Here is a 121,896-nt window from a genome sequence, read left to right as displayed (position 1 = left end):
GAAAAGAAATATGAGCCTGAAGGACTGCATGCACAAGGACAGAGATAGAGATAGGGACTGAAACAGGGATGGGGATGGGAACAAGGATAGGGATGGGGACATGGACACAGGCAGGAACACCTCAGGTCTTGGTCAGACCCTGCCTGGTGATGCTGAACCTGATGCCTCCCGTGCTCCATCAAGACAAGCTGGCCAAATAATGAGCTTTTATCCTTAAGAAAGAAATGTAGTTCTTCTTCTCCCAACCCTACGTGAAGGAAAATGGTGTTGGTCTTTGAGAAAGGTTCAAACACTGCCAGTTTTCATAATAGGGACTGAGGAGGAAAATGTTTGCAAAGCAGTCACACAGAGGTGTCCCATCCAGCCAATCCTTTCACTAAATAACAAAATTTACAGCTAGAGGAAGCGTGATTTATCTTTGCTAATACATGGCAGCCATTGGGGAGAAGTTGAAAAGTGGCTTGAATTTAATCCCTGGAAATGAATGCAGTTTGCTGTGTGGTATTTTTGGGGGGGAGTAAAAATGGTTATGCTGTTTATTAAGCAGCAATTCAAAGGAGGCTGTGCAGATCTGTTCCTCCCTTAGGAAAACCAGGGCTGGGAGCACAGTGTGTGCGCCTGCGCAGGTAACCTGCCTAGGGGCAGGCGGATGATTTCAGGCTGCATTTCTACCTGCTCTTCCAACCCTTCCAGCTCACGCTTCCCTGCCCTCCCTCTCTGCCCCTGCCCATTTGGGAGCACAGATATAAACCCTCCAGCCAATATGTTTCCTGTGGGGGACAGCGAGCTTTGCCTGGAGGGTGCTCATGGCTCTCACCTCATCCCAAAGCTGTCCTTAAAGACGGAGCAAGGCCATTCCCTACCTGCTACCATAGAGCTCCAGCAGCTGGGCAGTTCTCTCGACAGTTCACCTCTCCCCAGGGAAGACAGGTAAGCACTGCTGGGATGAGCAGCAAGCAAGCAGCTGCTGGGTGCTGATTCTCTATTCCCTTCTGCTTCTCCTGCTGGATGTCTCCAACATCCCCTCATCTCTTCTTGACTCAGAGAGGAGATGGGATTTACCCTCCTGGGTCTGCTTCTTTGCTCACTTTGAGATGGGTTTTAACCTCCTGGGTCTACTTCTTTTCCTATGCAACCACTTGTGTTGCTACAAGCACATGATGCACAACACCAGGGATCAGAAGCGAGTCCCTGTGCTGCACATGAGCCCATGGAAACCCAACACTGCAGTCAGAGCACAGCCCAACTGCCTGCATCTCCTTTCTGCTGCTTTCGTGGATGCAGTCTCACCTGCTTGGAGGAACTAGCCTGGATTAAAGAAAGGGTGTCATTAACTTATAATTGGAAAGGAGCAGTGGAGGTTTATCCACAAGTCAGTTTGCCTGGTAGAGGCAGGAGGTTGCAGACGAGCTTGTGTTGTATTTGCAGGCTTTCTGCCTTTGAACTTCTTGGGAAGAGAGGCAAAGGAAACTGGTTGCTTCCCAGCCTTGCACACCTATGGCCGCTGCTGAGCTCAGCAGCGTTACTCAGCTGCTGTAAGCAGAGACCCGGCAGCTTCTCCATAATAACACAACCAACCAAAGAGTGATTTTAAGATAAACTTTCCTTCCCTGTGCTAGACCCAAAGCTGAAAGGGATTTAAAGGGAACGCTGCTTTCCACCCCTTCCTTCCTGTGCCTTGGGCATGCTCAGTGCCAAAGAGCCACAGCAGCCCCAGGAGCTCCAGAATCCCCTTCATTCAGCCCCAGAGTCTGAATGGTGATCCCAGACCTCCATGTTTTGCACCCGTCTTTATCAGCCTCCAGGACAGCTCCAAAGCCTCAAGGATTTGTGAACAAGGAACTTGATTGGAACACTGATTTTTCCAAAGAAGGCTGAGAAATGATGTGCAGATGGAGGACAGGAGATTCTTTAGCATGGGGAAGAGAAATGAAGAGGAAAGGTTGGATTTTGGTTAGAATCCTGCTCAGAAATGCAGTTCCTCCTCCACCAAAGGCCAGGCTGAGGATAAGAGGTGTGAAGCTTGGATGCCTTTCACTGGGCTGATTGCATTCAAAGCGGAATCACTGCCGGCAAAGGGACACAATGCCAGGCCTTTGCTCCAGCCTCAGGACTTTGGGAACACCCCAAGTCTGCTCTGGTTCTTGCACTGAGCTCCAGCCTTGGGGTGAATGCTGCAAAACGATGAGAAAGGACGGAGCCAATGAGCAATAAACCCTGCAGAGCTCCACTCCCAAAAGGTAGCGCACAGCCCATGAGGTGTGGGGAAGTCCTCTTGGCAGCGAGATCTGAGTCATAAAGAAAGTAAAGCAAAGGCAGAAGGCAGGGTGACAAGGGCAGGGCTGGGACATGAAGCAGCAATGACCCCCAAAGAGGGATGTTAGTGCTATGGATGTGGCTGCAGTGACCAGAGCTCAAGGATATTTCTTAGGGCAATTTGTGACTTCTGACTGTGGGGAGAGAGAGGGAAATGTTTGCAATGCGATGCGTGCTGGGAAGAGGATGAGTCTTTCATAGCAGGGTAAGGATGCCATGCAACATGAGTGTGCGCAGGTGTGCAAGGGGCCGGTGGGCAGCAGGTTTCTCTCCATTCCATTTGTGCACACAGCTGCATGACTAACCCACTCCTCTCCTTCTGCCCAGGCAACCCGACCATGCCGAGCATATTCTCCTACCAGAGCTCCGAAATCGACTGGTGTGAAAACAACTTTGTGCGCTCGCCGATCATCGCAGAGTACTACAACACGGTGAGTGGGCACATCCCAAGGGCAGAGCTGCCTCTGGGATAGGGGATGGGATGGGGCAGCCGCCACGTTTGCTCTCCTGTTGCTCTGAGCTTCCTGCTGTTGGAGGGTGTTTGTTTGGGGAGCTGTATGTAAATCCTGGGGGTTTGCTGCCCATAAGTTGAGCTGGGGTCGGGGATCCTCATGGCACACATGGGGCTGAGTTCCCACTGAGCAAAGTCTGGCAGTGCTCCTTAGCCCAGATTGGTGAGATCCTGTTATACCAGTCCTGCAGCTCGCCTGCCAACTGGGGTAAGTCCCACACAGGGCTCATATATTCCAGCTAAACGTACAGGAGTGGCAGAATGAGAGACAGTGCTTGCATGAACCACGTCGGGCAGGTTGGGAATCCGGAACTCCGGGCAGAGGAAAGCTGATGCAGGAGTTTCACCTCCTGTGATCCCCTTTGTAATCAGGCTCCTTCCAGCACCAGTCCCACATACACTGACATCCATCTGCAGACACCCGCTGCCTGCGAGCGCGTCCCTCTGCCTCAGTGCAATTAGTGCTGGCAGGGGCATGAGCCCATTTACAGCCTTCCAAAGGCCTTGTTTACAACCTTCAGCAATTACCTTTGAACACTGGGAGTTCTTGTTTCTCATGGAAACATCTCTTCCCTTTTTTTTTTTTTTTTAAAGAAGCATTTCCTGTTTTTAATAAATGACCTCTAATAACGATAATACCCTCTCCAGTCACACAGCTCCAATTGAGCTGTCGGGGTCGTGCAGGAGGGATGTTTGGGCTGTGTGCACTCCCTTCTCTTCCAGGCACTGAAATAAGGACCTGCTGGTCTTGATGCCCTCCTGCACCCAGCTTCTGGTCTGTGCTGTCCACTGGTGATACGCCCCTGATGGATGAGCACAGGCTGCAGAGCAAAGGGGTGCAGAAGTCACTGATGCTCCCAGCAGCACTCTGAATGTTGCTGGAGGTTCCAAACGCCTCTGGGTTTGAGAGTCTCATTGGCAGTGCTGGAGAGGGGCTGATTTCCAAACAGAGCAAGAAGTCTGAAAGTTGGACTTTTAAAATCAGAATTAAATCCAGGAGAAACATTTGCCCAAGCTGTGAGGTCAGCACTCAGGTAGTCTTTTCCCAGTGTGTCTTTGGAGCTGAGACCAGCTTTTTACAAGGACTGTGATTTATACCCATGATGTTGGAGTGGATCAGGATCACACCAAGAGGTATCTCTGGAGCTCGCTCCTGTGTCTGAGCTCTTGGCAGCAAGCTGCCAGACTCCAGCTGCTATGGTCAGGTGCACAACCGTCCTCCTGACGTCCCGAAGTCCTCTGAACCCCATAAAACATTAACTTTAGATCTCTTCCTGTGCAGCAGAGGAAACCACTCCTGTAGTTTCTGGCTTAGGATATAATTCTTGTTTAGGGAATTGCCAAGATCAAGACTCGCCTTGCTGCCCGCAGCAGGACTGGTGTGTGATCTTCCCTCCAAAACATAGGAGGTGGAAGAGCAAACCCTGAAGAACCATGGCTGTCTGAGCAGCTGATAACAGTCCCCAGGGCTGCACTGTGCTCAGAGCAGAACAGGGAATCCAAAGCCAGTAGGAGCATCACCTACCTGGCATCGCCCTCAGTCCATGCAGGCTGGCTCTCAGCCCTGCAGCACTGGGGAACACTGCTCAGAGCACCATCCTAGGTGTGATTCCAGTGTCCTGGGTCTCTCTCTCTTCTCCGTTCCTTTGTTCCCCACATTCAGATCTTCAGATCGCTGCCTCCCTGCTTGGGCTTTATGGACCTTATCTCACTGCCCTGCCTGGAGACAATTATATCGATATTGACTTCAGCACAGCTTTGTCAGGGTTTTAGACTAGCTGGGAACCCAGCCAGCTCCTTCCCAAGCCTCCTAAAGCAGCAGGGCTTCCTAATGGAGCATCCTTTCTGCATCTTCTTCCCAACGCTGCCCATGACTTCAGCTGGAAGCTCTGTGTCAGCAGCAACACGCTGCTGAGCATCGCTCTGTGGCAGCCGCTCTCACTCTCAGCCCAGCCTGGGTTGGATGCTTTTTATTAGTAATAAGCACCAGGGGTATGAGCAGAGAATGTAAACAGTATCATTAAGTCCCTAATAATTAATACATTGAGGTTCACAATTGCACTGCAGTTCAGTGACAAAGTGCTAACTATTTATAGTGACTCAGTGACCCAGAAATTTATTGTCTTCTGGCTGTTTGCAGGAGAACAGTGTTGTGCTACATGAGGGTCATCAGTCAAGGACCTGCCATTCTATTCCCCCTTTTTCTTTTCCTGCAATAACCGATGAGGATGCTGGTAATGACATCCTGATCCTCAGCACTCTCTGGCTAAGCAGCAGGAGCTCTTACACTGTCAGATAACCACAGCTCCATTGATCGGCGGAGATAAGCCTGGCTGCAGGTGTAAATCACCCAGATACGCCCAGATACTCATGCTGGAGCTCAGCAGCTTCATAGCAGTGGGGACACCTCACATGCTCCTCACACTGCTGTTTGTGTGCAGCCACACTGCTGCTTGCTGCTCTAAACATGGTGTGACACCATGATGCAGGACGGGCAGCCCCAGCTTCTGGCTGTTAGGAACTTGCTCTGCAGGTCTGGAGGGCCTCGGAGATGCTTGCTTCTGTCTTGGGCTCTGCAGGCTCTGCTGTCAGTGAAAGCTGGGTCTTTGGTTTTTAAGGGAGTGAGTGCACTGCAGCAACACTTTGAGAAATCTTCCAGTGCAGAAAATCATACAATAATTCCAGAATAGTTGGGTTGGAAGGCCCTTAAAGGTCATTCTAACCAGTTCTGGCCATGGGCAGGGCCATCTCCCACCAGATCCATCCAGCCTGCCCCTGAGCATCTCAGGGATGGGACACCTCTACCTGCTCTGGGGCAGCACACACGTGGGTTGCCACTGTCTCATCTCTGTGCTCAGAGAGCACACCAGCACCTGCTGTCCCAGTCCATTCCAAGAAGCCATTCTCACTCTGCTGTGCATGGAGAAGCGGATGGCTCTCTGCAGGGCTCTCCTTTCCTTTTAAGCTGCACAGTGTACATTGCACAAGCCCTGGGGCCTTTCCCATGATCCTGTTAATGCAGTAGGATTACAGCCATGTCACTGATCCCAGCCTCATTTTTCTCCTAGCCAAACAAGCAGGGCTGGGATCTGACAGGTGATGGAGGCCCCCGTATGCCCCCCAGTTGTGGGTCCCTAGCGGTTCTGCCTCGAGCTCTGAGCCTGGCTGCTCTGCAGGGAATCACTGCAATCTGCTGGCATGGTTCTCCTGATCATCCCTCCCTGCTGATATCTGATCTTGCACTTCTCAGGCTGAATTAATGAAGTGATAATGTTGCTATCATGTAATTAATGGTGCTGTTGCAATGCCCACTGCAGCAGGGATCCGGACCTCCCCGTGTGCAACTCCTGTGTTTCCTCACTTGGACACACATGCTGGCACTTGCACATTGCTGTGTCTTCTGCAAGCATTTGCTCTCTCCTTGAGATCCCTGCCTGCTTTCCAAAAGCCTCTTGAACCATTTCACAGGGAAAAAAAAATGCTTACAATGCAGTTGGTTACTTTAACACATAGTTTGGTTTCGTGATCATTTCCAAACAGTTTGACCTCAAGCGTGCAGTGGAACCAGCACTTCCCTTCTCATTTTGGAACAGAGACAGGGCTGGAAGCGTGACGGGTTCTTCCCAATGCATTGTGAGAGGGTGTGCTTCAGGGGTATGATAACATCCCTGGGATTTGCAGGCCTCTTCTCACATCCCATGGGACACCACAGGCCACATTTTGCCATTGCAATGTACTTGGTGCACAGTGGGGATGCAAAGGGGTGAGCCTGCAGCTGTAGGGTGACACTCCAAGCTGGGTTCTGGGACACTGTCTGGCTGGAATATGAAAGGAGAAGAATTGTTGTGTGAGATCAAAGCTGTGCTGGTGGCTGGCCAAAAGGCAGCATGGCAAATGGCCGCTCCTGGCTCTTCCAAATCCCACTGCACTGCCTGCCAGGTGGAACAAGCCACCAGGTCCCAACCTTTCATGAGCAGGAGAGGTTTTCCCTGGGGACACTGAGCTTCCTGGTGATACTCCATTTGTTGTGCTTGCACAGCAGGTGACACCTGCAGAGGTGAGGACTGCTTCAAACTCTCTTCCTCCCTTGCTGCAGGGTGGAGAGGGCCCGATCCAGCAGTCAGGTCCAGGCTTAGAGGATTCTCTGCTTCTTCCCAGCTCCCATGTTTTGCCCATCAGCATCTGCTGCTCCTCTAAGTCCTGGCATTGTCACCAGGCTGAATCCACACACTCTTCCCTACACCCCAGCTGCACCAAAGCCTGGCAATGCAGCAACTGTGCAGAGCTGGAAAACAGGGATTAATTATTTTGCTGCATCCATTTGCTATGTTCAGATAACTTTCATGACTTCATATAATTACTGGTGTCCAGAGTACTTCCCTCCCTAGGGCAGGTGGCTTTGCATGTGACGCCACAGGATGTCACCTTGGTCCAGCCCCATCTGTGGGTGTCCTGCAGGTCCTGCTGCTGTCCGCCACACTTGGGTCACTGAAGCATACACTGTCCTCAGAGATAACACAGCCCAGATGTTGTCACATCGTAGCCATCCTTCCAGCCCCAGCCTCACACCTCATGAAACGCCTCTGCCCTTCTCCAGTGCCAAGAGCAATGCCTCCACACGCTGCTTTGCTCCAGAGATCAGTATCGTCTCCACACGGGGACATACTGAGGCATAAGGTGGGATGAGACCTGCCCAAGATCATGCAACAAACTGAATGTGCCTCTTGTTTTGCAGATCAGCAATGTATGCTTCTTCATCCTTTCGGCTGCCCTGCTCCACCTGAACTGGCAGTACTGCCAGAAGCGCAGCGTGCCCATGTACTTCATCTCTGGCCTCCTCCTCTGTGTAGGTGGGTGCCAATTTCATGAAGTCAGGCGGCAGAGCATTCATTCATGGTACCTTTAGCTTTGGAGTTGGGTTTGTAGTGGCCAAAGCAAGGGGCAAGCTGGGGTGAGGAGCTGAACAGCCATGTATGTGTGAAGCTGCAGCTCGTGGTTCCTGCTGGCTCTGGGTCAGAGCTTCATGTCCTGTAAAGCCCTGGGTCTCCCATTCCTGCCAAGATCCATGCCCAGCCCTTTAGGAATGATGTTTCTCTAAATGTCTCCAATTACTTCCCAGACCAGATAGGCTTCTCCTGGGACAGAGCTGCACTGACACAAGCTGTCCTTGCTCTCTGCAGGTATTTTCTCCATGTACTTCCACATGACCCTGAGCTACGTGGGACAACTCTTGGATGAGCTCTCCATCCTCTGGACACTGGCTGTGGCATATTCCGTTTGGTACCCAAGGGCTCACTTCCCCAGGTGCATCAAAAGCAGGTAAGGCTCAGTGGGAAATGAGTTTGCAGGCTGTAAGGGGTGGGAAACTGCTGCTGCTATGTGACCCCACAAATCAGCTCTCAGCAGTTTGCTTTGTGGCCAGACCCTACACTCCTTGCTTCTGGATCCTCACAGAGAGGGCACAAAACCCCTGGAAAGGGCTGTCCAGAGCTCCTGCTGCCTGGAGCCGCCTGCCCTTATAAAGCTGTACAGGAAGCTTTGCATGAAGGATCTCATGATCCTGACAGCATTTAGGGGGAACAGAGAACCATCTGGGGAAGTGCAGGACCTGGGCACTTCACACACCCTGAGAAATTACATGTTCCTGAGCACTGACATTGAAATACCCATGCTGTCAAACTCTTGTAACATCCCCTGCCATCAGGGGATGGGGTTTCCCACAGGCCAAACTAGTCCAAGATAACACCCCATGTTGCAAAGGGTGTTTGCATAAGGGCTGGCTGGATGTACCGGGATGGATGGAGAGACTGAGATCAGCAACAGGAGCTCAGCGGTGTTTTGCTAGGAGGATGCTCCCGTCCTGGCGGGATTGCTGGAGCCCTCTAAGACAGCCCTTAACAGAGCCTGCTCCCATCCCGCTCCTCCCATGCCACGGAGGAGGTCACCGCGAGTTCACAGTGGAGACATGGCTGGGGGAGGCAGCGAGAGGGGAAGGGACTTGGGAAGGGATTTGCATGTGAAAGGCCCCTCCGAGCCCTATTGTTGCTCAGTCAGCCCGAATCGAGGCCCTGCCCCCGCTGCTGGGACAGCAGCTCTGCAGCCCTTCCCTCTGCACAGCTCCATGCCTGGCTCTGGCATCGCCATGGCAGTGGGCGAGTCATCCTCGGGACTGCGGTCCAAGCTCTATTCTGGACCGAACAGGGGATTTAGCAAAGCAGTTCTTGAGAAACATCAAATATATCCTGGCTTTCCTACCAGGACTTCTGCAGAGCCCGAGGACAGTTATATGCAAACAGATAGGAGGTGCTGGAACGTGGCTTCCTCTCTCAGGTTGTGGCCAGCACCATCCTTTACCTGCTGCACTATGAACCTTGGAGGCATTGACACTCACTCCCAATTCTGTCATCCCTTTAGGAAGCAATTCTACTGGTTGGGTGGTGTCACCACCGTGATCACCACCTTGATGTCCTTCATCAAACCATCTATCAATGCCTACGCGCTCAACTGCATCGCCTTCCACCTGCTGTACCTGACCTGGCGCGAGCTGAAAAAGTGAGGAGGAGGTTGAGAGGTTCATCTCTGCCGTCTCTGCAGCTCCTTCTCCTTTATGTGGGACTCGGGGACCAGTGTGGGGTTGAGGGGAACCCATTCAGATCTGGGGAGAAAGACAAAGGTGTGTTAGCATCTTGTAGCATCACTGTCACCCACAGAAGGTCAGAAACTCCTGCAGAGCCACACTTCTCCAGTTCTTGTGGTTTGATGAATATCTTTGAGCAGAAACCCACCAGGTTTTGCCCTGTCACATTAGCACGTGCAGACGTGGCCCTCTTTCAAACTCACTTTCCTTCCATCCTTCCATTACAGCTCCCTTCACTCTCTCCTCTGTGTTTTCCAGGTGCGATGACCAACGTGTTCACCGGATGGCCAAAGCCATGGTGCTGTGGTGGGTGCTGGCCATCACCAGCTGGTTAAGTGACAGGTGGCTTTGCTGGCTCTGCCAGGCAATCAACTTCCCTTATTTCCACAGCTTCTGGTAAGTCTCTAGTGGAGAGGAAGGAAGCCTGGCTTAAATGTTTCAGAGCTGAAGGGCCAAAGAGGAGGAGGGAGGGCAGGAGGGATGTGGTACTTGAACAGGGAGCAGCTGCATTTGTGCCCACTTTGCTCTGTCACTATTGATGCTGCTCCTCATCCTGGCCCCAGCCCAAGAATTCATCCTAATCACTGCTTAATATCCCTTACCTCCTCCACACACAGTCAGGAGGTGCAGAAGGGCTGGTAGTGTTACCCTCCTCCCACGTGTCTTTTTTGGTTCCTTGACAGGCACGTGCTGATAGCTGTGTCCCTCCTCTACTGCTTCCCACTCGTCATGTACTTTGACGTCACCTACGAGATGCCAGCGTTCACACCAAAGCTAGGATATTGGCCCAGCGACTCCTGGCCCATCGTGGTGCCTTACATTGCCCTGGAGGAACCTCACAAGCAGTGCTAAAGCCAGCTACGCCCCTCAGGCATGGGGTGTGTGATGCACACACGTGCATCTTTACGGGAAACACCTCAGCTGTGTGCCTGCTCCCTGGACAAGGGCAACGTGGCTGGCGGATGGGGCAGGGAGCAGCTGAGGCCTCGTGGTGCTGGGCGTGAAGGAGGGTGGGAGCCCACAGACTTAGGAGACTGCCCAGGCTAATGCCAGGGAGACGAAGGTCTCCTCCTCCAGCTGATGCTCACTGAGAAGGGGAGAGGACAGTGCTGCTTCTGTGTCCTCTGCATTAGTCAGGCTGTGTCGCCTTTTGCTGTCAAGAGCACAGCTGGAAAGACAGAAGCCAAGCTGGTGACAGATGGGTTTGTTGGGGCTGCTCTAATTATTATTATTAATTTTATTTATTTATGTATATGGTCTTGCTCAGGAGAGCTGTGCATTAAAGCTATGGACACTGACTAGCACCCAGCTCTTTTCTTTCCCCTGAATGCACCATATCCCCCATTATCTGTCAGCCACCTGCAGTGGCCAAAGCTCTTTATGGCCTGGTGGGGGAAATCCTTTTAGATGACAGCCCAAGAGAGGTTCTGTTCTATCCCTTCTCAGTCCCTGTGGCCCTTGTCTCTCTCCTGGTGGTGTTTGAGAGCCATGGCGAGGTGGCAGTGAGGGACATGGTTAGTGGGCATGGTGGGATGGGTTGGATTGGGTAATCTTGGAGGTCATTTCCAACCCGAATGATTCTATGATTCTATGACTCTGGGAACACCAATAGGCCAGCAGAGCAGCTGGAGTTGGCCCCCTGAAGTACAGCCTTAGCAAGGTGATGTCCCTCCAGGGAACCACAGAGGCTTGGGGATGCTGTCAGTAAAGCAAAAATAGTGGCCCATAGGGGTTCATCCTGAGCAAGAAGTCAGCGCACAGCCCCACCACCATCATGCTGTGGGTCCCTCTGCAATGGTCCCCAGAGCCACTAGATGGCAAGTTTGGCTCATGATCCCCGGGCAATATTTCACCTGCATCATGTCTGGGCTGAACCCCCAGTCCTGGTCCATGTCCCCCAGCATGGCCACCACGCATGGTACAGGATGGGAACAACAGTAGCTGAGCTTTTGCCTGCCTTCACCCATCTCTTCCATCCTCCTCTTTGTCTCTCTGCATGCCATCACTCCGGCCTCTCTCCATCACCTCATTTCACTCCCCATCCCCACTTCTCTCCCCCTCTCCCTCACCCCTTCCCCAGCCCATCACATTCTTCTGCAGCCTATTAATAACTTCTGGGCAATTGCACCGGGTCCCTGCTGGGCCCGGCCCCTCGGCTGCTGCTGTCCCGCGCAGCCACTGAGCGCGACGGCAGCAAGTTCAAAAGTGCAGAGCGGCTTTCACGGCCCCTCTCCCCGTCAGGGGGTGGAGGAGGCTGCTGGCAAAGAAAGGCCGCGTTGCCAGGGAGCCTGGCACAGGAAAAGGGGGTCACCATCATCCACCGAGGGGACCGAGGGAGATGGACAGAAGCCAGCAGCCCTTTGGGATGGGGATGCTAGGAGCCACGCAGGGATGGAGGCTGTGATATGGAGGAGGGCGAATGGACCGTCACAGGTCTGAGAGATGATGAGGAGAAACCCCACAGCAAAATCCCCCGTGCTCTATGGTAATAAGGGAGGTGTCCCAGGCGCCTGGAGAACAATGTTGCTGCAGTTGAGTGACTGTAACAGGCCCCGATGACAGCCGGGGCCGCGTTAAAAATGCCTATTCAAGCAGATCAAGACATTGAGAGGCCTCGTGGGGATCTGAAACCCTCAGGGATTTCTGGATGAAGCCAAAAGCTGAATCCCCAGCCCTGGGAACCTGAGGGGGAGTGGAGGGGGGAGAGAGCGCGAGAGAAAAGAAAAGAAACCCACAAAGCAGCTTTAAAAGGAGTGCAGTGCCTGAGGCAGGGCCCCCTGTGCTGAGCGGGGCTGTGGTCTGAGAGCCAAGCAGCCCTGACACCGGGACGTGACTGTGGTGCTGCACCCCAAAGCTGTGTGGGGTTCTCCAAAGCACCTCCAAAAGGTCCCCGAGCTGCTGGGGACATCCCATCCCTCCCACCAGGGAGCCGCGTGTCCCATGTGTGGGGCGCAGCCAGCACCGAGCATCCCATCAAAACGAGTTGTGACATTTCTGCTGTGAGCAAACCAGGGACCAGGAGAAACCACCAACACAATGCAGGGGTACAAAGGTAACAGCGGTCCTTTCTCTGCCCCCAAAGCCCTGGGAAGCTCTGCAGTTCCCCTGCAAAGGGACCTTTGCCATGTGTGTGCCATGCTGGGTGCATGCAGCCAGAGGCACTCAGCAGAGTAATGCTGGAATTTGGCAGGGCAGGAAGAGCTACAAGCCCACACACTCAGGATCTGAGTTAGGAATGGTCAAAATTAAACCCTTCCTTCCCTTATTTTTGCCAGATGAGCCTTAACCCGGATCATTTTCCTGATTTGGTTTGCCATGTGGCTGCCTAAACCACAAGAAAAGAAGCAAGAGAGGGAGCAGGAATGAGGAAGAGAACAGAGAGGCTGCTGCTTTCAACTGATGCCAGATTAAAGAGGTTGTGAAACAACAGCGTCTATTTGGTGCAATTGCAACACAAATGAACGAATAATGTTGATAAGGCACCAGTCCTGCAGGATAAAGGATTAACTTTTACCTGTTTTGCTGCACCAAATTGCCTCCTGCTGTTATAGATTTACACTGCAGGATGTGGCCAGCAGGCTGGAAACTTCAGAGCAGAGGGAATTATCCATAAAGGACAGTGCGCATTCATGGACCTGCATAAGTAATGCAAAAGCAATTAATAATAACCTGTTCCTTGCTCTTAGCAATGCTAGGAGAAGAAACTGCTTCACTGAAGCGTCCCTTGTGTGGTTTGCAAAAGACATTTATTTGTAACTGTCTCAAAGAGAAATGAAGGTGGTAGTTTTGATGCACAGAAAATATGTAATAAGAGCTGGGGTTTTAGTGAAGCCTGGCCATCTTTGTGATTAAAAAACCCCCTTCTGGAGTTGTGTTAAAACAACGTTAATTCAGGTTAAACTTTTCTCGGATTTAGACTCCAAAGTCAGCAGTGCAAAGTTGGAAAGCATGAATGCAAAGGGCTGAGAAACTCAGGAAGGGAAGAGAGAGGCTCCAGGAAATATTACCTCTACATCCTTGTCCTGACAGTTCTAAGCACAGCTTCTGAGGTTTGACTCAGGATTTCCAGCTCAGAGGTTGGCAGCTCTACTACATCCCAATCAGAACTGTTAGTAAAAAGAGTTCTTTCTTTTCTTTCCCTGTTTTACTTACACCCTTGCTATCCACTTTTTATATAAGAAGAAATAGGGCCATAATCAAACAGATCTCCACATATTAAAGGTTGTTCTGGACAGATAAACGGGATCAGATCCTGCTCAGCTGAAAATCCTGGTTCAATGAATACAGTCTTGCAGCACACACAGTCTCGAGGTGCCCTGCCTGCATCTCTCTGTGTTATTTCACACGGTGGCTGCACACATTATCAAGGCCAGATTTGACCAGTGAGCATAGGGGAGTTGTGGGTAAAAGCTGTACTTCAATAACGTGAAGCACGGCTGTTACACGGCCAAATAAACCAGTTGGCCAAAATGATTTTAAAAGATCAAATCATGTTTTCAGCTGTGTCTATAAAGCCTCGTGCTTTGCTTCCACTTAGCAACACATTTCCACTGCTGTTTTCAGAAGAAACACAAGCAGTTCACATTTCTCTGATAAAGTGGTTCACATAACTTCAATTCTGTAGTAACAGCTGCTATAAAAATACCTGAGATGAAAGGATTTGCTTCTCCCTGCCTTCACGCTGAAGCTCGTGGTCTCAGTTAGGACTGTCCTCCATGTTTTCCCATTCACTTTCCATAAGCATTCATGCATTGGGTCCCAATTCATGAGCTGCACTGATTCAGATTCCATGACAGACGAGGTGTCTCAGTTCACTGCAATGCACAAACATACGTTTAATGTTAAGAATATGAGTATTTCCATTGATATCAGTGGCACTCGCTTGCACTTAAGGATTCATTTTGTTGAGCAGCAGCCAGAAATAGTGCTGTGTAATGCCAATAAAGTGCAAACTGCAATATATCACTAAGTGCTTTCTGGGAGCAATCTACAAAATTAATCAATGAAGATGAACGTGAAAACACAAAAATTGATATATGTGGGATTGTATTGTTTACTGCCAAGCATTAACATCCACCAGAGCACTGCCAAGAACAAAAAATGGCAACCAGTTAAATTCGTTCTACATCACCATTCGTCCTATCTGACTTACAGATTTAGTGGTGTAACGCTGAAAAACATTAATCATCTTGACAGAAGGACATACACAGAGATTAAAGGCAGGGCTTGACCCTGTCTGTACCATCCCTAATGCGTACTAACTCTATTCAGCCCAACCTGAGTGGATGCTTGAAAGAGAGAACAGGATCCGCTCTGTGACACTCAGCACAGAGAAGTGCCTTGAACAAAAGTAACTCTTTATGACCAAACTATGATGAAGTGTCATTAAAACCACGACTCTGCTCTCCAGTTTCCCATCCCTTACCTTCCACAGGACTTCATCAAATGCCTTGTTATAGGGAACTGATGAAAAGGTCCAGGCAGCAATCATCCTAACTACTTCTATTTGTTTCCATCACGATATGCATCACAAGTCCAACAATGCTGCCATTGCCAGTGACCCACGCAGACCTCAGACCCTATTCCCCTATGATGGGATCGTAATATAAGCAGATATATCTCTGTATGCAAATGATTGCTGCTTTCAAGCTGTTTATCAGTGACCTTCTACACTGCCCATACGGTACAGTAATATGTTTTCCACATATGTCAGATGTTTCGTGACACATTTCATGCATATATTTAAAATAGATTTCATAGCATGTAAAAATCCGCAGGCAATGGGAGGAAACAGCCTGCATCTGCAATGTTTACATCATGCACTGCAAAATGGCATGAAATGTGTCGAATTGATTGTATTCTTCATTAATCCAAAATAGTGGTGGCATATAAAAGGTATGTAATGGATAAACTCGTGGCCATGTATTACAGTGCCTATCTCCGATGCCTGAGTAACAAAGGGACTGAATTTGTAACAGCTCTGCCTTCACAGTCTGGCTGCAGAGCCTTTAGTTCACGCTGTGTTGGCTGTTACATGTGTGTGCTGTTTTAGATCCCATCCTGACTCCCATTAAACTGTGCTGGCTGGGCCACAATGGAACAAAGTCAAACACTAAGGCATTTCAGAAGCACCAAGGTACGACTTTGCTGCAATCAGGTGCACCATTGTCTGACAGGTAGCGATATCAGTGATAACGATTGAGTTTCAGCGATACAAATTTCAGCATGGTACTGCCAGCCAAATTCTCTGAGTCACAGGCAAGTTTGCATAGCCTGCACTGTAGTGTGGAGGATTATCTCACCTGCTATCATACCTGAGATAGCTAGATTAGAGCTGGTTTGCATAGACTAACATATGTGGCAACCCTACCTCCATTGGCTTTGTAGACAGGTGGAAATCACAAAGCTCATTTCATGTAAAGCCAGCAAAACAGCCCAGTTTTGGTGGAACCTCTCACCATAGCAGCTGACTAAGCAGCCACAAAAAAACAGAAATTCACATTAATTTGAGGGTTACAGGTTCTGAAATGCTGCTCTGGGATGTCTCACAACCTGCTCTTATTATAGGGAGGTTTGAACTGGGTACCTGCTTTGGCTGGAAAGGGCCAGTTGCTCTGAAAACCACCAAGCTGAGTGATTAGGGCTGGAAACAGCAGAAACACCAGCCCCCAAGAGGAAAGGCACCATGCTGTAAGCTTGGGATGCTTGGAAATAAGGCGTGCATGAATGTGTGGCCACAAGACTGTTGCATGTTAGGCCTGGGAAACTCCAGATACTGGGAATGCCTTGGTTGTGAAGAGGCTGCATTGCAGACAGTATATTTATCTGAAATAGTAATTCCTGCTCCTTTTTTGGACACTCTTTTCAATCCAGGAAATGATTCAGAACAGGCTTTTTGATGCTGGTCACATTCTGCTGCTGATCTCACCCTGCTACGTCCTTTTTTTCAAGCTACCTCTCCCCCCATCTTGTATTATTTAGTGCTATAAAGGTTATCCTGTCCAGGGTCACAGTTCTCTGTCAGAAGGTGGCCTCTCTCTGAGCACACAGCATTCCTCAATGACTTTGGCATCAACCAAAACAAGGCACAGGCAAATCAGTCCAGCCAGCTGGTGAGATTGGCCTGACTCAGCCCTTTACATCATTTGGCCAAACCTGACCTCTGTCTGCAGAGTGCTAACGACAGGTATCATCATCTGACAGAACGAACGGATAGGTGTCAGCTCAGCCTGCAGCCAGCCAGTAGCTACATTATAATGCCAACCTCACCTTTGGTGCTAATGAGGCCCCTTCATCAACAGTCTTGAGCAGAAGGGTCAGGGACTGAATAGAGACAGACTCCTTTCTCACCCAGAAAGCTGGTTCTCCTCATTCAGAATTGAAGCACGTTGGCGGGGCGGTTTGAGGACGCTTGTGCTGCCCATGTTGCATCTGCAAAGGACATGACGTATTTGTGACTATTCATCTGGCTCTTTTCACCAGCACTAACTACACTGAAAGCAGAAAATAAATTCTCATTGTGTTCCTGCTTACTAAGAAAATTTTCCCTCTTCTTTCTGTTTCAGAGGGTTATTGCCCATTAAAAGACTTGAATTTTTCAGAACCTATAGTAAGCTATAATTCAGATTTTCCTCAGGCACAAAAGAACTTAGTTAAGCTCAATTGTATTACAGTGGTTTTGGTGGGTTTTTTTCTTCCTACCAAGTCCTTCATTAATAAGGGAAGTAAAGAATTTCCAAGCTGCCTGTAATTTCTTCCCCAGATGCAGCTAGTTGAGGTTAGGAACGTCTTTCTGGCAATCAGAGCTTTTGGCCATTAACAATCTGGACTTCTGCTGCACTATCCTGGTGTTAAATGCATGTCCTGAATACCAAATCGTCTCCTGACTTTGGGTTCAGGACTTTTTCTGAGGCACTAAGTAAGGATATGGCACTATTATTGGCGAACCCAGGGTAAATACCAGCCCTTATTACCTCAAATATCATCAGTTCTCTGTTTTGATTCATCAGACATTGCCACACAGCATTAGACAAGGATTTCTGTGCAGCTGGAAAGTGACTTACAGAGATCCAGGGGAGAACTGAGGGGTCTTTCCATTCAGCAGTATTGCATCTGGATATGAAGCTGAAGTGAGTTTTCTCAGAGAAACTAGGCTCAAATGCAAGATCAGTGTCTTTAAGTCCACACAACCATTACAAGATCAGTGTTTCTCCACGCTGTTTGACTCTAAGTGCTGGGGATGGGCCTTCCTTGGCAGCTGGCAGCTCTCCAAGCCACTCAAAGCACAGACTGACCACAGAACTTGTGGTCTTCAGTTCAGAGCAGAAAAAGGGAAGATGCAACTAAAATAGCAATGAGAAAACAATGCTGAATGGCAATGAACAGCGAAGCGAACTTGTTTCTCCAAGAACAGGAAGGGCAAGGCAAGGTTACAGAAGTGGTTGGCTGTTGTGTTTGTAGTAACACAAACATAATACACACATACATATCAATAGACCACAAGGCTTGATGGTATGAGGCAGCCAACTCAAAGAGTGGTGCTAAGCCCACAGGAAACTACTCTCATTGCAACAGGAGAGATGTTGCTTGGATCCTGGCAAGTAAGCAGTATGGGTGTCTCCTGTGTTTACCTGGCCAAGGGAGGGACAGGTGCAGTGCAAAGTATTTTTTCCACTTCATTTTCCAGCTCTCATGGGACAGAACGATCCCTTGGCATAGCGAGGGCCAGGCAGGATGGAACACACACCTCTCAGCACAAGACTAGGATCTCTGAAGCAACGCTTTTGCAATCAAAAGCCCAAACAGAAATTAAGGAGAGCTGTCATCGGTCCATTTGCATATTTGAATATGCAAATCAGATCTGTTTCTTATCCATTGGCACTGGCCCTACTGTAGATGGCAGCAACACAGCAGATCTCTGCCAGACTACAGTGCCACAAAGAAAGTAGCTAATTGGATTTGCAGACGCTTATTGCAAAACCCAGAAGTTGCTGGAATAGATCTAAAGAAGCAGGAGCTCAGCCCACGGCTACCTTGGGTGCGAAGGCACTCAGCTGACAGCTCGTTAGCTTCAGACATCCCTGCAAAAGGAGAGGTTTGGAGGAAGCTTGTGTGGCTGCTGGCTACACCTTCCCCCCAACACTACCAGACATCTGAAATCCCAACATCCTCCTACAGAGCCTGGCAAATCTACCTTTGGCTGCTTTTTAACTGCCCAATTCCTTCAGTGTAGTTCAGTTTTGTGGCCAGGTGCTGGTCTGCCTATCAGAGTGGAAGCTGAGTTTCCCCATACCTAACTCAGAAGTGGTCAAGTTCATGCTTGAATCCCATCCTCGGCCATTGAGCACCTTGAAAGCTGGAGCAGTGCATTGAGATATCAGCATAGATGGGGAACTGCAGCATCCCGAGCTGGAGTGGGAGGGCAATCTGCATCCAGTGTGTGTGGCAGCAACGAGCTGGATAAAATAAAGGCACACAAATGTCAGAATTTAAATGTCGGAATTGAAATAAAAATCAGATTCTAATGAAGTTTCATTCGGCAGGAAAAGTTCGGAGGGTTGCATGACTTAAACAGCATCTCCTACATTAGGACTTGGTTATACAGAGGGAGAGTGGGATCAAGTGCTCCACTGTGGGAAGGATTCTCCCTGTTCATTGCAGGGTGGTGGACCAGATGAGTTGAAAAGCTCCCTTCTATAACTCAAACGATTTCCAGGAAAGGTTTTAAACCTGGGGGCTTGTAACCAACCAAGGCTGAGAATGAATGACACCACGAGCTGGAAAAGAAAAGGCTGAACCCTCAGAGTCGTGAGCACGGGAATAACGTCTACAATTAAAGATATCAATGGGAACTCACAAGAAAGAGGCCCGGGTCTGAATGGGGAAAGAAAAGAGACTGTCCGAGGAGATGTCCTTCGGGCCTGCAACAGACAGAACACGGAAAATTAGCAGCGGGCACTTAAAAGAGGAATCAAACAGGGGGGGTTTGTGGGGGGGTTCCTTTTGTTTTGTCGCTGTGAACTGAAGCGATGAAGCGTTTTGCTTTACTAATATCTCCTATCAAAGCTGACGAGGTTGAAGTGGCTCTTTGGAAGGGTTTGGGAGCCCGTTAATCCCCGCCTGTGGCTACGGGTGAGCAGCACGCACAGCGCTGCGGGCTCATAACATTCTTCTGCTCTCTCACAGCGACGGGCTGACCCCCCCCAAACAAAAACCAGCACCAAGCGGGTTTCTAAGAGAAAAACTTGCTCATAAACGGTCACCGATTGAGTTTGGAGGTTAATTTAAAGCTCGGAACAACCCGTTGTACGGAGGTGTAAACAAAACCCACTTTTCAGATGCAAATAGGAGCTAACAGCGGTGTTCAACGATGCCCGCAGCCGGGCCGGTGACCTGCGGGGTTCGCACACAGCTGAGCCCGAGGCTGATAAACGCCGTTCTCTGAAGGAATCCCTGGCTTTATTTGCATTGCAAATGTTCCTCTATGCACAGAGAACACGGGATATTGTTGGAGGTTGTTCGCCGCCGATGATGGGCGCTACGAGGGCAACGCTCTTCCCACACGCAGCCCGCGGTCTCCATCGCGGTGCTGTGGAGAGCCGGGAAAGGCGGGAGAGGGAGGGGAAATGGAGGGGGGGGAATGAAGGTGAATGAGGGGAAATGGAGGGATGGATGGGGAAGGAGGAGGGTTAAGGGTGGGGGGAGGAAGGGGATGAGGAGGTTTGTGAGGGGAAATGGGGGAGAAATGGCTGAGGGGAGATGGGGGGGGAAGGAGAAGGTGCGTGAGGGAGATGGGGGAGAGGCTGAGGGGGAATGAGACGCTGAGGGGGAAATGGAAGAGGGTGAGGGGATGTAGAGAAATTGAAGGGAAAATGGGGGAAAATAAGGGAGAAATGAGGGGAATGGGGGAGAATGGAAGGGAATGTTGAGGGAAAATGAGAGAAATTGAGGGGAAGATGGAGGATTGTGAGGGGAAATAGAGCAGCTGAGGGAAAATGGGGGTGAGGGGAAGAGGTGTGTGAGGGGAGGATGGGGGAATGCTGAGGGGAAATGAGAGGATGTGAGGGGAAAATGGGGGAGAAAGGAAGGGGAATGTTGAGGGGAAATGGGGAGAAAGGGGGAAAATGAGAGAAATTAAGGGGAGAAAGAGGAATGTGAGGGGCAGATAGGGGACATTGAGGGGAAAATGGAGGAACCAGAAGGTGTGGGGGGAAAATGAAGGGTATTGAGGGAAAATAGGGGAGAATGAGGGAAAAAATGAAAGAAATCAAGGAGAAATTGAGGGAGAAAGAGGGGAAGTGAAGGTGTGTGAGGGGGAAAATGAGGCAGAAAGGGAGGGTGGAATGATTTGAGAAGGGGAATGTGAAAGGGGGAATATAAGGGAGATTGAGGGGGAGGTGAAAGAAACTAGGGGGAGACTGAGGGAAAATAAGGGGATAATGAGGAAAAGCAACGGTGTATGAGGAGAAAGGGGTGGAAAATAAAGGACACTGGGGCGGCCATGGAGGAAACAGAAAGGAATAAAAAGATGGAGGCTGAGGGAGAACGTGTGAGAATGGGGGTGATATTGGGAAAAATCATGGAGATGGAGGAAAAATGGGGGCAAAAAGAGGCTGAAGGAGCTGGTTCCTCCTCATCACGGCTCAGCCCTGCCCCTGGGAGCTGCGGTTTCCCTTGTTCTCAGGCTCATTTGCGTACGAAATGAACAAAACGGGGCAGATTAGAGCAGGGAAGGCGTAGGCTGAGGAAGGGGTGCTTGTACCGGTGTGAGGACAGGGGACTGTGAGGGGATTAAACGGGGCGCAGGGCTCGGCCACGCTGAGGGAGCGAAGCGCGCCTCAGCGCCGCGCCCACCGCTCTGAGGGGGAGGGGAGCGAAGGAGGCACGGGAGAAGTGAAGCCCCGCCCACTTCTCGTCCCGCCCACCACTCCCCGCTTGACCCACCTCAAGCCCCGCCCCTTTCCCCGCCTCCTCGGCGTCCCATTGGACAGAACAGCCGCCCGTTATGTGGAGGCGGGGAATAGCGGCGGCGCTCAAGCGGAAGCCCCGCCTCCCGGCGTAAAGCTGAGCCTCTATTGGTTGAAAGCGAATGTCTGTCATGTGGCGTCGGTTTCCGGTTCCGTGAGGGCGGGCGGCGGGGGGTGGCGGGGCTGCTGCCTGTGAGTGACACACAATGAGGCGAGCGGCGGCGGCGGGGCCGTGAGGGGCCGCGACCGAACGACGACCGAGTCGGCGGCAACCGGGGAGGGGGGTGGGGGGGGACGGAGAGGAGAGAGGACAGAGAGAGCAGGATAGAAAGTGGGGGAGGGAAAAAGAAGACCCCCCCCTCCTCCCCTTCGACCGCCCAGCTGAACCAACGCGGCGGTAAAGAGTGAAGGAGGGAGCGGGGCCTGCAGCGCTGAGATCAGCCATGGACAATCAGGTGAGGGGACCCCACACAGCCCTAGAGCCATAGATCCCCCCATAGCACGACCCCCCCATAGCACGATCGCCACAGCAGGATGGGGGGGGCGGGGCCCCTTTAAATGAGATCTGCCACCCAGATCTACCACCCCCCCCCTTCCCTTGGTTGAGGGTATCTCCCTCATTTCCCCTATATCGCCTTATTTGTGGGTTGGGGGGGGTTGAGCCCTCGCCCCATCCTGGGCGGCCTCGCAGCAGCCTCGCCCTCAGTGGGGGGTGGCAGCCGCGCTTCCCGCACATTCCTGCCTAGTCTCATTATGGCCCTTCTCCCCCCCCCATCCCTTCCCAGTGCATTTGGGAGGGGGGTTCCCGCTGCCTCAATAGCTCTGTAGGGCCCCAGAGGGAGGAGAAGGGGCTGGAAGTTCACCTGGTCGCCCTGCAAAGGCCCTTTTGTGTGCGAGGCTGCAGCCAGGTCTGCGCTGCCTGAGGTAGGGCCCGCTATGCTGCGAATAATAACCCCGAGGAGGCCGGATGGAGCCTGGTCATGGCTTTCAGGCAATTAGAGCATCAAACAAATAGCAGAGTGCGCTACAGAGCATTTATGAAGTTGAAAAGCAGACTCCTTTTGTATTATTACAAATCGTTTGAATGGGATCCTGGTTTCCCTTTGTTGAGAGACATGCTTGGAAGTGTGGGGGGGGGGGGGATGAAAAAGAAAGAAATGCTCTGTTTTTAGCGGAACGACTTTGGGTGTTTGTTACATTTGGGAGGTGTTATTTTCAAATGTGTTTCAACTTCTGCCTTAATTCAGAGGGGTTGTTAATTGGACCGGTACGTGAGGAGTATCGCGAGTACAACTTTCACTCTGCTGAGCGGTTCTTTCATGTTTAATTTTGTTCTCTTCCTCATAGTCCCATCTGTTTCTCAGCTAAAATTTCTCAGTCGTTTCAGCTAGGAAGGCAAATAGTGCGTGTGACAGCCATTTGCGCTGTGCTGGAGGGGGGCAGGAGCTGGCAGCAGTAGCAGAATGTAAAGGGGAATTACGGATTCCTTAAGGTGAAGCTGCAAAACAGAGTAGATCGGTTGATACCCAAACAGTAGGATATATGCCCAGGTATAAGCCGTGCCTATGGGCTCCCTCCCCAGTGGTCCTGGGCTTTAGGTCACCTCTCCATATAGAACTCATCTGCTATGGAAGAGATGACCGTGCTTTGAGTGAAGCAACTTGCCTTCATCTCATTCCTTAACGTGACACAGAGGAGCAGACGGCCATGCAGCATCATTTTAGCGCGGGAGCGAGATGGAGCCAGTGTAGATAAGCCCTGAAGCACAAAAGAGGAAAATGGCCTGCCAGGAGGGCTTGCAGAAGACGGCAGTCTGAAGGAATGTGTTAGTAAAGCAGGTGAAGCAATTAATTACATGAGTTTGCCTCTGAGTCTTAGGATTGATGGCAGCCGAAGCTGTTTTACTGTGAGGATAATTGCCTGAAAGGCTGCGTTAAGGTTTATAGTTGAAATTAGAACTGAACTGTGATTTGGGAGATGGAGCTTTGATACCCTGTAGGTTTCCCTTGTGATCTTTGTACAAAGAAAAAGAAAACAGTGAGATGAAGTGACTGAATGCTTTCTCCGAAAGTATTAACAATGCTCCGAAAATCACTTTGTGACACAATATCAGGTTGGGTTGGGCACACAAAATGGTTTTTGAGCATTTATCACGGTTGTGTTTTCTGCTGCAGCTCCTCGATAGCAAAGTGTGGATAATAATTTTGCTGATTGTTTGTCCTAAAGCTCGGGAGGCTTTTCCTTTTTTGCTGCGTTCAACGTTTAACATCGTGCCCTCAGGTTGGGTCTGTGTTTGCTTATAATACGGGTAATGACAAATTTGGTTGCCTTTCCTCATTGGGAGCTGACAAGGCAATGCTTATTTTCAAGTCTTAGGTGAAGAAGGGCATAAGGACTGAAAAGCAGCCCGGTTATTTTTCATACAGTTCCAGCTGCTGAATTTGGCCGTGGTTAAATTGAGATGGCTGCGCTGCTGGTCTAGTTTGGATAACATACACACAGAATGAACCTAACGAGTAGTCAGGTACCCTGGGTGTGATTCCATCTCTAGCAATCATGCCCTATGATGTGCATCCTTTAACCTGTGTCTGAATCACATCTGCTTTACCCTATTATATCTTTTAAATTCATTTGCTGTCTTCTGACCGCAAAGTCTGCAGGAAGATGTGGATCTTTACAGCATCTGAATCTTGGTTTTTTAAGGAAATTTAAGACAATTTATTATTATTATTTATTTTACTTTGTGTTACTGAATACACCTCTGCTGTTCTATGATTAGAATTCAGGACTACACATCAGAATTAGGTCATTTTAGTACTGGATGTTGTGCAGGCATGGTCCATGCTGACTTTGCCTTTGAAAGTCAGTTAGTACAATGTATTGAACCGAATGGGGGATCGTAGCTGTGTTCCAGTGAATTACAGAGTCTTGAGAATATCATCAGGCACCAATTCACGGTCTGATTTTTCCCATTTTAGTTTTGTTAGTGCTGTGAACGTCAGTTTCTATCTCTGATGCTATCTAGAAATAAAGGTTCCGCAATTAGGGCTTTGCTGACACTTTAGTTGATAAGAGAGGCAGATAAACCTACCCCTCCTCTAAAGCCATTTTCTCTGCAGTGCTAATGTTAGGGAAAAAAATTAGGTATGAGGAGGTGCTCGGAGCTATATTTATAAAGCCTTTTCTGGTTGATAACACTGTAGTTTTCAGAACAAGACTAATCTCTCTGTGGAGACTGTTAGACTGTTGTTATCCAGCATCTTCAGTCTGTGGGGCTCAGCACTGGTGTGTGATGTGATGTGCTTATGGTCTGACCTCTGTCCTGAAACAGTGCACGGTTCAAGTCAAACTGGAGCTGGGGCACCGAGCCCAGGTCAGGAAGAAGCCCACAACTGAGGGGTTCACCCATGACTGGATGGTGTTTGTGCGTGGCCCGGAGCAGTGTGACATCCAGCACTTCGTGGAGAAGGTGGTCTTCAGGCTGCATGAGAGCTTCCCGAAACCCAAACGAGGTGAGTCACCTTTTGAAGATGGCTTTTTAGGTCTTATGTGTGAAACAGCACAGTGCAGTTCAGGCTGTGTCATACTGTCATGCTCCTGTAAAATCTCCTGTTGAAGAGGAACAAAATATGCCTTCCTTGCTCTTGATTCTTACCTCACCTTACATCTTTGTTTGAGAAAGGATGAGACCTTTCTTCTGCTGGAAGCTTTGGAGGTGAGCTGCTTTCTCCTCCCACCACTATGTGCAGGTTCCTAAGACAGTGACAGTAGAAGGTGATTCGTGTTACCGAATGGGAAAGGAGGGTTTGGTTTGTTAATATTGGCCAACAAAAGCTGGAAGCGTGTGATGGGCGAGAGGCCCTCAGACAGGGGACCAATGTATGGGCTGGAGCAGGGAGACTAATGCATTAGTCCTTTGGTTTGTTCAGCACAGAGTGAAGGGGGAAGAACTGATTCCTGTGTCAGCAACAGGACTTAAGGAATGGTATGGAGCCGTGTTGGGTGGGAGGGGGTTCAGGTGAGGGTTAGGGAAAGGTTCTGCACCAGAGGATGGATGGATATTGTTTGGGCAGCACTGTGTCAGTCATAGAGGATGGATTAGTGTGGAGCCTGGGTTTGGATTTACCTGTGGGTCCTTTCCAGCTCAGGATATTCAGTCGTGTATTTTCTGTAAGCTCTGGTGCAGTCAGCGGGGTTGGGAAGCTACACAACAAAATAACGCTACAAAAATTGCAGTGCTGTTTTCTGCTGGATCGGTTCTTTGCTCTGAGTGTGCAGCAACATGAACCTTATTGTCGTGGGGCAGCTGGAATGCGTGGTGGAGGAGCAAGGAATTGCCCTTCTTGGCAGCAGCTGGGCCTTAGATCTATTTGAGATTGTGTAACTGCATTCACAACACTGTTATTATGTAGTCTTACCGGGAGTGCTGACTGCTTAGCAGTATTGCTATAAATTACTTTGTAATGCACGTTCTCCGAGATACTTTTTTGGGGCTGTTTCCTGCACCACTTATTTGTGAGTCCACAACACAAAGCATCTCCGAGGTTTTCAGCTCCCAGGGATGTGAATTGAGTGTGGATGTTAATAATATCTCCTTCAAACTGACGTAGTAAAACTGATGTATGATAAGGCAGCGCAATACTGAGCTGGAAGCTAATTTGTAGAACAGAAATTACAATCTGCAGTGCTACAATTCTTGTCACCCAGTGTAATTACATTATTACAAACAACTGGACTGGGATGGCACATTGTCTTTGCTCAGCGGGTTGCCGTGTCATCTACCTTTAAAGAGAGTTTTTCTGTTCTCTTAGGTTTTAAATGCTTTCTTAAGCTTGCTTACGTAGCCAACATGCCTCTGACCAAGGAGTAGATTGTAGGTCAGCTGTGTGGCACGTGCACACTATTTCTAGATTGGAGGAGTTTCTTCTGTTGACTCTCCCTTCCTTAAGGCAAAATCTGTTGTTGAGGGTGGGTTTGTGCAGGGCACATTGTTTCTGTATCACACAAACGGGCAGATTGTTTCTGTATCGAGTTTAACTTCTTAGGGTAGGGTGGAAAAGGAACAAAGGCTGCTTGGCAAATCATCTTAAGGTTCCTGATTCCATGCTGGCACTGTTTGTGCTTTTTTTCCACAAGTAGTGGGGGGTTTCTATGCAAGAATTCAAGTGGTTGTGGGGATGTTGAGTATTTTTAGGTAGGCTCTTTTTTTTTTTTCCCTGCAGTTGAATTTTCAATACTGCTTCCTGGCACCTTTATGATGGTGCTTAGAGCTGGGAATAGTGTATCAGTGCTACAAGGAAATTGCTGTGCTTTTTAGGTTTGAGGTACAGTTTCCTAATGATCCCACTTGCAGCTCTTTAGAGAAAGTAAGAAGAATTTCACCCAGCTCCCCTAATTACTTTATTGACTGATTTACATGTATTGTAGTGCATGAATTGTGTGCAAGTGCATCCGGTTCCTGAGAGGGAGAATTGCTGTGTCGGTCTCATGTTGCTGCTGGCAGTTGCTATGTATAGCTGTGCCGTGGCCAAGTGATTCTGGAATCCTTTGAGCTGCCTCTCACTACACACAAATACAACAGTAGGTGATAGGGGGGATTTAGTAACATGAAAACACAACAGGTAGGTGATAGGGTTTAATAACATGAAAACACAACAGGTAGTGGAACGGGGAGCTGAGGCAGGAAGCACGTAGGTTAATTTCTTAAAGCGATTAACTTTAGCAGCCTGTATTCCTGCAGCAGGCAGCAGCACACTGCTTCACCTCCCTCCATTTCCACGTGTATGAACTACACAGCAGTGTTTGTGTGCCCTTCAGGTTTGTTAGAGGGCTGGGATGAGGCAGCTCGTAGGGTGGCTATTACGTAATTATGAAGATTAAGCATTGCAGGAGAGGGCTCCAAGGGGATGAACCAGCAACCCTGGTTGCACATTATCCTGTCTTGAGGAATAAACGTTGGCATCAAAGTAAATTTAACTTTCTTTACTGTTCAGATTCCCACCCTTTGAAGCATTGCACTTTTTTCACTAAGGCCTTAATGGGAGCAGCACAGGGATGTAGTTGTATCGTAGCAAAGAGGAGGGGGGAAGAGTCTTACTGAGGCTCTGGCATGGTGTGTTTTATGTTTCCTTTCTATGGGGGGAGCTAATCACAGATTTTCATGCTCTTCACCGAACCCATGGGCACCATCTCAATGAGGTGCTGGTTTTTCCTCCACAAAGATCTCTCTTTTAACGAAGTCATCGGTTGTCAGAGCCACATTTCTCATCTTACAACTCGTTTTTGGCTCAGATTAAGAGGCATTGTATTCCAAGTTAACGTCTGTGTGTTCTCTTTTCAGTGTGCAAGGAGCCCCCGTACAAAGTGGAGGAGTCTGGCTACGCGGGCTTCATTATGCCCATTGAAGTGTACTTCAGAAATAAGGTAGAATCTGATTTCTGGTCTTGTAATTGTTTTGAGCTGTGCCAGAGACTGAAACTGCCTGACAGAAAGACTCTTAAATTATGTGACTGTTTTATGTGTGTGTTTTTTATTACTCTAATAAATAGAATTTAACTGGGAGTTGGAACCTCCTGCCAGACTTCAAAAGAAAGCGTTTGGCAGAAATGGGATTGTATAGAAAGGTGATATCAGGACAGCGTGATGGCCCTGGAGGTTCTGAACAGATATTGGGCCACTTGTGGCAACCTTCTCTACCATGGATAACATTAAACCCATTTGAAATGCCTTTTGCACACGTGTAAGTAAATCAGTGTAAAACACTGGTTCTTAAGCATTTGGAATTGCTGTGTTGACTGGCAGTATATGTAGAAATTAATTAATTTTTTGCAGGTTCCTTTTAATAGCTGTGTAGGTATAAAATTTACACAAGCCTGAGTCAAAGACTTGCATTTGTGGAACAGGTATTTAAAGCTGTGTTAAAAACGCTGTCATTTTGATTCAGTATTCTTCCAAAAAAGAAAACACGAAATATTTTAAATCTTATGATGCGCTGCCAACAAATGAGTGTTAAAATTTGGGATTTATTACTTGCTTTAAGTCTTACCACAGAGGTCACGTGCTGCATGACTTGAAGAAGGTTATGAAAACAGAGATTTGGACACTTGCATTTGTATTAACTCAGTTTCAGTTGAATTGTTTTGTTAAGCACGGATACAGAATCTTTCTGGTTTTGATTACTACTTCAAAAAAGGGGGGAGGGAAGAGGGAGTGAAAACGTTCTGCTTATTATTCCTGGGAGGGAACTTAGATAAATGAAACATTAAAGCTTGAAGCTACCTCATAGTAATGTGTGCTCTCCCCCCCACCCCTCAATACTAAGCACATGACCCCAGGTTGGCTGTGTGGAGGACCATTTATCGTGACCTAATTCTATTTCGCTTCAGCATCTTTTCCCCTGTACCTCCCACAAACACGTCTGTCGGTTCCTTCTTACCCTAACTGAGCACACTGCTGTTCTCCTGGTGGTGTCATTTTTGAATCATCAGCATTTTAGGGTTGTTTTTTCTTTTTTTTTTTTCCACTTGCCGCATTGATTTGCCTTACTTTCAATCCAAGTTAGTAACGTGCCAAATAATGAGATTGAGGAACTGTGATGAGAATTCTTTGCTTCCAGCTCGGTTTTGGGTGGGTGGGGTAGACCTCAAGGATGGGGCAGTTCAAGGATAGGGGATGAAAGCTGTTGGTAGAGCAGCTAAACTTGACTTGAATGCACAGAAACCAAAAAGCAAACAAAAAGGAACACCAAAAAATGCCCCCAACCCGGAAAGCTTAGAAGCAGTTTGAATTCTGTTGGCCCCTGTGAGGTTTTGGTTGGCAATCAGGAAACTTTCTGCCTGTGTTTGACTTTGGCTCAGTTCAGGTTCAAAATCTGCCTTTTACATTCCTGTCCAAAACATCTGAGCTTCCCTATGCTAATTGCTCGTACCCACTGCAATGGGTGAGATGTTTTGTTCTGCCTTCTTTCCTCTTCCTTTCTTCACCCAGTCTGTTCTCATGCGTGTCTCCTGTGGCTTTCTTTCACTTCTCAGATCCTCCTCTCTCGCTTCTGCCCCTCCTGCATCTCTTTGTAGGTGCCCTTGTTTGCACTGTCTCCATCTGTATGCTTTCTTTCTCTCTATTCCTTACATGCTCCTCACAGAGCACAGGACCTCCCCCATTGGGAGGCCAATATTGGTTTGTATGGCTGCTGGAAATTCAGAAGCTGCCCATTGAGGAGAATTGGGTTCATTGGATGCCTGGTGCTGAGACTATCCCAAATATGAAGAGTTCTGTGGTTATTTCCAGTGCTCAGGGCTCAAGAGGTGAAAGACAGCAATGCAAAGGCTGGGACGTAGTAGAAGTTAAAACATGGGAAAGAGAAGGATGAATGGTGAGGGCTTAGAACACACTTATTTTCTCCTTCATTGAAGAATGTGACGTTCAAGTACCAAATAAATAAGTATTTACTGCTTAACGACCATATGTTCGCTCTGATCTCTGTAAACCTGTTGACACTGGTGGGGATCAGCTGTTATGTGGGGAGCATATATTGTTCTGAATTGATGGCAGCATTTTGCAGTGTTCATCCTTGAATCGGTCTTTTTGCAGGGATGTTATGGATTCATTTGGGGTGGGCTATAAGGGCAGTTTTGGAGCTGGCTGCCTGGGATGAGTGGGGTGGCTCTTTGTGGCCATATGCTCCCTACATTCTAGCACTTTCTGTTGATTGAAGTGTATCCTCTCAGTTGAAACAAGAGCTGTAAAGGCTTTGGGATTTGTTTATCGATGCATGTTTGGCTTTGTAAAGGTGAGAGGGAAAAGGATTTGAAGTGGGAGTGAAGTAATCTTGGAGGGCTGATCTTTGCCATGGTTGGCTGGAACTTTTTTTTCCCCCAGTTGAAGCCTCCTTTCTTAGCAGTTTCCTTTCTCTGTTCTAATTTGTTACTGGGATGATAAATAGTGGCTGTCAGAGCCAGCGTGCTCTTTGCTTTGGCTGATGAAAACGGGCCTGCTCACTGCTAAGGAACTGCTTTATGAAGAATGGCTTCAGTGTGTTTTTAATGAACCTCATCAGGGACTTTTTTGAGGCAAGTCTGCATAAAGCTGCCCACCAGCTCCTGTGTGCAGAGACCTTTCTGTGCCTGCTCGGAGCTCTTGGCCCCACTGAGGTTTTTGATTCCTCCCCATCAGACAGAGACGTGCCAGCAGAGCATTAAGAAAGATGCAAGAGCCAATTCCTGTCCTACATAAACACAGTTGTGCCTCTGCCTTGTTGGCATGCACTTGTCCTGCGCTGTCGTTTAGTTCTTCATGAGATGCTCTCAGTCTTGTCCTCTGAATCACAGAATATACGTATTTTGAGCATTGCTATAAACGTGGAGGGCTCATGTCTGACTTCTGGAGAGCCCAGGAGCTGATGCTGGGAGCTCTGCAGTCCAACTCAGTGCTGCCGGCAGCTGTAACCCTGCAGCTGAACCTGAACAATAAATGTCAGGAGCTCAGCAGGTTAAATAATAAAGCTTCTGGAAACGCCGTTGACTAACGATACTGGATCATCTGGGAATATTTGGACTGAAACTGTTAGTATGGTATTTCTATTTTTAAGTCCTTTGTGTTCCTTCCTGTAACGAGGGCTGCTGGCGAATGGCTTCTGGTGCTTGAATCAATACAAACTGGGTACAACAAACACGGTGCTGTTTTTCTATTACTCTTTCCCACCCCATTTCAGCAGTCCTGATTCTTCTTTCTTGGCATCCTTGTCTCCAGATCTTGTCTTGCAGTGGCATACACTTGAATCTGGAGGCTGTAGTACAGGTATGACTTCACCTTCAGCTGCATCCTAATGAAATAGGTCAGTTCTATACCCTCGTGCTATTCTGATGTGAGGCAGGCTGTCCTAATGCAACGTGGACACTGTGTTGTATTAAGACACTGCAGCACACAGAGCTTTGGTAGGTCAGGTCATACAGCGCTGCCGAGCAGCAGCCAGCATCGTGTTGTGGGTTTATGAGAGATGATGGAATTTGTGCTTCTGTTTGAGCACACAGACTATTTTCCTCACATTCAAAGAAAGCAAAAGGCCTCAAACAGGAGCTGCTGCAAAACGCCCTTCGGTTATTTTACCGAACCCTACAGCATCTCAACGAAGGCGCCACGTGAGCAGGGTGTAACATAAGGCTGCTTGCTTTAAACTTACATGCTGCCCTATTCAATTCAAGTGCTCTGTCTGAAGCAGGACTCAGGGCAGTCCTGAGGTAGGTTGGGGGTGTGGAAGCAGAGCTCAGCTCTGCAGGGCTCGTTTCTATGGCATTGCCAACCAGGTCCAGCTGGATGTGTGGCAGAAGGGAAGTGCTGCTGGATGTTATGGTTATTGAATAACCACGAGGCTGCTTCCTTGGTGTGCTAGATTGTAGTAGATAATTTTGTTTTATGGCTTTCTAAAAGTGATTTACGAGCTCTATGCGCACGCTACCAGTGAAATCCTTTTGATTTGTGTGAAGTGGCAAAGGGCACACCCTGCCTTCAAAACAGGACCAGGAAATTTGAACAAAAGACTTTGAAAAATTCCTGCTCTTACAGAACGGTGCCAGAAGAACTTTAACCCATTGCTTCACAACTCGAAAGAAAAACAAAGCAACTCCATCACTCGGAACTGCAGCAGCTGTCAGTGCAGGCAGGAAGCTGGAAGGAGTGGAAATAAAGCATAACAGGCTCAGGTTGGTGGTGGGGCAGGCAGAGCTCACACATGCAGGGGGTTTGGAAGTGGCCAGGCCTTAACCTGATGGCACAGCTGCCTGCTTTGCCTCTCACAGCTGAGGTTTAAGGGGCAGGTAGAAGTGAGGCTTATGGTTTTTCTCAGAGGGAAGGGAAATACCCACAGAAAGAGCCTCTTCTCTTTTTGGTTTTGCTCATCGGCAGCAAGGCTCAAATATGGGAAGGTGGAATCCTCAGAGCAAAGCTTGTCCCTGCTTCATGGATGCTACTCAAGTCAGTCAGGAGGAGATAAGTGCTGCTGCTGTGTGAAAACTGCCTGGAGAATGAGTGAATCCCAACATCTTATTCAGAATGATTCCAAAGTGTGGCTTTCTGTGTAGATCCAGATCAATTGGCTTTCTTCTTTCTTCCCCCACCCCCCCACCCCACACCTCCTGCTCTTAATGGTTGTTTAGAGAGGAGAAGCTTTTAGGGAAGACCGGATGGGTTAAGCTTTGGAGTGCCCTGAGCTGTAATCATTAGCAGCCAATGAAGGCAGTAAAGGGTGTTTATTTGCAGCTTTTAGCTTTGAGACTTTTGTACTCTTCCTTTTAGGAGTGCTGTAAGCTCGACTATTCACTTGGATGAGGTCTTCTGATGTCCTGAGCCGATACAAAGGGTAATTTAATGGTGGTGCCACTTGGCTGGGACTTGGTTCCCAGATGGGTCAGGGGCTGAGAGCTGGAGAAAGAAGTGTTGAAAAACTGCCTTAATTTTACAAAAAATAAAATTAAAAGGAAAAAAAAAAACCCAACCAAACTCATCACAGAGATGTGGTAAATATTTGGGACGTTCTTTGAGAGCCTGTATGGATAAAAACATAGAAGACCTGAGACAAAAGGGAAGGGAATCTTCTATTTCTTTTCTCCTGCTCTGAAAGCAAAGGGGCAAATGACGAAGCAGAGCTCTGACCATGTGCCATAAGGGCCTTTGACCGAAGCCTGCTTTTGCTAATGCATCCGAGATCAATTGATTCCGTGTTGTAAACTGGGGAAAGCGTTTTAGAAACAATTCCTAGGCTGCATTTGGATTACTGTTCATCCTTCATTTAAGTTTATTAGACTTTGAGGGACCCTCTCCAGCTGCTGTTTTAACTCCAACATGAGCACACACATGCCGAGCTCGCTAATGGTTTGGTTAATGAGGACAGTTTTTGTAGCAAAGAAGAAAATGACGAGGGGGGTTTTCTTCCCATTCCTGTGTTGTAACAGGCATCGAATGCTTTCAGGTAGGACTGGGTTCCTCAGCACTTACCCAGGAGATGTTCTGCAGACCCTCGTGTCGGTAGCACGCTCTTATTTGTTAATTTGAGGCTTTTTTATTGCGTGTGGCTGCTTAGATGTCTGCCTTCCCCTGTCTGGGGGGGACCTGAGCTCCCAGGTGGGCTTCCAGTGCTGACTTTGATGTAAACCAGGTGTGGTAACAGCACTTTTCATTATGAGGAGAATAAGTTTGTACGAGCAATGGCTTATTTAGCGATGCCGGCATCCCGCAGCAGGAATCAGTGTGGTCTGAAGCTGTTTGTTGCTTCAACCTATTTTCAGTAAATCTAATGGCTCGGGCTGGAAGCCTGCGGCATCTGTTCCCATACAACAATGCAGCTACACCAGGAAATCAAGCTGCTGGATATGAATTGTGGAAAAGACTGCTGTGCAGCTGCTTGATGTTGCGCATTGAATGGGGCATATGGGATGCATTCATGTAAATACTGAATGTGCTGTAACAGGAGAGTCGATTTTTGCCACCGTGGAGTTTTCATCTCGAACTGCAGAACACAGGGAGAGGCCAGGAAACAGCCCAGCCATCTTTTATAGGGCAGAAACAGCACAAAATATCAGCCATTGGGGGAATGGGAATGAAGGGATTTCCAAGTTCAGAAGTTCTCTCTAAATAAATGAAGGGTTATGGGGTTTTATAATATCGATAGCTGTAGTTCAGTTGCTTCCCAGAGCATCTGGTTAAAAGCAGCAGATAAAAGTTGTGAGGTTGCTTTCCTAGAATGCCTTCAAACTTCACGTTGCAGCTGCTGTCCCTTCCCCGTGTGTTTCCTTTGCAGCAGAAGCAGCGCCTGAGCGTCTGGTGGTGCAAGGTCTGCTAACTCAGGTTGGAGGTACAAGCTGTTTATTTTCCAGCCTTGGAAAGCACTCTGATCTCATGATGAAAAACGATGAATGCAGCACTTATTTGGTGGTTTATTTGGGATTCTCTGGAGTGACTGACTGTCTGCATCCTCTGAGTCAGGGTGCTTGCCAAACGTCTTCCTTTTTCCCAAAGCCTGTCTTGTTTTTAGGAGGAGCCGAAGAAGGTTTGTTTCACGTACGACCTGTTTTTAAACTTGGAGGGAAATCCACCAGTGAACCACCTGCGTTGTGAGAAACTGACTTTCAACAACCCCACCAAGGAATTCAGACGCAAACTTATTAAGGCTGGAGGGGTAAGTGCCTGCCAGAGGGATCAGAGAGCTGAAGAGGTGCTGTGAAAATGTGTGGGGATTTAGTTTTGTTCTGAGGTTTTCTCTTTGCGTGCAGCCCCGTAAGCTGCAGCTGTCTGCATTCATTGAAAGAACCCTGCCAGCTTTCCCTGCTGGTGATGCGAGTGCAGCGCTAGGAGCAGAATTAAACCGTTGCTTGTGTGATGAGTGGTGCTTTATTTTCAATTAAAACCTGGATGTTGACATCAAAACGATGAGACCCCCACTGGAAGTGGTGATCTGTGGATGCTGTGTGCTGTCTGTTGGGCAGCCAGGGTTATCTGTGACCTTGCAGTGTCATGAGATGCATCTATATAGAAGGGCTCCATATAGAGGCTTCCAGTGTGTTCATACTCATCTTGGCCACGGGAAAGCTTAATAGATAGCATTTCTTGCTCAGTGAATGTCCTCTAAAGCTGGGTTTGGCTGCTTGTGACTTAACTAATACAAAATTAATGGAAAATGCTGGAACTTAGGAGAAAAATGGATGTGGGAGGGAGGGGGGAAGACTTGCTCCTTCCTTCCAGGTTAACTTAACCGGGCCAGTGACTTGGTGTCACCATGTGTTAACAGCCTCCTCAACTTCACTCATCCCTGTTTTTCCTCTTCTTTACTTCCAGGTGATGGTAATGCCAGAGGGAGCAGAAACTGTTTCAAGGCCGAGTCCCGATTATCCCATGTTACCCACAATACCACTCTCAGCCTTCTCTGATCCCAAGAAGACCAAACCATCACATGGATCAAAGGTCAGTGGAACCTGCTTTTGTTGCCTTGAAATGTAGAAGCCTTTCACAAGGAGCTCACAAGGGTTTGTTCAGCAGCTGTTTCCAGCTAGATCTGGCTCTGAAAACTTTTCCCTTGTGCTCTGTAGTTCAGTCCTGCGGTGATTTATACTGTTCTCATTTCACTGCAGCTTTTTCCTACTAAGAGCTCGTCCCGGTTTCCCTGTCACAGGGGTGATTTCCTCCATAGTTCCTGGTGTGATGCTGTTTTCCCAATAATAAAAGGAGACGGAGTCATCGGTGACAGAGGTTGTCACCCTGTGTCAGCCTGAAAGAAGAACATCCATCAAAGAGTTCAGAACTTCTTAATATTATTTAATACCAGAGCAATGCAGTGCAGACAGCTTTGGAAATCTCTACGTAAATGTGTCACTCGTTTTCAAGCCAGTTAATGGACTGGAACTTACAAACGTCAGCTGCATCAGTCCTTTATTTGCCCTCTGAATTTAAGGAAGCCTTTTTATGATTTGGTAGGGTTTATCTAAAGAGAAATTTAGGGGAAAAAAAACCCAACAAAATACATAATTCAGTACCCAGGACAGGGAGGTCTTGGTGAGCTGCATCTTCCTGCTGAAGTGCAGTAACAGATTGAGTAGTACTGAATGTTTCTGGTTGTTTAGAGTTCCATAACTGATGGGGTGGAGGGAAACCCCTGGATCCACACTATGGGAAAGGGAGGAGGGAGAAAAAGGGGAAGGGGCAGGGAGATGAGGCAGATGTTTGTCTGCTGTCATTTTCTGCCCCAAAACTTGAGGGCAGCCTGAATGTCTGCTTCAGATGTTTATGAGTACGTTTGCTATCAGCTGCTGTCTGTCTACATGAAACAAATGCTTTAATGTGATACATGAGAATGAAATTCTACACAGAATAAAAAACCAATTTCATACCAAGCTTTTGCTTATTTCTGTTGCTAAATCTTAGGACGCCAACAAGGAAAGCAGCAAGGCATCCAAGCCACACAAAGTAACCAAGGAGCACAGAGAGAGGCCAAGGAAAGACTCTGAGAGCAAAAACTCCTCCAAAGATCTTGAAAGAGAACAAAACAAACCTTTGAAGGACTCCTCCAGAAAACCAACAGAGAACAAACTGCCTAAGGAGGAGAAGGTGCCTCCGAAAGCTGCTTTCAAGGAACCAAAACTGGCCGTGAAGGAGACCAAACTGGAGAACACCTCTCCAAAGGGTGGGCCGCAGCCGGAGCTGAAGTCTTCCAGCAAGAGGCCGTCCAACGTGGAGTCACCAAAGCCCAGTGCCAAAAAGCAGAAAAAGAGCAGCTCCAAAGGGGTGAAGAATATCCTGGGGACATCCCCCAGAACCTCATCTTCCTCGTATCCGGAGAAGAAACAAACCAAGGAGAAGATGAACGCCAAAGTGGAGAAGGTAAAATCTGAAAGTGAGGCCAAGGAGATGAAAAAGCCCGTGGAAATGGAGGAGTCAAATTCAGAGGATGAGAATTCTTTCAAATCGGAGGTGAGTACAGACTGGGCCCTTATGATATCGTAATGCTTTTCAATCTGATCTGAATCCATCAATGGAGCGGATCATTTCACTTCTGCTTTTTTCTTTCCAGAAACAGCGTAAAAAATAATACATATATATGTAAAGAAATCTATTTGTGCTGTAGCCTGTAAGCAGCATCATTGGCTGAAGCTCAGATTACAACCACGTGCCGTTAAATCTAAATAACTTGTGTTGTAAGACAAACCAAATCATGTTATTCTACTACTATTTTAACAAGCTGTCTAAATATTTTTTTCCTCTTTACAACGAAGAACATTCCTCACCCTCTGCCTTCAGAAAACTGTTTTCCCAAAGAAGGCAAAAAATAGGAGGGGAAAAAACCAGGTCCTGATGGGCTGCTTCTCTTTATGCTTTGTATTTACTATGAAGAAGCTGTATGTCTTCTAATGGGATACATGGGTTCATCTCAGTGTGTGTTAAGGTGTGCACAGGGTACGTGGCCCTCTCTGCAAGATTCAGTTCTCTGCTGACCTCCGAGCCCTGGAAGTTTTCTATTTGCTTATTTCCTAGGTGTCATCCCTTGGGGTTCACCCCACAGCTGTGAGCTCGTAGTGCTGTTAGAGCTGCTCTGTGAAACCACAGCCCGTGTTTGTGGTTCCACGATGTCTGCTGCTGCCCTGCCCTGTGCCCACTATGTTTCACATGCATCTGTCCTCCCCTGCACCAGCTCTGCTGTCTGTTGGATGCTTTGCAGAGCTCAGGGAGTTGGATGGCAAAGTGTGGCAGCTGCCAGTCGGACCAAGTTGGGTTTATGTGGAACGTGAAGCATGGGATGGAACTGCGTAATGCGTTGGCATCAGCAGCAGAGAAAGCTGCTGGAGTTCTTTTTCCATCCTGGGGGGCTCTTTTTTGCTCCCAGTGCTGCAGTTTGCTGCTCTGTGGTTTGTGCTGGTACAGCTGTTTGTGGATCTGTGTGGTAAGCCACATCACTAAAGCGAATGAGCAGCTGGAGGTGGACCGGGGCCCGGAAACTCTTAAATCAGCTTTGCTGCTGAAGCCAACACATTGTGCAACGTGCTTTGGGCTGCAGCTCCTCGCTGCTCTGAGCTGACATCCTCACAGGCTGCTGCTGAAAGGAACAGCCTTGCTCTCATTTGAGCTGCTGGCATGAGAGCTCGTGTGACTGCAGAGGGCTGGAGGAGCTCCTCCTCCCATTGCAGCCCTGCTGAAAGTTGCTTGTGCCTTTCTGTGTATTTGATTTTTTTTTTCCCCCCCCATCAAAGCCCAGTTCCCTGATGTGGCCTCGTGCTTGGCTGCCTCAGTGCTGGTGCTGACAAAAGGGAGAGGCTGAGACGTGGGAGCAGAATTGCTTCTTCCCTTTGTTGGCCTGTGCTTCGTCCTGCCGTGCTGAGCGTGTTGGGCCGGGTGCCTCACATGGCTGCAGCAGCACAGGGGGGGGTAAAGCAGGAGGAAGGGGCTGCTCAGTAATAGTGGGTCATTGCAGGGGGGCACCTGCTGGGTTAGCAGGAGGGGAGGCAATAGGGTTCTGTTGTGTCAGATCCTGGCATTAAATCGTTCTGCTTTGCAGCCGGATGGTTGATAAGAGTGATACCCATTTTTATGACCCCCATCAACTCCTTTTCCTTTCATAGAGCTGAGCAAATGAATCTTTGGGTGAGAAACTACAGGGAAGGGCAGTGCTGAGATGGAAATCCTGCTGCTGCTTGGACTTAGTGCCTGAAGCTGCTGATGTATCACTGAGAGCATTAAGGTGTTCTGTGACAAAGGGATGTGAGGGTTATCTCTGCCATCAGGATTTGGTAGCAGAAGTAATAGGTGGATTCCCAAGAATGGCAAAACGAAATGGAAACGTTCCATTTCCAGGGAATTACTCCAATAAAAACCCACCCCAGTGCAGTGGCTCAGGAAGTCAGGAATCCTTATCCTGGATTGCAGTGAGACAAAACCCTCCGGTTACTGCTGCAGTCACCGCTGCTGGGGAGGAAATAGTTCTTTGCCTCCACTGCCACCTCGTGGCCCTGATGCTGAAGCACCACAACGCTCTGCAGCTCCTGGAATCGCCTTTAGAAACTCGGTGTAGCATTAAACCTCTGTGGGTGCTGTCAGTATTGGTGCTGCTTTGAGCTCTTCATTCACACTCAAGTGTGAATTGCTGGGAGCTGTTGGTGCCATGAGTGATATTGTGCACCTCACATTGTGTGTGTGCCCTGTGGTTGTGTGTCGGTGATGTATGATGCTGTGCTTTGTGCTCTGCGGTTCCCCAGATCAGAAGGATTAAGATTCTCTTTCTTTTTTTCCTTTTATGGGGGGTTAAGTCTGTCCAGTCCAGCCCTTCCAACTCCAGCTCCAGCTCCGACTCCAGCTCCGACTCCGACTTTGAGCCGTCTCAGAACCACAGTCAAGGTGTGTTGCCAGAACTGAAGTCTATTCCAGCCTCCCTCGCTTAAAGCTGAAAGGCCCTTGAAAAATAGCCCCATTTCCCCCAGCAAACGTGGTTTCACGTGTGCGTTAAAGCTGTGATGCTTCAGCAGGAGGCAGTAGGGTCGTAGTGTAACTGTGATCAAGTATATTTCCTGTTTTGGCATTTATTTACCATCACGATTGGGCCCTTCCCCCCCTGACTTTGTTTTCTGCCTCAGTGGGTGCTGCAAAATTAGAGCACCAGTGAAACCTTGCTGGGTGTTAATGATAACGAATGCGATCTGGGTCAGAGTTGGGCTGCAGTTCTGCTCTGTGTCTCCTGAAGTTCTCTCTCCCCTCTGCTCACAGGACCTCTGCGCTCCATGGTGGAGGATCTGCAGTCAGAGGAGTCAGACGATGATGACAGCTCCTCGGGGGAAGAGGCAGCAGTCAAAGCAAACCCCGTCAGCCGGGATTCCAGGTGGTACCGAATCATGATGGACGTCTGGCTGTCCCTTTTTCCTCTGGTTGGAGGAATCAAAGCGAAGGGGGTTCTGTGTGATGGGAGGGGGACAGAGAAAGAGGCAAACTGAGCAGATGTGCCGATGGAAGCAGCGGGGTGAGAACAGAAGTGGGTAAGGAGAGATGAGTGGAGCTCAAATAGGAAGCTGCTGCGTGGAGCCTGCAGGTGTGAGTGACTGAGCTCCTCAAAATAGTCACCTAATTGCCAGCCTCAGATCTGCGCCGTGCGCCTGACAGCTTTGATCTGCAGAGATTAGAGCAGTGTTGTGGGTGCTGTCAGTGCTGCTGCTTCAGAACCGAGAGGTCTTCATCTCCACCGATGGTGCACGTTGGCAGTTGGTGACTTGGCTCCCACGGGATTTGGTTGACAGCTGCTTCCTGCTTTAGTCAATGCAAATAGTTGCATTTTGTCCTGCCCTCAGGAAGCGCCGCTGTAGCCAAAACCTGGAGTCTTAGGTCTTTTTTAAGGGATGATTTTTATACCATTGAGGGGATGGGCAGCGGGTTCACAAGCTCATCCAAAGGAGGATGCAGCTGTAGGGCAGGAGAAGCACAGGGTTAAAGAGATCTCAGAGGTTGTACCAGAAACACTAAATAGACGATGTATGTTTTACTGTTCATCTGGGCAGTGTTCAGTGATGGGGAACAGAATCAGTGGGCACCATTCGTTTCCCTTTGCTGTCACCCAGATCTCATGGATTTACTGCAGCTTCCCATTGCCTGTTGATGCTAATTCTGTGCTACTTGTTTTTCAGACTGAGCCTTAGTGACAGCGACAGTGACAACAGCGCAGACTCCTGCCTGCCGAGTCGAGAGCCTCCCTCTGCTCAGAAGCTGCCCCCAGCCAATAATAAGGTATGGCAGCTGCATGCCCACACAGCGCTGCTTCCTGCTCTGTGTTCAGGCCATGGTGTGAGCTCTGGGTAGCACCAATGCTCCTCTATTTCACCGAGATAATTTAAGTGCTGGGCATGCAGGTTGTTAAAGCATCACTTTGAATTCATGTCTGGCCCTGTTGCTCTCAGGCATCTGGAAGAAAAAGCCCGGAGTCTTGTAACAAACCTGAGAAGATCCTGAAGAAGGGAACCTACGACAAGGTGTGTGTGAGGATTTGCTTATCGTGGTCCTGCTGTGTACAAAACTACTGGAGGCAGCTCAGCTGGTTCCGATTGCTCGATGCTGGCAGGTTAACAGCATTGGGTGTAACAATAAACAGATGTTGAAAGGAGGGACGTGGGAGAGGGACGCTACAGAAACTGTGTGTGTCAGACAGGGACGCCCCTGTGTCTTCTCCATGTGCCAGATGTTAAAATGGCTTTATTCACCACTGGTGTGGCTGCTGCTGCAGTGGTGAGCACCGATTCAATACTCCAATCTGGAGTCGTCCAGGAATTTTTCCCCATAGATCAAGCAGGAGCTGTAATAATTTTCCTTAGTCTAATCATGGAGATCCTTAAACTCATCAGTCTGTAACTCTTCCCCTTTTTAACACGCTTCCAGCAGAATAGATCACAGGATAAACATTTACTGTGGGTTTAAGTGTGATCTGAGGCTGCTTTGGAAATTAAGACATTTGTATTGGTATGAGGTCTGTGGCCTCCCAGCACCTGATAAAAGAAGAGGCAGCACAAAATGTAGGTAAAACTGGGGATAGGAACGTGTCTGAAAGAGCCTCAATTTGCTCCGATCCCTTTGGCAGTCGCACCAACAGGCCACGTGTGTCACTGTTTCTGTTCATGCTCCTTTACAGGCCTACACTGATGAATTAGTGGAGCTCCACAGGCGACTCATGGCACTACGAGAGCGCAATGTGCTGCAGCAGGTAGAGATCATTTGTCAGCTTCCTGGCAAGGTGCTTTACACTGGTAAACTCTGTATCCGAGGGTCTCAGGCAGACCCCTGTGATGCATTTCACTGCCTGAGATGGTCTGGTTCACTTTAAATGCAGATCTATAGACCACGTATCAGATGTGCATGCATTGCTTTTGTTGGAAACAAACCACAGAATTGTGTGTTGTGCATCTCCCTGTGGTTCTGACAGCTGTCCCTAAGCTGGGCTGTCTGATGGCAAAGGAAACGTGCTCAGATCGCTTCCCAACCTGAATCAATGCAGGAGGAGCTGCTTTGCTTTACTGGGAGATGCTTGTGAGAAGCAAGTGGCTGTGAGGCTTTTCTAAAGGGACAGCTGGGTTGCTTTGTATGTGCCTTATGGGCTCTGTCTATGTCGTTGCTCATCTCCTGTTCTTTGCAGATTGTAAACCTCATTGAGGAAACGGGGCATTTTAACGTTACCAACACAACCTTTGACTTTGACCTCTTCTCCCTGGATGAAACAACTGTTCGTAAGCTGCAGAGCTACCTGGAAGCAGTAGCAACATGACCTCGGCCTTGGAAGCAGGTTGCTTTGAAACCAGAAATCCCCTTTATTGGTACCAGGAAACGAACCCATGGAACTAGGCCTTCTTATTCTCTCAATTCACCCGAAGCACTGCCTTAGAGAACAGCCATGCTCTATGAATGCACAGCCAGCTGCACTTTCTTGTAGGCTTCAAACAAGCACCATATTGCTGAGTCTGTCCTCCCTCGCTTCCCAAGCCCGCGTGGGCGCAGGTCCTGAGCAGAGCAAAAGAACGGCTGCGTCCAACTGCAGCGCGGCCCTTCAGTTTGAATCCAAGAAACTCTATTTGAGGAACGTTTCCAGGCACCTCCGAGACCTGAAGAAACACAGGCCGTGTTTTCCTCACCAAGTCTTTGGGACCAGCCTGCAGAGTCCGGTTCCCTTCAGCTCTGTGAAGAAGCATTTGTGCCATGTTGGCTCTTACAAAGCTCAATGAGGGGCTGCTGCTGACAGAGGAGCTTCCCGGGGTCTCGTCGGTCCATCATAGAGGAAAGCAGTCGGGTTCTGGTTCTGCTCACTCTGAGTTCAGTCGCAGTTGGGTTCGTTTGGCTGCCATTGGTTCCGGCTGCCTGCAGGGACGGGCTGTGCTCCCTGATAGAGCCCCTTCCAACCTGCTGTGTCCCCTTGGGGTTTTGAGACGTCTTTTGTTTGCTGATCCGAGCTCCTAAACAAAAGTCTCACTCCTTTTCAGTCTGCTTTAACTGTAATAGGACTACAAAACTGTTAAGCTGTATATTTTATATATATATTATATATATGTATGTACTGTATGTATAAGAAGGGCCTAGTTGGGTCTTATGATTTTAAGGGTGTGTTTCTCTGTTTTTTTTAATGGCTATGGCAGGGGAAGGGCGCTTAATAAGATTGACCTGTTTGTTCCGATGCCTCTCGTGGACAATTTTTAGTGTATGAAAGTTGGACAGCAACCTTCAAAGCGTTTTTGTGCTCTGGAAGGGACTCACCTTGTTGTCTTATTTCATTGGTCAGTGTTGAATAACTTTGCCAAAAGACGTGATTGGTTTTGTTCTATGTTCTCAAAGAGGAATCTCCTACAGTGGCCCCTATAGTAGTGGCTGTACTTTGGGAAAACCAAAACAAGGGAGGATTTTGATCTTGGGACACACCTGGCAAACACTGATGTAACACCAGGTGAGATCAGGCTCTTTTCCTCCTCCCTCCTCCCCCTCACACCCGTGCAAACAATGGCAGTAAACACTAACCCAGCACCACTTGTGTATTTCTAGTTAAACTAGACCTCCGGGTGTCGTCTATATGCTGTGTGGGCATGGGGAAAGAAAGCCCTGCAGCTCTTAAAGCTCTGACACTCCGGTTCCCTACATTCAGTATTTTGGGAGGGGAAGAATTACTGTTTTTTTACCCAAATAAGCTTTTGCCAAACGCCGGGTGGGGGCTGCAGGGAGGGGAGCAGCCACAGGGTTTGCTGTCCCTTCTATGTGATGAAATTGCCAGTCCCTTGTTTTGGGTTCCCCCTTTCTTTATCATGGAAATGTTGCAACTAATCAACTGAAGTGGCAATATGATGATAAGCTTGTTTGAGTTGGGTCATGTTGACCTGATTCCCATTTAATTTTGTCTTTGTACCACCTTTTCATGTGTCTCGTGCGTGTGTATATACATATATATATAAAAAAAGGAAAATAATCAAGCTCATGCCAGGTGCGTGCCCCATCACAGCAGTGATCTCAGCTGGTTTCTTTCCTGATGGACGATGCCTGGATGGAAACCCTGTGTGCACGGTGAGAAGGTGGAGCACGGCGTGAAGAGGGATGTGCAGCGATGGAGGATGTGGCCCATGATGAACATCCATGGATTTGCTTTGTGTGTGCTGGGTCTGGGTGGGGCTGTGGCACAGAGGAAGCCGCCCCAGCAGCACTTCACCCTGGTGCAGGTTGTGACGCCGCCATCCCCAAAGCAGCAGAGCGGTGGTGATGGGCAGCGCACACTGAAGCTGGTGATGGTCTCCCAAGGGTCTCCTCCTCCTCCTCCTGCAGCTGTTGCTGTCCGTCCTGGCAGCGTTTTTCTCCTTGGCACTGTCAGTATCTGAGTCGCCGTCCTGCCCCCAGCACACACAGATCCGTCATCACGCTGCTGCCCACAAGGCTGAGCGCTGCAGTGCTGAATCCTGATCCTGGTTGGAAGCACACGGGGATCGTCCTGCCCTGGAACCGACTTTTACCCTTGAAGTCCGATGAGCATCGATGGGAATTTTGTTCGGTTTTTATAAGAAGTATTTTACACATGGATTTTTTTAAGACTCTTTATAATCTCCTTGAAAAACCCGAAATAGGATTTGTCCCCCCCCCCCCCAGCAATAGATTCTCCTCCATTGTGTGCACATGCTGATTTGTTACTAAAAGGTTTCTTGCAAGTACTTAGAGTTGTTCTACAGAGTTGGTGTTTCTTGGGGTATGTGGTAGCGTCGGGGACCACAGGAGGAACTCTGCAAACAAAGGATGGTCGAATTCGGGCCTCATCTTGTGTCCCCTCCTAGTTGCATATGGACGAGTTCCCTGTGTGGATCCTCTCTAGGCTGGCTGGATGCTGTTCTGGACATGCCGTGTACAGGTATTTGTGGATAACGTGTTTGTTCTTGTGTCACTCTTGAGAGCATGGATGGATTATTGTTCAATAGGAAGGAGGTGGCGGTGCTGATCTCAGCATTGCTTCAGGTCTTCGAGGATGTGTAGTAGCATTTGCATTGTTTAAAAAAGGAAAATTTATATATATATATATCCAAGATTGACTTCTAGCCATAACGGTTTCTCCATGGAAAGTGGACAGAACTCGGTTACTTTGGTGTCCTTCACCTCCATCATGAAGGCACAGATAAGTGCTGGTCAGTCTGAAGGCTTTCAGAGTTGCTTTGAATTGAATGGTGGTGAGGTTAAGATCAGGACAGCTTTTCCTTTGTCCTTGGCCTTCCTATTAAGGGGCAAAAGAGGGGCCGGGAGTATTTTCCTGTTGTCTTGGTCTGGTATGTGTTAAGCCTTGAGGCTTCGGTTACTGACATTTACTATTAAGAAAGAATAAGAACAAGAGGCAGTAAGGCTGGCTGAATGCGTGGAAGCACTGAGGCTTTGCCACCAGCCCTCACTGTGCTGTGTGAGGTGGCAGCATCAGAACTAGCAGAGAAATGGATGCAACAACCCAGGCACAGTTTGGCTGATCTCGATGGTTGTGAGAGGTTCAAACTCCATCCTGTCCCTCTGCAAGCAGAGACCCACATCACTCTCCAATGCATTGGAGCACAGTTGGAGCTCCGCTGTCCCATCCCAGTTCACCTCAATGCTGCAGCCATCCCACACCGTACGAGTGCTACTGCTGAACGATGAGACCCGCTCGGTGTTGCTGTCATTGGGGGCACAAAATAGCCATCAAAAACCGAAGAGTTTGCACTCCTAAAGAAAGAAATGTAAGTACTTGAGCTGGGTGATTCTGACTCATTTCAGAGCCGAGGTATTAAATACCTTCACACGTGAGGATCCTCAGAGCGGTGTTGGGAAATGAATTGTGCTCTCAGCTGTAAAGGAGTTCAGCTGGCCCACAACTGACTTGGAAAGAAATACTCGTGTTTGTACTACACTGCAGGATTGTCGGTCCTGAATTTTAAACCCTTTTTTTTTTTGTTTTGTTTTGTTTTTTTGTTAAATTTGTGGAACCTACGGAGGAATTTTCTAGAAAAAAAAAGTGAAATAAAGTCAGATGGAAAAGTAAAAACTCGCTGGGTTTTTTGTTCATTGCGTTGATTCCGCACCTGTGGTTGCCTCCATAAAACACATCAGCTGTGCTCAACCTCAGAACCAGCCCTGTGTGCTTTGTGCAGCTCCTGGGGGCTGAGGGTTCAATGAGCACATCCTCATGCTCTCATTTAACAAAAATGGTTCCCATACAGTGGTGATAAGGGTTGATTTGTACCTGTGGATTCTGACCTCAGAGCTGAGCACCGTTGTACAAAAACCACCGCAGCGTGAAGACAAAGCAGAGGGCATTTATTAGGCTTTGCTCTGAAAGTCGAGGCATTTCCAAGTCACACAGCTGAGAAATGGTTGTGCAAGAAGAGCAGCTGTTCCCATAGAGCAGCACCCACACCATGGGCACCTCATTGAGCTGTTTGCTGCGGCCGTGAGCCCAGATGAAATACAGCTTTAAACATGAAACCCTCCCTGAGGTGCCCAGGTCTGAGAACCAGCACAAAACTTCTTCCACTTTCTTTTCAGATCAAAGATTTCTCGTTTGAAATAAGCCGTTTTACAAGCAGTCCTTCATTCGCTGAGGGGACTGAGGGCCCTCCAGGCAGGAATGAGCCTCACTGAACCACTCAAAGCAGCTGCTCCCTGTGCTGTCACCTTTATGCTTCTATACACATCAGCCAATGCAGCCCCACAGCTCTGGAGTGCCACCTAAACACCGTGTCTATGATTGTAAGACTACACACAGAGGTTACACACACACACACACACACAGCCTTTTAAAACAAACCTACTCCATGGATCCTACTTAAACAATATAATTTATGGTTTCCTTATAGCTCAAGAAGCTGAAACAGACTCCAAGTATTGCACAAACCCACCCAAGTGAAGTCCAGGTTCCACACGGACTTGTCAGGGTGTGCAGCCCCACAGCATTGACCTTAACAGATGATGGGTTGTGGGTAGAAAGGTATAACATAATTCCGATGCCATCAGCATGCAGTTAAACGTGCACTGAAAACAAAACAGGCTGCTCTAAAAGGATCTTCTGCCTCCCCTATGCAGCAGGAAAAAGGCAGATCCTGATTGTTTTACATTCAGCTTGGGAAAAGAAAGCTTTGGTAAAGACACACCATACACTGTGAATGGACACGGTAAATGCGCTGCCCTTGTAAAAGGAAAAGGTAAAAATACAAAGCAGAGATCCACAGCAATCTCTGCACCTGAACACACACAGGAAAAACGGGCTGTGAGCACAATGCAGTAATAGGGCCCACAAATGTACAGGTGTCACCTCAGGAAGCTGCGTGGCTGCTGAGCCTCTTTTATTTCTGCAGAACCCTCGGAATCCATTGCAGGGAGCCCAGGCTGACAGTGCTGCACCAGGGGAAGTTTCCTACCACACCACGTCACTGCCGAAGAGCGTTTTCTGTTGTCGTCGGTGTGTTTGCATCCATGTAGAACTCATCAATCAGCTCTTTGTATTTCTGTACCACCGCAGGTCTCTTCAGTTTCATCGTTGGGCCTGTGAGGAACACACAGCATGGGGTTATAACAGCGCCAGCAGCACAGACTGCAGCATTTTGGGACACCTCCACTGCCCCATCAATGCAAACAGCACAACCTGCAGCACGGCACCGAGGGCTGCTCAGCTCAGTGTTGTCAGGCAGAGCTGGGAAGTCCAGCATGACCCACCCAGCCCTCCCAAAGGCCGTGACACAGCACAGGCCACAGCAGGAGGGCCGCAGGTTTTAGGCTGTTTGTGTTGCCTGTCCAACACCCCCCATCCCCCCTACACTCACCCAGCTCTCCACCACCGACAGAAAAGTCCTTCTCCAGAATGACCCACTTCTGGATTTTCTGAGCATTTGAGACAGCTCTCTTGTTGACTTCCGAAATCGCTGCCTGGATGGCTGCATAGATGGCCTTGTCTTTGCTGCTTGTGATTTCAGAGATTTTGGTAGCCTTGCTGCCCAGTTTTTGACAATATTCAATAGCTTCTGCAGTGAGGTCATCTCCGGGCTCCCCACTTTCTATATTTACAGTGCACTGCAATACAAGTGAGGGGAGGTCAGTCCATGTTGTTAAAAACCCCTTTGCCCTGATAAGCCCTCAGGCACAGTCAAACCCACCTTGAGTGTCAGAAGCATAGCAAGGAATTTGGCTTTGTCTCCAACCAACATGGCGTTGCTGATGAGGGGACAGGCCTCTTTTACAGCATCCTCAATTGGAACAGGAGGAACGTTCTCACCTCCTGCTGTGATGATGAGCTCTGGAAAACAATCAGATCTTGATTATTGCTTACAGCTTCCCTTTGCCTTCCTTCACAACCTGAAATGACTTCACAGCTCCTTTGTGGTGACACGGATCCAATGAGAAGCGTGTCCCAACATCTGGAGAAGGCAGTGAACCAGAAAGACTCCAGCCAGGCTATGAGAGCTGAGACTGAGGTGTGCAAACGAGCAGCCATACAAGAAGCTGCTCGGATGCTTCATAGGTGTTTGCAGCTTAGGAACACAGGGTGTGCAGCACGAGCACCTCAGCTCACAACCACAGCTCAGGCTGCAGGGAATTCAACCACCTTCAGAAACTGAAGCCAAAATTCCATCGAGGCAGAGCAGAGTTTGTAAAGCTGCACATGGAGCAGAGCTGAGCCCGCCTTTCCTGACTGTCTTCTACCGATTTCTTAAAGCAGCCTCTTTGCACAACCATTTATCTCTTGTTCCTGATTAGAGCCTTTCATGGAATTAGATTTGTTTGGTGTTGGCCAAGAGCTGTTGTTGCTGCAAGCCATTTTCACAATAGCATTAAGCTTTGTTTTCTCTTACAGGTTAACCAGCAAAGCCAGCTGGAACTGGAGGGAGCCAGTGGGGCACACAAGGCAGCAAAGCTGCTGAGGAAATCAGAAGACTTCTGCCTTACTCTGCAGTCTCACATTGGTTCCAGAGGTCACATTTCTCCCTTCACAAGCCGTGTCACGTGCTTGATGGCAGCACACAAGAAGTATCTCAATATTGTTCTGTGCAATCCACAGCCACGAAACTATCAGGGCTTGATGCATCCGACCCCAGCACTGCGTGACCCCAAGACAGAAGAGTGACAAGGTGCATTACCTTTAATCCTGCCAGTGATGTAAATGAATCCATCTTTATCACGCTTGCCAAGGTCTCCTGAATGCAGCCAGCCATCTTTGTCAATTGCCTCTTTGGTTTTCTCCTCCATGTTCAAATAGCCCATAAAGATGTGCCTTCCTGCAAAGCAGATCTCCCCAGTGCCATCTGCATCTGGTTTATCAATCAGCGTCCGACAGCCGGCCATTTCCTTCCCACAGCTTCACCAAAGAGAACACAAACACAAACCCAAGGCTTTTTTCATCATTACTGCTTTTATATTTAGTAGCTGAACAGCAGAGTGAAATGACAGCTGTACCCACTCACCCCAAAGTGCCTGAACCAAACCAGGCAGCCTTTACTACAACTACTCCAATGGGGAACTTACAGATTTAAAAGGCATCTGCAGTGAGATGGGTGCTCACACACCTGGTGCTTCCACCCAATGCTCTCAGATACACCAGCTTTAAATAGAAGACATACGCTCTTGGTGGCAAATTTCTATTAACAATGGTGTTACTCTGCAGACCAAACCCATGGGGACTGAACGAGCCATTCAAATCCACAGAACAGTCTGACTGCATTTACTCATTTGACATTAAGGTGAACTGTGGGTTGAAGTCACTAATTCCCTCCTCCCACAGATCCTTTGCTTTCTCCTCAGTTCCCAGAGAATCCAGGCCAAATCTAAGTAATGCTGCCTTTGCCCTTGGCAGATCTCTTCATCTGCAGAACACGGCCAGAGGAATTGGTTCCCCAGAGACGTCCCACTGACTGCGAGAGTGGTGAGACAAAGAAGCCAGGCACAGGAGAAACCTTAAAGTATCTCTGCTCCTCCCAGCAGAGCTGTGCTTACAGCAGCTACTTACCTGGTAAGCCTGAATGCTTGAGGTATGGAGACCGTGTGAGGCCCTGAGCTCTCACTCATGCCATACAGCTCGAACACGGGGATGTTCAGACTCAAGAAAAATTCCAGAGTCTCTCTGCTAATGGGAGCGGCTCCTGTGAAGCACTTGGTGCACCGATCCAGCCCAATGGCCTTCCGAACCTTCTTGTACACCAACTGCTTGGCCAGGCGGAAGTTCATTGGGACTTCAGAATATCTGTGGAAGGAAAATTATAATTAAAGTCCGCTTGCCTGGCCTGTTACATGCAATATAACTCCTCATTGGGTGCTAAAGTTCTCCGAATATTCACAACACCCCTTAAGTTAACTTGTAATTACCCGTTCATCCACTTCAGGTTTGTCTGCAGCCCCACTCCCTTGGCCCACATTGCCACTTTTCTTCGGAGTGTTGATGATTTCGCACCGACGGATTTCATTTTTTCCTCTATTTTTTCCCAGACACGAGGAACTCCTAAGAAGGCAGTCGGCCTCACCTCACGCAGGGTGTCCACCAGGGTGCCCTGAAAGGAAGAGAAGTGAACACAGCTCTCAAAACTGCTTTAGTACAGACTCAGGTCAGCTCTGCTCAATAGCCAATGCCCACAGCTGCCATCAGCTCTTAAGGAATGGATTGTTAGCAGCTGAAGTGCAAACAGAGCAGCACTGAGCAATACCAGTTTTCTTCCTGCCATGTCCCATCATAGAGCCTCAGAAGCATTCCTATTCTGTACTGGTTTTGACAAGACAGCAAGGGTCAACATTCTCTTCCCAGGGCACAGATTTAAAGGTGGGAGCAGTTTGCAATATGGACAGAGCAAATACAGCAAACACAAAGCTCAGCCAAAACATCAGGGCACAGAAGTGGTGCCAGATGAGACACCGAGGAGCTCCCAGTCGTGAAGTTCTTGGTCAGCTCATCCTGACATGTCATACAGACCCAAAAAGCAAAGGTCAGGCTGCCCACACTCTTCAAACCAACAGACCCTTAAACAGGAGCTCTGTCACTACACAAACAGAGTCATCTCGTGATTCTGAAAGCTTTTTTAAGCCACCCTGGTTTGTAATCCAGTGCCCACTCCTAGCTACATGCAGGTAGATTAACAGAAGTTTGTTTGTTATCTAGTATTTTTACCTTTAATGCATCTGGCTGAGCAAAGAAAACCTGTCCTCCAAATGTTATTGATAGCCAAATATCTATAATCTGCGCAGCAACATGACTGAGAGGCAGATAGCTGACCACCAGCTCTTGCTTTTCAGTAGCGTCCGTCAGCATTAAGGAACGTCCAGCTGCTAGAGGTGTCCATGTCAGCTGCAACAAGAACACAAGCCAGGATGAAGCAGCAGCTCTCAGCAGGTACAACACAGAACATGCAGCTCACAAATGAAGGCTATGACTTGCTGCGACCTCTGCCATCCCACAGCACCCACCCAGGGTCACAGTTCTCAGAATGGGCGCCCATACAAAGAGATACTCACATTGTCATGACTGAGCATTACTCCCTTTGGCTTTCCAGTTGTCCCTGAGGTATAAATCAAGGTACAGCACTGGTTTGGCTTCTGCAACTCTATGATGTTACGGAGCTGGGAATCTGGAACATCTTCACCGAGGTCCAAGAACTCTTTCCACTGTATAGAGAAGTGAACAACTTCATCACTTTATAGGCTATAATTCACAAACAAAATTAAGCCCAAGATGAAGAGTAAGAAACTGTGTTTCCCATGTTCAGTCCTGCAGCAGAATCTCTCAGCCTCACGATGTTTTCTGGCTGCCACAGGATGTGTGGAAAGAAACAGGAAAGGAGACAGATCTGCCTTGAAGCTTCCCAGTCCTGCAGTAACCCAACATTTACAATCCAGTAAGATGCCAGTACTTACAGAATACAGATTTGGTCTCTTCTCTTTTAGCTCTTCCCCATACTGGATGATAGCTTTCAAGTGAGGTAGTTTATGCTCAACCTGTGTTAGAAAGGGAGATTCATGAGAATGAGCAAACCCTGCTTGTTCCTTTTAATTCTAAGTAAACCACCACTTAACATGGTACTACTTGCCATTTGAAGTAAAGCTTAGAGAATTTCATCTGTGTTGTTGAAAAAGAAGAGGGAAGCCTCAGTAAAGACAGTAATCATTGGGACTGAGACATTGCCAGTCAATATAGGGGATTCTCAATTGTTCATTCTGGCTTATTGTACTTGAAGCTCAAGGCTTTGCCATGCTGCAGAACCACCATTATCTTACAGTGAGATTTAGCATGAGTGACCACTCACCCAGCTCAAACAGGGCACACACATCAAGTTGGCTTAATCAGTTCAACTCTGCTTTCAGATCCAGCATATCCCTCATGTAGAAACCCTCCCACACCCACCAGAAGGACGCACAGCCTCCAGTCATCCAACAACTGTATTTACTTGTAAGATTTTCTGCAGCTGTGTATGGTTTTCCACAACCAGAATGTCGGCACTACAGTTCTCTGCCACATACTGACAGGCTTCAGGAGAGTTGGTAGTGTAGATCCCAACAGCAAGTCCACTGCAACAGAAAAGGGGGGAAAAAAAGAATTAATTCATAATAAAGTAAAGAGAGTTCAGGTTCCAGCCATCCTCAAAACACAGCAGAACTTGCTTTGTTTTAAACCCCAAGCCCCTCCCTCACATGAATAAATAACAGAATTAATATCTGAAGGCTAAAATAAAATTCACAGTGAGAAGCCAAAATTCATCTTACCCTGCAAAGATCGCTCCAATGTCAGCAAAAAACCACTCTGGGGAATTAAATCCCAGGATGCACACTCCATGGAAACGCTTCAGTCCCAGCTTGAAACAAAAGATAAGATTACAGCAATCTTGTTTTTCCTCTAAGAACACTTAATTCACAGATTACTGCCATGAGCACAATGTCAGGGGGAAAGCTCGTAATATTAAGTGCAGTAATTCACACACACTTCCCAAGACTTAGTGTGGAACCAATTAAAGTTTCATATCATCACACTGTCCAGCTACATCAGTAGGCAGGAGAGGAAAAAAGTTAAAGGAAAAAGGGATTTTCTGGATTTGCTCAGGTCTGCATTTGATACAATTGGCTCACTGACATGCACAGGGCTACAAAACTACAGGCTAAGTAGCTGTCAGCTCCCTTTGGGCTTGGAAGGTAAGAGGTTAAGTTAAACTACTGCTGCTGAGACATTTAGTCATTTAGTACAGGTTAGAGGTGTCAGACACGAGTAATGACCAGAACAAGCTCTGATGGCAATTGGAGACACTTAGCTAGGAAATTCCAGCTGCTGAATTTCATGTCTTTAAATCTGCTTCAGCCATTCTTTGGTTTTGCACCACAGAGTGGAAGTGCATGCACTGGAAAATACCACAGTATGAGTGGAGGGGAAAAAAAAAAGATGGTTTTAACTTCAGGAAATAAGACTTTCTAAAGATAAGAGAGGAAGTACACGTCATGTTGGTTTCTCTCCTGGAATGCCTTAATATCCAGCAGCACAGGCAAATGGCTCAGCCAGTCTGAACATTAAGCTGGGCTCAAAGGGATTCCTTCAAGGTGATTCCTGGAAAGGTGACCATGTATGAGGCCAATGTGGGGCTGTCCAGGTTTGGTACATGCCTCAAAGGCCTCTCTCTCAACATAACATGGAAACAATTTGTATGTATGACAAAAACATTGCAGTAATCAACAAGATGTTCGTGGCACGTTCAAATATTTTCCTGTCACTTTAAGTCTCATCTGCTTTCAGACAATTTGCAAGCTCAAGATACAGCTGACTGCAGCTGTTGCAGCAGTTACACTGGCTGAACACACATGTGGAGTGGAATCCAACTAAATCTCACCTTCAGAAAGCTTTTGGCTGTTTTCCAGCACTTGTCGTAGTACATCTTATATGTGAGTTTTACCCACTGGCCATTCTTCTTGTATGCAAGAGCATTATAATCACCGTATTTTCTAACAGCTTCTTGGAACAGATCATGAATAGTCTTTGGTGCCTCGCTGCCTATGCCCTCCTCATCCATCCTCAGTTTCACTTCTCCATCTTGTTGTGTTGTCCATATGCTGGAGGCTGGAGGTAGAGATCATTGTTCAACATCTCATACTTAGAAACTCCCTGCTGCCACAATAGAAATACAAACAGAAGCAAATGCTAACAGCCCCCCTTTTTTAAAATTATTGTTAATTAAAATAAGGACTGGAATACATGATTACCTGGTCAGTATGCGTTAGTCAGTGACATTAACCATCTTACTCCTTGGAGCACACTTGTGCTCTGAAGTCTGTGCTTACAGGTTTCTGGGCAGACCATCCTACACTTCTTCCATGGTTATGGTTTTGTAAATCACTCCCCCATTTAGACAATAATTTTCTGCACTTAACAGTAAATAAAAACAGCTTTCACTTACCTGTCAGATCAATCTTCATCTGAGATCTCCCTGTCTTAGGATCTTCATTTGCCTCCATGCTGCAGACCTCAGCAGCTCTGCAAGGCAAAAGCAATTAGTGCTGGACAGGCACTGAGGAGGGTGAAGAATGCCTGAGGCAGGCTTGCTCCAACACTTAATTGTATTAATCCCTGTGTGTCAAACAAAGATCAGTGGTTCCTGACATTCTGTACTTGGGTTTATTACTTTTACTAGCTCAGGCTGCATGGATATAGGAACAAAACAGGCCCACCTAAGCAGGTGTGCAATCTTTGCCTGCTCTGTGTGCCTGAAACAGTCTGCAGCAGTGAGGAAGCTGAGGACAAAAACAAGCATGCAGATCTTGTGCTCTTCTCCTACCCATATCATTCAATTCTAAGTGAGGGCAGCAGCCCCCGAGGCCTTCCTGCTATGCAGTGCAGAACCACCCCAGTGACCCTTTGGGAAAATCCAGAGAGATTTCCTGCAGAAGGTAAGGCCAGCTGAGAGCAGGAAATTGATTTAGCAGGAAATCCTGTTCTTAGGTAATCCTAATAAAGTCAGTCCATCAGACTCCCACCAGATGTTTGTGAAGTAATTGAAAAGGCACTCTCAGATGTGTCCCCTTTACTTCAGCCATGCTCCTCAAGCAGCTTGCACTGTGGTTCCAGATGAAAGTGGCCTTCTGAAATCTGGCATTTGAGTCTCAGTGTTCTGCCCCCAGAACAACACCTCCCACCTCCAAACTACAGGCAGATGATACTTGTTCCCTACCCTGGCCAGACCCCACTTGTACCACCTTAGCACTACGGCCCAAGTTTTGCTCAAACCAAGATTACATTCCAGAGAAACTACACTTCCACCTTGCCTTGTCAAACAGCCTTCATGGGGGTCTTCTGTCCAAGGGTGTCATGACAGAGTTTGTTCCTTTACACTATTACTCCCCCCATTGCAACACTGAGCGTGGGGCTCCCTGCAAGCACTCAGTGGTGTTCCAGAAGGGTCCTCCCATGACATCACAGAGTGGGCTCACCAAGTTCTGTCCATAGACACAGCTTTCTGACAAAAAGATGGCTCAGAAACTGTCACTAACCAGGCTACACTGAGTCCCACGCAAACCCTTTAGCCTAACCCCAGCAAGCTGCCAGCTAAGCCTCACGTTTGCTTGTCTTTCTGCTGGATCAAAGCAGAGATAAATCAGCCACAAAGCCCCACATGACTCTCAGTCTAAGCAGCAAATCGCTTCCCTCCAGTTTATGTTTTGTTTGAATTTCTAAGGGATATTAAACAATTATGGCTTTGGACACATGATAGGATTTGACAGCTACTCCTGTGTACTATCCAAAAGCAGAATCACTTCTACCTAATCTTCAAGCTATGAACCAGAGAATCATAAATCAGTTTCCTTTACTTCTCCCAAAGGGATTACAAGATCTTCCTCAGTACACATTTCTTCATCAGTACTGAGAACAGTTTTCAGCACATCATCCTCCAGTTGCAGAAGGTCTGCATCATTTCTCCACCTGCTTTCGTGGGCAAAGCGTGGAAGTGACTCAGTTATATGAGAAAAAAACAACAAGCCTGAAGCCACTTCCCTTCTGGATTTTGATCTCATTGAATACAAGCTATGTGCTGTGCACACAGGTAATGACAGGAAAAATAAGCCAGTAAGATCTTAAGTTAGACAAACCTCGATGAGGAGCTGATGGTGATTTCATCCAGTGACACCTCGCCGTTCCCTTCAGCATCCACATTGAGATAAGCCATGGGGGCTGGTTCTGCAAGTGTTGAACGTGCCTCTGTCTCACACAGCATTGTCCCTGTAAAAGTAGGTTTTAAATTAGGATAGAATTGAATACTACAGTGAAATCAGCCTTAAATAATGGGACAAACCCAGAGCTGATGTGATTCAGGATTGCTGCATTTGCATTAAATATGGTAAATTCTATAATTAGACAAAGTGCTCTTCACGTTATGTCCGGTGCATTTGGAGAGCCTGATGAGAATCAGCTTACACATCCACTTAAAAACAAGTACGACAATAGAAAAAGCACAGCGAGGTTAACCTTTCCATTCTACACGCTTCTGCCCCAAACATTAAGGCTTTGCTCTCAGCCCTCCCCACATTCACCCACCGCAGTGCTCCGGCTCAGCCTTACAACGCATCGTCCACGCCTTTGTGCAGCTTCTCCTCCCGCAGCTTCTCTGAACCAGCGCCGATGCAAAACACCCTTTATTTTTAAACTAGCGCCCATGAGGCAGATCTGAAGCATCTTATGTCATGTGCTCCCTGCCTTGCAATTGGAAGCAGCCCGTCACCCCACACCGCCGCCTAATGAGGAAGCTCTGGCCCCACGCCTGCTTGCCACGCTCAGCTCTCGGGGTGGAGGAGGTTCAGGGTTCCTCTGTGTATGCCTGGGGCAGCTGGGGGGGGGCTCAGCCCCCTGCAATCCATTTCCCTGGGGATTTAAAACCACTTCTCATAAGAATCAGTGCCTGGCAGCTGCTGTGTGTTCAGCACTGCCTTCAGTCCTTTGTCATTAAGGGGTTTCATCATCTAAATGAAGTATTTTCTTACACTGAAAGCCACGCTGGTTTTATATAAAGCTTTACACTCATCCAAAGCTTTTGATGCTCGCAGCCCGACAGGCTGAGCTTTAACTGCTCCTGTGAATTTGTAACCGATCAAAAGTGAACCTTCATCCTGATGAAAAGTGGATTTTAGCATGTCGTGTGGGGCCTCCATTAGGGCAGCGGAAAGCAGACAGTGTGAGGAGCACATCTGTCTGAATGATGATAGATAAAGGCAAAAGGGACTTTAAGGAATCAGATGTGACCAAACTGGGCCTGGAGGAAGAAGTGAGTGCAGCACCCTGCTTCTGACAGCAGTGGAGAAAGACACAACCAGCCACAACTCCCAGCGTGCAAACCTGCTTTCTTGGCCTCATCTGCACAAGCTGCAATTCCCAACTAAAAAAATAGTGCAATTCATAAGCAGCAGAGAGAGGGACGCCTTCAAAATCCCATCTCAGAAGCACTGGGTTAAGTGGCAAACGTTGCCCAATACCCCACTCTAGACTGAAACACCACAGCGGTTTGTTCTGTTCTTTGTATAATGCAGCTGGGAGAAAACAGGTGTTATCTCTGTAATGCAGCCCAGTGCTTGTCATACAGGGAAGCACGGGTATCGCTGCCTCCCCAGCCTGGAGGAACTCAAGCCCACGTCCAGAGGAGCGTGCCAGCTTCTGCATGGCACAGTGCCTACCCTGGGTGCCACCAGCAGCCCTCTTTCAATGCCTTACCGTGATACCTGCTGAGAGCCCCACACCCTGGGGGCAACCCAGGGCATCTGGCTGATGGCTGTGGGCAATCCAGCTATGGCCCCATATTTTGTGATGCTTTGCTACAAGCACAGCTGTGCTGCACAAAGCACCCAGTGACGCACTCACTTCATTCCCACTGCAGCCCAATGGGTGGGGGAGCGGGATCAGGAATGATCACACTCTGCTTGTGGGGGAATGAACCCTCTGCAACGTGCCACAGCTGTTAGAAACACGAAGAACACACACCCTGGTGAGAGAAAGCTCCCTTGTAATTACATCTGTGTGAAAGCATAAGTCATTTAACTACAAACTGCCCTCTGCTTTGAGCGTTATATCCGGAGACCTGTAAGTGAGTGAACTACTTAATGGAAACAACTCTGCTTCCAAAACAAAGTAAGTGTGACAGTGTGCACGTGCAACAGGCAGAGCTACAGAGCCAAAGGTTTCACTGATAATAGGATCTCAATATGTCTTTACTCAGAACACACAGAGAGCTTCAAAAACATCAGTTTGAATTAAGTTTATGTTCATCAGCCATCCTAACACTCACTACCACAAGGCTGCTCTGCTCCCTGCTGCTGGGTTCTTCTCATTTCCTCACGTGGATGGCACTCCTGAGCCTGCCCAGTCCTCATCATGACCATCACATCACCTCGCTGGGTATCTAGAAATAGAATCTCACCAAAAAAGAAAGCTGGACTTCTTGTTTTCTCTGCAGATTTAGAAAGTGAGGAAGCAGAGCCTTTGCAACGTGCTTTTTCCCCTCTTAAACGTCACTTTTAAAGGCGCAGTGATAGCAGCTTTCTGAGCACTGTAACTTCTCCATGGGGCAGCCCTGATTGAGAGCACAGCAATGTGATTATATGTGGGGCACCAAAGCCAGCCTGAGATGGGTGAGCCCACACCAAGCGGGGTGCACTGAGATCTGACTGCAGACACCAACCACACAGAGCCTCAGGTTAATGATGGCACCCACAGCACGGATCCAGCTGCAGTGCCCTTTTACAGCCAGACCCAGGGCTGTGTGTGTCTGCTGGGCCCGTGTTACCTGGCTGTTCTTTCTGCCACGTAGGCCATCACATCGCAGCTTCATGCAGACGGCTGCTCCAGCAGGTCGGGGTGAATTCCCCGCCGTGACTCACGGGCTGCCTGCAGTTCCTCTTTCCTAAAGGACTACTCACTTTATGGGGCAACACGCATCTGTCTGCAGAAGGGAAATTCCCTCACTCACTCATAGTCAGAAAGCACAAAAATGCACATTCGGAGACTTCTGCTGTACCCTGTTTCTCTCTCTTTTTTACTCAGAATCAGAGCCAACCAACACCAAACACCCCAAATCCTCTCATTGCATTACAGCGTGGGCAGCAGCTCCTCCCTGCAGGAGCCCCATAGCCCTGCAAGTCGAGGACCTTCTCACTCATTCCCCTCCACCCAGCAGCAAGCTCTCAATTCCCACCAGCTCACTGACAGCTCCCGGCACTCCAGCTCCATTTAAAAGCACCTCGTTCCTAAAAGGCAGCTTTAAGGAGCGCAGCCCCTCAGCCCGATCCCCCCACACTCATGATTCTCCTACAGCCAAAGCTTTTCCCACTCGGCTCCGTGCAGCCCCTCAGCGGAACCCACCGACCCACCTACCTCTGGAACAACCCCACCGAGACGTGACAACAGCGGCGGCGCCGCCACGCGGGTCCCTTTAGCGTGGGGAAGGGGGGCGTGGACTCCATCCGATCTGCTCGAAAGACCTCGTGGCCACACCCCCCCCACGAAGGTCACCCGCGGTTATTGAACCCACGCTGCAGAGAGACGTGGTGACAACGAGACATCGACAGGGTGAGAACACTCACCCCATGCCGGCTGCTGGGGAGGGGATGAGTCAGCCCCGTAACGAAACAGCGAGGAAGGGAAGGGGCTGGGGACAGCCCCACAACTGTTTCCTATCCGTGCTATAAAGGAAGAGAAGCGGTTCGATGGTTGCTCGCAGGAAACGGGCTCGTGGGTTGCACCGCAGCAGCCTGTGCTGCCCTGCGTCCCCCCCTTTTGCTTCTTTTATTTGTATAAAAGCGCTCAAAAAGCTCTTCTGTTCTCAGTTGTAAAGTTGCGTGACGGCCAATATAGTGTTCATCCCGATGGCCAAACAGCTGCATCCTCAACTGAGTTATTGCTGCTGTCCTGCCAGCACAGAGCAAGAATTGCCCAGCCTTGTTTTTCCTGCACATTCCTCTCCCCATTGCCTCCAACCTTCCAGAGATATTCCAACATCTCTGGCTCCCTGTGGTGCTCAGGACACAGCTCAGGTCCTGCCAGCAGCTCAGGGACACAGCTGGAGCAGCAGCAGGTGCAGAGGAGAGGACAGTGCTGAGAACATCACAGCTGCAAAACAGCCACAGCACGGAGCTGGGGCTGCCAAACCGGCCCCAGGAACCTCCCAAGGCGAGCTGTGCGGATTCACAAACCCAGGAGCTGTTGCTGTTGTGGCTGCCTGACATCTCTTGCAGCATCTCTGCCCTGCCCCGGCTAGTTCACCTGCTCCTGTATAGCTCATCCATCTCCATCCAGATGGGGAATTAACTCTGGAGAGTGAGGGTACAGACACCACTGAATAATCACAGATTGGATTGGAAGGGACCTTGAAGAACAGCCAGTCCTATCCACCCCCCCACCCCCAGTTGGTCTGGGGGTGTCCCCTACCAGCTGAGGCTGTACAGGGCTCCATCCATGGCCTCAGGCACCCACAGCATTGGCCCTCACCACCCTCTGAGTAATGAATTTCATCCTCACATCCAACCTCAATCTCCCCTCTTTCAGTTTAAAGCCATTCCCTCTCGTCCTATCACTACCTGCCCCTGTAAAAACAATCTGTCTCCTTCCAGTTTATGAGCTCCCTTTAAGTACTGGCAGGCTGCAAATCCAGAGCTGTGGGTAGATCTGTGAAGTTAGCAGCCCACTGACCCCCTCACTCCAGTCATGCCTTAATTGTTAATCAGTACCTGCAGTGCTGACAAAGGGCAGAGAATTCTTGGAGACCCAAAAAAAGATTCAGTGGCACAGCACAAAGGTTAACCGATGTGGCAGGAGTAACCAGTTCTATTTTGGATAATGGCCTGAGCCAGCAAACGACCTGGAGCAAACTGCTCTTTTTTTTCCTCTGTTTGTCTCTCAGACTGAGGTTGCAACACTACAGAGGTGGATGTTGATGTGTCTGCAAAATTCAGAGCAAAGGGGACCACCAGCAAAGGACCAAATGAGAGCACAGTGCGTGATCCTGAGCTGCTCTGGCTGCCCGCAGACCAGCTTCCACCTCCTCCTAACAACAGGCACGGCTACACCAACTGTTGCTATTGACAGGCCTAACCCTTTCCAAACAAAGATGGAGTGGCCAAGCTTGAACTCCTGGGGCGGCAAATGCACCACAGTGACTGCACCCTTTGTCAAGGATCACTTCTGCGGGCTCAACATTTACAGACAATTAACTCAAGTGGAGTCCCAGGGTTCTCACTTTCCAAGGCAACAAAAGCAGGTTGGCCCAAGTACGTCCAGGTAATAGGAACGCTGTACAGAAATGCTCACCTGGGCTGAGCTGCAGCTCTGCCTGCTGGGCCAGGTGACACCAAAAGCTCTTTGCAAGCAACAGCTGTTCAGATCACCAGCTTGAACCTGATCTCACTGAATTCTCATGCCATCAAAATTACAGCCAGCGTGAATTAGATATACTGACAGACTGGGGCAGGGAGGAAGCATGAAATGCATGTCTTAGCCTTGCACTTCTATATCTGCTGCCTGCACAGACACTTACAGACACAGAGCTGAAGGGATTTTATTCCAGTTTCTCATCTGATGCCAGTCAGCATCGCTCTGCAGAAACCATGTGCTACAGCACATCTCCTGCCAAGAGCAACAGCCAAAGCAAAGCTGTGTATTTTATAGTAAAGGCCCAGCTAGGTAAGCACAGGGCCTCCTGCTTGCACCTGTAAAGCACAACTAATGATCAATCTGTCTCAGGGCATTAATGCAGATTTTCCACATTAACAAAGCTATTAAATCCTTGTATGGAGTTCTACCTTTGGGATGACACAGGGCTGAAGAATGGTCACGTCTGCTGTCCTGACCAAAAAGGATCCCAAAGCACCAGGGACTGAGCACAGGGATCTGCTGGGGGAGAACAGGAAGAGTTCTTGGCTATAGAGTCTGGCTATGGAACAAGCTTCAAGAAAACACCAGGCATATCCAAAATATCCAAGAGATGCCAAAAAAGGTTAAAAACCCACCAGCACAGCAAGCCTTCCCCCTTTCAAGAAGCCTTTCCACTATTCTGTTGCTCTTAATAATGACAGAAGAGATGGTGGGAGAGAGGGAGATGGCTGCAAGTTAAGCAGCTTCAAGTTCTGCTGATAGTGCAGGCTCAGCTGAGGCGGTGTGCAATGCCATCAAGGGCAGAGATGGGAGAGATGTAGGATAAGAGCCTTAATATGATCCGGGATAAATGCAGATTGGGCCCCTGTACTTCGTGCTTGTGCATGCCAGATCACCTGACTCCTGTTACAAAAACATTTCCTGTGACTTAGAAAATTCAGTCCACATTGTGGAAAAAAAAAAGATAATAAATTCCATTTGCAAATTCTTTCCTATCTTAAGCAAAGAATCAGCTCTTAATACAGCTGTGGATGCACAGAGAAAGTGGAAATAAGTTCCTTGTTTAGGTAACTCATTCCCCATATGGAATAAGTCATATCTGCCCACTTACGCGACCCAAGGCAGTTTACACAACGTACCACTTTCATCACCCTTCCAGTTCATCCCTGGCATTGGATCTGTAAGCTATTCTGAGCTAGCAATCCTCTAATAAAGTTCACAAATTTCCAGCTCCAGAGTTACTGGTCACAAGTGACTCAACCCAAAGCATAGTTGAACCTCAGGTCAATGACCTGAAAGATAACAGAAGGGCTGGGGGCAGCCACTGCACTATTTCATCAGTTTCTACAGGAAGGAGAATGAATGCACTGAGAAAACAGCGCGGTAAATAAGTGATCACAAAGAAGGATGGGAGACAGAGGAGTTTGCTTACCACACAGGCATTTCTCAACTTCAACAGCACATGTTGTCATTCCCATCAACGACTTGTCACATCTTTCTGGTCACTGGAAGAGTCTACAGCAAGTAGGTGTAGGTATCACTAGGGAACAGAAGAAAAACAACTCACTAAAATGCCAAATTAAGGTCTAGATTTGTATCAGCTGCACAGATCAGTGTAGCCTTAGCAAAGCCAGTCTTCCACAGGACACTGCAGTTGATAAGGTGACCTTTAGCTGGCTCAGTAAAGCCTATTTACAACAACACGACCCTCCTACAGTTTGACTCTCATAAATAAAACTGTAGGAAACCAATACATTTGTCCTGTCTGCCATAGGCACTTGTGTAAAATACATTACAAATGCATTCATGAAGGGTATCAGGATTGGAACTTCTTGTCTATGTGACTACACAGATGCTAGCTATCAGTTAGTTCCCTTTAAAGAACTTATATGTTCCCTAAAAACAACGCTAGGATGTTATTTTTACCCACAGGTGATTCCACTCTTCCAAAAGAATTTGATCCAAATTTAGATATATATAGAAGTTCCACATGGAAGAGCAGAGTTACTTCCAGAAAGGAAAACACAGCTGCATCTCAGGAACTTCTGTAAAGCATTACATCTTCCTCACTACTGCAGGATACAAACAGCAGGCTTGCTTTCCTGATTACAAAGTCAGTTGTTGCAATGGTGTCACAAGGTTTACCAGGCGTGCCTAGTCCAAAGCAGGATGAAATTGTGTCCTATCTGTCCTCAGCATTTAAACTGTGTTGTAACAAAAAAAAAGAGGATGAGCATGTAATTACAGTAGGACATAGAACTTGCACCTTCACTTAATTACAGCAGTCTAGATATTATCCTGTGTCCTTTAAGGCAACATAAACAGTGTATCTGCTGATAGTGAGCTGACGATACTTGGACTGCAATGCAATACCTATGCCCTAATAATTCAATCTTAAATGTTAATCCATAGGACTACTTATTATTATGAGCAATCTCACTAGGAAAAAAAAATAACAGAGCTTTAAAATGCTCATTCATAAATACATTCAACTTACCCAGACAAACAACCCAAACCTTTCTCTTGAATTGATCCAAACAACATTTTGACACAGTTCAGGAAGGAAGAAGCGACCTGAAGCACTGAAAGCATTCACAGGATAGGCAGACCTCTTATCGCCCCCACTTACCTTAGCTACTGCTGCAGTTTATGGCATAGGTCAGCCTCACTTTGCTGCCTCGCTGGGCTGCAAAGCCAAGCTTTGCATGGAGCTGGACAAAGCAGAAAGTACATGCACCTTTCTCCTGCAATGACAGATTTTGGCAGTAAGCTGGAGTGCAAAGATGAGGACAAGTGCACCAAAGATCACTACAGCTCATCTATCAAAGCCTTAAAGGCTCAGCTATACCTCACTTAAATACAACCCAGACTGTGTGCTGCTATCCTAGCAGACCACCAAGTAAAACCCAGCCCAGCAGTCCTTCCTACATTTGTGTGAGCAGAGTCAGCCACTTGAACCAGCAGATCACAGCTTTTAAAGACCCAGCAGGATAAGGAGTGAAGAGCTCATCCCAAGCTGCTGCCCCACAGCTGGTGGCTGCCAGCTCTGCTGATGTGCAAATATTTGCTAAGTCATTTCAGAACAAAAGTAACTGAAATGTCTTATGTAACATAAATAGCTTTCCTAAACTAGGGCACCTGATTTTACCTGATACTATTTTTGGTGATTTCTCATTTGCACCACCAAAATGCGTGAGAAGGCGGTGCAAATTTAGGGCAGTAATCATATCACCTGCATACCTATATCTGGAAGACATGCAGCCTCTTCCTTCATCCACAGCTTTGTTAGAAGGCTCATTCAGCAGATCCACCTTAGTACTATCCAGATTGAAAGCGATGAGGTCTGGCATATGCAACAGGCACAGGAAAGAAGGGAAAACTAATTCCAGGGACCAGCTTGACACAACAAATGACAGACAGGTCCTGATTAAAAATAGCAATCCTGTGATTATTATCCAGCCTCCCAGGATGGAGCTGGCTGATTTGCAGGGTTTAAAGTGTTTTATCAAAGGTTGTATGCTGGGCATTATTAAGCACTTTAGGTTACTGCTGGCAGGGTGAGACAGAGAAGCTCTGCTTTGGATTTCATGTCATAATTGACGCTTCTGAAAGCACGAGAACATATCAAAATGTTTTACACGTGTCTCACAGAGGTGCAGATTCCACAAGAGACATAAAACAGAAGAGAAGCCTGCCCTAAAAGCTGAAGTGATAACAGATCTGCAGCAACACGTTGCAGGCAGAACTGAGCTGGGAAGGATTGCAGGTGCTTCTTAAGGATTTCATTAAGCTCTTAATAAATTTGAGCAGCGATCCAAAATAAACACGATGCAATTCAATATGACCAAATGCAAAGTACCCTGTTTAAGCAGGAATAAGTGACCATGTTACTGCAGGAGGAGATACAACTACTTACAGAGCATTACTGTAGGATAGACCTGGATTTTTCTTAGCAAAAAACAAGAGAACTGGGGAGGAGAGAGAGCAAACCTCAAACACATCAGGTGTTATAAAGAAAAAGATGTCTTCCATGTTCCTGCAGTGTTCAGCCTCTCTGATTTATATTCTCCCTCACTTTCAATCTCTTTCTCCCCTTTTTCCAGTAACTCTGTTCCTGATATGTTAGGTAACAACATCAATAATCCTGTGGGTTTGGAGCTGACTGTGTTATTGGAGTCTCCATGGGTACAAATTCCACACGCTCCCTTGGCTCAGGCTCTGCCATCCTTTGCAGACAACGTTACAGAAACAAAACCATCGTGAAACCCTTTATACCATGTCAATGTGATGCTTCAACTTGTTCCTGTTAACATGTTGAATGGAGATTTTTCTCAGCACGCAGACATTTCGCTGTGTTTCTCTGAGAGGAAAAAGAAAGAAAACTCAGAAGTTTTCTGCCAAGCTTTATATAAAGATGCTGTTTTCCTTGGCAGCACCTGCTTTCAAAAACCATTCGAAGTCTGAGCATGCATCAGTTTTCATTATACAGGGTTTGCTGCTGGAACTAAAATGAATGGGATAGGAAACAGGGAGCACAGTGCTTCCCTCTCTGCTCCAAAGGGACAGACACAAAACAGCCACTGCCAACAACGTAAAAATACCACTTACATCTCCCAACTACAGGCAGACACTGATGTGGTACGTGGTTTTCTCTATGCCAAAGCCCTGCAATGCCAGTGACAGGACTGCAAATTTACCTGCTCCAGGCTGGCGCTGAGAGCTGCTCTCACTCACTGCAGCCAGTAGATGGCTCCTCAGTACACTCTTTTAGCTCCGTGCTCAGCAAAGACTTCCAGCTATGCAGCAGCAGCCCGAGCCAAGCGTTGTGTACACTGCTCCTTAGCTGGTGCACTAAACTTGTGACAAAACATCAAGGAACACTTGTTGTTAAAGAGATAACTTGGTGCTGGGTGACAAATTATGCTGCTCCTGGCCTTATCCAACAGCATCCCCCAGGTCCAACTTCAAGCACTCCAATCTTATTATTCCACCCACAAAAGAAACGCAGCCCCTTTCTGGGGTGAGAAATGGAAGCTGTACAACTGCACGGGGCGATGCTGCACAATAATTTGCTTTTATTTCTAAAGAATTTGCATTAAAACGGGATTCTTGCTCCCCGTCTGCATCAGCTGCCTGCGCTGCGCTCCATAATCCTCTGTTTGTTATTTGTGACTTCACAATTGGTCACTATGGGAACGATTTTGATGTCATGGAGAATTATTAGTTCAGGTAGGGAGAAATCAGCAGCAGAAGCAAACGAACTCTTTGGAAACAAAAGAACCTGTTTACATGCAAATGTTGCTGTGCGGAAGGGTGAGGGGAACAGAAATGCAGCTCATTCGAGGAGTCTGCTTCCAGCTTTTTGCCAGTTACCCACGAGCCAAGAGGAACTTGTCAATATTTAATATAGGGAAAAAGAAGAATAGCCTTAAAAAAAGGACACAGAGCTTGCTGGATCAATTTGTGTGGCACAGGCTCACCTTGTGCTATGACAAGGGTAGATGACAGTCTGGGCTTTGGGGGAGAACAAGGGTCCCCCTCCTCAGCACTTACCATCCCCATGGTCCACAGAGCCCACCTGCAGGACAGAGGTCTGATGCTGCTGTCTTTACATGGCAGAGATGGGTCTGTGCTCTCCCTGCTCCTCCAGGCCCCACAGAGCCCCTCTGTGTCCTCAGTCACCTCAGTGCCAATCTCATCCCAGTCACCTCACCCCCATCTCGTCCCCAGGCACCACAATGTCCCAACATGGCCCCATTCACCTCATCTCCCCACTAATTCCACCCCATTTTGCCCTCATCACCTCAGTCCCTTCACTCCACCAGAGGTCCATTATCACCTCAGTACCCATCTCATCCCTGTCACCTCAGCTTTGTGTTTTCCCCACCACCTCAGTGCCCCCATTTGTCCCACCTCAGCCCCACAATACCACCATTATACCACCATTATCCCACCCCCATCACCTCAGCCCCTCACTACCTCAGCTCCATCTCATCACCTCAGTTTCCCCACTCACATCCTCGCATTATTCCCTCCTACCTCAGCTTCATCCTGTCCCCATCACCTCAGCCCCTCATTACCACCATTATCCCACCCCCATCTCCCCCATCACCTCAGCCCCTCACTACCTCAGCTCCATCTTATCACCTCAGTATACCCACATTATTCCCCCCTACCTCAGCTCCATCCTGTCCCCATCACCTCAGCCCCTCACCACCTCAGCCCCTCACTACCTCAGCTCCATCTTGCCACCTCAGCATCCCCACTCACTTCATCCCCACATTACCCCCCTACTTCATCTCCATCACCTCAGTCCCATCACTTTTTCACCCTAAATCACCTCACTCCCATCTTATCCCTATCTTATCCCCATCACCCATCGCTCCCTTTCCCCTCCCTCCTCACAGCACCTCCCGCCCTCCCTCCTCCCGCCAGAGCGCTAAAACGCCCGCCAACTCTTAGCCCCGCCCCCCCTTCGCTACCATTGGCTAATCCTCACAACACCCCCGCCTACTTTTTTGATCGACAACCTCTAAGCCAATCAACGGCTCCATAGAACCGGCCACGCCCCCTATAAGAGCGGGCGGGGCAGTGCGGTGACGCGCAGGGAGAGGGTAGCAACAGTTGCTTCGAGACCCGGCGCCAGGCGCCATAGTGACCGTAGCCCTGGAGACTGTTCCTTGCCAACGGGAGCGGCGCTCAGCCCCGGCGGCCGGAGCACAGCGGAGCCCAGCGGGGAGAGCAGGTGAGTGGAGTATGGAGCCGGTTGAAGCTTTATGTTACTTAAAAGAAGGGGTGGTAGAACGGGACGGGCCCGGTGTGTGCGGTGTCCCGTTGCGGAGCGGGGTGAGGCCTCGGCCGGGCGCTGTGGGGTGAAGGAGCCGCTCAGGGCCCGTTCCCCATAGGGAAATAGTGCTTGGAAGGGGGGTGACAACTTGTGCCCTCATTGCTGTGGGGAATGTATGTATTTATTGCTTTGGTTTCTAGTTTATCGGGATCTTTTGTGTTGTAAGCGTTAAAAGAGTTCGGCTCGGAGCCGAGTTTTGTGTGGGAACAACGTGAACAACGAGGGAAATAAAGAGTGGAGGGTGAGCTGGGATCCGGGGACGGGAGCGGCTCTAAGGGCGGGGAGCAGCCGACACCGCCCGCTTCGTCCCGGCCGCTGTAATAAAGCACGTTGAGCCGAGCGGGGCTGTGAGTCTCTATGTATCTCTATGTATCTCCATGTATCTCTATGTATCTCTATGTATCTCTATGTATCTCTATGTGCCTGTTCCTGCTCTGGGATCCAGTCTTTCCCTTCTTTGACTTAAGGGATGGATGTGATTCTCGCTTGTGCTTCAGGAGGAAGCAAACTGTACTTAGTTAAAGCCGGGATAAAGTGGAACTTGGAGAAACGCTTGATGTTTTTTAGTCCTTAAAGTGACCACGCTCAGCTTCAGAGCCATTGGTTGGCTGTGGGTTTCTCATCCGCTCCAAGCCAAACTTTGCAGCTCTCAGCTACAAACCCTTAGGGAACACGGAGCTATTGCTGATATAGGGCGAGGGGGGGGAAGAAAGAAAACAGAAATCAATCAAAACGTAAAGCTCCAGCAACCTGAAGCTCATTCTGCTCTGTTTGACTTCCTGCAAGCGTTTGCTTGAGCTCAAGATGAACCCATCCCCTCGCAGGACTGAGCTGCGATGCTGACATCAGTGCTGGGATAGGGGGGGGGCTCCCAGGGAGGCTTTGCTGTTTCATTTTGAAAGTCCTATGTAATAAAAAGAGAGAAAAGAAAGCTGTCTCCTTAGCTCTCCATATCGCTGTCCTAAGGGGTGTAACATTAGTTTGAACCTTGCTGGTCACCTTATATTTTGCCTCTAGGGGCTGTGAGCTTTTCATTCTGAGTCTTGAGAGTTGGAGTTCTCAAAGCTGTTCCTGTACAGCAGGGCTTGGGAATGCCCATCTTTCCAAAGGGAACTTGGGATCTTTGTGTATGTGTAGGATCTTGGCCTAAGGGGTAAAAACACTTGCAAAAGTGAGGGTTGACAGCTGGAATTTCTTTGTCCCTACTTGCCTTCTGCATAATGGGAAAAATACCAGTGAATCCAAGGGATGATCAGGAGCATCCAGTGCTACAGAGGAACGCCAGGTCTGTCAGGCTTCCCAGTGGTTCCATTGGGCTTCCCAATTGCTTTGCATTTCCTGCTGTGCCATTGACACACAGTCATCATTAACTTGTGTGTTAGATAGATACCTGTGTGCGTGTGTACTTGCGTGGTGAGACAGCAGAAATACACTTCTTGTATCCGTGTGAGTGTGAAATGGTAATTTAAGGCTGTAATTTATGAAGACATGAGCAGCTATTACCTCCAATGGCACTGACAGATGCCGCGTGTCCTTGCTCTCTTTTGGGGTAAATTAGAACCATGGCATGGCTTGTGTTGGAAGAAGCCCTAAAGTACCTCTAAACCCAACCCCTGCTGTAGGCTGCTTGCCCACCACCAGCTCAGGCTGCCCAGGGCCCCATCCAACCTGGCCTTGGGCTCCTCCAGAGATGGGGCACCCATAGCTTCTCTGGACAGCATCACTACCCTCATGATGAGGACTTTCTTTCTAATATCCTGTCTAAGCACACTTTCTTTTGATTCAAAGCCATTATCCTGCACCCCCTGATAAGGAGTTCCTCCCCAGCTTTCCTATGGCCCTTTTTAGGTCACAAGGCTGCAGTGAAGTTTCCCAGTTGCTTTTTCTTCTCCAGCCTGAACAACCCCAGCCCTCATTGTGGCTCTACACCAGAGGTGCTGCATCCTCTGAGCATCCTCCTGGCCTCCTCTGCACCCCCTCCATCAGCTCCACATCCTTCTTGTGCTTCCTCATTCATTGCCACTAAAAGTAAGTCCTGCACTTGTTGCCATTCCTTTTCCTACACCTTTTGTGACAAAACATCTTCAGAGCTGCCATCAATTTAGAGCCTCAGTCAGCGCAGCTTTTCCTGGCTCCATCAAAGTGAAATAGATGGCGCCAGTCATTGTCTTTAAATAGTCTCATACTTGTAACACCTCGGAGCATTGACAGCTGCTAAGTTGAATCAGAACACGGTTTTGCTTTTAATACAGGCCTATAAACAAAGCTGATTTAATGCATCTTAGCATATTTCCCCCGTTCTGTTCTAATGCTCTAAATCTAAGTGCATCCCGCAGTGTGCACAGTCACACAACAGGGAGGGCAGTGCTGATTCAACAGGCTTATCTTACAGCCAAACTTTCTGCTGGAGGCAGCCGAGTTATATTTAAACCAGTTTCCCCCCCTTTCCCTCCCATGAAACAAATGCCAGCACTGCTAACACTGGGCAGCTGCAGCCTGACCTGTGGGCCCGAGCACCGTGTGTGCAGCCCCGAGGTGTGGGGTTGTGTTTCTCCTATTTGAAATGCACACGGGCTTTCTCTCTGTGATCCCTGCTCTGAGAGGGGGTGGTTTGTTTTGTTTGTGCTGGCAGTGCTTTATTCCTGTGTTCAAACATTCACAAATCCACCTTATTGTCTAAGAATGCGCTGGCTTGCTGGTGGTAGGCTGTCTGTCTAAGTAATGTGCGAACTAATTATGCCATAAATACATAAATAGGTAATGAAAATGGATTCAGCGCAAGCCACGTACCTCTTAATTCACTGAAGAATCCTTTTGTGAGGGTACTAACTACAAATAATCACTTTCCATAACACAGATAACATGGAGATACATCAGTGCACATTGTTACACAAACTGTGTAACAAATAAGCAGAAGAAAACAAGCAGCACCTCCAGCTCTAGGCCGGGTATTGATGAATGGTAGCTATGATTGTGATACAGTGTGCATCGTTCAGCTGGCTTGTTAAAGCAGTGCTTGGTGTGGACGTGGAACTTCATGTCAGTGACTAAAAGTCTTCCTCCCCCAATGAGATCCAGCTTATCATGCTGGGTATAGACAGCATCCATCCAGCACTGCGTTTACAAGGAGAAGCACGAGAAGCACTTCCCATAGAGAGCTCTATGAACTGTTTTGGTTTTCTTAGTCTGATGTTACACAGGACTTAAGGGCTGTAGAAGTGCCAGATGAAGGCATTTGAAAAGCAGCTCAAAGGTGATTGCTGAGTGTGCTTTTCCTCTAAGTGAGATTTGCTATTAGTAAATTAAGAATTTCTTTCTCAGTGTTTAACAAACCCCAAAGAAGTCTCAGCATAAGACAAATGAGTCCTAGTGACAAAGCTGTGAAAGAAATTGGCAACTGCCAATTTGTTGCAGTTGCTTTCAAAGAAACAGGGGTCACAGGATGCTGTGCCGGTGATGGCTGTACAAAGCAAATACAAAACAGTCAGATCCTTTTTCTTGTCACAAGTCAATACTTTGCTGGAGGAAGTCCTCAACAAGAAGGAAAAATTGCATTGCCTGGACCTGTACCCTGTGCTGATGCACCACTTTGTCCACGAGTGCTGTAACCTCAGTGTCCATGCATGGATATATTTCTTCTTTCTCAGCTGAAAGGCAGCTCTTTAGGCAGTTAGAGGACCAGGACTCCTGTTTACTGTGCTGATAAATGTATGTATTTACATTTCAGTGCGTTGTCTTATGTGCTGTGACCATTAGATAACGCCTGCTTCAAATTATACCGGAGCACCACAAATGCTTTTTGGTATCTGGTTTTGACATTCTCCTTCTTTCCAATCTAGACCCTGGTTAGAAAAACTACTGTTTTGTTGGGGTGCTGAAGCATTTAATGAATTGTGTGCTCCTGGGAGTTTACCTGGACGCTGAAATTCTATGTCAGTCCCATATTTAACCTGGCTTGAGCTGGATGGAACCGAGTAGCAGTAACTTCTTTCAGTCTTATTCTCCGCTATCAGTTAAAAACCATTCATGTTTGAGTTACAGTTACAGTGCCAGGAACCCCGGCGTAATCTGAGAACACGTTATCCAAGCTCTGTGCAGAAGTACAGCAGAGCTGCTGTCTGCCCCAAGGAGCTTCCACTGGAAGGCAGAGGAAGGATTGCCTTATAACCAGGATGGGGGTTAATGATTTCATGCTGGCAGCACGCTTTGCCGTCCCAGCAACCTCCCTGCAGTCCCTGTCCAAGACATTCCAGTGCTGTGCCTCATCCACTGCCTGCTGCGTAATCCTCCGGGTTGTTGGGGGAACGGCTGTAGCCACAGCCTTCTGTTACCAGGGAAAAGCTTGATGTGTCTTCAAGGGCTGGCCTCCAGAACATGAACGTCTTCAGGCTGGCTCAGCTACAGAGCCCTGCTGGATGGAGATCAGCGTCCCTGAGAGCAAACCTCCCCTTACCTACAGAGAGGAATGAGCCGTGGTGTTATGGAGTCACAGATTCTTGTTATTGCTGCTTAATATAAAACTGCAAGTCCATGTTTTGGAGGTAATTTGAAGCTGTTCTGGTTCCTCGTGGCCCACAAGGTCAAAAAATGCTCATTGATAACCAGGCAATACCCTTTTCTTTGTTGTTCTCGCATTTTCATGGCTGATTGCAGCAAAGCAGGGGGTGCCTCTCAAACACAAGCTGTGGACCAGGTCCATTTCTGCATTGGTTTCATGGATGAAATCACCTGTAAAATCCTGATGTGATGTATTATAGTGCTCAGGAGTTCTGAAGTTCCCTGCTGTTGCTCTGTAGGGAAATGTGTTTGTCTTTAGCTTCATAGGTAGCATGCCTTCATAGCTTATTAGTAAAAAGTGCTAATCATCACTGCTTTAATGAAGACCGAAAGGAGACATTTTAATATCAAAACATCTGAGGATGTCTGTCAACAGAATCTGTGTTAATTCAGACCCGGGGCTATATCTGCAGCTCTCTGAGGAGATGTATGCATATGTTTGTATCCATATTTATATATATATATATATTATGATGCAGTGTAGTTGCAGAGTACAGCACACCAAAGGATGCTTCTTCCACATGTGTCCCCAGACCCAGTCCTTGCTGGGTGTCCCAGGGAGCTGTGCTACCTGGAGCTCCCCTGCAGGACCATGTCACGAGGCTCTGCTTCATCTCTGATCTACAGCTCCCATCTTCTGCTCCAGGCCCTGCATCTAGCAGCACTTCTGAGCCTGTTTGGGAAACGTTGCTTTGATTGCTCTGTGCTTTCATTTCCATGTTTCAAAAGGGGAAAAACTCAATACCTGTAAGCGTGCTCAGAGACATGTTGTGAGCACGAGGAACTGGAGGACAGGATGGGGCTTAGAAATTCTTTACTTTGAGAGGTGCTTGTGGGGAAAAGAGTGATTGGACGAGGTTTTGCTGTAGTGCCTCAAGCACAGCGATTCTTCAGCCTGCTTCACAATCCAGGTGAACACACATCAAAAAGTGAACTTTTCAGCAATAATATTTGGTAGCACAAACTATAGGAGAGCTAAAGCCATTATTCCGTGTCATTCTGTTTGCAGTATCTGATTAGAAACACCAAATAGTCTCGGTGACGCTCCCACTCACTGCACATTTTAAGAGACACTTTATGCTGTGGATTGAATTTTTCCAGCTGTATCCTAACCTCTTGTCCTTAACACTCGAGCTCTTTTCTTAAGTGCTACAAAATTACTGAATTAATACATCATACATTGCAATTCTTATTCATTTTCCCTGAAGAATTACTTAATACTTTGGTGAGGAGTCTCTCATTATTCTATTATTAAGGAATTTTTGTCGTAGCTTTCCTTTTGGCAGCTATTTGGTCGAACTTGCATTCTTATATTGGAACATTACACAGTGTGAATGTATCTTCTGATTCCTTGCTGCTTTCTTATATATGAGGACTGAATTACACAGCCTAAACATTATGCAATGCTTCTGGTGGAGCAAAGGGAATTGTGTATGGATATATTTTTACTCTACGCTTCTGGCTTATTGCCATCCTGGACTAATAATGAACTGAAAGTTGGGGAGAAATGAACAGCTGGTGGCCTTTATGAAATTTTTATATCTTTTTCTTTGTATGAGAAAGGTATTCATAAAAAAAGGGGTTATGGAAATTAGTAGCTTGTACCAGAAGGTTAAGATAAGGGTTGAACTTGCTGTATCTTCTATGGAAGTGAACTTCTCCCCCAAATCAGCATGTGCTGAGCAGTGGAAAGTGTAGGATCAGTTACAGAAGGTAGGCAATAATAGGGTCTCATAATGGCTTAGCAGGGCAGGATTTTCATCCTGCAGCTTTCCCTGCCCTCCACCACCAGCATCATTACTCAGCTGGGCACAGTGCTCTGCAATTCCTTTGGGACAACAGTGTGCTGGAAACCTGCTTTGGAAGGTAAAGTAATCTCTGAACTGATGCCATTTCATGAGTTTATATCAACAGTGAGTGTTATATCGCTGCAAGAAGCACAAACAAAACTCTCGCTGGGACGCACGTGTGCACACTTGCAAGAGACCAAGGCTGCAAACATGATTTGGTTTTTTGTTCTCTGCAAGTGGATACAAGCAGCATTGCTGCAGCTATCAGAAAGACACAGTATTTTTTTGGTGAAATTAATACACTGAGCTTTCTCTTTTGGAAAGTTGAACCTGGAAATTCAGGCTGAACTAAATCTACTTTTTTCGCCTTTGAAATAGGCAGATGGGATCACGTAATATGTCATTGCTGATGTTTATTTTGACTGAAGTCTGATGTCAAGTAGCATCCCAAACAAATATTTAAGAATAAAATACCATATTGCTGACTTACAACTCTGTTGCCGTTAGTTTAAGCTAACTATGGTTATAAAATCCCTTGTATTGGCATGGGTTCTGTTACAGAACAGTAATTGTTTGTATATAGTATTTCAAGCCCGTTGTGTTTTCTGCTATTACGTTAATGGAAAGCATGTTTTGACATCTTCCCCTTAGCTCATTGACTAAGCTGCCTAGATTTGGAATTCCATCTGGCTTCAGTGAAGGAATTCTTCCCTCTATTCCCCACCCGAATCCCAATACACAACTGAGCCAGAAAAGGTTAACTGCCTTTGAAAGCAGCAAATCATTCTGCTTTTACAATTGGTGGTGCAGGGGCTCTTGCTGGCTACCTGCTGCACTGAGGCTCCGGAGGTATCGCAAGCTTTTTTAAAACCCTTCAACTTGTTTGAAGCACGTTTGTCTTGTAAATACCTTCAGATCACGGCCCATGAGAGACCTATGAGTCAGGGAGTACGAAAGGGTCAAGTATGGATGTTGTAGAAACCCCAGCCTGATACTCTGAGTAACAACGAACTGGTGTTTCATTTGACAGTGCCAAAACCCATCTGTAATCAATGCTTCCCAACCTGTCCTCTCCACTCCCACCTCTTTTTTCCCCCCTCTTCTTTGTCTTGTGGGGAATGAATGCTGCAAATAGGAAGACTGTGGTGAGATCAGCGTTAGTACATATTTTCTGATTTTAAAGAGTGGTTTGTGGAATTCAGTTAATGAAGAGCAAATCGATGGAGAGCAGAAATGGGTCAACAGCCAAACAATTCCTAGTTTGGAAAGGAGGAAAAAAAGGAAACTGCTCAATGGTACTGAAAGCTACAAGTGCTGACTGCCTCCTCTGATGCTTTTTAAGCTGCAGTGCTCAGACAGGAGAATGAGGTTGAGGTGATTTAATCAAGCCACCTGTGCAATCTTTCCTATTGAAAAACTCCATTGAAAGCTTAATGGCCCACACAGAAGAGCAGGATCTTGGCTTTTAATGCTTCAGCCTGAGCTCCGTCTTCTTCACTTAATGATGAACCTTCATTGTTCTTTTCAGCAGAATACAAGAAAAGTTGTTGAGGACTCAGATGGAATTCACTATTTTTTAGCCACGTGCTTTGTGCAAAAGACAAATGGCTGGGGTGGGTGTTATTGGACAGCTCTGGAGCACTTTAATCTGCAGTACTGAACTTGGGCTTCAGCACGCCTTGTCTTCCAGGCAACATCTCTCCACCTTCTTGATTGCTCCAGGCACAAAGCAGCTGCTTTATCCAGCTCTGATACAGAAGTCTCTTAAGTCAGTTGTGGTGTCTGTGAGGGAGGTTGGCCTTGCTTGGTACAATAACAGTTTTGTTGATCCTTGAACTGTTGACTGGGCTCTGTGTATCTTAGCAAACATCTGTCCAGCCCAGGCAGCTCCTCATTCCTTCAGGACCAGCAGAAGAGCCCCAGTTCTTCTCCAAGTGGCAATCGCATTCAGTTTGAAGAACTGAAATCTGTGTAGCTTGCTGGTATTACAGAGAGTGCAGACAAGGGCTCAGGTGGACAAGGGCCGAGCATCTCTCCCTATGGAACAGAGCCTCAGCAAGATGTTGTCAATTGAAACATGGACAAGAATAAGAAGGTGTCCCAACTGCGGTGCTTATGGTCAGTAACTTCTGTTTGTCAGCTCAATCCACCACCACCCGCAGTCTCCCAGGGAAAGGTGGTGATGTTTGGGGTATTGCTTTTCACTCTCGTGCTCCTTCATCAAACGCTGCTCTGTGTACCGTGTGCTCTGTAACATGCTGTAAATGGGGGGGAGGCAAAGCAATTACTGCTTCTCTTAATTGTGAAATAAGGCAAAGCCATGTATAAAGAAATTTGTTTTAATATCTGAAGGGTTTTGTCATCCTCCGCTGTAGGCCACTGTTGTTGCTTGCAAGTGAATCCCCAGCTCAGGAAATGTCTCATAACTTGAAAAACAAACATTTTCTGTCTGGCCTCTATTAAAGGAAAGATTTAACTTGAAAACATCAGTTAAAATAGTGACATAAATCAATAGGATGCCCTCGGTTGTAGCAGATACTACTTTCTTTGTTTGGAATGAGGAAATGTGAAGTGTGATACCGAGTCGTACCCTTGTATCAATCCTGCCTTGGGGCAAGACTGTAGGGATGCTCACCTGACAACACCCCATGGCTCAGCCTGGTGCTTTGCTCACCAGCTCGTGTTTGTGCTGCATTGAGCCCGTCGTGCCCCAGAGGAGGGTCACAGAGCAGGCCCTGCTCAGTGCATGGCTTTCTTTCACAGCCTGGTGTTGCATGGATGCTCCAGCTCTGTGCCAGCTCAGCACCATTCCACATGGGCTCCGCTCCAGCAGTGCCCAGTCCCTAAGCAGTGGCATTCCTTGCATTCCTTCCTGTTTGTATCTCAGCTACACAACATCTAATTACGCTGCTGCACAACAGCCAGCCGGCAAATTAACATTATAATGGATCTTAAGGTTTAGTAATTACACAGAAATGTCACTGGGCTCAGTGCTGTGCATCCAGCTCAGCAGCTGTTCACTCAGCTCCAGCTTGCCTTGCCCTTGTCTTGCAGGTGACAACTTCTGCATATCTTCTTCTTGAGACTTTGCTGTCATTGCTGAGACCTTCCTTTGCTATAAAGGGTCCCAGTTATCACCATGCAGGAGTGTCACCTAAGTTTTAAACCAGGCTCTTGAGTAATTGGTGTATCAGCACTGATGTGTTGGACTTGGAAGATGTCCTAGGCAGGGATGGAAGAAACTTGTACAAAGAAGGAGTTTTTCTCTCTTACTGCTTGGTTTTTACTGGCTCACTTATTAACGTAGCATATTCCTGCAATAAAACTGTTCAGTCATAGTTTCCTGCTTTTCAAATATGAACCACTTACATCTAAATTGCCGGGAGCAGTTTACCCTGTTTTGTTATATCAGTGCTTACTGTTTACCATCAAGTTGTATGGTTGACTGGTAGGAATATGTTGCCAGATTTTTTTGCAGACCTGAAGTATCTCTGCAGCTTCTACACACTGCTGCTTTCTTCTCACCTGACTTGCTGCAATGTTTGCATCGCTTCCCTCTGGGCTCTAACCTGAACTCAAGGCTTTTGAATCCTGGTGCAGGCAGCACAGAGCATCACCTCATTCCCAGGCTGCCTGCATCTCATTGCACAACAAACTGAGCACTGAGGTCCCAAGGAGGGCACTTAGGGTAGGTAGTTAATACCAGGTGCTGTAAATCCTATGCATCCAAAGCAGCTTTGCTAAGAGCATCCTGTGGGGTTGAGAACCCTGGAGGTCTTCAACTCTTATGTGGCTTTGACCCCACTTCCTGCTGTGTCCAGCCTGCATTTGCTTTGCAGAGAGAAAAGCTTGGGAACTGAGGTTGCTGCCTTTTTATCAAACGGGGAAAGGAATGAAATAATAGTTAATACTTAATGCATATGAGCAGCACGGCTACTCGGGTTGCCTAGCAGCCTGGAGCCAAGCAGCACAATGAAAAGGCCTCACTGGGTGAGCCTGCAGCCCGTGGCTCCATTTGTGGGTGGAATCTGACCCTCACAGCTTTTGGGGAGGGGGAGGAGATGGTGGAATTCGCCACTAATGGATATTTTAGCTCTGGATCATCACTGTGCTCCCCCCCCACCACCCTCATCTGGTTTTCCTTTTCAGTTTTTCAAGTGCAACTCAGAAAGCTTTAGCCAAAGGGAGGTGTTAAAGTTCTGTGTGGTTTCTGGAGATGGAATGGGCAGAAATCTCTCAAAGCTGTTTTCCTTCTATTTGAGACTGTATCCCCAGCAGTCTGTAGAACATTACCATTTCACGGCCTCTTCAGTACACTGCTCAGCACAGGCACTGAATGCTATATAGACTGGAAATAGCTCCTGCCGTCACACTTCACTCTCCTAGCATTGCTCTCATTCTTGCAAGAAGAGGATGTGGGTTTCATTTTCTGGAAAGCAAAAAGTAGGATTCTCAGGGAGGGGAAAGAAAAAAAGGAAGGAGACAGGGTTCAGATGGTATTTGATTGTGAATACACTCCACTCAGGGCCTGAAATGCCCTAAAATAAGGGTGCCTTAAGAAGCACTAGGAGATACAAATGAGGAAGGCTGACTGTTTAAATGGTGACTTTCTGAAATTGGGTTCTTTGTGCTTTTTCATTAAGAGTCAGAAAACTGGAAGCTTCTTCTTGTATGGTGCAGCTCTGTGGGAGTAACAGGACTCCAGCAACTGAGCTGCGAACCCCCACCAGCATCTTCACTTGTGATAAGAGGTGTCAGCTCTCAGTGTTAATGCATTTTCCTCATCCCAGCGGTAACTTTTTAGCATATTAAAGGCAGGAATGAGGGCACTTAGCAGAAAGGAATGGAAAGAGGAAAGTCTTGGGCTTAATTTGCCCAACTTAATAAGGAGTAAGAACAGTGGTTCTTTCATGGTTGCGGGTCTTGCATCTGAGCTGATAGGTCCTGGGCTGATGCCAGCAAAGGCATTGCTGGGGTAACTTTGGTAGAAGGATTCTTGGCATTGAATGAGACCAGAGCTATCAGGAGGCTGGGGGCAGAGATGTTCCTCTGAGCCAGGAGCATCTGTGGAAGTCCTTTCCTTGGCCAAATGTTGCAGCGATAAAGCATCTTTTGACCATATTTCATTTTAAACCAGATTTCACACAGCTTGGAGTCTTCAGTGCTGAGGTCTGCCATAAGGAGGTAGGTAGGATAGCGGTAAGGAGTTTGAGGTCACTCAATGCAATTAGCATCAAATGAGCTCCCAGTTCACCTCAGATAGCTGCAAACTGTGTGCTTTTTATTCCTCTGCTGGGGAGACTCTTCAAGTTCTGGCATTTCTTAGTTTTCAGTTGTCATTTTGAAGGTGCCAGGCTATGCTCAGCTCCTGGCTCTGGCACTGGCCTCTCTTCTCATCACCAGAAATGTTCCAAAATGTTCCCAGGGCTCCCATTTGGAGGGGCAGGAGGCCTGTGAGATGGAGGTGTAAGCAATCGAGTGCTAGAAGGCTGGGTGCTTGGGAGACTGAAGCCAGCAGTAGTTTGAAAAGCGGATCTTTATTTAAAGAACTGTTGAAGTACCTTATGTAAAACACACCCTTTACTGTGACTTTTTGAAATCCAGTGGTTGAGTGAGTTCAGATTGTCATGGTGTCTGTCTTGGAGAGGTGAGTGCTGTAGTGCAGTGCTGTTGCAGTGCTGTGGAAGACCACGCCAGGAGCAGATAAATGCCAGAGGAACGTGCTACAAAGGGAACATTGAGAGCACCCTGCGCTTGGAAGCCACCAGCTGCAGTGATCAGCCTTGTTGTTAGGCACTGTAAAGGTGAGCTGACGGGATGCCGGTGCCTACGCTGAGATTTGAAGGTTAAAGGGACTAATTCTGCCCCAATTCTTCTCCTATTGAATTAGCAAGGCTGTGACAGCAGTGCGTGGCCTTAACGATGATTAGCAAGCACAGCAGAACTTTTATGTTTTGGATTGTACCACTGTGCCCAGGACAATGGCCCGTTTCCACCAGCCCAATGGAAGCCAGCCTCTATTCTTCACTTGCATTGAGAGAGAGCTGCCACTTAAAATCCTGTTAGATGTTATAAATCTTTGCTTATGGTTCATTGCCTCAAATGTTACTATAAAAGAAAGGAAATAGTTAATTTAAATCGGTTTCCCCTGTTCATGGATTTAGAAGACAACATCTCGCTGGTGAGTTTTTCCTCTCCATCAAGCAGAGGACACCCAGAAAGCACACTGAGCACTGCTGTCCTACCTGCAGCCTGGGATCCCCAGGTACCACAAGGGAAAGCAGACCTGATCTAAAGGGACTGGAAACTGCTGGGAATAAGTGAAAAGAAGTGGAAAAAAGGGACTGTGTTTGGGGCTGGTGTCTGTGCAGTGCTGTGCAGGGCTTCAATGGGCAGAGAGCAGGAGTCACAGCGCAGTGAGCGACTGATGATCAATCTCTTTAAAAGAGGTTAAGAACATTTGAGAAAAATAAAAATAAAACAACGAAGAAAGAGGTTTTCAAAGCTCCTTTCCTCTGCATTTCCACTGAAGGGCTCTCAAGCCATTTATTCTGTAATAATGATTAAAAAGAAAGAAAGAAAGAAAAACCCACAACACCCCACACCCTGAAGCCCCCCCGCTCTGTTACTATAGCAAAGACATTATTTGTCGATCCTCCCCGGGCTGCTGAAAATACCCGCTGACATATTTAGTGTGCTGGCGAGCTGGCGGCGCGCGTTGGGGCCGGTGGGGCTGGCACTGTTTGGTTTGGGAAGTGTTCCCTGCGTCGCACAGCAACGAGGCCCGGCCGCTGCTGCAGGCTCGGTCTCCTCTAGCAACCCGTGTTGCTCCCCAAACATCGCCCTGCCCGCTTCGTCACCCAACATCTGCCGGCTGCTCCTCCCCTGCGAGCCGTGCATCCCATACTTTTGCTGCAGCCGTGCATCCCTTGTGTTTTCTCCTGCTGCTGGTTATGCAGAGCTGATGTGGGGGCTGCAGTTTCCCCCCCTGTAGCACCTAGAAGTGTTCTCAGGACTAGAGTTAAACCTAACCATCTTGCTTCCCCCCTCGTAGGGATTCACAAGGACTTAAATCTCTCAGCTCGATCTACAGCGCAGCGCTGAGGATGTGCTTTTAAACCTGAAGCTATATGCTGCAGATGGATGGAGCAGAGTGGGTCTAGTGCTACTCGAGCCCCTCTCGGGGCAAGCAGAGGCAGCTGGAGGCTGGGAAGGCTGTCGGGAAGCCACCCACTCAAATCTCCTCTCATTGCCCGCTGGGATTCCTTGGTTGGATCGAGTTATAACTCGGTTATTCCTCATTTGGTAGCAAGTGTTCTTTTTTTCTTTGTGGACATGATAGCTGCAAAGTACAAACTACTAGACCAGTATGTGTTTGAAGACTTTCTCTTCTCCCTTTCAACTCAAACGCATTCTATCCTATTCCTGTCCTCACCAAAAATACAGCCATGCCGTTCTCCAAGTATACAGTATTCCAGTGCATATTCCAAAATGTTTCGTGTAGGGAATCTGAAGCAGCCTCCCCCTTTCTCAGCTTTTCCAAGAATTGTGGTTTTTAGACCGTTTGTGGCTTCAATCTGGGGGGTCGTGTTTAGTCTGCAGTTCAGTCAATAGCTGTATGAGCAGTAAATCTCCATGGGACAAAGCCCAGCTCCTTCTCCCTCTCACTGCTAGTGGTGTACAGCTCTGAAAAGCAGCTGTTTCTGTCCCTGAGCTGCAATAACATGCACAGAACGTTGCGGTGAATGAGCTGGCAGAAGCTGGGGGCTCCACTTTGGGTCTTCCTTGCTCCATGTGAGGTTTCACCCTGGCACAGAGCACAGCACAGCACAGCTCACTGCAGTGCTCTGCCCCAGTAACACCAGTGCTCAGCACAGCCTGTTGAAGCATCTCGTGCATGGATGGAGAGATGCTGCAGTCAGAGCTGGGTCAGGATGAAGACTTGATTGCTTCTGGTTCTTCTTGCTCAACTCCGGCTTCTCAAACAGCCTCCTTGTGCTGTATTTTTGTGCACCACATGGTGAAAGCTCTCCCCTCAACTCAGCTGCTTTAAAAGCTGATTTGAAGTCTTTTCTGAATGGCCACAGTTTATGTTTGTGGCTTGTTCTGCTTAACTTTGTTAACTATAACACTCAAGAATGGTGATGTGTCAATAAATAGCAGTACTGGGTTGTGTTGACAGCGGTCACTCCTGCTTACCAGATGGGCACGGTGGGAACAGCTGCTGCTGCTGCCCCATCTCTAAACGAAGTCCTGCAGTGCATCTCCTGCTTCAGGCTTGAGACCTTCTGAAGGATTCTGGAAGCTAAGCAAGTCAATGATAGGCATGTAGGTTCAGATTCACTTGGAGCTGATTTAAAATAAGGGACAGATTCCATAGTTTTCTGCCACAGCTATAAAAGTGGATCCTACAAAAGCACAGCACCTTGAAGGCTTGTCCTAGAGCTTGCTATACTGCACTTCCCCTACTGCATTTGTTGCAGGTGGTACCCAAAAGGCCACAGAGTGGAACAGAGTTCAGTGTGTGACATTTTTCTCCTCCTTCCAGATGTGAAAGCCTCCTGACTGCTCAGCAATCTGCAGAAGTTCTCTTGGGCAGCACTGTTTTCCATGGCTATAGCAAAACTTTTTTGAAGTCAAGATTTAGCTAGTTAATAGGGAGGATGCAAAGACTTTCAAGCACGTGTTGTCAGGGCTTTGCCAGTTCGAAAACCTGAAGCTGTGGAACTTTTCCTTAAGAACAAGCACCTGGGGCTGTCACAGGTAAGGTTCTGGGAGGTGAAATGCAGCACAGCAGTGAATGGGAAGGCACTGCTCCTCCTGTTCCTACACACCAGAAGGGATGCGTTCAGGTCTGAGGGATTCCAATCCCACTTTTGACACCCGGGGAGTGTTAAAATCATTGAGCTAAATGAGAAAGGGACAGTTTTATGGATGGGAGGGAGGGTCACTGAGTTCCTTTGCTGGTGCTCAAGCCTGATATCTGTGCACACAAGACTTGTAATCAGGCTGCTGTCAGCAGCATAAACCCATCAGATCTCTGCTGCTCCATCTCAGCTGGCTCTTAAGGAAACTCCACTTAAGCAGCCAGCACTGAGATGTTCCCAGCTCTCTCCTGCCACTGTGAAAATCACTTTTAAAGAAACAGCAATGCTTACTGAGCTGCTGTTATGCAACAGTTATGTATATATGTCTGTATATATATATATATTACATGAATGATTCCATGAAATCCAATTAAAGCCTGTGTTTATATTTATATTACAGTATATTATTAACTACTGCTAATAAAAGCTGTTTCCAAATTTGTATTTTTCCATGAGGACCGTGTTTCTGAAAAAGCAGCTATACTGCTGCTGCCCTCGAAACTCGTGTTTTGGGTTTATCTGGGTTTCCAGGTAACTAGAGCTCTTAGATGAGCAGCGGTTGCTTCTGTTTTAAATTAATTTAACCTAATCAGTGGAAGGCTCTGGTGCCTTCTCTGTTCATATCATTTTGAAGCAATTTAATAAGCAGCCTTTCCAGAATCAGCTTATTATCAAGTTCCTTGTTATACTTGCCTTCCCCTTTCCATCCCCTCCACTTAACAGTGCTTATTAAAAGGCTAAAGGTTATGACATGCAGTTCAGGACACCCTTCAGATGAGGCTGTTCATGTGCCAGCTCCTGTTTATCTGGAATACTCACTGTGTTAGTCAAGGTGACAAGGATGCATTCATGCTCAGAGCCAGGGATGCCCTTTGGCTCTCCAAAGTTGAGCTGGTACCATATTTTCTGGGTATACAATGTTTTGGATAAGGAATGGCCTCCCTTTGGATATAATGTCTGGATAAGGTCTTCCACTAATTAAATGGAACTTATGAAGCAAAACCAACTTTGTACAGGGTCTGATAGTGGTAGGACAAGGAGAAGAGCTCAGTTCAGAGCTCAGTGGCAGCAGCCCACAGTTCCTCCAGCCTGGAGTGTTATGGGCAATGGGAAAACAAAATATTTTCCTGATAGGGATTTCAGGGAAACGCCTGTTATTTCTTGGAGATATCACGCTTTGGAGACAAGCACTGCAGGAATAAAGGATGCGTGAAGGCAGGAAGCGAGCTGGGTTTGATACAAGTATTCGCCTGGATTCTGCTCTATGCTGGTATAGTTCATCTGATCACGTTTTTATTCACATAATACAAAAATGTGGGTGTTTTTTCCAAATAAAGGCAGTTCCCTTCTGTGCTGTAGTTCAAACACAGCTAATGCCTTTTTAGAGCAAATTATTAAACAGAGACTAAGCAAAAAATGCTGAAAGAAATGGAAAATACTGAAGAAAACCTCAAGTAAAATGAACGTAGCATAGAAGGTGGTAGATAAAGTCAACAGTTGGTGCTCATCTCTAGAATTGAAAGTGAAGATCTGCTGTTCTCTGTATTCCTTTTATTAGTTTTGAACACTTCTGAGTGTACTGAGGGTCCTCAGTAATGAATCTGTTGAAAATAGAAGCTCTGCATCCTTTTCCTAGAGACAAGTTGGTGGATAAACAGGGGAGCAAATACCATTTAGAGCTTGTGTAGAACTTGGTGGTTAAATAATGTTTTTATTTCTTCTGAATTCAGTTGTTGCCATTCTGTCTTTCCTATTTATTCAAGCTCCATGCCAGCTAAACCTGAAAACAGTTCCAGAAAGCAAATAACTCTTTTAAATTGTAAATCTTCCCTTCAAAGTATGCAGAAAATGTACAAAATCAACCAAACAGCCAAAAAAAAAAGCAGAAACTTGGACTTGAACTTTGATCTCGCAAGTCAATGCTACGGGTAAGAAACTGTTCATTTCTTCTCATTAAACTACAACTTTCCCATTACTCCGTGTTTCCCATGTTGGGATTTTTGGTAAAACACCGACTATTATGGGATTTCTATAAAAAACTCAGAGCTGTGTCACGATCCTCTACATGGAAAAGTGACTGTTCTGATTCCCTGGTTGTTTTACCCCTTGCTCAGCCTGAAATCCACCAAACCAAGAGAAATGTTGGGAGCAGAAGCTGGGCACAGTTCAGCATCCTGGCTGTTGGGTGCCACAGATCTCATTAACTAATGGTAATATTAAATAGGCACAAAGATTACCCAGTGCAGGATGTAGTATAGGGTGAAGTTTACTATAAATTCCCTTAGCAATCACATCCAGCTCTACAGGCTTCCCACTGTTCTGTTGCATCTTCCTGCACTTCATTTGTAACCAAGCTCATCTCTGTTCCTATGGCTGCCTGCATCCTGGTTTCAGTTTCTACCTTCAATCCCTGCTATAGGATGTGTCTGACAGTGTGTGCAGGTGGCGATTAGAAACTCAGGACCCCTTGTTTTAGCTGGAGAGCTGATGCAGTTGGCATTTGCTTCCTGTTTAATGAGCGTGGCATCAGAAATAAAGAAGGAAGACAGAATTATAGCAGGTTTGCCTGGAAAAATCAACGTTTTCCATCACTTCTGTCTCGATTTAAAACATAAGACATGAAGTATGTTCTTCAGTCTTAGGTTTGCTATTGATTCCAGTGCTTTGAGGTAATTATTTACCTTGTGGGTTCTTATGCCCCGTATTTAAAGTCCAGAAATCCCCTTGAAGGGGCAGTGCTAAGCTCATTCTCTAATGGCAAACGCAGTCAGTGGAATCACTCAACAGAGACATTGGCATCTGCTGAGGTTTACTGTAAAACTTAACAACAAGTGGCTGAGAGTTTGTCCCAGAGGTAGAATTATTGACTGTTTTTGTTAGAGACAACAAACAAGAACAACCTCAGCTGAGACATTTTCCTTCCCCTCATTTATGCTCCGGTATTGGATTCCATTTCAAAAATCCTGCCAGGAAATAAAATATAATAAAGATGTAATAAAAGAATGTAAAAAGTTTAAATAAGATCAAAGGATAACCAAGTAAGCTTTGAAAAGCAAATTCAATTTCAACATGGTTTTTTTCCTTCCACTGAGCATGTAAATCACTGAAACAAGCCATGTTGGTATTCTCAGAGCAGCACTGTGTGCTTGAACCATTATTCTGGATTAAAGAAAGGTCTACACTGTTTGCTGGCATAGGGTAGGTAGCTCCTGTGTTTTACATTTGCACCTTAAATATGTAACTCTGTGTAAATACAAGGCCTAGATGCCATCCATGTGCCTCACATACTGCTTTCACCCATGAGAATCACACCAGCATGCAGGTCCCACTCCAGGACTTCCTGCCTTCAGTAAGTCTGCTCTTCTATGCAGTAAAAGTAAGGGGTGGCCAGGAGGAACAGCACTCGCCCCCTCTCCTGTTAAATCTGAGCAGCTGTAGGGCTGCAGCCCTGCTGAATGAGGAGCAGAGCAGCAAAGGAAAACAATCCAAATGCTTTCTCTGGGGCAGACTCCCTGCTCTGGCTCTGATCAGCACCATTATTAAGGCACTTGAGGTCTCAGCATTTAGCGGTGAGGCTTTTTTGTTTGAGCACCCAGGAGCTGATAGTTTATATTAAAGCGTTCCGTGGAAAAATACTTGGAGCTCCTCTTTACCTCTGTGTTCTGTTGAGCCCTGGCTGCTGGGACCCTGCTGTGCTGGGTGCTGGGCTCCCATCCTGTGGCTCCTTTTGGGAGGTGACAAAGCTTTTGGATGCCCCTCACAGCAAACCAGAATGTGGAAAACATTGCAAAGTGCTCCCTTATCTCTGTTTTCCCAGCGGTTTGGAGCTGGTTTAGGCAGGACAGATTAACAAAGGCAAGGCTATTTACATGAAGGCCGTGAGATTTATGAATGAAGCGGCAACAATTGGAGTTTTATCAAGCCCCAGGCTTGCAGCATGACTACTTGTCTTTCTCAAACACATTCAGACTTTGACAGCTCTCTGAGGCCAGTGCTTGAAAAACACCTTACAGCGGGGAGAGGGATCGCTTTTTTAGGAGTGGGAAAACTGAAGCATAGGAAAGGGGAAGCATCCTGCTCAAGGTCACAGAGCAAGTTGGTGGCAGGACCAGAAATAGCACCCAGAAGTTATTAGCTTTTTCTGTATTTCCTTTCCTGTCACTGCTGTTTGCTTGGATACCGAGATAGCTGGGGTGTAAACAGAAGGTTTCCAGAGCCCAGCAGCCCTGCGGCCTGATTCATTCAGCGATGATGCAACGTGGAATCCAGATTTCTGCACCGCCTCCTGCGGCCGCTGCTGTGATGCCACGTTTGACGTCACTGCCGGGTTGAGCAGCTTTGAGACTTGTCTGAACCTGAAAAGTGCACGGGGCCCCCCTCGCTGCAGTTTTATTCCTTCTGCAGAGTCAGATTCTGTCTGCTAACTGGAGAAATAACTAAGTTGTGGTTTTGCTCTTAGCCCTGCTCGGAGCCCTGGAGCTCTGGGAGTTTAGCTGTGGTTGTTATTCCTCTCTGTGACCCACTGGTGGCTTTGTTTAGGGCTGATTTGTTTCTCCACAGACTCACTGGCACAAGGGGCTGCCAGGCTGCTGTGCTGCCATCAGCTGTTGGAAGGCACCAGGCACCTTTCCCAACTCTGCTGGTTACTTCTGCTGGGACAGCTGCAGCCGACAGGGACCAAACCTGGAGCTGTGGGGAAATGGTAGGACAGATTCTGAGCTACCAAGGCTGCCAGGAGCTGATCTGCAAAACTTCCTGCAAGGAATCATCTCGGAGTGTAGGAATTCTGTTGATATTGTCAACATGTCAGCAGCACAAATTACTGCTAGCAGATGGCATACACAGGTCTGTCTCTGCAGTTTTCAGGAAGTACAGGATGGCTTCAGTAGGAAATGAATTATTCTCTATGCAGGATGTTCTACTAATGAACAAAATAATAGTAAGTCCTGTACATGTGTTTTGGGGTCCAGCGCTCCTGTGGCTGTCCACCTTGTCTGGATGTACACCTGCAGATGTCATTGGATTCTTTGTGTCTGGCTTTGTTGTCATCAGTAACAGAGTCTGTGTTTAAAACAAATCTGAAACTAATGGTGATGATTTCTTTTGGCAGCAGGCAGTTCATCTTCTGCCTCTCTCTGCTCTCTTTTGGTCACTGGGGGAAGCCAGAAGACAAAATAATTTCTTTTTGCCACCAAGAGCAGTGTCTGGAGTGCCCCTGAACTTCTCCATGTCCCTTTTGCTTCTTCAATTGCACAAAGCTGAAGGAGAAGTTCAGATACTGGAAGGAGCATGGATATAAAACTGAAAGGATTCCACCCCGCTGTTTGGAGGCTGTACAGCCTGTAGCAGCAAGACTGAGGAAGGAGAAATGACTGCTCAAAATGTGGATGTTTCTGAATTTGTTGGTTCAGAAGTGATGGCAGAAACATCTTGAAAGCATTTGAAATGGGAACTTTCACAGCTGCAGGGTGGGCAGCTTAGGGATAGCTTATGTCCTGCTTTGGGGGACATGGAGAGGATGAAGTGATGTGGGGCTTGGCTGGAGGGCAGAGATGTTCCTTGGAGGTCTGACTCAGCCCCTGCTCATTCTCTGCATTCATGTTTGATCACTGGCTGTGATTAAACGCCCCACTTGGACACCCCACTTTCAGAATGCAGCCCCAGGCAGGTACTTCAATACAAATTTTGCCATAACCATGATAAAGTAGAAAGGAAGAATAAATGGCTTTAAAAATATGCTCTTACTCTCATAGATCTGTAGTTATCCCTTGCTATGACACAATAATTTTCCAATGCCACTTTTTTGTTATATTTAGAAGTGCATTTTCTGTTCCTTCCCTCCCCTTTCTGCGGAACAATTGTGCAACTTTCTTTTTTTCTTAATATAATACTGCATTAAAATTAGATCCAAGACTAAAAAGAGCCCTCTGTGTAGGAAGGTAACTACCTTCCTTCCTAGCACTCCCCCTGGGTCTTCCACTGGGATTTTGCTCCATTTAGATGCCGGTTCCCGGAGCTCCTGGCTATGGTGAGTGAGCGTAACAGTGCTTCCTATGCTGATGTCCCTTCTGCTCTCTCCAGCAGTGAGCATGCAGAGTTCAGAGGGTGGATCAGATTCAGCAGCTTCCGTGACACTTCATCCTTCTGCATCAGCCCAAGCTCCAGTGGTGCAGCCAGTGCCAGCCTCACAGCAGGTAATGTATGCACAGCTGGAACGCCGTTTCTATGGAGAAGAGACCAGTTCTACCAGTAGATGTATTTTAATCCAAGATCTTATTTGAGGAAAAGGTTTGCTATTCAGTTTATTGAGGCATTGATGAGAAACTGTGCCTGGAGATTGTGTTGATCGAGGCCATAGATGTAGAGCTGTATTAGCACTGCTTTTAAACCCCGGAACTTAGATTTTTATCTTAAGGAACTCACTTTGTGCCAGTTTGATGTTTTCTCAGCATAATTTCTTGCTGTCATTCCTTGTGTCAATAAAAGCAGCAGAAAATGAAACTATCCTTTAAGGCATCTCTAGCAGAAAAGTTACCAAGATCAAGAGAAAAGAGGGGGAATGCTGAGCAGGTGTGGGTGGAAGAGTCAAAAGGAAGCCTCTTCCGTTTGTGGGTGGATTCTAACATGTTGAATTAGGGAGAGGGGAGATATCTGCGATGCATTTGCATGAATATAAAGCTCTTGGGAGGTCTCCTGATAGGAAAGATGAATTAATTGATGAATGAAAACTACCTAGTACAAAACGGGAAGTGTTAAGTATAACTGTAGTTCCTTTTTGTACCATTTGGGGAACTGTCAGAAGAACTTTCCTTCACAGTTAAGGAAGCTGAAGGGATAAGAGAATGGGTGGGTGTAGCTGGGCTACACCCTTCTCTCCAGCTCCCAAGTGAGCAGAAGTAGCTGCCATTGGATGCTGATGGGAAGTGACAATTAAAAATAGTAAATTGGTAGGAGCACTTTGTCCATTAGGACTTGGGCATCCACATCGTGCAACTCGGCATTTGGCCAGCCTGCTGTCTTCCTGCAGCCTTCCCAGCATTTATCTAGGTGTTGTTTCTCATTCGTATGATAACGTTGTAAATGCTGGACAATAGCATAAAGTATCTTAGGGATTATCAGCCCTTAGTGTGAATTTGACTGTGACAACGTTAACGAAGTTTAGAAAACCTGCTGGCTTTGGATCATGAAATTACCCATCCAGCCTTTCCTAGTGCTGTTGTAATGACACAGCGTATTGTGTGGAACTCCGTGGATTAAGGAAAACCCAGAGGAACTTGGAAGAGAGCTCAGAGGAGGAACATCTAGAGAGCCTCCCCTTCCACCTGCAGGACAAAGGAAACACTAGGAATGAACTACTGGCAGCAGCAGGAGTGGTGTGAGGCTGAAGCCTTTGGTTTTGTTGATCACTGGTCTACCTTGCAGTGTGAGAGAAGGCTCTACGAACAGGATGGCCTCATCTTACAGGTTGGGGATGATTAATTATTTTGGTTGGAAGCTGATAGGAATAACTGGGCAGATGGTGAGGAATTACAGAAGTAGCTGAGCTGGGCAGCTGTGCCAAGAGAGGAGAGATGTGTCATTTGGTAAAGTCAGTGACAGTGGATGAATGAAAAGTAGGAGAAAGGAGCAATTCTCAGTGAGACTTGGAGGCAGTTGGCATTGCCAAGGTCTGACTTGAAAAAGGGCTTTTAATGTTCCACTGGTCACAGCCTCTTTTGGAAATAAAATAGGCAAAGTGATGGCAGGCTTAATTGTCTGCGTCCTTATCACTGGCTCAGCTGCAGGATCTCAAATGTATCCAGACTTGTGAAGGTCTCCATGGGGGGCTGGTGATGTAGGGACTGCCTAGAGATGTTGGTCATTATCATATTCCTGGTAATTCTGCAGGAACAGAATTTCTGGCTGGTTACAAAGGCCATGACTGGGAGGGTGTTAGAGCACTAAAATTCATAAATAGAGATATGACAGCCAGTAATTGCCAGGGTCTCTTCTAGGACTCATGTGGGATTGTTTTGCAGCTGTTTGTTCTGTTGGCCCAGTTTGCTGGGTATTTTTAAAGCTTTAAGCTGCAGAGGATGACTGTCTCCTTGGAGAAGGTCCTCATCAGTTTAAAATGCCATACAGATATTTGGCTTGAATGTTTCCTTTCTTACTTTCATGCCAGTATCCAAGGCTCTGTTCCCATGGGCCTCACTGAATCATCTCTTTCCATCCACATTTGTTTTTCTGGATCTGCAAGGTACTTAGCTCCTGAGCCTCCTGCTGAACTCCTCCTGTTGACTGCCTCCTGTTGAACCTCTCCTTTTAATCAGCTGCTTTCTATTCTTTTATTTTCTGTGGAGAAATACAGAAATCATGGGTGTAGTTCTCCACTTCTCCCCAGTTCTGGGTGCTGAGTTCAGTCTGGTGTCACCGCAGCTTGCATTGGAGGGATAGGGGAGCACAGGGGAGCCAAGTAAGGAGTTGTCCTGCCTCCCAGAAGGTTTGAAAGGGAATATCTAACTAACCTGTGTTACAGACTATCAACAAGCTGAAGTAAGTGTGTGTTAATGTATCTTCTTTTTGCAGAGGGTTCTGGTGCAAGCAGCAGGCTCGGCTCCCAAAGGAGCGCAGATGCAGCAAATCTCTGTTCCCAGAGTTCAGCAGGTTCCACAACAGGTAATGTCACACACAGGGACCCTGTGTCAGCAGGACTGACATGCTCCCCCCATCTCTCATGTCCCACACCGTATTAGATTGTGTGACCAATATCTCCTTGGAAAGATCCGTAGTGTTAATTAAAGAGCTGTGTTCAACTGGGGACCTGGAGATCACTGTGAGAGCAGCTTTCTCCATCTCTCTTTCTCCTTCTTAGACTGGTAATAAAATCAACTTAAAGATATTTAAGGTTTAGAAAGAACCTTTTCTGTAGTGGGTGTCTTGCATACATCTGAAGATTTGATGTTTGCTTTTAATTGCCAATTAATAAGCAGAACTTCTCTGTAAACACTTTATAGAGGCAAAGTGTTTGGGATTATTTTTTGGTTGCTCAGTCAAATATACTGGCTGCATGTGGCCAGCAAGTGTTTTTATTTATCTGAACTTTGCCTTTTGCAGCCCTTGTTTCCTAAGAAACCAAGCATATGTGGTGCTGCCTCACGTGGACAGTCAGGCTGACTCCTTTGACTTTTTCCTCTAGCAGTTTTCTATTTGGTTGCTCAGTTTCAGAAAAAACTTGACAGAGGGCAACCACGGATCTCCCAGACCAACAAGAAAGTGGGCTGGGATGCAGACAGACACTGCCAACCTCTCTGCAGGAAAGGCTGCAGCGTGATCTCAACCTTATTAGTCAGCAGAGAAGCAGCCCTCAGACATATGTGTGAAGGAAACCCAGCTCCATTGTTTCCACTGCTCATGGAGCAACTACTTACTTATTTTTATTTATTTTGAACTTTTAAAATAAATACATCCCTTGGGATTCCCCAGTGTGTGTATTTTGGGGTTTTATTTTTGTTGTGATTTTCTTTTTTATTGAAGAAAGCTTAGATGTCAAGGTAAGGTTGAAAGTTAAGGATGCAGTGTGTAATTTGCCTCGCTGTTCCTGGGCTATGACATGTCTCTAACTCAGACTTATGATGCTTGTTTTAGGTGCAATCCGTGCAGCATGTCTATCCATCCCAGGTCCAGTATGTGGAAGGAGAAGCTGTCTATACCAATGGAACCATGTAAGAGTCTTTTGCTCTGTTTACCACTCCACACTGGGTTTAGACCTGCCAGGCTTTTCCTAGTCCAGCACTGCTCCTGGCACTGCCTGCCATTCAAAGGAGGAAGAGAAAGAACTTTTTTACATGCTGTATTGTGTGTGTGGGTGCTAGACTGAGATGTTGTCCTCATGGTAGGAAATATTCTCCAGCAAACCCTGCTTTCCCTGATATGAAATGATCCAGTATTTTCCTCTCATCATCCCTCTGCAATGGAGAGGTGTGGCAGCCTTAGGAATCATAGCATGATTTCTGTAGGGAGAAAGGGGTTTTGTAAGATTTCCTCTTGCCTCTCTCTACTGGGATCCTCTTTGTGCCCCAGCTTGGGTCCTGCTCTCAGCCTCCAAATTTAGGATGAAACAGCTGCAAAGTGACCACAGGGCTCTGTGTGCGGGCATACTGCTTGGGTAGTCTGTGGGTGTGGGTCTTTGCTTCAGGGCTGTCGCAGGACAGATTAATGATGTCAGAGTTGACTTTTGTAGCAGAGTTCAATTTCATTGAAGCAAATCCCTCTGACAATGGAGTCAAGGCCTTTTTAAAAACACAGTGAATGCTGCAGGAGCCATTGTCTGTGAGATTAGGTTTGTAAGCTCCTCTGCATGGCGTGTGCTCCACATCCTAACCCTATTGTTCCTTTGACAGACGTGCCGCCTACTCCTACAACACCGAAGCTCAGATTTACGCCCCTAGCAGTGCAGCTTCCTATTTCGAACCACAGGGAGGTGGAGCTCAGGTGACTACAGCGGCATCCTCTCCTACAGCCATTCCCTCTCACAACATGGTGGGCATCACCATGGACATTGGGGGAAGTCCGATCCTCTCCAGCTCGGGAGCCTATCTCATTCATGGGGGGATGGAAAACACTAGACATTCTCTGTCACATACTTCACGCTCCTCTCCAGCAACGGTATGTAGCCCTGCAGATGTTGTAGCTCAGGGGCCCGGATTTATTCCAAGGGAACTGAAAAGCCTTCAGAAAATAAATTCTCCTATCATTATCACCGTGTATATGTCTGTATAACATGTCATACAAGTGCAAGGTAGAGAATAGACACTGGTGTGCTACACAGATATATATCCCAGAGTTTGGGATGTCTCTTACTGGCAGATGGAAGCTTGTCAAATGTTCTGAGCAGATCATTCATACACTGAAATTATGCAGCATGGAGATAAGATTCTTTGAGTTTGGGGGTTTTTCTTTCCCCAAGCAAAATGTTTCGGCTTTCCAATTCAAAAGAATTGTCTGTGTTAACATTTCTTAATAACATCTGAACACAAGGCTTATCCCAAAGTAAAGAAATATATATTTTTAATCATAAAGAGACCTGAAAAGTCCATTATTATTACACAGTGAATAATTACTGCAGAAGGTATGTCAGGCTGATTTCTCCAAATTTGCAATGATTGAAAAGCTTTCATGTATCTCCTACACCACTGTGTATTCTGTCTTTGCCGTATGTTACAGAAAATGTACTTTAGGGATAATACTGCTCTTACTCAAACGTATAAAGCTCTAATATTCTTCAGCTGTGTCTTTCCAACAGTCAGAGGTGCCAGGTTTAGGAGCACAACTGTACAACTGTATGGGACTATGAGAGAGAACACTGTTAACCTAACGTAGCCTTCCTGTGGCTAGAAGCTCTCAAAGTTTTATCTGAAAATCTATGAAGTCTTGGTAGCAACTGCTGCCAAGAGTGGGTTGGAGTTTGTATTCTGGGACAGTGTTCACCTTCCTTTTCACCTGACATTGGTGTGTGTATTGGGGTATTATGTGTAAATGTGATTACAAATATGGGTGTAATTGAGTATAGGTGGCTGGATTTTAAAACATGAAAAGCGCTATTCAGAGAGAAAAATGGGACCTGCTGGCTGCTGAATGCTCTTGAATCGCTGGCCAACAAGGCTCCACTTTCTTGCCCCACAGCATTTTAACATACAAACTTAAAAGGTTTTGGATCTTTGTGCCTTGAATTGTTGCCTTTGATCCGGCAGTGAATGTGTTCTGCCTTAGGTAGAAATACCTGTCAGTGGGAAACAATCTTTAACTCAGGGTGAAGGAGAAAACGTGGTGGGAACTGTAGGAATAACTGACAGATCCTCTGGATTCGTGGATTTCTTTTATGAGAGCTGTCTGTGTGTTTTAATTACTCAGAGTTAAAAACCAGCACTGGAACTTCCTCTGGTTTTGCTCATGCTTGTTATTTTGAGGGAAGTAGCTGCTGATCTCATCACCTGCGTGGGGCTGCATCTTGCAAAGCCACACAACATTACTTTTTTTCTCTCTCTTTATTTCCATGGCGATAGACACAATATAAAAAGCCCAAGTGTGATGTGGCAGTACAGATGTCCCTTGAACAGATTGATCTTGTAGCTGTCTATCACATGAGATAAGCATTTAGCAGAAAAAAAAAAGAATTTAGGAAGTGACCTTTATGAAAATGCATCTGAAAAAGAGTCACTCTGTTGCACATAGGAATGAACTTTCAGAAGTGTCTATGGCTCCTGTGGATGGGCTTAAGAGTGCTAACTGATGAGTGATGCTTGTGTGGAAGATGATGTAGGGTTGATGCATCTGTGGCTTTCAGTTCTTTCAGCACAGACAAGAGCTGGAAGGAGATAGAGTAAATCTCCCAGGGCCATTCAGAGCCATGATAGCTGCTTTTAATTTTGCACGGTAATGGGTGGACAAATAGTGGAAGGCAAGGGCAATATCAAGATAATGTCAGTGGGTAATAGCATTATTTTTATTTGTGGTGTTTTGCTTAAACAGAGAATAGGGAAGGCTGGTGTTGCAAGCCTGCAGACCTAACATAAACAGCTGGGGCAGGATTAAGAACTTAACTGTGGAGAGAACATGATTACAGCTCATACAGGACTGCTTAAAAAATTTTAGTCTTTCTGATTTTTAGTTTCTGCAGATGTAAGGTGTCCTTTTGCATTGGACCAGAATGCCAAAAGGACAAGTGGTGCTTCTGTGCTTGCATAAGAGATGTTGCTCAACAGGCACTGCCCTGCTCAGCTGGCTCTGCCCCTGAACAGAGGAAGGAAACGGTGTCTCCCTCTCACACTTTGACTCATTTCCTGAAGGCTGCATCAGCAATCAATCTATGCTGATAGGTTTTGGTTCCTCATGGTGCATCACGGCGTGCAAGATACCGCAAAATCCAGTGAAGCATATTTTTGGGCTGACCCTATTTTGAATTCAGTGGTAACTTATTGAGTGGTGCCACAGTGATGTCTCTTTGGGACAGAAATCAAGGGATTTATGCTGGGGGTTTTTGGACAGTGTCACATTCATACATGGATATGGCAAAGCCTGGACATTTTCTTACTGAATGGTGCTTCAGATGTTAGATCTCACTTCTCTGATAGAGCTTGGTCTTGTACCTGGCTGGTTTTTTCTCCACCCTTATATTAGCCATGCTAGGAGTCAGTGCAAACTTGAGTATAGGGAGCTAGCTAATATGTAAAGGAGGCCATAAGCTGACTGATCATCATACAGATGTGATGCTTTTTGCATGCACCTCCAGATACGTGTCTGACCATGCATGTTAGATGGTGATAGATACTAAACTTGATAAGAGACAGGTGCTGGTTGCAAGTTTTACAGCATGCCGCCTTATCCTGCCTGCTCTAACAGGTTCCAAATGAAGGGGTTGGAGAACATCTACTGGAAACAGCAGGAACTGGCAGAAAACTGCCCGTCCCTCAGCCTGAGGTTCTTTATCCTTCCACATTTGCAGAAACTCTGTGCTCAGGAGCAGTAGAGCTCTGGACCAGAAGCATTCCGTTAAGTAGTTTGCCAGAGATTGCCAAGGGAGCCCCAGTAGCAACACAAGAAGGGTCTAGGAGAGGGTCTCAGCACAGGACAGCAGCAAGAGCTAGGCTGGGAGTAGAAGAGAAGCTAGGAGAGGGTAGAGGAATAATAGCAAAGATCATTCCATTTCAGCTTGCACACTCCTTGTATCAACCCTCCTGGTGCCTCTGTTTTATTTAAATGCTTTTAGTTCTTTGTCAAAATTCTAAGAAGCAATAGTAAGTTCATTAATCCCAGTTTTCCATGGATGACCTGAATACAACACACCTCTGTACCACTGTTCTTTCATTTGCTGCAGTACATCTGTATGGTGATGTTTTGATCTAGGCATGAAAGGGAGAGAAGAAAAACTGCATCCCCTTTATAATGGGCAGTGCATACAGCGGAAGAGCAAATATCCCCACATCTCACTCCATCAGCCTAACAGGGACTCTTGCTGTGTTGTTAGTTTGCATGCCATACAATAACATCTTTGCAGCTTCATCCCATAAGGACTGTGCCTCATCTACTTGCTCTTTTCACAAGCCTGTTGATGTAAAGCATAAATCATTCAAGTATTAATAAGGGTGAAATCCTGGCTGTTGCTAACTATCTGATTTCCTTTCTTTTTCTTTTTTTCCTTTTTTTTTTCCCTGTGCACATTTTCTTTAGCTTGAAATGGCGATTGAAAACCTACAAAAAAATGAAGGGATTACATCACACAAAAGCAGTTTGCTCAACAGCCATGTAAGTTGCAATCGGAATTTACAACGTCTTTCCTGCTTTGGTAGAAGCATTATTTGTAGCTGTTTGGTGTATTCAATAGCACAAAGCACTCAAAGCAGCCCATGATTCAGCTGTGCTGCCCAAAGCAGCCCATTCCCAAGAAACAAGAATTGATGCAAAAACTGCCATGATGTTAATGTTTGTTTATGAGAAGCTCTGGATTGTGTTAACTGCCTCTACCCTGTATTCATTAATTTCTTCTACCTTGCAATGGAAATTGCTGGCAATTAGATAAAGCCATTTGAGGAAGCTCTTTCTTTTTGGTGAAATTAGAAGATGGCTGGAAAATAACTTGCAATTCTACAGCAGTAACATGGAGTGAATCATGACAAATATCCCCTAGATACCACATACCAAAAGCCTACTCCTTTATTGCCTCTTTCTGTGCCTCAGGAAGACCATTGCTGTTACAATGCTATGCTAAATCCATTTGCTAGGCCTCTCTGTTCTTGCTATGCCAATAACTTCCCTGCTTTGTGTGAAGTTCCTGCTGTTCTACTGGGCTACTCTGGGTCCTCTGCATCACGGTTTATGGCTTCCATGCAGTAATGCTTAACAGCAAGCACATGCTTGTGTCAGATTTGAGTTTAATTCAAAGTCCTACTGAAGTCACTGGATTTGCCTTGACTTCACTGTGGTTTGGATTAGGCTGAAGCATGTTCTGCTCTGATAACTCACAGTGAACTCACAGTGCACTAAGTGGTACTTCCTTATTCTAACAATTTTGCCTTGTATTTGGAGGCAGATACGTTGTCATTCTTGAGTGAGTTTGACCTTTTCACCCTACAGAAATAGGCAGAGAAAATTAGAGGAACTTTCAAATGAATGGTCTGATATCTTAAGCTCATTCCAAACTTCAAGCCTGGGCTCCTGGATGAGCTCAGTCCCCATTTCAAGTACTAGAAATAGAGGGTTACTTACTGCAGCTGGGAAAACACACAGTTGTGGAATCAGGCAGAGCTCAGTGGAGCTGCCTGGAAAAGCTTCTGCCTGTTGTGGAGGTCTTCAGGACCTCCCTGTGCAGTCAGCCCCAGTCTATAGCTGAGTGTCTGCATGTGTCCCCTGGTTCACACTGGTTTATAATGTTTTCTGTTACATGGGATATTTCAGTTCCTACCTTTTATGCTTAAATTAAACACAGTAAAGACAGGTAATTACATATCTCAGATAGCTGCCTACCTGGATATTGTCAGGCTCACCGATGAGAATCAGAAAGCAAAATAGAAGGGAAATGTGATTTGTCAAGGCTGAAAGGAAAATAGGAGCTTGACATAGGGGACAGAAATCAAAACAGAGCTCACAGCCCCGAGCATTGGTAGCGTCACAAGCCAAGGTGGGAGCAAAACACAATCCTTTAACCTGACAAATGTTCCTCTGCTGGAGAACCTGGTACCCGAGGGAAGCTTGGAGATGATGCTAATTGCACCATTGCTTGTGGTTTAATTGCATTTATTCTTCAGGTTGAAGAATTTGTCATTCAGTGTTCTGCCTCTTGTTTTAAACTGAGCTTTTTGCAGGTCTGTAAATTCTTAGGAAGATGGTTTGTTTTGTGGCCATCAGCAGATTTGTCATGTCAGGGTTTTGTGGTGTTTGTTTCTTTTTTAAAGGAAAACTAAATATATCTCAATCAAGAGAGGTTTGGGGTTTTTTTTTTAACATAACTGGGTTTATACAAAGTCCACACTGTAAGGAGCCACTCTCGATAACTGAAATTACCCTTGAAAACTCTGAGAAGTTATTTAAGTGCACTTGAAATATTGAGTGTAGAAGCCAAAGTGAACAGTAATACCCAGAGAGAAGCGATGCTCCCATTGAAATTATGTCAATCAATTACTGATTCTGGAAAGCTCTACTCACAAGTGCACTCTGGAATCTCTGGGTCAGAGCATTGTTCTGTGACAATTAGGAGCTTGCAGATGATGCAGAGGGAGGAAAGTGGTTAATGTTCTTATTTTAGGTGCCCAATGTGTTGTTGGTAATGCAGAAAGAGCAAAAATCGTCCTTTGAAAATTATTTATATCCTCATACATTGCTTTTTTGAGTTATTTTGTGCATTTTGCATCAAATTCCAATTTGGCAGTGGGAGTTTATCTTGTGAAACTCCAGTGTTTGAAGGAATGGTAAAAAGCACTGCAGAGTGTTGGAAGTTGGAGGGGATGTTGTAGGATTAGAGGATTGAAAACGACCGAATTGAGTGAGGTGTCAGAGATGTCACTGCCCACTGCAGGTTGTGTTCTATGGACATAAAACTGAAGCAGTATAGTGGTGAATTGGGACCCTGAAGTTTCACCAAGGGAAAATGATAGAAAAAAAGGCAGTTATTGGAGTACAAGTGGGGAGGATTGGAGCATAGATCAGCTTATACTTCCATGTATGTGGTTGAATCCCAATGGTTTCTAAGTTTGTGCTTAATTATAATAATATTCTTAACTTCTTTGTTGTAAGGAGATAATGGGGTGAACATTTTAACCTCCAGAAGCTGACTTTGTTTTGCCACTACTGAGCTGCAAATGCAGCTGCATCTGGTGGAGCTTTGCCACCTTTACATACATGTATGTGTAGAGGTCTGGACATGTTGGGGGAACAACTGCAGACATACCAGCCTTCAAATGAACAAAGTCTTTGCAGCATTTTTATATCCCTGAAATTTATTCATCCAAGGCAGTTTTTTATGTCTTCATTCTTGGCAAACGTCTCTATCTATCTGTATCCCACAGGAATTTATCCAAATACAGGATGGACACTGAGATGACTGAATCAGCAAAACCTGATGGTGGTTTTGTTTGCCTTCCTAGCTTTGGACTGGGGATCCTTCTACTCTTATGAAAATGTTACTGGCATAATTATTGCTAATACAAATTAACCACATAGTGTTAAGTTCTCTTGAACTCTGAATGTTAGATATTGCTGCTGACATTAAGCGCTGCCATTGGTTTTTGTAGCCTGTTCCAGCTCTCTTTAGACTTTCAAGTGTTCTTTATTTGTGTCTCCCATGCCTAAAGCTCCAGTGGTTGTTGGACAACTACGAGACAGCAGAAGGTGTGAGCCTGCCCCGGAGTTCCCTGTACAACCACTACTTGAGGCACTGCCAGGAGCACAAGCTGGACCCGGTGAATGCTGCTTCCTTTGGAAAACTCATCCGGTCCGTGTTCATGGGGCTGAGGACTCGTCGCCTGGGAACCAGGTTGGTGGGGAAAAATCCTGGTTTGGTGAGAAAACTTGAATGGAGGCATCTGTCCGATGTGATGGGTGGAAAGGCCCCTTCCTGAGGAGTGTCACAGCAGTGCTATGCACCTACAAAGAAGGAAACTCAGCCTCTCTTTCTTGTGAAAAGCTTTCAGTTCTTACAAAGCTGCAAAAATGAGCAATTCCCAAGGCCAAAAGCAGATCAAAACCTCTTGGCTGTTGCTGTTAAAGTGCAGACACCAGAGAGGTGGCGTTCTTATCAGAGCTGGCCTTGAAGTCGGGCTTGTTTTCATCCAACTCTAGATGAAAAGTTTAGTTTCAATATAAAAGCAAATTCTTAAGCTTTAATCGAAGCACGAAGCGTCCCTTGAGGTCTCTGTCATTGCTTAACAATGCTTTGTACTGTAACACTTGTCGGTTCTCCCCCAGTTGTTGTTGGCTGCTTGGAACAAACCTTGCCAGATTTCACATGTGGATGTCACTGAACTTTGTGATTTGTGGTTATGAATTTCATAGGGGGTGATGGCATTCACCAGGTCAGTGTTCAGACAGCGTTGGTGACTTGTTCACAGTAAGGAGTGGTGTGGATTGTCAAAAAAAGCCTGAGAGTAAATAGCAGGACTGTGAGGTTGCTCCCATTGACTAGCTAGCACTGAGCAATTTTAATGCTGCTACTTCCAGGGGAAACTCCAAATACCATTACTATGGAATCCGGCTGAAGCCAGAGTCTCCGCTGAACCGCTTGCAGGAGGACACGCAGTACATGGCCATGAGGCAGCAGCCCATCCACCAGAAGCAAAGGTAGGTGCTCCTGGCCCTGTGGCACCCACCACTGTGTCCCAGAGCTGCTGTGGGGTCCTGCCCAAAAATGGAGCTGCCAGGTTCTGCCTGGTCTGAGCAGCAGAAGGCTCAAGGAGAAATTCTGGCTTGCCAAGCTGCATTTATCCACTGTTATGTTTGCCAGTGGCTTGAGTTCAGCCTGCTGCTACAGAGCTTACTGCAGAACACAGGTGATAGAAATAGTCAGCTTCCAAATGCTGGCTTTGGATGTGACTTCTTTTATTACACGATGTAAGTTTTTAATTAAGTGCTCTACAGCATTGTGACTTTGTAAGTGTCCCCATCAATCACAGCATGATCATGTTGCATGGGATATGTATGTGTTTGCTTGTGCTTGTGTAACAGCAGGGCATGCTCTAACCCTAGGTACAGACCAGCTCAGAAGATGGATGGCACGGCAGAAGCTGGTTCCAACAGCAGCCTGCACACGACCCCTGAGCAATCAGTTGCTGCTCAAAGTCAGCACCATCAGCAGTTCATAGGTGAGCAGACTGCTTTCATGGATATCATGTCGTGACCAGTTTCACCCCCAATTAAAATGTGAAAGATAGCAGCCAGAGACAGAGGCATCTTGTGTGTATGAGCAGTCTGCATAACTGAGTGCTGCTAATTCTTACCAACTTTCCCATCTTCTTTTCCCTAGATGTAACCCACGTCTTTCCCGAGTTCCCAGCCCCTGATCTAGGTAACGTCCTCTTACAAGAAGGGATCACCATGAACGATGTGAAAACTCTTCAGCTTCTTTACAGGAGACACTGCGAGGTGATTACTTTGAATATTTTTGATTAATAGATCAATCAAATGACACTGGACATAATTTGTGTACTGCTCTTTCATGCTGCCCTCAGGAAAAGCTGAACTGTTATAGGACATGTTTCTTTTACTAGGTATTGCAACTCAAGTGTTGCACTTGGTTATTTTTTTCATGGTGTGACCTCTTTTATGTTACACTGATTATTAAAACAATGCACTTCTTGTTTTTCCTGTAAATTATTTAGTCTGAACGTCAGCGCATGAAATTTCTGCTGACACTGTGTGACAAGATGCTAACAGAGCAGCTAATGAGATGTGTTCTTTGTTGTTAGGCAACTTTGGATGTTGTAATGAACCTTCAGTTTCATTATATTGAGAAACTGTGGCAGTCCTTCTGGAGTCCTAAAACACCATCTAGTGATGGCTCTGCTGCCCTGCCATCCAGGTACACCGTGCTGCTTTGATTACTTCTCAATGATCCTTTTCTTGTTGTATTTTGTCTTTTAAAAATGCATGAAGTGATTTCATCTTCACTAGATATTTTGAGTGCTTCGTAGGACTTGGAAATACCTACTTCTGATGAGGTACACCCGTGGCACGCCTCCTGTATCCTAATCTGAAACACAGGGAGCATTTGGGTGAATGAGAATGAGAAACAGCTTTTGAAAGCATCTCCAACGCTGAGGTTTTTGGTGACACCTCGACTAGCTCACTTATTTGGGTGCCTGTCCAAATCTACCTGCCTCATGTCTTGAGGAAGAAAATGACAAACTGAGCTGCTCTGATCCTGGCTTTGTGCTCCTGTCTGGCTCATTATTGCATATTCTTCTTCCTTTATGCACTGGTAGACTGCTGCCAAGAGACAGTATAAGGGAAATAAGTGAAAACAGAGAAAATTGAAAAGGTGATGGTTTCTCAGGGCAGCATCTGCACAGAGCTCTGCCTAAACTGGCACACCTTGGTAGGGCAGTGTGCTCCCATAGCTCTGCACAGCACAGCTATTAATGAAGATAGATAGCACTCTAGCCCCTCATTTTTAAATACGAATATAAAAACAGAGTGTTATCCAAGTGCCAAGTGTGAATGCTCAGAGAACCAGCTTTAACGCTGCCTCCCTCTTCCTGCAGTGAAGAAGAACATGAAGGGTCCCTCCCAAAAGACAAGCTGATCACTCTGTGTAAATATGAACCCATCCTCAAGTGGATGAGAAGCTGTGACCACATCCTGTACCAGGCCCTGGTAGAGATTCTCATCCCTGATGTGCTGCGACCAGTGCCCAGTGAGTATCTGCAGTGAGACCAGGAGGGCACAGGCAGTGCTGCCTCCTGCTCCAGCTCCTTGCTGTGCTGCTCCTGAGTTACCAAATATCTGTGGAGAGCTGCATTTGTGACTCACACTGTCTGGCTACCACTTGCCACAAAGATTTCCACTGTAAAAGCCAATTTAGACATTTTCATTTTGAATACAGACTAATATTTTGGGCAAGGGCAATATTCCTTCCACAGCATTGCTCTGTGTAGGCATGACCTTGTGGCCACATAGGACTGTGCTGTCCCCTCCTGCACCTCCTGGAAACATTGGGTTAACTTTCATTTGGGAGATTAGTGCTGGGATATGAAGGGTTTTCACTCTGGTTTGGCTGCTCACTTCTATCAGCCCCCCAAGGCTACAACTTAGCTACAAAATGGGCTAAGCTGTGCTGTAAAAACCTGGTCCCATTGCTCTGCTACTGTCAGTCTGCATGCTGGTGCAGATGTGTGTCTTTAAAGAGCATGTCTCAGCAATTAGAGAATGCCAAGATGGGCCACAGATACAATAAGGAAAGGAGCTGCTTGAGTGCATTTTGAGACCTAGCTGATCCAGGAGGCTAAAATGAGGAAGGCTGTGCCTTCCATAGCAGTTCTGAGCTAGAAAGGTGGTGTGTAAAGACAGTGTGGAACAGCTTTTCTAACTGTGCAGCTTTCTTTGCAGGCACACTTACGCAGGCTATTCGTAATTTTGCCAAGAGTCTGGAAGGGTGGCTGATGAATGCAATGAGTGAATTCCCCCCTCAGATTGTCCAGACAAAGGTAAGTAGAGAGACTGGAAATCATTGCTGGAATTTGGCTATGTGTACTCCTGACTAACACAGCATAAGGAATAACTCTGAACCAAAATCAGCAAGGAGCAGGACAAGATCAGCTAGTTCTTCTAACACCATGAATTCATGAATCCTGTTCCCAGCTCGAGATATGCTCAGTAGATGCTGCAAAAGTGCTTGTGTGCACATTAGGCAACGGCTTGAGTGGAACCATGCAGGTTACACCAACTAATGTGTGCTGCATTCTTGAGCTCAGCATTAAGAAGAGTCAGCCCCTGAGCCCTGCTGCCCCCTGGTCACAGTCCTCTGTGTGCTCTGCTCTGCTGCAGGTTGGAGTAGTGAGTGCCTTTGCACAGACATTGCGGAGATACACATCCCTTAACCACCTGGCTCAGGCTGCTCGTGCAGTGCTGCAGAACACTTCCCAGATAAACCAGATGCTCAGCGATCTCAATCGGGTTGACTTTGCCAATGTTCAGGTAACTTACACTGTATCTTTTCTTGGGCTATATTGTCTAGAACTGGGACTGTCTAGTGAGACCATCAGCATAGTGAATAGTGGGGAAGGTTCTCGTGAACTTCTGTAAGAAGTATTATTAAATTAATTTTGTTCTAATTGTAATATTGTGCTGTGGTCAGGAGAGATCAAAAGAAGGGTGATTCACAGCTGGTTTGGAGTCCTTGCCTACTAGAAGTGAGGTTGAATTCTTGGGCTGGAATACACCAAAATCTGAAATAGCAGTGAGTGACTTTGTGAGTGACTGTCAGCCCTTCCTCCTGAGCAGGAGCAAGCCTCGTGGGTGTGCCAGTGTGAGGAAGGCATGGTGCAGAAGCTGGAGCAGGATTTCAAGCTCACACTGCAGCAGCAGAGCTCCCTGGACCAGTGGGCCAGTTGGCTGGATAATGTTGTTACTCAAGTCCTGAAGCATCACGAGGGCAGTCCCAGCTTCCCCAAGGCAGCCAGGCAGTTCCTGTTGAAATGGTCTTTTTACAGGTATGTTTTCTTCTCATTTTGGTAATATTTCTGTATCTGGCTCAGGGCGTGTAAATGACTCCTTGAAAAGGCAAAGCCAGCTTCTTTACACTTATGCCACTCTGGCTGTCTGTTGTTCTACCTTTGTGCAGAAGAGAGTGTTGCCACCTGCATCCTTTGGGATGGAGATAGGCTGCCCTACCAACTAATTTCTAGGAGTTTTTGGATGCCCTTTGGTTTGAGGTAGAAACTAAAGCTTCAGGATCAAGAACTCGCATCAACCATGATGCAAGTGTAAAACACATCCTAACTAATTTTGTTTCTGGCCATTCTCCAGCTCCATGGTGATCCGTGACCTCACCTTGCGCAGCGCTGCCAGCTTTGGTTCCTTCCACCTGATTCGCCTGCTGTACGATGAATACATGTTTTATCTGGTAGAGCATCGTGTTGCCCAAGCAACAGGGGAGACGCCGATTGCTGTAATGGGAGAGGTGAGAATTGTTTCTTCCCTAGTAACAAGCCCAAACCAAGCAGAGTGTAAGGGAGCACTACTGGTTCACAAACAGCACCCTGCCCTGAACATGTTTTATAACCGTCTTTACTGAGGGATTTACTGACTTGTTTTGAGTGCCTGCCACAAGGATCCAGCCACCCAAGCATCTTCCCTCCTGTCCCACTAATACCTGGGCTGATGGTTTTGGGGCAGTTGAGCATCAGTTGGGCTTCAGAGCCCTGCAGGAGGAAAGGAATAAACCTACCAACTTCTCTCCATGATCTCAAAACAGAGAAAACCTTCCAGCAAAACCCAGCTGTGGGAGGCTTTCATCCTTTACGTTTTGCTTTTCCATCATTGCCCTCTTGCAATATTCCTTTTCTCCAGGAGGAGGCTGATTCTTCCCAGCAAAAGACAGTGAATCGTGTTCATCTATTCCCACTGCTCGCTTTATAACTCCCGCTATCTTCAGTTCCTTCTGCTGCCCAACTCTGTGTGACCTTTCAGAATTATGGTTATAGTTTTTCACAGTTTCAGACCCTATCATAGATGGAGACAACACATCTCCAGAACCAAAGTTGTCACCAGCTCACTGGTTACACTTGTCACTGTGGCCTTGAAAGCCTGTGGTTGGTTTTGCTTTCTGCTTTTTACCACTGGCACTGCTGGTGCTTGGGGTTTCATCCAACTGCTTGTTAGAATTTATCGGAGACAGATGCTGGTTTGCAGGTGTGATGCTTTGGCTCTCCATGATCCTCACTCACCTCGAGCCTCCTTTCTCTTTCAGTTCGGCGACCTCACATCCATGTCCCCAACACTTCTGGACAAAGGTATGGAAGCTCTGTGGGGCTGGGGTTGAATCACTGCAGGTGGGAGTACCTTGTGCTGGCCTTTCCGTTTCACTTTGTTGGATTAAAAGACCTTTTGTCCCCAGGGACCACCCTGATGCTGAGCCTTTCCCTTTGCAGACCACATCAGTGACCTGGGCAGTGAAGTGGACACGGATTCCAGGAGTGTGGGGGAACCTCTCGTGAAGCGAGAGCGCAGCGACACCGGGCACTCACTGCAGGAGATCTGACCTGGGGCTGTGGCTGTTCTCCAGCTGGATGGAGACATCTGGAGCCAGGTTTGGCAGCCTCAAGCCTGAATCTCTCCACGTCTGTGCTACTAGTGCCTCTTAGTTTCTCTCTCTGTTTACTGCTGTTCAAGGAAGGGCTGCGGGTGGTGAGCCCAGATGGGGGGGGGGCAGGAGGGAGCTCTGCCTGCCCCCTGCTCTCTGCCAGCAGCTGAGGGTGAAGGACAAAGTCTGCTAGAGAGAGGTTGAAGCATCCTTGGACTGACTGTGCCTGGCAGGAGAGGTTATGCCCCACTGAACAAGGGGGCAAATGAGGCTTTCAGGGAAGATAATTTGGATTTCTTCCCCACTTCTCAGACTTCACTGTGATACGAACTTGAACCAATCAGTGCCCAAGAGGAACGAAAAATGCCTGACCCTTCTTCTACAGCCTTTCACAATGCACTGTCCTGGCTTTGCCAAATCATTTGTGCTGGGTGTGTGGTCCCGTGCATCTCTTGAACATGTCTGGGGCTGTGCTCCGAGCCGGTCCCCCCGAGTGGCACACATACACACCCTGGGACTTGGGATGAGCTCTCCCTGCTGCACCCATATCCTGCCAGCTGTGTGTTCCATCTGCGAGCGATCCTGGGACGCTGTCAAACCAACCCAAGATACCAAAGGACTCCGAGGATGCAACAGCTGGACACAGCTGGCTCTGACGCCCATGTCTGTGGGATGGGATGTTCCCATCCTCTCCAGGGTACCCACACAGAGGACATGATCTCACACCCTGGATTCCCAGCAGGTTCTGTAGAATTCTTGCTTGATGTCCTGCTAAAATACCACCGTGGCCCCATACATGGGCCTGTACCCAGAGCATGGGGGAAGGTGTGCGGCCGCAGTGCCTTAGGGCAGGCTGGCAGGCCTGCTTCTGCGGTGCTCTACTCCTGCCCCAACCCTGGCCCTGCAGCAGGGATGGGTTCCCCATGTCAGGCTCAGCACTGCGGGGACATCTCCCTGCTGTGCCATCACTGTGGGCTGAGCCAAGGCAGCCTCTGCGTGGCTGCAGGCAGCGGGGGGTCCGTTGTCAAGCCAACAGCAAAAAGCAAACCCCAAGGCAAATCTTTCTGTGAATAAAGGCTGTGTCATAAATAGCTTTTATTAGAATTATTTCTAATGATGTTTTATATGGTATGTTTGACGTGAGCTTTTCCAGGGGCCTCGTGTACATTTGCATATCAGAGTATATTCTATCCAAATCTAATATTTACTCGTTTCAGAGTGTGGTACTGAGGTAGCTGTGACACTTTAAAAGATATGGAAAGTAAAAAGAAAGTGTGTACAATGTACATCTTTCCCTCTTACTGTTCCGTGCTGGTGTCTGTCAGGGTGATGTCTGTCTGTAAACGTCTCGTATCACGGTAGCAAGAGACAAATGAGAAGGCTGGATTTACCTGTAAATAATGGCAATGATTACTGCCTGGGTCAGTGTCTGCCCCTCACGTCCTGCTAATAAGAGATGATGGTCAAAAAACAACCGAGCAACCAAGTCTTAAATTCCCCTGCTCCCACAGAGTGTGATGCAAACTTCAGCCGCTGCGTTGGCTCTATGGACCAGACCCAACCACCTCCTGCTCCCCGCGGCCAACTGAGATGCTCTGGAGCTGTGCAGCACCATAAGAGGAGTTTGGATCATCCCCTCAAATCCGTATGCACAAAATTCCCAGCTAAACCCGAATAGCAATAAACGTATATCGAATGCTCAGGCCTGCACAATAGTCGTTGTGGTCCCATTTCTTCTTTAATCACTGAGAGGAGATGGCAGACGGCTGCAGCAGCTTTGCAGGGCTGGGGGGGGATGTAAATCCACCCTGTGGCTGATCCAGTGCTGTGCAATGAGAGAAATGTTGGCTGAGTGTCTGCAGGAAAGTGGTTTCACTATGAAAGAACAGCTGGTTCGTGCAGAAAATGCATCCACCGGCCTCTCTCTCTGCATCCTTCCCATTCCCTTCACTCCCACCCACCATCCCTCTGCCCACAACCACCAGGGAGGCAGGGAACCCATTGAGTGGGACATCCCGGAGGTGGTTTGGCATTGCTGCTCCCTGTAACTCATGGCAGAGGGGCAGGTTGGGGCTGGGCAGTGGGGCACATTGACTCTGGCTTCTCTGGGAGCATCAGCTGAACCCCACGGGCTGAAAGTCATCTTTTGTCCCAGCATAAGATGGGCAGCCCCCATTGAGGGCTCAAACCATAGGGATATTTCATCCCCAACCTCCTTCCCTGTCCCTTACTGAGGCCATGGACCATCCTGCCCCTTTGTGGGGTGCTGCCTGCCCTGAGCTTTTCCCCCTTTTTAAGGCTCTTTTCTCCCATCAGGATGGGGGCACACAGGAACCAGGGCTTTGCTGCCACTCTGACAGCACAAGGAGATGAACGCTGCCTGGGAACAAAGCTTCCTGATGTGGTTGTCACTGCCCCTGTGCAAGGCAGGGAAACTGAGGCAGAGCTGCCTCTGTCAGCAACATCCTGCAGCCTATTCCAGCCCAGCACCTGCAGCCAGGGCTCAGCTGGGGCTGCTTAACCCACTGATGGGCTCCAGCTGGAGCTGGTGGGGCTGGTGGGGCAGGGCTCAGCACTGGGCCCCTTCTGAGCTCTTATAAACCAGCAGCCTAAGAGCCCTCAGAGCTTTTTCTCCCTTTTCTTTTCCCCCCCTGACTTTTAGGAGCCTCAGTTTGGAGGTGGGAGGGTTGGGCTTTGCTCCCTGCAGCTCTTGGATGTAGTGCCAGGATTTCCCACACTTCCCATTGTTGCTTTCCTTATGCAGGTAAGGGCACAGCCTCTGCCATCCCATCCCTGGGCTGGGGCTGTTGCTGGGGGCTGGGCTGGGGGCTGCAGCAGCCTGGAGCCCCCCATCACAGCCCTTGTCCCTTATGGTGTCCCAGCTGAAGGATCATGGCATCGCGTAGCTCCGTGGTGGCCCTGGGGCTCAGCTCCCAGCCCAGCTGCAGCACCGCGCTGTCTGCACAAAGGAATTCCTTCCCTGGACTGCATCTCCCATCACAAAGCTGCTTGCTCAGCCAGGACAGCTTCTTCAAGAGCTCCAACGGGTACGTGGCTGTGTGGGTGTACATGGGGCTGACACTGCTCTTGTCTTGTGCCCATCTCTGAGCCCTTTGCCCTATAGCCTGGGTCACACCACTGGGCCTGGGCTCATGGCATCCCTGCTCCCCCTCAACCCCATTGCTATTGGGGCTGGGCAGCCCTGAGTATCCAACTCATGTCTGTGTCCCTGCTGCTCTCCCAGGAGTTTCTGTGATACAAGCAATGCTGTGGGCTCAGAACCCTTCAACTGCAGCTGCTCCATCCCTGACCCGCAGCTGATCTACAGGATTGTGGCCCAGGTGGAATTCTACCTCTCCGATGAGAACCTGGCCAAGGACGCCTTCCTCCTGAAACATGTCCAGAAGAACAAGCTGGGCTTTGTCAGCATCAAACTGCTGACGTCCTTCAAGAAGGTGGGAGGCTTCGGTGCCTGCTGGGCGAGAGGGGGCTTCTATTGGGGGTGGTGAAGCAGGGAAGGGAGGGTTGTGTGGGGAGATGTGGGTCAGAGACTCGATGGTTTGAGTTGGAAGAGGCTCTTAAAGTCCATCTCCCATACAGTGAGCAGGGACACCCACAGCTCTGCCGGGTGCTCAGTGCCCCATCCCCTGACCTTGAATGGGATGGGCACCCACCCACCCCCCTCTCTGCTCTTCCATCCCTTGGCCCACTCTTGTGCCCCCCTCCCTGCAGGTGAAATACCTGACCCGTGACTGGCGCCTCACTCTTTACGCCCTGCGCTTCTCCAAGCTGCTGGAGGTCAACCAGGAGGGCACCAAAGTGCGACGTCGCGTCCCCATCCCTGACTCCATCCTCAACATCCCCCCCACCAAACTGCTGCTGGCCTGGGACCCGCTGCCCCTGGAGCCGGGTGACGCATCGCTGCCTCTGCAGAAGAACTTCATTGAGACCATCACGCAGATGTTCAGCCCCTTTGGAGCCATCGCCTCCATCCGCATCCTGCGGCCGGGCCGAAAGCTGCCGTCGGATGTGAGGAAATACACAGCGCAATTCCCGGAGCTGCTGAGCCACCACTGTGCGTTGGTGGAGTATGAGAGCCTGGAGAGCGCGCGCAGGGCATGCGAGGAGCTGGGCCAGCCCTGTGCCCACAGCATCTGCGTGGTGCAGCTGTCAGGGAAGGGATCCAAGCAGAGGAGCAGGGCTGAGGGAATGGAGCTGGCGGAGATGCTGGGATGGAAGCAGAGAGCTGAAGCCTTCCCTTATGGCAATGGGGATTCACTGTTCTGCAGCTCCATGGAGTCAGACGTGGCCTCATCTCAGCTCCTCTCAGCGCCCACTTGGCCCCATGGCCACAGCTTCCAGCCTGGCTGCTTCAGCAGCCCCTTCACAGGGTCTCTCCTGTCCAGCACAGCCTTCCCTCCGCTCACTGCAGAGCTGGGGTTCAGCCCCAAGAGCCCCGATTCGTGCTGGGGGAGCATGTGGGCCCCGTGGCACAGCAGCATCCCCCACAGCCCCCCTATGGATGCCACGTCCCCTCCCAGAACCTCCCTGGCTGTGAAGCCCAAGTCCTGCATGCTGCGCCCGCCCCATGGGCCCGATGGCACCAAAGGCTTCTACAACAGCATTGGGAGAGGGAAGCTTGTCCTCGAGCACTGAGGCTCCTTTATCTTTGGGTTATGGGATTTATTTTTTTTTTTTTTAATTATTATTATTTAATTTCCCCTTTTTTCTTGAGCAGAACATCTCTTTGTTGTGGCCCACAGAGGCACTGCCGCTGTGTGTGGTTCTGATTTGGAGTGAGGATGCTCAGGGCAACATTCAAAGCTTTCCAATGCCTGAGCTGTCCTCACTGCCCATATTGGGGTCTGTGCTCAGCTGACGGTCACTGGTTCTGCCCCATCACTCCCACACACCCTGGGGATGATGATGGTGATGCCAAGAGCTCGAGCGTGGCAGAATGGTGGCACCATGGCCTGAAGGTGCTGTGCTGGCTGCATTGGTGTGAAGTGGAAGAGCTCAGATGTGGAATGCTCAATAAAGAGAGGTGAAGTTTCCAGGCATTTTCTGGCTGTGAAAGTGAGGTTATTTTTTCCCTCTGGTGTATTGGCTTTAAGGTGGGCAAATGAGGAGGGGAGTTGGGGGTGCTGTCCCAACAGCAGCTCTTTCCCTTAGTCTTCTTTGGGTTATTTTATGTTGTTTTGCTGTAGCAGGGAGGACAAGCCTCTGGAATGGGCCTTTAGGGTGGGTGCTTTAAGGGCTTTGATCAAATGTTGTCATTGATGTCCATACCCCCACACCCCCCTTTGGAAGTGACCCCATCTGCCTTTGGGATGAAGGCACTGCACCCCCCTCTGCCCTTGACCTGGGTTTCACTGCAGGGCTGGGGATGTGACTGTGTGTGGGGCTGTGTTTGTCCCAGCTCCCACCCGGATTGTTCCAACCCCCCCCACCAAGACATGGAGCGGTTCTGAACAAACAACATTTAATAGATAACAAGAGAAAAGTTGTCTACCACCACCCTTATCCCTTCCCCCCTCCCGATCCCCATACAAGGGCTCTAACCCTGCTCTCCCACCCCACTGCTGCAGGTGGGCACTCTCTATTTGCAGCTTTTTCTCAGCAAGAAGCTGTTCTGTCGCTTCTTCCCCCTCTTTTCCAGCTTGACTTTGGGCTGCAATGCATCGCCCTGCGGTGGTGACAGCAGCAGAGCTGGCAGTGTCAGATCCTGGTGTATCTCCTGGGGGTTCATCCGGACGCTGTCGAGCTGCTCCACGCTCAGCATCATGCTGGAGGCTTCGGGGATGCTGTAGTCAGAGGAGAGCATCTCTTCGGGCAATGAGAGCGAGCTCATGTCGTGACAGGAGATGATATCATCCAGGTCAGCGAGATCCCCGAGGTCTTTGAGCACAGGGACGCTGCTGGGGCTGTCTTGTGTCACCCCCTCTGTCTCGGGGGAGCAGTTGAAGAGCCTCACAGCCTCCTCCAGCAGCACCTCGTCGGGCAGCTCTATGTCTAAGCTCTCCAGGTTGGCCCCCATCTCCTGGGGGTTGGGGACTGCAGCGGTGCCCATTGGGATGTCACTATTGAGGGGGATGATGCCACCTATGGGCGCCCCTGTGCTGCCACTGGGAGGTGGCTCCGAGATCCTCATCTGCTGGATCTGCCCCTCCAGCTGCTGGAAGTTGGGGACCGTGGGCAGCAGTGGGGTCACAGCCGTGCCCTGCTGCTTATAGGGCACAAATTGCTGCGGTGGGGCCGGGACGGTCACCCATTGCTGCGGAGCCCCGGGGGCAGCGTTGGGCAGCGACGGGGAGCCCACGGGGTTGGCAGGAGGGGGCACGGTGGTGGTCGCCCACTCGAAGTGAAAGACGCGGGGGTCGAAGAAGCAGCCGCACGGAGCCATCCACAGCCCTGCGGGGTACAGGGAAGTTGTGGGGGCTCCTTGGGACCCACATCGAGCTCACGCTGCGGGTAGGGGGGGTGTCTAACCTGGAGGGGGACCCCGGGGTGCGCCGGGTGCCATCAGTGTCCCCATAGCCGGGGGTGCGAGGAGGGGCTGCTCCATCGCAGAGGGCTGGCAGGGTTTGGCTGAGCCTGGAAGAGATGAGACGATGCCATCAGTCCCATCCCAGACCGACAGGAGGAGCCCGGGGTGGAAGGGACGGGACGGCCGCGTCCTCGTGGAGCGTTTGGGGTTGGTGCTCACCTGCGAGGCTGAAGAGCTCGGGGAGGATGAGAGGGGGAGGCGCTGGGGGGCCCTGGGGGCCGCGAGGGGGGCGCCAGGCGGCAGCCAACTCCATGCGCTGCTGGCGGACAGCGGGGCCAACCGACTCTGTGTTTGGGGTCTCCAACCAGGGGGTTGCCAGGGCTCCCAGCGTTCCATCCCCACCCTCATCACCCTCCTCGGGGCTTAAGGGCAGAGAAAGGGTTAACGGGGGGCTGCTGTGACCCCACAGCTGTGGGGCTTTATGAGGTGGTGATGGGGCACAGCCAGCGGCTCTTTGGCTCCATTGCAGCCCAGGGGCCGTTTAGTTGCAATCAGTGCTGGAACATCCCGTTTAGCCACCATAAGGATGTGTGCAAACCACACAGCTCAGCCCTGCCAGGGCTCCTTGGTGCTGGAGTGATGCTGGGCAGCATGTGAGCATTGCTCAGCTGCACCAAAAGCCCCTCTGCTGCTGGAGGAGCTCATTCAGCTGCTCTTTGAGCAGGGAAGGAACGCCCAGCGCTGCGGTGTGGCTCTACCCAACCTCAGCTGCTGTGCTCATTAATGCCTTTAGGGATATTTTGGGGGGATGAAGCTGATTCAGCTGAGCTGAGTCAGGGGTGTGAGCTGCCCGCACTCAGCTGCCCGCACTCAGCTGCCTGCACTGCCGTGTTCAAGTGGCACAGACACAGAAAAAGCCCTCGAGGCAGCCAGGGGAAAGTCACTCCGTGGTGTCACCAGACCTGCTTCCATTCACCCTTTGCTTTGAGCAGAGCTCGTGATGGAAAAGCAGCTGCTTTGGAGATACCCCCCCCCCCCCCTTCCAGCACAGCCCATAAGGGGCTGTGTGACATCCAGGAGATGACAACAGCCTGTGTGTGCCCCTATAAAGGGATGGGACTCTGTACAACCTCATATGGGAGGAGACTGAGGGTGGCTTGGCTCCCCAGGACCCCCAGGCATTGGGTCTGTACACCCCTCACCCCCCAATAGGTTTTGCCCCTAACCCTGGACACCCTGTAGGTACAGAGGGCCACAATGCGAACAGCACACAGGGCTGAGTGGTCATGGCAGGCAACGATGCTCATCAAGGGAAGAAAGCAACCAGGCTTCTAAAAACATAAAGGTTTATTTCATTTCTGTGTGCAGCTGAGCAACGTGTGCCGTCCTGCTGCCTCCCCTGCGCTCCATGCTCCTATCTGTAGGAATTTGCCTTGTGCTTAGGCAGGAAGGTGAAGTTGGTGGGTACAGGTCCCAGGAGCAGCTCACTGAAAGGAAACAGGAGAGGTTTGTGTTCAGTACCAAATCACTGCCGCCCCCACCTGCTGCACAGCAATGGGGCTCCACTCAGATGTACCCAAAGCTTTCAGAAGTGTTGCTGCACCCAATTGACTCCAGTGCTGAGCTTGAACCCTGAGCCACAGCAGTGGGAACACAGACTCTGGGTCTTGGCACAGCCCTCATTGCTGGGGAGTCACTGAGGGTCAATGCCAAAATGGGATTCTAACTTTGGTGACCTGAATACCAGCTTTACTGCTGGCACCCACGTATCTGAAATCAGCCCAAGGCTCTGGGAGCTCCTCCCAACCTCTCGCTGTGCTTGTGCAGAGCCAAAACCCTGTTAGTGCCAAAGAGCATTAAGGTTGGATCCTAAAGTGATGTAAGGCAGCGCTATCGCGACTTATCCTCGCTTAAGACTTCAACTATTTCACACTTGGGAACCCACGCTGGATTTTCAGGGTGATTTTTACAGTCAAGGATGGTTCATGTATCCATAAGACATGGCAGCAGAGCATCCCAGCAGGGCACAGTGCTGCATAATGACAAGCTGTGATGGTGAGAGCAGAGCACATCTGGGAGACCCCCTCCACTGGTTACAATGAGCTTTACATGCCTTACAATGAATAAACCTGATCAGGCTGGAAACTGCATTTTGATGGCTATGAATCTCTGCAAAGAGCAGCGGTTGCAGAGCGTTGCCCAGCCTCACGTGGGCAGGTTCTGCTTGACAAGACAGCAATTAAAACTCCTGATTAAAACTTGATGTACTCATTAACTTGCTTTTAGGCAGCTGTTCCCAGCACTACCAGAACGGATAAGGATTAGCAAAAAGCAGAGAGAAGCTCGTAGCTGTGCTCTATTTTTGTTCATCTCCGTTTCCATGACACGAGGCACAGCAGCTGGCTGTGCTGTGTGAGCTCTCATTTCAGCTGGCTCGGAATTGAAGCAGCTTCCCAGCCCTTTCCTGCAGGCCTGGGGCTGTGGGGAGCAGCACTTGTCTGCATTCTGCTGCACAAAGTCAGAATGAGATCTGAGGGATGGGGGGGGTCACGCTCAGTTCTCTCCAGCTGGGGATGCTGCCCCTCTGCTGAGCAGAGCTGTGTGCAAAGTGCTGACAGCCCCAGCCGCCCCATTGCTGAGCTCTCTCCTCTCAGTTCCTGGCTGTCCCAGGATGAACAGTGTCATGAGAGAGGTCAGCTACCCGAGGTCTGCAGTGGGCTGTGTGACCTCCTGAGGCAGAGGGAGGGAATGGGAGCTCTTCTATGGCGACTCCAAGCTCGGTTAAGACCCCCAAGCGAAGCGCTGCTCCACCCCGTGCTTTGTTACCTGATTTTAACCCAATCATCCACATTTTGGCTGGCCATCAGTGTCTCCAGATAGTCCCTCCCTATGTAGTAAGGCGGCCGCTCATTGATCTTCTGAGGTAGGTGCTCCAATAACCCAACTGGAATGTACCTGCAGCGAAACACAAACGCTACGGGCACTGCGTGCTGCTGTTCAAATGAGCTGGGCCTGTTGTGGGAACAGCCCTGCAAACGGGGCACAATTACCTGCACAGGAATGAGAGCCATTCCAGCAGAAACTTCCTGGTTTTCTCCACTCCCTGAGTATCCGACCCCCAGTGTTCCAGGCCGTAGTTGGTGAAGTCTCTGAGGATATCGAATCTCTCACTGGAGGAGATATCCCAGTGTCTCTGCTCCTTGATTTCAGTGAAAAGCCACGGTTTGATGAGTGCCCCCCTGCAGGCAAATCAAATGTGCACCGTTACTCCTGGGCCTTCAGATGCTTCAGAGGGGTCTGAAATGCTTTCCAGCCCTTATTTGCCAGCCTGGTGCTACTTGAAAAGCTTTCAGCCCCTCTAAGTTCCCACAGATGCATGCTGTCCCAAGTTGCAAAGTGTAATCTCACTCAAAGGAAGCTCTTCTCATGTTTAGGATTAGTTTAGGTTATTGTTATCTCTTTTCTTCTCTTTACCCCCAGCACCAACAGGCTCAGAAGCAAAAGGGGAAATGCAACCACTTGCCTTGCAATCATAATGCCTGAAACTCCGGTCTGCATGGCTTGATTAGCATCTTCATAAGACAAAATATCACCGTTTCCTGTGCAGAAGGGAGGAGAGAAGCCAGAGGTCAAAGAGATGCAGCAGGGCAAGTCAGAATGAGCTAATCCAGGCATGGGATAAAATTCAAAAGGAACACAGGGTCACATTTAAGATCCTCAGGAATGTTTCTGATTAACGTTCCCATCACGAGGAGGAGGAGAGGTTCTCCTCTCCCTCCTTCTGCACTCTCAGCCCATACCCTGAGGGCTGAGCTGGGATTCTCTGTGCCATCCTGCCTACAGGAGAAAGCACCTGCTGAAACCAAGGTGTGATGCCCATCCCCTCCCCATCCTGCTCTGCTCCATGTTCCTTGTACCAGGCTGCAAGCAAAGCAAGCAGGCAGAACTGAGCTGCACAAGACTGGCTTTGTGGAGCAGTGCCAGGGCTGGATGTATTTGGGAGCTGTATTTCCTATCTTTTTGTTTGTTTGTTTAACACTTTTCAAATCAGAATGGTGCCCGCACCTACCAAAAAGAGGCATGGGGTTTGCTATTTTAGCACATTCTGCTATGTAGTCCCAGTCAGCAACTCTTGTGTATCGCTGTTCTCTGGACCGGCCGTGCAGCTGCAGAAAGAATTCACTGTGAGACCCCCCTGAGCAGCACAAAGGAGGCAGAACAGCTCAGCAGCACTGCAGGGGTTTGCTCTGAGAAGGCAAAGTCACCAGGCTGGGGTAAGGGATCCTAATGGGTGCACAGCTGCTAACAAAGCAGGCTGCAGAGGTGGTTTGCAATGCTGAGAAAGGGCTGGATGCTTTTCTGAGCAATGTTCGGGCTATTTGCAAGGCAGAGCAGGAAGTGACTGTAGGCAGTGAAAGGGAATATTCACTGTGGGCAGGAACTACTCATCCCCATGCAAATGATGAGCCAGCCCTGATATAATGAAGCTCATCTGAATGAGGCCTCTGTTCCAAAGCCACCTCCTTTTGTAGTGGATACAAGCTCCAGGAGCAGTGAGGACAACGTTCTAAATATAAAAGCATCACAATTTGTCTCTCTTATTAGGAGAAAGCAATAGAAGACAATACACAGACAGCCAAAGGTGCTTGAAAGAGCTACTCAGCTCTGGGTAGGGGTTAAAGTCACATTGCACTCCGAGCTGACATGCAAGCAGAGCTCCCCAGACAGACTATTTCAAGCCCCAGCACATGTCCCAGTACCGTGACCATGGATGCTCCCCACTCCCGGATCTTGGGGATTATTTTATGGGCCACATTCATCTTTTCTTGCACCCCTGTCCGTATCTTCACAGTCAGTGGGACGTCCAGCACCTGCAGAGAGGGCAGAGTGAGGCTGGGCTGGGGCAGCACTCAGTTCCACCAGCTCCTCTCCTGCTGCCAGCCCGTGGTTGGACTCACTGAGTTCATCCCTCGGACAATCTGTTCAAACTTGTTAGACCGAGTCATCAGAGCGCAGCCTCCGCCCTGGGGAAAGAAAGGTGGCACAATCAGGACTTTCCTCTTCCTTGCATAGAGAAGAGCAGCCCTCTACTCAAAGGAACACAGCTGAAGTTCAAAAGCTTTCCAAGCTTGGTGTGTTCTTTGTCGAAACATTCCCTTTCTCCTTTTTCCCTCCCCACTTCTGCCTGCTGCTGAAGTCTACTGTCCATAAATGACCTGATAACTCCAGATCAAACTGATAGCAGGTGGCAGCAGATGGCAAACATCAAACATCTATGGACAGAAACAAGGCACGCTGCAGAACATCTTACCTTCTTGTAGACCAGGTCGATAGGACAGCCAACATTGATGTCTACAAAGTCCACGTCAATTGTTTGGTTCAGGAGCTCTGCACATTTGGTCATTGTGTCTGGAAACGCTCCCTCCAGCTACCAAAGGGCGACAGTTTGCATGAGTTCAAGCAGCAGCTTTTTTACCTCTATCTGTCTGCTTGTCAAGATGATGGCACTCACCTGCACCCCAAAAATGTCCTCGGTGTGATGCCGTTTGAGGAGAGCCCACTCAGAGGACTGGCCTTGAAGCAGGTTAGTGCACACAGCCATCTCTCCACAGGTGACATCTGCCCCAAAGCGTTTGCATATCCTTCTGAAAGGGAGGTTGCCACACTGCAAGACAGCAGAGATATTGTTTGTGGGGAGATGAGCTCTGCTCCCAGTGTGGTAATGGCAAATTTTGACCAAAGGACAGAATTATCTACTTACTGTGGTCAGTGGGGCCAAGTAGAGCTTGCCTTGGATTTCCAACTGGAAAACAACCAGGGATGGAGGAGCATGTTAGCAGAGCTGAACCGGCAGTGGTAAAACATGAGGAGATTCCAGTTAGCGACTTTATCACCTGTCTTGAGAAAACTCAGTGGGAAACCCAGGAAATCACTGTTTTTTGTTGAAGAACCTTAACAGCTCCCTGACACCTCATCATTTGGGTAACAGAACCAGGAATTTTAACTGCTCCATTTGTTTTCACTGCTCAGCTTGCAGAAAACTCCAACAGTTAAAGCTGTAGCAGGAGGTAAGACTGGCTAAAGGATAAGAGGTCAGGAGGAGGAAGCAATGCTCAGCCTCCCCTCAGGAGAGCACTGCACAGCATAGGCAGATCAACCAGCCCCAGCCTCACCTCTCCTTGCGCATCATTTCTACCCGCATTGACAGCTCAGCCCCTCATTTCCCTCGTGCAAAGGGCTGAAGCTTCTCTTAGCTCTCAGCCCTTCAATAACACCACTGGGTTCCAACATCTCACCCGCCTGCATCCTTCCCCTCTCATGACAGTAATGTGGTCCCCAGGCAGCTCAGTCCCCTCCCTCCCTGTCACCCAGCTAAGAGGTCACTTCTGTCTTCCCATAGGACAGAGACAGCAGCCCTTGACCAAGCTCTCACTGCTCACCTTCTTCTTCTCACATGACCTCAGCTTTACAATGTCTTCATCTGTCACTGGGCCTGCTGTTTTGGTGGGGCATCCCCCCTCACTTTCTGTGGGGTGAGGACTCTGCACAGGAGCTGATTTGGGATCTCCTCCCTCTGGTAGCACAGGACATTCTGAGGTGTCTCCCAGGCCATCCTCAGGCATTGTGCAGTTGGACATATCCTCACCCTCTGCAGAGTGCCCCGGAGCTTTGCCTCCCCTCCTATCATTGTGGTGGGGCTTGGCCAGGCTGCGGAGGTACTCATCAGCTTTCTTAAAGATAAATTTCTTCTTGCGTAGCTGGTGCTGGAGGTCTTTGGAGAGGTTGTTCCTCACCAGCGATTTCCCTTCCCACTGCTTGACCAGCTCCGTGTTGACCAAGTTCTGGTAGCCATCCCCAAGGTGGGCCTTGGCAAAGCGGCACGTGACGCCATAAGGACACTTGCCAAAGGTTTCAAAGAGCACACAGCTCTGCCCCAGGTCGGATGGTTTTGCTGCCATGTACTCCCCGACGTCATGAAGGAAGCGGCACCGTGGGCCAAAGTAGCACTTCTCCGCACAGCCCTTCAAACAAGAAAGAAGAGATTAAAACCTCTACCCTCTGCTTCCAGTTGTGGGCATATCTGTACAACCAAGGTGAGCCTGAAGAGGAGACAAAACCACACTGGACACTGAACACCTGAGGGGCTATTTTAGCCCCATGGACTCAGGAAAGCTGATGCTTTGCTTGTCTTGTCCAGCCTCACCCTGCTACATGCTCCCTAAGCAGCCAACAGAGGCAGTTCTGTCAGCACAGCCCTCTATGTGCCCTCTGCTCCCTCATTCTGAGAGTTCACCTGGTGCATCTTTACCTTTGATCACTCTGGGATGTACTTTCCTAAGCTAAAACATAAAGAAACCCACCAAGAGCAAAGCAAGGCATCGTACCCCACATCGTACCTGTGTGACTGATGGACACAACCGGCTCTTCTCATAATGGTTGGGCTTCATGCAGGGTCTGCTCTTGTTCTGTCCTCGGGCTCGTTTGCGCCCCACAGGCTCCTTCTCTCCATTCTCAGGCTCCTTCTCCCCATTCTCAGGCTCCTTCTCCCCATTCTCAGGCTCCTTCTCCCCATCCTCGGGCTCCTTCTCCCCATCCTCGGGCTTCCCTGGGCTTTCTCCATCCTGGTCCTGCTCCAACCTCCCTCTCTTGGCAGGGGGCTCGCTCTGCTCATTACTGTCCTCCTTCTCCTCCTCCTTATCACCTCCCTGGTCTCCGAGCTCCCCGTTGGCCCTCAGGTAGGCATGGAACTGCTCCTTGGAGGTGACAAACCTGCAAAGCAACCACGAGGCTGTGAAGAACTGCACTGCCAGCACCACAGAGTGCTCCCACCCTCACTCCCATCCTCATCCCCACCCCAATGCCAGCACCACAGGGCTCTGGAGTGACCCCATCCCCATTCACCATCCCAATCCCCATTCACCATCCCAATCCCCAACTCCGTCCCCATCCCAATTCACCATCCCAATCCCCATCTCCATCCCCATTCACCACCCCCATCCCCACCCCCAACTCCACCCCCATCCCCATTCACCAGCCCAATCTCCATCCCCCCCCCATCCCCATCCAGCAGTACCTCAGGTCTAGGCCCTGCAATCCCGTGTAGGCCGCAGCCCCTTAGCGAGCAGCAGCAGCCCCCACCCTCTCCCCCAGCCGCCCCCCAGGCCCAGTCCATCCCCCAGCCGTCCCATGGTCAGCTCTGCTGTGTGTCCGGTGCCGGTATGACCCGTTAAGGCCTCGATCCCTCGCACTCACCGCTCCCGAACCGGGGCCACTCCAGCCGCCACCGCCGCCATTGCTGCCGCACGCGGCGATGAC

The 121,896-nt window shown here is 48.1% G+C and overlaps 7 protein-coding genes and 1 long non-coding RNA gene across 28 annotated transcripts in view; 4 read left to right on the top strand and 4 right to left on the bottom strand.

The window, feature by feature from the left end:
• The first annotated feature begins 1,788 nt into the window (after positions 1-1,788).
• Positions 1,789-11,042, top strand: ACER1 (alkaline ceramidase 1). 3 transcript variants are annotated; one of them, XM_015886762.2, is made up of 7 exons: positions 1,789-2,521; positions 2,644-2,747; positions 7,563-7,677; positions 8,008-8,146; positions 9,242-9,379; positions 9,723-9,860; positions 10,148-11,042. In XM_015886762.2, the coding sequence occupies exons 2-7, from the start codon at positions 2,655-2,657 to the stop codon at positions 10,314-10,316; spliced, it is 792 nt and encodes a 263-aa protein (XP_015742248.1). In that variant the 5' UTR covers positions 1,789-2,521; positions 2,644-2,654; the 3' UTR covers positions 10,317-11,042. The 3 variants fall into 3 exon arrangements, with proteins under 3 accessions (XP_015742248.1, XP_015742247.1, XP_015742246.1); XM_015886761.2 differs by lacking the exon at positions 1,789-2,521 and having other exon boundaries at positions 2,589-2,747; XM_015886760.2 differs by lacking the exons at positions 1,789-2,521; positions 2,644-2,747; positions 7,563-7,677; positions 8,008-8,146 and having other exon boundaries at positions 8,737-9,379.
• LOC107325654 lies at positions 9,377-20,142 on the bottom strand. The gene is made up of 5 exons (XR_001559726.2): positions 17,528-20,142; positions 16,734-16,895; positions 14,110-14,278; positions 12,979-13,099; positions 9,377-9,482 (listed from the first exon to the last, which is right to left on the bottom strand). It is a non-coding gene; the product is annotated as an uncharacterized LOC107325654 (long non-coding RNA).
• Positions 20,143-21,593: 1,451 nt separating this feature from the next.
• On the top strand, positions 21,594-45,635 carry MLLT1 (MLLT1 super elongation complex subunit). Of its 2 annotated transcripts, none has more exons than XM_015886473.1 (12): positions 21,594-21,885; positions 24,762-24,942; positions 27,771-27,853; positions 34,455-34,598; positions 35,255-35,380; positions 36,338-36,883; positions 39,202-39,298; positions 39,665-39,776; positions 40,573-40,672; positions 40,843-40,914; positions 41,568-41,639; positions 42,069-45,635. In XM_015886473.1, exons 1-12 carry the CDS (start codon positions 21,874-21,876, stop codon positions 42,195-42,197), a joined length of 1,674 nt encoding a protein of 557 aa, XP_015741959.1. In that variant the 5' UTR covers positions 21,594-21,873; the 3' UTR covers positions 42,198-45,635. The 2 variants fall into 2 exon arrangements, with proteins under 2 accessions (XP_015741959.1, XP_015741960.1); XM_015886474.1 differs by having other exon boundaries at positions 21,595-21,885; positions 39,211-39,298.
• A 569-nt stretch (positions 45,636-46,204) lies between these two features.
• ACSBG2 (acyl-CoA synthetase bubblegum family member 2) lies at positions 46,205-64,072 on the bottom strand. 8 transcript variants are annotated; one of them, XM_032440934.1, is made up of 16 exons: positions 63,895-64,072; positions 62,698-62,805; positions 56,003-56,132; positions 54,316-54,392; positions 53,752-53,978; positions 52,643-52,731; positions 52,327-52,447; positions 51,797-51,877; positions 51,398-51,547; positions 51,054-51,230; positions 50,261-50,442; positions 49,905-50,138; positions 49,039-49,256; positions 48,058-48,197; positions 47,728-47,974; positions 46,205-47,450 (listed from the first exon to the last, which is right to left on the bottom strand). In XM_032440934.1, exons 2-16 carry the CDS (start codon positions 62,741-62,743, stop codon positions 47,335-47,337), a joined length of 2,235 nt encoding a protein of 744 aa, XP_032296825.1. In that variant the 5' UTR covers positions 62,744-62,805; positions 63,895-64,072; the 3' UTR covers positions 46,205-47,334. The 8 variants fall into 8 exon arrangements, with proteins under 8 accessions (XP_032296825.1, XP_032296826.1, XP_015741957.1 ...); XM_032440935.1 differs by lacking the exon at positions 63,895-64,072 and adding an exon at positions 61,694-61,781; XM_015886471.2 differs by lacking the exons at positions 62,698-62,805; positions 63,895-64,072 and adding an exon at positions 61,694-61,784.
• Positions 64,073-67,886: 3,814 nt separating this feature from the next.
• RFX2 (regulatory factor X2) lies at positions 67,887-108,806 on the top strand. Of its 10 annotated transcripts, none has more exons than XM_015886647.2 (18): positions 67,887-68,010; positions 89,408-89,520; positions 91,895-91,984; positions 92,954-93,030; positions 93,709-93,973; positions 97,535-97,609; positions 100,651-100,832; positions 101,516-101,635; positions 102,041-102,156; positions 102,318-102,436; positions 102,760-102,872; positions 103,555-103,706; positions 104,399-104,496; positions 104,837-104,986; positions 105,293-105,501; positions 105,818-105,971; positions 106,761-106,803; positions 106,942-107,132. In XM_015886647.2, the coding sequence occupies exons 2-18, from the start codon at positions 89,416-89,418 to the stop codon at positions 107,049-107,051; spliced, it is 2,178 nt and encodes a 725-aa protein (XP_015742133.1). In that variant the 5' UTR covers positions 67,887-68,010; positions 89,408-89,415; the 3' UTR covers positions 107,052-107,132. The 10 variants fall into 10 exon arrangements, with proteins under 10 accessions (XP_015742133.1, XP_015742134.1, XP_015742129.1 ...); XM_015886648.2 differs by having other exon boundaries at positions 67,891-68,010; positions 89,411-89,520; XM_015886643.2 differs by lacking the exon at positions 67,887-68,010 and adding an exon at positions 76,237-76,577.
• Positions 108,807-108,906: 100 nt separating this feature from the next.
• On the top strand, positions 108,907-112,488 carry LOC107325603 (la-related protein 6-like). Its single transcript, XM_015886655.2, has 4 exons — positions 108,907-109,857; positions 109,976-110,140; positions 110,338-110,548; positions 110,826-112,488. The coding sequence occupies exons 2-4, from the start codon at positions 109,986-109,988 to the stop codon at positions 111,747-111,749; spliced, it is 1,290 nt and encodes a 429-aa protein (XP_015742141.1). The 5' UTR covers positions 108,907-109,857; positions 109,976-109,985; the 3' UTR covers positions 111,750-112,488.
• Positions 112,489-112,558: 70 nt separating this feature from the next.
• On the bottom strand, positions 112,559-114,812 carry PRR22 (proline rich 22). The gene is made up of 3 exons (XM_015886656.2): positions 113,800-114,812; positions 113,583-113,687; positions 112,559-113,504 (listed from the first exon to the last, which is right to left on the bottom strand). Exons 1-3 carry the CDS (start codon positions 113,891-113,893, stop codon positions 112,693-112,695), a joined length of 1,011 nt encoding a protein of 336 aa, XP_015742142.1. The 5' UTR covers positions 113,894-114,812; the 3' UTR covers positions 112,559-112,692.
• A 97-nt stretch (positions 114,813-114,909) lies between these two features.
• Positions 114,910-121,896, bottom strand: part of DUS3L (dihydrouridine synthase 3 like) — a 6,992-nt gene continuing 5 nt past the window's right edge. The window contains exons 1-13 of one of the 2 annotated variants that reach the window (XR_001559717.2): positions 121,834-121,896; positions 120,978-121,350; positions 120,021-120,602; positions 119,342-119,383; positions 119,093-119,245; positions 118,892-119,008; positions 118,539-118,604; positions 118,341-118,451; positions 117,650-117,746; positions 117,104-117,179; positions 116,631-116,819; positions 116,407-116,554; positions 114,910-115,067 (exon numbers count right to left, since the gene is read on the bottom strand). The exon at positions 121,834-121,896 is cut by the window's right edge and continues 5 nt beyond it. Coding sequence is in view for 1 of the 2 variants with exons in the window: in XM_015886654.2 (XP_015742140.1) it covers positions 114,995-115,067; positions 116,407-116,535; positions 116,631-116,819; positions 117,104-117,179; positions 117,650-117,746; positions 118,341-118,451; positions 118,539-118,604; positions 118,892-119,008; positions 119,093-119,245; positions 119,342-119,383; positions 120,021-120,602; positions 120,978-121,350; positions 121,834-121,874 (2,049 nt within the window). In the remaining variant the exon portion in view is untranslated. The remainder of the gene's footprint in view (positions 115,068-116,406; positions 116,555-116,630; positions 116,820-117,103; positions 117,180-117,649; positions 117,747-118,340; positions 118,452-118,538; positions 118,605-118,891; positions 119,009-119,092; positions 119,246-119,341; positions 119,384-120,020; positions 120,603-120,977; positions 121,351-121,833) is intronic. The other variant, XM_015886654.2, reaches the window with a different exon arrangement.

The sequence above is a fragment of the Coturnix japonica genome, chromosome 28, assembly GCF_001577835.2.
Source record: "Coturnix japonica isolate 7356 chromosome 28, Coturnix japonica 2.1, whole genome shotgun sequence".
Lineage (NCBI taxonomy): Eukaryota > Metazoa > Chordata > Aves > Galliformes > Phasianidae > Coturnix > Coturnix japonica.
The sequence above is the reverse complement of the archived record's forward strand: the minus strand, read 5'-3'. Positions and strand labels throughout refer to the sequence as shown.

Coding starts and splice junctions, on each gene's coding strand:
- LOC107325603 (XM_015886655.2), top strand. CDS start 109,986: ATGGCATCGCGTAGCTCCGTGGTGGCCCTGGGGCTCAGCTCCCAGCCC. Junction 110,141..110,337: donor TTCTTCAAGAGCTCCAACGG/GTACGTGGCTGT, acceptor CTGCTCTCCCAG/GAGTTTCTGTGATACAAGCA. Junction 110,549..110,825: donor TGCTGACGTCCTTCAAGAAG/GTGGGAGGCTTC, acceptor CCCTCCCTGCAG/GTGAAATACCTGACCCGTGA.
- MLLT1 (XM_015886473.1), top strand. Junction 39,777..40,572: donor CCCGTCAGCCGGGATTCCAG/GTGGTACCGAAT, acceptor CTTGTTTTTCAG/ACTGAGCCTTAGTGACAGCG. Junction 40,673..40,842: donor TGCCCCCAGCCAATAATAAG/GTATGGCAGCTG, acceptor TGTTGCTCTCAG/GCATCTGGAAGAAAAAGCCC.
- RFX2 (XM_015886643.2), top strand. CDS start 76,499: ATGGAACAGAGCCTCAGCAAGATGTTGTCAATTGAAACATGGACAAGA. Junction 91,985..92,953: donor TTCAGCAGGTTCCACAACAG/GTAATGTCACAC, acceptor TGCTTGTTTTAG/GTGCAATCCGTGCAGCATGT. Junction 104,497..104,836: donor CTCAGATTGTCCAGACAAAG/GTAAGTAGAGAG, acceptor GCTCTGCTGCAG/GTTGGAGTAGTGAGTGCCTT.
- ACER1 (XM_015886760.2), top strand. CDS start 8,754: ATGCCACGGAGGAGGTCACCGCGAGTTCACAGTGGAGACATGGCTGGG. Junction 9,380..9,722: donor ACCTGGCGCGAGCTGAAAAA/GTGAGGAGGAGG, acceptor TGTGTTTTCCAG/GTGCGATGACCAACGTGTTC. Junction 9,861..10,147: donor CCTTATTTCCACAGCTTCTG/GTAAGTCTCTAG, acceptor GTTCCTTGACAG/GCACGTGCTGATAGCTGTGT.
- PRR22 (XM_015886656.2), bottom strand. CDS start 113,893: ATGGAGTTGGCTGCCGCCTGGCGCCCCCCTCGCGGCCCCCAGGGCCCC. Junction 113,688..113,799: donor CGAGCTCTTCAGCCTCGCAG/GTGAGCACCAAC, acceptor CATCTCTTCCAG/GCTCAGCCAAACCCTGCCAG. Junction 113,505..113,582: donor ACCCCGGGGTCCCCCTCCAG/GTTAGACACCCC, acceptor TGTACCCCGCAG/GGCTGTGGATGGCTCCGTGC.
- ACSBG2 (XM_032440934.1), bottom strand. CDS start 62,743: ATGGGAATGACAACATGTGCTGTTGAAGTTGAGAAATGCCTGTGTG. Junction 50,443..51,053: donor CTCAGCCAGATGCATTAAAG/GTAAAAATACTA, acceptor TCTTCCTTTCAG/GGCACCCTGGTGGACACCCT. Junction 47,451..47,727: donor TGTCGGTGGTGGAGAGCTGG/GTGAGTGTAGGG, acceptor TGTTCCTCACAG/GCCCAACGATGAAACTGAAG.